Source organism: Cupressus sempervirens, chromosome 5 (genome assembly GCF_028749045.1).
Source record: "Cupressus sempervirens isolate cs-2001-9-10 chromosome 5, ASM2874904v1, whole genome shotgun sequence".
In the NCBI taxonomy this organism is placed as follows: Eukaryota; Viridiplantae; Streptophyta; class Pinopsida; order Cupressales; family Cupressaceae; genus Cupressus; species Cupressus sempervirens.
This window is the reverse complement of record NC_143122.1, coordinates 588514690-588658868: the sequence shown is the minus strand read 5'-3', so window position 1 is coordinate 588658868 and position 144179 is coordinate 588514690. Positions and strand designations below refer to the sequence as shown.

The 144179-nt window shown below is 35.5% G+C and overlaps 1 long non-coding RNA gene across 1 annotated transcript; it reads left to right on the top strand.

The window, feature by feature from the left end:
- Positions 1 to 127490: 127490 nt before the first annotated feature.
- LOC149557297 (uncharacterized) lies at positions 127491 to 128462 on the top strand. The gene is made up of 3 exons (XR_016352390.1): positions 127491 to 127620; positions 127771 to 127821; positions 128193 to 128462. It is a non-coding gene; the product is annotated as an uncharacterized LOC149557297 (long non-coding RNA).
- Positions 128463 to 144179: the final 15717 nt, after the last annotated feature.

Below are 144179 nucleotides of genomic sequence, written 5' to 3'. Positions count from 1 at the left end.
ATCAAGGACTTCAAGTGCCAAGTTAGAAGTTTGTGATTGCACAAACTTCTATGTAAACCATTTTTGGGATCACTTAAGGATTGTTTTATGAACTTAATTATTTTATGATCTTAGATGATAAGGAAGAATCTTATTTGTGAATCCCTCTACATTACATGAATCCAATCAAAAAAAGGGAAGGATTAAGTGACAATATGGGTGAATCACAAGCATAGATTCATACCTAACCCTAAGTTACCTAGTTCTTCTTAAGGAGGAAAAATCCTAAACTTTTTATGAATTCTTAAGGATAATTGAAGAGATTTTACATGTACAAATAGAGAATTCATGGTGACTAAGGTGTTATGATTTGAGTTACATTGCAAAATCAATCTAAGGATAATAGGGGAAAGGAATTAGAAGACAAAAGAGATACATCTCATCAGGAAGGATCAAGTACACATTAGGATAGAGTGTTGGAATTACAATAGGAAAGGTAAAATTCTAGGGGGGGTGAATCAGTAGTTAAAACTTAGACCCATAAAACTTTCACCACACATTGATCTCATGCATTCAATGAATAAATTGAAATAAAATGCAAAGCACACACATCTAAAATATGTAAGCAAGTAAAAATTCACACATATGATGCTAGATATGATTATCTAGAACCTCCAATGAGAAAGTAAAACTGGGATGGGGATGACACCCACAAATCTTCACTACTATAGTAATAAAGTGTATCTAATTAAGGTTACAATGTTTTGATCATGAGACATGATCTACTCTATCAAAGGTCTACCCTGTCAAAGGCTTAAAAAGACTATTAGGTCTCACCCTATTAGAGGATTTCAACACCCTATTAGAAGTGTACCTTACTAAAGGGCTTTAACTCACAACTAAGTACATTGTTAGAGGATTTCAATACAACCTATTAGGACTACTCTGTTAAGAGATTTTGACTAAAATAACCTATTAGAATATCTCAGCATTGATCCTTTGGTTAGTACTTGTTTGCCTGATGATAGATCACCTCTAAACTAATTTCTTCTTGATCCCTCTTGATCATATGCCTCTTTGCTATATGCTTTCTTCTTTCCTCCATTCTGCTCTAACTGATTCTACAATGTAGTCTCACTTCATAAATCCTTAGCCACCATGAATGCTTTATTTACACGTGCAAACTAATCTCTTCACTCCTTTCACATTCATATAAAGTTTAGGGTTTTTCCTCCTTAAGAAGACATAGGTGACTTAGGGTTAGGTATGAATCTATGGCTATGATTCATTCATTTTTCCACTTAATCCTTTCCATTTTCTGATTGGATGCATATAATTACATTTGGAATCCAACTTAAGATTCATCCTTATCTCCAAAATATCATAATTCATCCTTAAGTCAGCTCAAAAATAGTTTACATAGTTGTTTGTGCCATTACAAACAAATATGTCAAAATTGTCTTACTCAACACCTAAAGTCTTTGGTGCTCAGCATACACTAATCTTTCTATTGTGACTCAGCATCTATATCATGTGGCATCCACTGTTCACTTAGCTCTTGAATCACTCATCATACACTATCTACATAGAACTTGAGTGACTTGGCATATGAGTGGCTCGACACACACTATGGACTTGGCATGCTCTATAATATACATGTTGTTCTTGGCATGTACTGCTTATTTAGCATGAACTAAGTAAATAACTTAAGTGTGTTAACACTCACTTTTCTAAACCAATTTGAGATCAACAATCTCTCCTTTTGACATGAGTGTCAAAAACACTTGATTATACATTAATATCCTTAATCTCACAAGCATAACATATCTCTAACTTGGCTTATATACAAAACTTCAAAATTGCAAAAATTTTGTAACTTAGATACCTCAAAATATAATAACTCCCCCTGAGTTAATAAGTCTACTCTATATCCAAAATTCTATAATTTTGATGAGTAAATATGCCTCAACTAATACTCTTTGACTTCATGTTGTTTTATGCTTGTTCCCCCTTAGCTTAATTTGTCTTTCTCTCTGTTTATTACTCCCCCTTTCACTCTCTCCCATTATCTTATTCTCCCCCATTTTGACACTTATGTCAATGGGCTATACACTTAGTGTATATTTTTCCATAAAAGATTTATGGACATCTAAGATTATCTTAAGAGTTGCATCCTAGTTCTTACATGCTACATCCAACTAGTTGAATTGGATAGTAAGCTCGGTAGCAAGGTAGACTAGACCATCTAGTGTAGAAAGATTTGGGTCTTTCTTCATTAGGGTTTTAGCATAGCCTAGTTCCTTGCAAAAAATTTCCATATGATGGGTTAGAGTGGTCTAGATGCTAATTAGTTTAGCCCTTATTTTGGCCTCATCTACTAACAATGTAGTTAACTAACTCTAGGTTTGTAACAATTTCCTAAAGTGCTTTTTACTTTGAGCTAGATTGATCGGTAGTTTTGCACATAATGAATTGATTTGGCTCTCCAAGCTCAAAATGTGACTTCTGGTTTCTTGTTTGAAGAGTTTTGGATTACACAATTTAGTGTGCAATGAGAATATGTTCTCAAGTACCTTCTTCACATCCTCAACCTTAGTTACCAATGCAACTTCTATTAGTGCTATGTCACATGATATCTTTTAATTCACTTTTCTCTGAATTTTTTTTTTACCATTCTAGTAATTTTGCATTTATATCGAGCTCTGCATCACTGACCTTCTCCAATTTTTCTATCAATTATTCAATTATTGGCTTAGTCTCATCTAGAGTTGGTAGACTAAATGCATCTAAAAAGATGTCTTTAATATCCTACAACACTTGTTTCCACCTATGCTCCCTTCTAAGCATTTTCTAATGCTTCTTCCTTGCTAGGTCTTGTTGGAGTATGCCCATCTATTCTATAGTCATTTTATCATAGTCATACTTGGGTAGAACAATTTCTTCACCAACGCTCACATCTCCATATTGTATGACTTCTTCCTTTGATGAATTTTGGCTCAGCACTAAGATCTACAATGGTGTTGCATCTGTGGTCAACTTCTAAAGATTTCTAGTGGAAGGAGTGCCAGATGCTACTAAGGTTACCAAGGCTTGGATAGAAACTTGCTTCTTCACCTAAGGTGAAAACTTTGTCTGTTTAGGATTTCCATTTACTTCCACAATGACTTGTGATGCACCTTGATCTTGTGTTGTAGGCGCAGATAAATATGTTTGACCTATTTCTTGTTGTTCTTCATTAGTGAGTTATGTTTCCACTGTATCCTTTGTAATTGCATCAAACCTTTCAAATGTAGCTTTTGGTTTTTCATCCAAAGGATGTGAATGAATGACTTGAGGGATGATAGAAGGTTGTTTTTGTGGATTCACTTCTACCCTTTTTGTATCAGTCACTATCTTCTACAATTCTTCCATACTCACCAATACAGGATTATCACAAATTTTTGCCTGTAGTGTGGACTAATCTAGTATCTTCTTGAGATGTTCCTTTTTAAGGGGATTGATGTTCTGAGTTGTGACATCAAATATATCCTTAACTATGATTGTTTTAGTATTCTCACCTGTGACATGTTGAGGACTAACACTAGGAAACTTCATGTCTTGCACACTCTATTCTTTTTACTACTCTGGCTTAGTTGTTTCCTTGTCATTTGTATGCATGTCTATTCCTTCCTCAATGATACCTTCATTCTTACCATCTTCTACATCATCCTTGAGCTATATGGGTTCATCTTCTCCTTCCTTTACTATAGAAATTCCATATGTTACTTTCCACATTTGTGTGGACTTCTTAACTACATCTTCAATATTATTTTGTAAAATGCTAAAGGCTCTATATTTAGGTACAAGCCTAACTATATATTTCTTTATAGCCTTAGCAATATATGCCTTAGTAAGTTCAAGCATCACTTGTGCAAGTGAGGTTTCTCTAATTTCTCTCTCTAAGTCTAGATAATAGTGCCATTTTTGCTCAACTCTGTCATATAAACTCTTTGGCATTGAGTTTGCAATCTCTAGTGGAGTAGTCTTGAATTTTTCCATCATGGCATATATGGCCTCCTCCACTTTATTTTTCTCCACTTTATCCAAATTATCAAAATCAACATGTGTAAATCCTGATAAATCTACACTATTTTTAACATTTTAACAAAGGTTCTCAAGATCTAATAAAGGACTATGACTCACCACCTTAAATTGGCTATTGTCATCTGACTCTATTTTCTCCTCATCGAACTTGGCTTTTGAAACATATTTCCTTCTTGGTCTCTTTTTCTCTTGACCTCCATACCTTGTAGGTTTTGTCTTCTCTTTTTCCTTTTGTGTAGTTTCATGTGTACTAGCCCTTGTAGTAGGTGCAGTTGGCTTGGGTTGACTTAGCTTTTGTTATTGGTTGAGCCTTAGCCTTCCTCTTCTTTGGCTTAGTAGGAGTAGTTGCTTCCTTGGCTTCTTCTCCCTTAGCACCTTTAGTAACTTTAGTCTCCTCCTCTTCCTACTAGTCCTCTCATATACCCTAAGTTAGTGCAAAAGGTGCTTGTGCTTGAGAGTCTTCTTCCTCTTCATCCTCTTCTTCTTCTTCTTCCTACTTGGCACCCTCACCAAATTTAGCCTTTAATTTCTTCACTAACTTGTCCTTTTTCTTAATAATTGAGATAGTCTTTAGTTCCATTGTGATTTTGGACTTTTCCATTTCACAATTTCCAAATGTCTTAGCATTTTTATCCACCTCTTCTACAAGTAATGTAGTTATAGCTATAGAGGCTTCACCCACATTTATTTCATATCCAAGTTGCCTCAACATCTCACCCTTGGTGTAGCAGCTTTTACAAAAGTATAATCAACATCCACTAGAAAAAATACAACATCATAGTGTTTCTCTACTAGTGACACTGGTATTCTCTTTCTCTCCTTCATTGACTACTTGAAGTCTTCAAAATAGCTTGTCATCACAAATTTAAAATTCTCACCTAAGTTTTTAATAGATTCACCAATTTGTACTACTACTAACTTGTTTGTCTTCCAAACAATTGTTCCAAATGTAGAAAAATATTTTGAACATAAAAGAATACGCATATCAAAATAGAACCAAATTTATATGTGCACTCTTTGATTTTCTTATAGCTCCTAGGTTCTTGATCAATTATTGAAATTGTAGCTCTACTAAGATCATATGTGAGATCTTTCTTAACAATATTATATCCTTAATCTATAGCCATATAGGGCATACTATTTAATCTACTAGATTGTTAAAACTCTTGTTAGATAACCCTTATAACAAAGTCTATCAAAGGATAAATGATTGTGTCAATTGTTATGCTTCTCTTGTTCCATACAACTCCATTTTTTTTCTCAATCACCTCCTTCAAATCACTTCTTAGTGTCTTAGGCTGATCTAGGGTTGGATAACTAGTAACCGTATGGATTATCCTCTTAGTAATTTTTATATGTCTATTATCTAGCCATAATGAACCATCATAAATTTGGCTAAGCACTATCCTAATCCATTTTGTCTTGAACACACTTGGGAAATCTAGGGCATGATTTAACCCTTTCTTCTCAATAATTTTGAATTCTTTTTTTAACACACTGTTATCACAGAGTCTATTGTATGCTTCCCTGATCTCCATATCACCAATGCTACCTATTTTATAGTTATAGCATTTCCTAACATCTTGCACCATTAAAATATTTTTTGTTATCATGGATAACGCAACAAAAGGGTCTTTCTTGTAAGAAATATCAAGAATCACTTTGAAAAATGTTTTCTTAACTTCATTACTAACTAGTTGGACATTAAAAACCTCCTTTCCCTCTATATTCTTTAATCTATAAGCCATTCTATAAAACTAGGATTTACAAAAATATAAACTGCATAGCTCGACTCTTGATAAATACCTTATAAGATTTGATGAATCTTTTATAATTGCTTTGAATGGATTTCTAGGTTGCCTTCTACTCTCCTTACTCTTTTTTAAATTAGAAAGGAGCTAAAACCAATAAAATACACTTTGAAAAACCTGTAGTAAATGTTGAGTTCTTACATAGTTGTAAGCTTAGCATCAACCAATTTTAGGCTCACTCAGCATCCATTGACATTTCATTCACTTGGCAACTACTACAAGCTCAACATCAACTAGCCAGTCTGTTAGCTTGGCATCTTCTAGCATTTCACTCAGTACATATAGGAAAATTTTCATGCTCGATAGTAAAATGAAAAACTTAAAATAATTTACTTGGATTCCTAATAACATCTTGCATCTTTGTTTATGCTAATGTAGTCTTTTTAGTACTAAGTCCTTTTGGAATTGATGTATGATATAACCTTTAAAAATTAGTCCCACATATCTCTTGATTGCTTAGTTTGATGAGGTGTTATCCCCTGACCCATTAGGTGAAGTGATCCCTTCTCCATTTGATGTGTTGCTTCATATTTCTTCTTCCATGTCTTGTTAATTTCATTTCTAATATTTTCAACATCTACCTTTTTTTTTCCTTTATCAAATTCACAACTTGATGCCTTTGAATTTGTTGGACAATATCTATTGATGTGACCAATCTTCAAATAGTTAAAACATGTGGTTTGACTCAATCACTTTTTTAGTCACCTCTAAAGTGTGTCCTAATACAATTCTCAAGAACATGTCCATATTCTTGACAATAATGACAACTATATCTTGTATTATAATACAAATTATAAGAGTTTCCATTGTTCATTACCTTTTCTTGTCTATTTGATGACTAAATGGATTTGGATCTGCACTCAAAAGCTCTATGTCCATACTTCTGATAGTTGTAGCAATATCCTTCAAATCTTTGTGTGTGCATGGCCTTGGTTTTGCATTCATGTGCCTGATGACCTTATTTGTTGCACTTATGATAGTGAACCATGCTCTTATGATTGACATTCTGATTTTTAGTCTTGCTCCTCCACATATTAGTAGTATGTCCTTTCTTACCACAATTATGACAACTAGGTTTGGTGTTCATACCTTTGTTGCTCCTTTCTTCAACACTTTCATATGATTCTCCTTATTTAGTACATGTATCCCAATCCTAATGTGTCATTATTAGATCTAGGGGATCTCATTAATTTCTCAAAGTATTTGATGGCTTCACTTGGTTTGTTGAAACTTTTAGGAAATTCATTTTTCCTTTTTAGGTCACTCTGTAATTGCTCATTCTGCAACTTCAATGTTGTTATCCCAATGTCCTTGACACTCAATTCATAGTTGGCATTCATCATTTGACTTAAAGTATCCAATTACATGTTGGAAGTCTTAGTTAGTGTTGTGGATCCATAATGCATGCCCCATTTACTAATGAAAATGGGGACCCCCTACTTTTTTTTGAATTTGGGCCAATTTTGTGGCCATAAGTCCACATCCCAAGTTGTAAAATAAAATTAAAAAACTTTTGCACAAATGTGCAACTTCCTAACTGCACAATTCCACATCACCTCTGGTGATGTGCTAATGCACACTTGTTCACCTACATAGGTGTGCACCAGTGCACCACTAGAGGTGAGAGTGGGTTATATAAACCCCCACACCCTCTCTTCCTTCATCTTTATTTCATTCTCTCCATGAAAATTGGTGCTTTGTGCTTGCACACTTTCACATCCAAACCGTTGCACCAAGTTATAGTCTCTACTATTGCATACTAATAGTAAGTGCACTCTCCTCTAAATTAAATGCATCAGGTAGGGTCAAGAGACCTGTACACCCAATACACTAAGTGGGGTACGTAGTAGCACACCCAACCTAGTGTGTTATTTCACACCCTCCACCACTCCATACATGCAAACAAAAAAAAAATGAAGGATAATAGAGGAGGTGTGAAGTTTCACACCTAATTTGGTGAGCACCTACACACCCCCTCACACTCATAAGAAAATTAAAAACTTAAACAAAACCCCACTAAATGCAAAAAATAATTATGCAACTTCATTCTAGTTTCAAACTTACATGTCAAAATGATCATTACAATAATAATTACTTTTCATATGCCAATTATTGACCAAATTATTGAATACAATATATCATCACATGAAAATATTAGAACAAGTTGAACTACAAGTCCAACTTTATTCTATTATATGTAAGAGTCATGTCCTACTAAGCAATTGCTACATCATCAAATGCAAGAAATACAAAAATAATCAAGAAAATCGTAGTTTGAGTAGTCACAAGTATTTCATTAACCATAATCAAGGATTAACAAATTATTATCCATTTAAGAATGTCATCTACCTATTTATTTTTTGCAAAAAATAAATAGGTGTACAGTTAGCACATTGACCTAGTGTGCTACCACACGCCATTATGTGAAAAACCTCATGCCCATCAAAAGAGGGGTGCATAGTTGTGCACCCAATCTGGTGCATTACTACACACCCCCTAAAGACATTGCAAAACACAAAAAATGAGGTACACACCTATGTACCTACTCTAGTGCACAGGTGTGCACTTAACTAGGCCACCACATTAAGTGAAAACTTGTGTGAACAATTGGGGGTAGTCAAGGACAAGAAGAAGTTCTATATGACTTCATACATGGTATATCTGCTAGTGGCAAGGGCAAAAAATTATCCTTGATTGTATAAGAGGGGTAACATGTAGGATCCCAATGCCTGGCTATACATTGTCTACCCTTAACTAGTAAGAAAGAAGCTATCAGGATAGAGCAAAGAATACAAAATCATGAATGATGCATTCATATTTGTGATCATTCGACTCATAGAGGGAGACTATGCAAAAAGATTATCTGATGATGCAATAGCATAGTTAATAGCTCTCAGTGCCTACTACATCCAATTCAAAAAAATCACATATCTTTGGGCAGCTAGTGCCACTGTCAACCTAAAAAAGCTCCCTAGATATCCTTGTGATACACTAGTGTTATTGGAGATTGCATAGAAGATTGAGTCTATATATGATAGTGTAAGGAAACAATTAAGACCATGTTGGACATGGCTCCTGGTCATAGGACCATATCAAGTGAAGTGGAAACAAGATATTCCATCTTTCAAATGGGAGTGGGAGCTGTATAAGGAAAAATGTGACCTTGGATCGTTCACCTACACTTCAACATAGTCATTACATGCGGATTCATCCTTGAATAAACATTGAGTTGTTTATCCAAGAGGCATGACAATGTCACCTATTGCCTTCTAAGTAGAAGGATTTTTTGTATTGTGCTTTTAGAATGAGAAGCAGGCAACCAAACCTTTCTAGAATGAAGGATTTTTTATGCCAAGTATGATTATGCAATTAGTCTAAATGAAGTGCAAGCCTTAATCTAAGAAATAAAAGATACTAAGCTAAATGTATGCATCTTTAATCTAAATGAGAGTTCAAAATGATAGCAATGTGAAAGCTAAAAAGAAAATGAGTACTTAGTTTGACAAAAAATTAATACAATTCAAATTGTAACCTCTATAATGAGGGATCAGGGGCCCCTTAAATAGAATCCAAGAATTTATCAATGGTCAAGATCAATTTAATAGATGGTTAAGATCAAAGAGAAGATGTAGTTGAAATGGAAACTTCCTTATGCAAGTGAAGTTGATTGTTTCAAATCTGAGTGTGATGAGTATTTAACTGAGCTTTTCATGAGCGTGAGAACAAGTTAACTAAATTAATTCCAATTTGAGGGATAGTTCACTTAGAGTTTCCATTTTGGAACTAAAGAGAATATTTTGAAGATTTAATTTAATTTGATAAAGTGAGATATGACCTCATAAATGCTTTTTTCATTTAATTGAATAATCTCATTCAATTAATTAAAGTGAGCATAATTATCAAATTAAATATTTTAATTCCTTAGTACATTAGCCTTAGGATATGATTTAATTTAATTAAAGTATAAACACTTCAAATTAAATTAAATCTTAATCAATAGGTTTAATGTGACTAATTCAAGTCAATACTTTAGGAATTAAATAAGTAGCCTGATTAATGCAGATTAAGGTTTTCTGCATTTGACAATTAAGTCACATAGTGAAAATTAGAATAAGAATTGCCTAGTAAAATAGGACTTAGGAGTTGCTTGAAATAAACCAAAATTGGTTAACATGGCAATGAGCCAATTTTGGGGTATTACATTTTTCTCCTCTTTGAATGAATGTGCGAGCAGCATGTTCAATTCAAAGAAAAATAGAAAGCATAATGCAGAGGTAAAGAAAGAAGATTGATCTTGTAATTTGATGATGCAGAAACCAACTAATAAGCTTATAAAGATTATCTCTAGAATGGAGCTAACCTTAGGGAATCTAGATGGAACACCTAGATACCTAGAGTTGATAAAATTGGTTCCAAAATTGATGACACAAAAACCAATTGATAAGCTTTTAAAGATTATCTCTAGAACAGATCTTAATCTTAAGGGATCGAGATAGAACACCTAGATACCTAAGTTGAATAAGCTTTTAATGATCATCTTTAGAATGGAACTTAATCTTAAGGGATTCAAATAGAACACTTAGATACCTAAGTTGAATAAGCTTTTAAAGATCATCTCTAGAATCGAGCTTAATCTTAAGGGATCTAGATAGAACACCTAGATACCTAAGTTGAATAAGCTTTTAAAGATCATCTCTAGAACATAGTTTAATCTTAAGGGATCCAGATATAAGACATATATACCTAAGTTGAATAAGATAACAAGATCCAATTATGAGCCATAGAATCATCCTCAAAATGAGGCTTGATCCTCAGGAGTGGGGTTTAGCCTATCTCAATACCTGTCCATCAAACTCTCATAAAGATTTCTATAAGATGTGATCAGCTAATGACAAGATGATATAGATGAAAAATGATGCCAGATAGAGGGGAACAAGATGCCCCTAGTGATGAATTGCTCCAAGTGATAAGGATATAGGATTCAGATTGAGTTGAAATTCAGATTCAACGATGCAATCATCCTACCCCCTTGGGAGTGAAATTGAAAGATGACACACTACAAATATGATATAGAGAAGTATAGAGTGAGATACAAAAGAAATTGAAGAGTCAACAAAATATAGGAGAGATCAAAACAATCAGAAGAAAATTTGGATGAATTCAACATGATTTTAGAGTCCAGAAGACCAAGTTTGAACAAAAGTTGATCAAATTTGACCATAGTTGACTTTTTTGTTAGATTTTTTAAAAATTTGAGGGAAATGGAATTTGAAAAGGTTCTAAGATTCACAAAGTATCAGAAAAAAATTGACTGCACAAGTGTCCGATTGTGTTGGTCCCAAATTTTTAAATGTATTTTTTGAGCCACTTAAGTGTGTTAGATTTTGAATTCAATCCCAATAATGGATTCAGAATAGTCAAATTAACTAGGGGGTGATTTTTGCACAAATTTGAGTACTTTGAAAAATTAGGTCAAAACCTATATAAGGGCCCAAAGGGTCATTTTCAAATCATTTGTGCATTTTTTCTTTAGTGAAGAAGAGAGCTCTAAGAGGAAGATGGCATTTCTAGTGCGTACACATCATTTTGAGAGCTCTCGATGACACAACCAACTGGTGGACTAAGGACCTCCGGTGAGTAGTCAACAATCCTTCTTTGTATTTAATTTTTGCATGTATTTTGATGTGTTTTTAGCACATTTTTAGCATGTTTTTAAGGTAGTTCTATCAATTCTTGAATAGGGGATTCTTTCCTCATGTGAACCCAATCTTTCTTCATGTGAAGATCCACCAACATGGTGTTTCTTCGCACACACTGGTGGAGGATCTTCCTTGGGAGATACCCACCTCTCATGTGAGATGCATGAGATTTTGGGCACATCTCACCCATTGTCTTATTGTTCCTCATGCGAGGACTTTCTTTCTCATTCAAAGATGTAATATCTCATGCAAGAAAATACATGTTTGTGCAAAAATTTGGTGTGCTAGGAAAAATTTAAAGTTGTATCTGTGATGTTTTGTCAAAAAGTTACTTTTTTTAAATTGTCATTTTGACTTGTCAAGCAATTATTTACTATTTACGTGTTGTGTTTGTTCATGTGTGCAAGTTGTCTTTGATGACATCACATTCAGGTCTCATTATCTGCCTTACGCAACTTTTTTGTAGAGTCTTGATGATGCAAACATGGCCCATTTTGATAGATTAAGATTAGCATATCTATGCTGGATCCCAATAGTGCTAGTGAATCATGGCTTGTTGACTACCTTGGTGGAGCATTTCCATTTGGAGATGAACACCTTTCATCTTCCATATGGGGAGATGACTATTACAGTGGAGGACATCTACCAGATAGTATAGATACCCTTCCATGGGCCATGAGTAGTATATGACATAGTGCCCCAAGCAAGCACAGAGGCAATGAGGGCCATCTTTCAATGAGAGTTGGTGATAGGGAAACCCATCACATGGGATGAGCTCATTCACACATATGGGACTACTCATAGGTTGGCATTAGTTTTGGCCATATTCATCAGTTTTTTCCTAGTACCAGACAAAGGGTAGCATGGATTAGAGTGTGGGTGGGGTGTGATGTTGCAAAGGATGCTCAATACTCTTGAGAGGTTTCAGTGGGGCCAGTGCATGCTTGCCCACATGTTTTATGAGATGCATAAGATTTTCTATCATGAGTGGAAGAGTATGGCCATTGGCTTCTACATTCTTTAGATCTAGGCATGGGAGCACCTACCAGTGACATGACCTATTTTTGAGGATGCTCGAGAGATAATAAAGCCATTCATATGCAAGTACAGGAGCTAGCTTACCTAGGTAACTTTAGGTAAGATTGAACACTAGAGGAAATGTCTTGATGACCTGATCTCCATCATATGGAAACCCTAGAGAGAGACCAAGGACTAGGATGACATTCCTCAAGAGCTTAGCTAGATATTTTCCTCATGGCCACTATTAGGCCAAGCCACCCACATTATAGAGAGATTCCCCATCACATGAGTGTGGTGATAGTATGGGTAGCCCTAGGAGATTTCATAGGAATATTGTTCCTATGCCTAGGTAGCGAGAGATCTGGATTGAGGGTGGTCAGTGAGGTTAGATCCCAAGAGATTGATGATAGATGTGCACAACCTAGTTGCATAATAGTGGAACTATCTCCTAGAGGTATCAAATGTTAGGATGATGCTTGCTTATTAGGCATATTTTATTAGCCACCCCTTCCCACGGTTCATGGATCCATTGGGGATGGCAACATAGGGACCTTAGCAGGCACCCATACAGGGTCCAATCTAGTAGGCAACACAATAGCTAGTGCAACAGCCATGATAGGGACTAGCCGAGCATGTTAGAGACTAGGTCTTATAGTTATAGCTCCCCTTGATAGATGGGGTTAGATCCAAGTGTTGGTGGTAGTGGGGTAGAGTAGGGTCAAGTGTTGGTGGTAGTGGGGTAGAGTAGGGTCAGCGCCAGACTGTGTATAGAGGAGCAGGTGCTAGTAGAGAAGTAAGCAGAGATGTTAGATGAGGAAATGTAGGATCAGCCTACTGTTGGGCCCTAGGATGCATTGAGGAGGGCTAGAGAGAAAATTTGATAGGCTTCTTGATAGTTGGGGGAGCTACAAATATAGGTGACCATGTTGGACACATGGATAGCAGAGCAGGATCCTGAGATCCTAAGACTATGAGACTAGGTGGAGGCAATTAAGTGGAGGGAAAAGATGCTACAAGACAAGGTCTAACTATAGGTGGCTTGAGCGGCCTATTATTTTGCAGCTTACTCCATAGTGGTGCTCGATGAGGCTTAGAAGGTGCCATGATTTTTTATTATGCTTGAGAGTCAAGGGGTGTATGATCACTAGCTAGGCTAGATATGTCACTGCCTCCTCCTCCTCCTCTAGGAGGTGAGGGTACTAGATAGAGTTAGATCTGATATCTTGCCTCTAATTTTATATTCTAGCTATGTATTGATTGGTGTGCCAGCACCATTTTGTACCATTTTTTATTGATAGTGCTTGAGTAGCACCCATTTTTTGTACTGACACATTCATTGATACTGATATATATGAGATTTTGAGTCAAGTATCTTGTCATTGTCATGCCTTTTAATTGATGTCCATGAGATCTTTGATGCTATGATTATGAGATGCAAAAAATGATGTGATGTATGGATGCATTTTTTATTTTATTTGTACATGTGAATGAGATGAATTTATGGATTTATGGATGAAAAATAGAGGTAAATAGATTGACATCTCATGTAGTGTTTTGTGTTTTTGCTTGATAGTGATATGTATACTATTGAGGAGCACAAGAGGATGAACCAAAGAACCAAATGCTTGTGCATCCAAGAAGAATCATGATACTTTGAAGAGACCAACAATCCTCCATTATAGAAGCTAAAAGTAGAGTTGTAATCCAATTATATGTTGAACCAAGTAATCTATGCAACATAGCCCTATATTTGATGTGACCTAAACTAGATGCAACCCTAGGTTTGGTTACCAAGCTTCACCAATTATCATCACTGAGCATATACAAAAACCCTATATGTCATACAATTCTCACTAACATTGCAATCATGATGATATGAATAGGACATCTATTCTAGTTTTGTTGGGATGAAATGTAAGCAGTCAAGGCACAAGAAGCCAGAATGACTAGAACATTTTCCCCTTTTAATGTAGCAAGTTAACATAAGCATTAAAACATAAATGTTAGGATGACCATAATGTGTCTTGCATGTAGACACACCAAACCCACAAGAGATCCATCTTATGCTAAGTATTCCATAAGTATTCTATCCGCAGTGACCCATGTGTTTGTAACCTGAGATAGAAGTGTGCTAGATATACTCGCAGTGACCCATACGCTCACTTAGCAAGACAAGTATTAGTATTTACTATAGCATGAAGAGTTCACTCCAACAAGTAAGGAGAAGAACTAATGTTATTTGATGTAACCACATAAAAGGAGTTGAGGTACACTTGACCAACCAATACGAGATGTAGGCTCTTATAGTAGACACCCCTCTAATATGAATGTTTCAAATTATTGGAACTAAAATACAAACAAAAAACAAAGAAAATATTATATCCCTAGTCATTACTGCTCTAGTCAGAATGACATCATCAAGTTGTTCAAGGAGACATGATGAAAGAAAAAGAAAAACAAGCAAATAAAATGCTCAACATATCCAAAACAAGTGTATCATTTTGAGTTTTTGTGTTATAGTATTGATGTCAAGTGTCAATGTTTAGAACATGGATGAAAGAAATCTCTTTGGTAGGGTGATGATAGTAGATAGATGTAGTCAGGATGATAGGTGACTAAGGTCAAAGAGGAATCTTCAAGATGAAGAACCAAAAGAGGACTAAGAAACAATAGACAGACATAGCCAAAATAACTAGTGACCGATGCAATAGAGATTTTACATAAAGGAATCTTAGTAGGTGGATGTAGTTGAAACAACTAGTGACTGTCATGAAAGAGATCTTATGAGGAGAATCTCAAAAAGAGTGAAACTAACAACAGTAGGCAAACATAGTTGAGACAATTGATGACTGTCATGAAAGAGATTCTATGACACTAAAGGGTAGTGCCCTCGAGTTGTGATAAGACTCAATCCATGGATACATGAATAAAAAAGTAGGAAACTAAAGTAGGAAAGCAACTATTTAGGAAGCTAGAAGATGTGCTACAAGAGGAAGCATTGGGAACAAGAGGTGCCTATTTGCTAGGTTTTCACCTTCTTGGTAGAGCTTTTTATTTTTGTTACCATGATGCCTATTTCTAGGTTTTCATCAATGGCACTTTTCTTGTTTTTCAATTTTTTTGTATTTTTCAATTTTTCAATTTTTTTGGTATTACTAAGGTGCCTATTGCTAGGTTTTCACTAGGATAATGATTTTTTTAGGATTTTTTGTAGTTTTTAGATTTTTTCAAGACATTTAGATATGCATACAGGGCTTTTGAGATTAGATCAGTTGTAGAACCACTTTAGGTGGAGAGTATTAACAGGCTCCTTGAACACTTCTCCCTCAGCTATAGAAAGCTGGTAAGCACTAGATCTATACATTGCATTGATTATGTAAGCACCAAGCCAATTTGATTCAAACTTCCCTTTTTGGACCCACTATTGTTGATTCTTAAGATTCTCTCTCAAGACGAGATCACCTAGTTGGAAGTCACATGGATCAACTTTCTTATTGTAGCTTTTGGACATTCACTATTGATAAGTTTGCAGATGCTCACATGCCACTTGTCGATATTCATCTAATAGTACTAGCTTTTCAAACTAAGCTATTCTATAATCCTCATCAGCAGTGAGGCCTCCATAGAGATTCTCAAAGTAGGAATGTCAGCCTCTATTGGAAGCACAACATCTACTCCATAAACCAAAGTAAATGGCATTGTACCCATTCGGGTCCTAATGCTTGTCCTATGTGCTAGCTAGATTAATCTAGAGGTGCCAGTCCCTCCTAGATTTGCTGACTTTGTGATGGAGGATCTTGAGGATAGCCTTGTTGGATGCCTGTACCTAGCCATTACCTTGGGGGTAATAGATAGAAGACCAATGTTGTGTGATTTTATATTTCTTGCAGAGCTCCTTGAGGTCTTTGTTTTTAATTGTCCTCCATTATCAATAATGATGGAGGATGGTACTCCATACCTAAAGATGATGTAGTTTGTGATAAAAAGAGCTAAAAATTTTCCATTTTCTATGGTGAGAGGTACTACCTCTACCCACTTTGTGAAGTAGTTTGTAGCTATAATAATGAACTTATGTCCATTAAAAGAAGATGGGTGAATTTGACCCACAAGATCAAAGGCCAATTGCTGAAATGGCCACAGTGTGGTAGATGGAATCATCTCCATAGCTAGAGCATGAATCACATTCCCATGGAGTTGGCATCATTTGTAGGATTTGGTGTACTTGATTTCCTCTTGCTCCATTTTTCACCAATAGTAACTAGCTTTGATGAGTTTACAAGCTAGTGTCAAGTCATTTGAGTGAGATTTGCAAATATCCTTTTGAATGTCAATTAATGTGTGTTTGGACTCTTTAGGTTCTATACACCTAAGGAGTGTTCTATATCAACCTCTCCTAACCAAGTTGTCAATAATAATGACATACCGTGAAGCATTATGGATAAGGTAGCATTTTTCATGCTGGGTTAGACCATCTGAAATGGTTTGGTTGTGAAGATAGGAGTAAATGTGATGGTAGCATGATGATTCTTGTCCTACAATAGAACAAATCATCCTAGAATTAGGAGTATTATAGGCAGGGTAGAGTAACACTTCCACCAAGAACTCATGTTAGAGATCATTCTTGGGCATCTATAACAGGGAGGCTAGAGTAGCCATGGCATCAACCACTTTGTTATCTATTTGAGGAATTTGCTAGAAGGTGATGTGAGAAAAATATTTCTTCATGTCATCAACCATGCATTTGTAAGGGATTAATTTTTCACATTTTGTCTGATACACATCATTAACCTAGTTGATGATGAGCTAAGAACACTCAAAGATATCTAACTAGTCCACTCTCCATTTAGTTACAATCTTCATGCCATTAATTAGAGCCTCATATTCAACAATGTTGTTTGTACAAGGAAATAGAATCTTGTATGCTTTGGGCAATGAATATCTCTATGGTATTATGAATAGTAACCTAACACCAAATCCCTATTGTGTGAAGAACTCATTGAAGAACATCACCCATGTTTGATGTGTAAGTGTCAAAATTGACTCATCAGGGAAATCAATGTTCAGTGAGAGAAGACTCTACATAGGTGAATCTGCTAGTTTATCTACAATTGCTTGTCCCTTGATAGCCTTTCATTTGATATATTGAATGTCAAACTCACTTAGTATCATAACTCACTTAGCCAATCTTCCTGTCAGAGCCACTTTGTTGAGCAAGTACTTTAGTGAATCAATTTTAGCCACTAGCCACGTAGTGTGACCAAGCATGTAATGTCTCAACTTTTGGGAAGCAAAGACAACTACAAAGCAAGATTTCTCAATGATGTTATAATTCATCTCATAAGAGATCAATTTGTGACTCAAATAGTAAATAGCTCTTTCCTTTTTATTGTCATCCTCTTGAGGTAATAGGATTCCTCTAGAGATGTTTTAGTTACTGAGATGTACAAAATCAAAAGGCTTCCCATAGATAGGAGGCATCAAGATTGGTGGATTAGCAAGATATTATTTTATCTATGTCAAGCTTTGCTCACAATCCTAACTCTAGGTGAATTCAACACCCTTATGTAGAGTCTTTGTAAAAGTTTTTGATCTATCTACCAACTATGAGATTAACCTACAAATAGAGATGAGTCTTCCTTGTAGACCTCTCATTTGGGTGATGTTATGGGGTGGAGGCATATCCATAATTGCTTGAACTTTCTCTAGATCAACCTTGATTCCTTTTTCAAACATAATGTATTACAATAGTTTCCCTGATGTGATGCCAAATGTGCATTTCTTAGGATTGAGCCTGAGACTAAACTTTTCCATGTGATATAGGATAGGTCCCAAATCTTGCAGATGAGTATGGAGTTTTTCACTTTTGATCAAGGTATCATCCACATAGTCCTCCATGGTCTTATGCATCATGTCTTGAAAAATTATAGTAACTGCTCTCTGATAGGTAGCACTAGCATTTTTCAAGCTAAATAGCATTACATTCCAATAGAAGGTTCCTCATGCACATGTAAAAATAGTCTTTTCCTAATCTTCTAGTGCAATTTTGATCTAATTATAGCTGGAAAAACAATTCATGAGTACATCTCATATCCTATTGTCATGTCCACTATCATATCAATGTTGGGAAGTGGAAAATCATCCTTAGGACATGCAAAGTTGAGATCATGAAAGTCGGTACAAACCCTGATAGATTTATAATGCTTGGAGACTAGAATGATGTTGGATATCTATTCAACATAATAAATGGCATGGATGAAACTAGCTTTTAGAAGTTTCTCTAGTTTAGCTTTGATGAGCAATGCAACAAGAGGATGCATTTTCTAAAGTTTTTGTTTAACTAGTTTAATTCCTACTGTGATGGACAAATTATGCATAATGAGATTAGGATCTAGTCTTGGCATCTCAGAATATGTCCAAGCAAAATTTATCTTCTTCTCTCAGAAGAAGGCAATGAACTCCTCTTTTTCTTCAAGAAATAGTGACTGTGCCCAATGTATCATATGAGGATGTTCTTCTATGCCCAGGTTGATTGGCTATGTCATCTCTATCAATGCTGATAATCTCTCTTGAAAGTGACTTGTAAGTGTATCAAATATCTCATCCGTAGGTGCCTTAGAGAGGTTTTCACCCTTGGATGCATCTTTTTTTTTTTACTTTTTTTGGGTTTTGACACTTCCACAATGTGCTTTTCACCATCAAACCTTCTATGTTTTTTCTTTTTAATTGTATGATTGAGATATTTGATGTTAGCTTTAGTCATGTTGATTCTTTGTTCGCTAGTGGAAGAAATTACTAGTTTGACAAAAGTACCATTATACTTGGTTTGAGGCATCAACACAAATGGTTTCTTTGCCTCAAATGGTCTCCCATAATGCTAAGGAGACTCAAGAAGAGATGTTAATGATAGTACTAGTTCAATATGGTATTCACCCATGTTAGTTTCTTTTAGCTTGAATGACTACTCAATTTTTTTTAGCTTGTTATCATGATAATCAATAGATTCCTTGTTGGTGGGGACAAAGTTCTCAATAACTTTAAGCATATTGTAGGTGTAGCTAGTACTAGTAGGAATAGTGACATCAGAACCATGAAACAATAATTTGATGCATTGATGGTATGTGGAGGGCAGAACATGCATCTCATGTATCCATGGCCTCCCTAGTAGAATGTTATAAGACAAGGGAATGTCGAGGAATTGACAAGTGACATCCCTTTCAATAGGAATGATGTAGAGGGGCAATACCACAAGACCTAAAGACTTTCACTTGACTTCATCATACACTTTGATAGTGATCTTGTGGTGACAATCAATAGAGTCCTTAGAATAGTTTAATTGTCTAAGTGGAGTAGTAGAGACAATGCTTAGCCTAGTGTTGTTATCAATGAGTACTTGAAAAACACATGTCTGATGTATCATGACCTCAATGTGTAGAGGTTGATTGTGTGGGTGACTTAACAAATTATCATCCTCCTCAAAGAAGGACATAAAGTAAGGCAAGGTCAGGTGACCTACCATAGATTGAAATTGCTCAATATCAAGATCTCGAGGAACATTTTCCTTAGTGAGGGCTTTGTCTAGAATCTTCCTATGAGCAGGCGATATTTTGAGTAGCTCAATTACTGTGATTTGAGCATTAGTTCATTTTAATTCATCAAGAACACTATAGCTGGTTGCTACTAAATTTGTTGTGAGTTTTGCACCTCTGCTAGATGGATTAGCAAGGGTTTTATCTTTATTTTGTTCAAGATCAGGAGCAGAAGGCATAGGACCTTTGAGCACCAACTTGGTGTGAGAGCATGTGACAACATTGGCATAGTATTATGAAGATGTATTGTCTATTGCATTGGAAGTAGGGCCCCTCAAGACAAATGGCATCTTGGGTTTATTTTTATCTTGCTTTCCCTTGATGGTAATAATGTTTCAATACTCAAAATTGACAAGTTCAACCATGTTGATCACGTTGTTATCATTAGAGTATGCATAGTTGACCTTGTTGTTAGGTTTTGGTTTTGAGATCTCTCCTTTTTCATATGTTGGGAAGGGCTCTTTGAAAGCCTTATGATCTGAGTTCTTGTTATTTCCATCTACCAAAATGTTACCATCATCAATCATGTCCTAGACTTGGTGACACAGGTGTATGCAGTTGCTAGTTTTGTGCCCCTTGTTTTGGTGGTACTTGTAGAATGTGGTTTTGTTCCACCATGGTGGGTGTGGTTGCAGATCATAAGGGCAAGAGTTGTCCAATGGTGAGATGAGCTTATTTTGTAATAGAGTCTTGTAAACCACATATAGAGGTTCACTCAGAGGCATATAATCGCATTCAGGGTGGGTAGCCCATGAATTTCCTAGTCTATTCCTAGATGTATTATTGTTAGGAGGAGGTTTTTCAACATTCTTGACCGTGTTGAGACCATATGTGAGATTAAAGTCTACCTTAGTAGGTTTATGAGTGACATTTTCAACAACTCCATCATATACAATTTCTTAATATTTGTTGATGTACTTGGGTTTTTCCTTATTAGAGATGGATCCTTATTTTGTGTCCTTCTGAAGGGTAAGTTCACCCTTATTGAACATGAATTCCTCTATGTGGATAGCTTGCATGACAAAAATCTTGTGTGAGTATTTAGTGTAAAATTGTCTCCACCTTTGAAGGAATGAGAGGAAAGGTTCCCTAGTCTTCTGCTTAAGGTTACATAAATCTTGAATATTAACAGGGTGTTGAATGCTATGAGAATACTATTGAAAAAACAAATTGGCAATTTCATCAAATGTCTTGATACTAGGAGGCAAGTGTGAAAACCACTCCATAGCTTGACCACCTAGACTTCTTGTAAATAAATGCATGAGATATGTTTGATTATGTATAAATTTTATAAACAAGGCACCAAATTCTCACAAGTGATCTTGGGGATCAGTGGTTCCAAAGTATTTATCATACTTAGGTAGCTCTACTCCTCTTGGAAAAGGGGGCATGTCTATGCTCTTGTCCAATGGAAAGTGGACAAAGATAATCTACGATGTATTTCTTCATGGGTTTGTCTTTATCATGCATCATTTGAGCTAGTTGGTCTTGCGGGATTTTTAGTTGTTGGAGTTTGGAAGTCTCAATTTCCTCTTTACGTGTGATGATGGTTTTCACATTGAAATGATGGGTAACTTAGCTCCCTCTTGGGTGAGTTTGAGAAAGTATTTTTTTTCCCCTTGTTGAGTAGGATTTCCATGACCTTTTGAAATTTTTTATCTTTACAACACTTTTCTATGTGTTCAAGAAGTATTTCCACCTCTTCCTATTCCTCATCAGTGTCATGGTATTTTCTTTGTCATTCCTAGGTTGGTCATGGTGTCTTCTGTGACTACCATGTTCAGGTTCATAATTACCCATTGTAGGAATGTGTTCATTTTTAGTATGTTGTGAATAGAAAGGTCCTTTGAAAAGGAATTCAAAAGTTTTGTTCAGAGATGGGGGACCTTTGCTAGTCCCAGGATCCTCTTGATACAAGGGATTCCTATTTTTTTGTAAGTTTATGCAGAACATTCACTAGACTTGAGGTGATCTGATGGGTGAGGGAAATCATGAAGATTCCTCAATGGATGAACTGGATATAGACCATGCATAAAATGGAAGACAACCTCTACCGTGATTATGACCCCTACTGTGACCTCGCTTAAGTATAAGGGGATAATACACATTTCCATTTCTTGTTGTGATAGTCATAGACAAGGACAAGAAGCAAAAACCAAGATAGGCATCACACTAAAACATAGTCTCAAAAAGAAACAAAAGAGTGTTGTATACTAAGGTATGAGTAGTTTGAATAGTGGCTAGAATAGCTAAAGATTATGACTATCATGACATAGAGTATAACAAACACTAGGGATGAGAATAAGACAATTGAGAGATGAGACTACTTAAAGTATAGACCACAAGTCATCAACCAAGAAAAATGCCATTGTTTGGGACTGTTTACAAATAGAGAAGAAGTAACCCGATACAAGAAACAGACTAGAAATAGAGCACAAATAACTTGAATAGATTGATTGGGCAATTTTGATTCAATATCTCGCATAAAGATGGTCTGGGAGGTGCACAAGAAAGTACATAGGTGTAAGAAAAATCTTAGAACAATAGTTTAAACTCACACGAAGATGTGTTATAGGCCATGTGAAGAAGTGCTAGGATTTGGAAAATCAAACATAAAGTTGTCAAAAAGATTTTATGTGGGATGTTTAAGTACTCACACAAAGACCTGGATAGAACCACATGAAGAACTGACAAGACAAATAGTACTCTCAAGAAATGTTGCAAACTATGCATGAAAATTGAGGCTAGACTAGCAATTGAATTGGAGTTTTGAATAGATCTTGAAAATTACAGATTGTTCTAGACAAATTGTTGGTTCATTTGACAAATATCAAATAGACTACAAGATTGATTTTCAAGTTGTGAAAAAGTGTTGAGTTTCAAGTAAGACAAAGTGTTTTCAACAAGACATGGGAAGAAAGTACTAGTTGAATACAATTCGAGGACAAAGAAACTCAAAGTAATCCTATTTAGTTATCTAAAAAGGGCATTATTAATTAAATTTCTATTTAATTAATCCTTTTTCATCCCCTAGTTGATTAATTTAATTAATCATCTATAGTCCTAATTGATAAATCAAATAATCTATTATTTATCAATAAAATCTTATTCTTCTATCTAATTTCAAAAATCCCCATTTATTAAATAAATCTATTTGATAAATGAAATCCTCAAATTCAAAAACCCCTAACCTATCTCTAATCCTCCGTTTAGCCTAATCCACCCCCTAATATTGTCACATTCCTTAAACAAGTTTAAGACTTTCCTAATCCAAACCAAAGTCTCCCCTCAAAAAACCCAACCACTAAGTCATGAGTGCTCTTACAAAACATAAAATACTCTTACAAGCCTACTCATGACTCTTACACCCATCTTCCACACTCTTCCCTCTTCCACACTCATTCCTCTTACATCCCTCTTACATACTCAACCCCACTCATCATGCCTTTAACCAACCCTTTACCCTACCCTCTAACACTCATCCTCCTTGTGACAAGTGTCACCTTCCCATTAGTGCTAAACAAGCACAATCCATGTGCTCTCCTTTGAGTGCATCCTAGCCCTCCTTAAGCCTTCATACATCCTTGCATCTAAGCCCTCCATCCCTCTACCCCTTAGCCTATAAATTGAATCCCATCCCAAACCATTTCATCAACAATCTTTGAGCTAAAGTTACCATGCTATTTTGAGAACCAAAGCCATCAATCTTACCCTTATAATGCCAAATTGAGAGCTCACAAAGCTACCAATTTGCCATTACCCATCTCCATTGAAGCAGCTTTTGAGCATCTTGAGCATACATCCACAGCAAAAGGACACATCTACAGAATCAAGAAAGCATAGAGTGTTTTCTCTTGTGAAGTTTGCACTTCTTGTTTGCTTTCTTTGTCTAAGCATATATGTGAATTTAGTTTTTGGTTTGTGAATGTTTACTTTAGTTGTTAATGTTCTTTTCCTACCAAATCTTGTTCTACATTTTGGCACGCCCGGTGTGACCCCACTATGGGTCATTTAATCATCTATTTTCATCTATATGTCATTTTTTCTAACCATCTAATGTTTGTTGCTGTTTGAGTGTGTTGTGAGGGTGTTTTTCTTGTTTTTGCAGGTTAAAGAACGCACTTAGGAAGAAGAAATACCATCTAAATTTTTTTTTTTGCGTTTTTCAACTTTTTTCCCGCAGTTTTGGCGTCTACAACCTTTTCTGTCTGCGAAAATCTGTATCTGCGCAAATTGACGTCTGTGAAAATTTGCATCTGCGCAAATCGACGTCTCTGCTACCACCAATCCAAATCATCGTCTGCAAAAGTCCACATCTACGCAAATCGGCGTCTCTTCTTGTCACCTGTTTTCTGTGCCGCAAATCTATTATGTCGTCTTCGAATACTAGCGTCTCTGTATTTCAGCATCTTCGTATTTTGGCATCTCCGCTTGATAGACTGTCATCTCTACCTACTTATGTTGCATTTCTGTTTTAAGCATTTAGACCATTTTAAGCATTTTTACGTGTAGAAAAAATAGCAAAAAAAGTTAAAATTTTTTTTTTTCCATAGTTAAGCTCTCCTTTTTGAAGATTTTGGCTAACTAACTAAATTGCTTTTTTTTTTGTCTCATTGCAGGTTGGAGCACATATGGAACCACTAACCATGTTTCTTGCAGGTTTTCATGTTGCTAAAAAATGAACTTGAATGTTTAACCATTTGTCTTTGAATGCATGTTGCTAAAAAAATGAACTTTGAATGGTTAAACACATTTTCCATTGAATGAATGTTGTTCAAAACACACTCTTGAATGTCATGGATTAAAATCAACTTTCCTTGGAATGCATGCTTAAAACAACAAATCCAATCTTGAATGCCAAGGATCAATTAACCATTGCAATATCAAAACACTTCATTTGGAGCTTCTAAAATTGAACAAAACAAATCTCTTTTCCACATGCAATCTAGGTAAAGTTTGATTTTTGGACATTTAAGAAACTTTGTTAAGTTAAAATACAAATCTACAAAAATCAATTTGATTAGTTCCTTGGACTCATTTCTAATCACCCATCAAATATTAACCATTGGTTGCAATCTCAGCGCCATTTATGAGGATGGGTCTACTTGAAAAAGGTGTTAAATGTTCCATAATCTAACTCACTCACTTGGTCTTTGAACGTTTGCTTTAACTTTATCAAAATTATTAAATGGCCAAAACTCTAGATTAAATCGATCACACTTCAAGTTTGGGCACTAAAATTGAACAATAACTGATGTGGAGAGCCTCCGGGCACGCACTTGAAATTGAAACTCACACACTTTTGTTTTGGGCTTAAAACAAACTCACACTCAATCTTGAATGCCTTAAAGAAAATTAATCGATACTTGACGTGGAGGGCCTCCAGGTGCGCGAGTTTTCTTTTGTTGACCCTAACTCTTCTTATTGTTTGCATTCTTCGATCGATTTACTTTTGTTGGCACTTCAAGTTGGAATTGAACATTTTCTCTTAAACATGAGTGCTTGCAAAGTCTAGATTAGCACACATAAGAGTCAGTTGGTAAAAGAACAAGCATGTTTTTTAGCCCAAGGTCATCCAAGTCTTCTCTCCCCTTGTCGTCTTTCGAGGCCATCTTGGGTGCATAAGATTAGGATCCAAAACCTTGTTTTTTTTTAGGAGGCCTGCTTGGGGATTTCATCACCCCTTGGATGACCTCAACTCCAGTGTTCTGGCGGAATATAAGAATCGGGAGGTGAATCGAAAGACACCTCTCTTGGGATCGAGATTTTGTCATTTGGGCTAAGCCTCAAGGAACTTTATACCCTTGAGAAGTGAAAGAGGAGAAGTGGGTTACCGCTCCTCTCGGCTGTGTGACATCCTTTTGGTCTCATCTACGGATTTGGGCCTCATGTACCTTGCGTACATCGAGGAATCCCTAGCTAAACCAACTGTTAGCCTTGTAGAAAACCATTTAGGATGTTAATGTGTTTGGAGTGACTGATCAAAACATTTGTAGAATGTACACACTCCTCGGCGCAAGTATCACATTCTGAGAACCACAAACTTCTATCTAGGTGTTCCTATCTATTGCTTGTTTTTATTTTACTTGTTGAATGAATGTTTGCCAAACTTGGTCAATCCTAGCTTAGGGCACACTTAGCGTAGTCACTGCCTATTTTAGAAGTTGAAAAAGTTGAAGCAAAACAACCAGAATCTCCCAAAGCCAAGCAAATTCAGGAATTTATGTCGGAACAACCCAAACCAAAATAGAAGTTTCACAAGGTCAAACTCAAGCCATCTCTAGCATACCAAGAACTTTCAGCCAAGAGAAAAGAAATAACACCAAGCCCACGAATTGCCAAACTCCACAAAGCAAAGGACAAAGCTACCGACGAAGCACTTCAAGAGGCCTGGTTAGAGCGCACCATCAAATTTAGCCAACATCCAGGAGTTAATCCTTCTTATGCCTTACCAACTAGGCATGATTTCTATGATTAGACACCCTTGTTTCTCCCCATCTTCTTGGATAAGCTTCACTTTAGAGTCATCTTTGTAGAAAAGCCAGCCATATTAGGTTATCCCCTTAAGCATTATTAGCTCATCCATCTCATTTAGAATCAAACCATCTAGCCAGCAATCAAAAATTTGCACATCTAAGCTTTCAAAATTGTTGTCACCTTGTTAAAAGTTTGCCATTCCTAAAATCTTCCAAATCCACCAATCTCACCAAGGTTATCCCTTTGACAAAGCTTTGTCTAGGGTAATCTATCTTTGTTACTTGTTATCCCTCATCACCTTGAGCTAAAGGTTGGGATCCATAAGTGGTCAATCTCGTGTTCTTCCTAAAGGATCATCAGTCTATCCTTAAGTTGACACAATCACCACCAAGCTTGCACATAGGAAAGCAGACCTTTTGTGCTTTGACAACATATCTTTGAAGTTAGAATCCCCAACCCAATCCTCCTTAGGTTTTTTCATATAGCTTTGCCTCAACCTAGGAAATCATTTGCATAGAAAAGCCTTCCCCCATTTGCATCCATCAGCATTATTTCATCTCATCCCTAGGAGCATTTTTCATGCCACCCGTCACTCGCTTAGCCAAGAAGAAAGAAACAATGGAGCCCTATCATTTGGATCGAACAACCTCACCCCCCTTGAGCACTCAGCCATCCTTCAGCCCAGAGCCAGCTATGCCATCACCTACTGACATTGAAGCTTTCATGAACCAACTAGGAAATGCAGTATTGGTAAACGCCATTATAGACAAAAACAAAGAGACAATCATGGCTAATTTTCGAAGGGACAATGTAGGAACCTTTGACTTTGGAAGACCCCCTCCATTATCAGATCCATCTCACCCATTGTTTGGGCAGTTGCCACCACCCATAGGCTCTTATGATCCAAATTATCTTTAATATATTCCAAAAAAAGAGCCTCTAGCCAATCCATATGACCCAACAGACCCAAACATACCATCATCCACCCAAGTTGAAATCTCCATGTTGTAAGCCAAACTCGCCACCACCACTCCATCCTTGGTTCATACCTCTCCGCTCCAAACCCCCTTTACCCAAAACATCTCACCGTTCACCCCCTTCACTATTGCTGCTGCTCCCCAACCCAACCTTCCAAATCCACCCATCTCCCAAATCAGTGCTAGCATCTTTGGCCAACCTCAACAATATAAAATAGGGATGCCACCCATGGGGCCAAGTAATCAACCTTTCATCGCCCCCAGCTTGTTCACCACAGCCCAAAGTACAATCCCATCATTTCCATTAAGTCTTGGGAGCTCAATACCACCAACCACAAATCCACAAGCTACTACCTTCACTCCACAAAGCTATCAAATCCCACAAGCTACTGCCAATCTTCTACCAAGCTCCTAAGTGACCCCAGCTCCCGCCACCACTATACCAAGCTTCCAAATCCAGCCACCAAGCTATCAAACCCCATCAATTCCATTCCCAAGCTTTCAATTCCTACCACCTCTTTCACCAACTAATCCATTACCTCCTATTACCAACTACTTTTCAATGCCACTTCTAGGAGGTAATCCACCACCCCAACCAACCACCAATTATTTGTAGATACCATCCCAAATGGGGGCACAACCCACATATATTGGTCAAACCCCACAAGCCCCCCGATCTTTTCCCCAAGCCTCACAACCATATTATACCTTACCCCCACAAAGCAATCCATTTATCCCACAGCTAGTTTATGTTCCTCAATCCCAACCTCAAATCCCATATCAACAGCAAGCCTCGTAGCACATGCAACAATATGTGCCACCTCCCCCTCAACAACCCATCATCCACCATGCAGCTGCCCAAACAATGTACAATCCCTATCAAGAAATCCCTCACAGCCATCCATATTCAGTGGCCCCATCCAGCACATACCTACCTCAAGGCACTCCTACATTGGGGGCACCCCAACCATCACCTATCAATTCAGAGTGGGAGCAAATGAAGACAGCTCTGAAAGCCATCCAAGAAGGGAATGATCCAAAGACATTCAAGTTTGAGAATGTGTGTCCTTACCCATTTGACAGAGCCATTACCACAACACCATTTCCCAAACACTTTGAGGTACCTAAATTTGACAAATTCAGAGGAAAAGGAGACCCTGTCACACATATCAAAGAATTTTACATGCATTGCCAGGACGTGGCGTACAATGATGTCTTCCTCTTGCGCCTTTTTCCCAAAAGCTTGGCTGGACCAGCTCTTGAATGGTTTTATAGAATCCCCTATGGCACAATTAAAAACTTTGCTGAATTATCTAAGGCATTTGTAGCCCAATATGCCCATCTTGTTGAAACAGAGCTATCAATAGTTGATCTTGTCCACACCAAGCAAAAAGGTGGAGAAAGCCTTGCCGAATACCTGCAAAGATGGCAAACCCTTACCACCCGCATATCCTGCACCTTGCCAGAATGCCATGTGGTGAAAATGTTTATTGATAATGCACATCCCAGCTTGGCTCACCACATGACCATGAACTGTTTGCAGACCTATAAGGATATCAAAGAGAAAGGAATGATCCTTGAGCAAGGACTCATCAAAGATGGCATGGTAAAGATTTACAAAGAGGCCAACCAAAATCAATCACATTCCAATGACAAGTCTAGGTATTGGAACAAAAACAAGCATGTTGCAACAGATGGGGTTACTGACACCAGACATGTGAATATCGTTGGTCCTTCTCAAAACTAGTCTAACCCACCATATCAAACAAACAACCAACAAGCTATCAATTACCAACAATGAAATAACCAAAGCTATCAAAACCACAATACAAGACCCAACTTTCAAGGGTCTAACAATCAAGCTAATGCCATCAATCTAGCTGCAGGGCAAAAGCCCAAATTCCAACCTGCACCTAGAAACTATACACCCCTTGGTGAGCCATTGGATGTTATTTTTGAGAAATTGGCTAACGAAAACCTCATCAAATTTCCTCCTACCCAGCAAATTGATCCAAGCCAATCCAAAGCTTCATGGTACAAGGACAATGAGTATTGCAAGTTCCATAGGGTAAATGGCCACACCACCCTCAGATGCATGAAACTGAAAGACTATGTGCAGGACCTCATTGATCGGAAGGAAATCACTGTTGGTGCCCAAACCTCTCCCAATGCAGGCTTACAAATTTATCAAAATGCTTTTCCTCCACACAACAACCAAAATCTTGGAAAAGCACCTATCCAAAACAACACCAACAACCACCAGCCAAACCAACAACATGGGAAGAAAAATGACCACACTTCATCCTATATAGACTATGGTAGCCTTATAGGTTGTATATCTGAGAAAGAGCCTTCTGTCAATGTTATCAATATCCGAGGACCAGACAATGAGTGTGTGGTCACCACTCGAAGAGCACAATTTAACATCTCAGGCCGACCAGTTTCATCAGCTCCATCAAAAAGCTGGTACAATATCTTGGAACACCTTGGGAACATGCCAGCCCAAATATCCATTTTAGACCTTCTCCGCACTAGTCCTATGTACAAAGACATCCTTGATAGTGCTCTCATAGAATCCCATGTCCCTTCTGATATCAATGCTACTGATTTTTGTAATCTTGTTGGACACCTTTCATCCTCATGTGCCCTATCTTTCAAACCCACCGACATACTCGCGGTTGAGCTAGATCACACCCTTCCGCTTCGCATAGCCATCATGGTATCCAATTTTGCCGTGAAAAGAGTAATGATAGATAATGGATCAGCCTTGAACATTTGCACCCTAAAATTCATAAAACAAGCTGGGTATACTAAGGTAGATATGATCAGTGAGGTTATCACCATCAAAGCTTATGACAACTTGGAAAGGACCACAGAAGGGACTATTTTGCTACCAATCAAGGTTGGGCCAGTCATCCAAGAGATAGTTTTCCATGTTGTTGATCTAAACCTACCATTTAACATCCTCCTCGGTCGCCCATGGATTCATGCTATGAAGGCCGTTCCATCCACCTACCATCAGTGCATCAAATTTTCGCATCAGGGCACTGAGGTAACCATCCACGCCGATCCAGAACCCTTTGCTTACTGCAATGTGGTTGAAGCTTCATATACAAACCATTTCCCTGGAATAGACATCGGCACAGCCATCGCCAGCTCATCCCACACTTGTAATGACACAGAAACCATCCTTGCCTCCACCCTATCTACTATAAAGATCAACAACAAAGGTTGTGGAGAATATAGTCTATCAAATGCATTTGCTGTCGGAGCAATCCCACTTGATCCACATACCCATGGACGGCCAACATATCACAAAGCTAAGGAGATTCCACCTCCTCGATACAAATGGTTTGGCCCAACCACCTTTGTGTCCTCCAAAATGCCTCTTCATGAGGAGCTCACTCCAGATATCAACAATTGGTTACATAAGGATGCACCTTTAAGAAATCAAGCACGCCTTGATCACTTCAGCCAGAAGTATCCCCAACAACATAAGCTCATCACTAAAAAATGAAACTATCAAGGAGGTGGACTAGGACTAGAAGAAAGGGGCATGCAATGTCCCATCGAAGCACATAATTGGGAAACGAAGTCAGGTCTTGGCTTTGGCATACCCACAACTGGGGGCACCAACGAGAACGGTCACACTTTTTTGAACATTCACCGCGACCTTGTCAAAATTGAAAACATTCCCAAGGAAGTTGAAAAGAGAGCCTACAACAATATCCTAGACCAAATCTTCCTAGGAGACTCTATTCTCCAAGAACTATCCATCCATCTCATTGACCTACCACTCGCTCATCCACAACTCATAGATTGGGACCAACCAAGTGTCATGCATATTGATGAGTTCGCATCAGAGGAAGTGCTTCTAAGATTCATGGGAGCCGAAACTCCCCATAAGAAGACAAAGCCAGATTCTGCCTACATCTACAAGCTAGATCCGAAAGGGTATTTTGGAGAAAATCCCCAACCTAGTTTCGATACACCCAAAACTGAAACTAAGGTAAATCTGGGACTAGCTAAGGCAGTGAAGAGAACCCCTCAGCAAGAAAATCCAGAGCCACAAGTAGAACATGAGGACTTAGTATTGCCTCCTCAAGATAATCGACCAGAGGTGTCTTCTATTCTAATAGAGGATACTAGAGAAGTCAACATTGGTTCTTCAGAGATCCCTAGAATTGTTCACATTGCTGCATCCCTATGACAAGACCAAGCTAACCTCCTCTTTGAGGTTTTATGAGAGAACATTGGCCGATTTGCATGGTCATATCAGGACATGCCAGGACTTGATCCAAAGCTTGTAGTTCATCATCTTGCAGTCGATCCAAAGATCAAGCCCGTCAGACAAAAGTTTAGAAAAATGCACCCCAAGGTGGCATTACTAGTCAAAGCTGAAGTAGAAAGAATGTTAGCTGCTAAGGTTATCCGACCTATCGACTACTCAAAATGGATCTCCAACATGGTCCCTGTCACTAAGCCTTCCGGTGACATCAGAATCTGCACTGATTTTAGAGATCTTAACAAAGCTTGTCCAAAGGATGATTTTCCCTTGCCCAACATAGATATGATTGTAGATCTTACAGCTGGACATGAAATCCTGTCCCTTATGGATGGATTTTTTGGGTATAATCAGATCAAGATTGCAGAAGAGGACCAGCATAAGACAGCGTTCACTACCCCTTGGGGAACCTTTTGCTACACCATGATGCCTTTTGGCCTAAAGAATGCTGGGGCTACCTATCAAAGACCTATGACAACCATTTTCCATGATCTTATCCATAGCATTTTGGAAGATTATGTGGATGATATCCTAGTCAAATCTCACACCTTCATGGATCATCTTGCTGACCTGGAAAAAGTCTTTGATAGGTTGGCCCAATATCATCTCATGCTAAATCCCAAGAAGTGTGTCTTTGGGGTCACATCTGGCAAGCTTCTAGGCTTCATAGTTTCTAAACGGGGTATAGAGATCGACCCCAAAAAGGTCAAGGCTATCTTAGACATGCCTCCTCCCCAGACACTGCGACAACTTCGCTCTCTTCAAGGAAAACTTCAATCTGTCCGGCACTTCATCTCCCAACTTGCAGATAAGTGTACACCATTTTCAAACTTGCTAAAGAAAAATGAGAACTTCAAGTGGGATCTTTTATGTCAGCGCAGCTTCGATCAGCTCAAGTAGTATCTCACCAATCCCCCTATCTTGGTTCCACCAGTTCCTGGTCGTCCCTTGATCTTGTATATATCAGCAACACCTACTACCCTAGGGGCACTTCTAGCACAACATGATGATTATAGCAGAGAGAGCCATCTACTATATCAGTAGAACCCTAGTTGGTTATGAACTCAATTACACTCCTATGGAAAAAGCTTGTTTGGCAGTTGTTTTCTCAACTCAAAAGCTTCGCCACTACATGCTAAGTCATACCATCCAACTAGTCTCCAAGATTGACCCTCTCAAGTATATGCTCTCCAGAACAGCACTTACAAGCCATTTGGCTAAATGGGTTATGCTACTAAGTGAGTTTGACATCCAGTACGTGGACAGAAAGGCAATCAAAGGGCAAGCTATAGCAGATCACCTAGCTGATGCACCTCTAGCAGATGCATATCCTTTGCTCACAGAATTCCCAGATGAGCATATTTGCCTAATTGAAGAACAACCCTCATGGAAGCTTTATTTTGATGGCTCATACACATCTCATGGATTTGGGGCAGGAATATTATTAGTTACACCTCAAGGAGATTATATTCCAAAAGCCTTCAAGCTACAATTCCCCAGCACCAACAATATAGTAGAATATGAAGCTCTTGTAGCAGGGTTAAAGATAGCTACTGAATGGAATATCACTGAGTTAGAAATCTTTGGTGATTCCCAGCTCATCATCAAACAAGTCTTAAATGAATATCAAACCAAAGATGAAAAGCTATTACCCTACAAAGAGCTAGTTGATCAGCTGACCCAGCATTTTACAAAGCTTCAGTTTACACAAGTGCCTCGAATGCAGAACAAGGTAGAAGATGCCATGGCCACTATCAGCTCGCTCTTGGAAATTCCCCAAGATGCTACGCAGTATGAATTTTTAGTTGAGCAGCTCCTCACACCTGCTTATGTGAATGAGGATTCAAACCGTGTTTGTATCTTGGTTGGTCCCCAATCCCCTTGGTACCATGAAATTCATCCTTACCTTAATGATGGTATCATATCCCCTCACCTCACATGCACCCAATGCTAGAACCTTATTCAAAAATCATCCCGCTATGTTATCATAGCCAATACCCTATATCGTCGAGGTTATCACGATACTCTCTCTTGATGTTTAGATGAAAATGAGGCCGTGATGGCATTAAAAGAAGTACATTTTGGACTTTGCGGTGCCCAAACGAGTGGTATTGTCCTAGCACGACAAATCCTTAGAGCAGGCTACTATTGGCCTACCATTAAAGAAGACTCTTGTGACTTTGTCAGAAAGTGTCTCCCATGTCAGCAGCATGCAAATCTTGTGCACGCTCCAGCACAAGATCTACAACCTATTGCACCACCTTGGCCTTTCGCTTGTTGGGGCCTTGATCTAGTTGGAACTATCACCCCTCTCTCATCTGATGGACATAAATGGATAATAACAGCTACAGACTATTTCACTAAGTGGGTGGAAGCAGTCCCCCTAGTCTCAGCTACAGGAGTTCAAGTCTCCAAGTTCATATTGCACCACATTGTTTGCTGCTTCGGCATCCCATCCACCATCTTTACTGACCACGGAGGTAACTTTGAAAATCTCAACATGGAAGAATTATGCACTTCCCTCTGCATCCATCACCGCTTTTCTAGCCCATATTTCCCACAAGGTAACGGCCAGGTAGAGGCAACTAACAAAACCCTCCTCAAAATCCTAAAGAAAGTTGTCAATGATTCCGGCCGTGATTGGCACCTTCAAATAAATTTGGCTCTATGGGCCTATCAAACTTCCTTTCGTACATCCACAGGAACAACTCCATACTCCCTAGTCTATGGTGCCGAAGCGGTATTACCTATAGAAGTTGAACTTCCCTCACTATGCATATCTTTGCAAGGGCAAATCTCAAATGAAGAATACAGAGTAGCTCGACTCACCCAGCTAGATCTCTTAGACGAGAAGAGACAACAAACCTATGACCATCTCACAGTCTACCAAACTTGTCTCAAAAGGAATTTCAACAAGAAGGTGCTCCCACGACACTTTCAGCCAGGTGATATGGTCTTCAAAGAAAATATGAAAGTCCAAGCAGATCGAGAAAAGAAAGGCAAGTTTAAACCTACATGGCTTGGTCCCTATGTGGTTACTGCCTCCTTTGGCTCCAGAGCCTATCAATTATCTACACCAGAAGGAGAACTCTTGAATGATCCCACTGACATCATTTATCTCAAGAAGTTCTATGCTTGAAGATCTTTGGTATACCCAGCTTTTGAAAAATACAAAAAAATAGTAAAGAGAAATAAGCATCCAATGGTGAAAACTTGGCAATTCAAGCGCCTTGGATAGGTACCTTGGTGAAAACCTAGTAATTCAGGCACCTTGTGTGCTAAAGACTAATCCATTATCTATCACTATCCTATCCCTCATCCATCCACCCACCATCCCATAAAACACCTGCTTGTTCCCTTGGTGTTCCAATCAAATATCCAAAATCTGATGGAGCTTGTCAATACCTCCTGTACAGCTTGTAAATCTTGTAACAAAGCTTGTATTATACCTTGTAAATCTTGTACCATACCTTTTATATATCTGAATCTTGTCCAAAGCTTGTACCATATTCCAGCTTGTAAATAATCTTGTATCCTAGCCTATATCCTATCACATGCACACACAGAATCCCATTTTCCTTAAGCTTTTCACAAACCATCTACCTATCCACCTATCAACTATTATAGACATCCCATCCTTCACAAACATTTCCATCTCACAAAAAACCAAAAATGAACAAACTTTTACATTTGTAACATATCTTGGTCTATCAGCTTGTACATCCTCTTTAGCTTAGTATCATTGTATCTATCCGGCTTTCGTGTTAGTTCATCCTTGGTCAACATCTTGCACACATCACACACCTTGGTTAGATATTCCAATGCATCCTTTAGCTAGATCTCCTGTCACCAAAGTGTTATCCTTCTTAGTTCAGCTTGTCAAATGCATCACTCATCCAGATCCATCAGCTTAGGTGCTCTCTAATAGATCCTTGCAGGATATAGCTTTCCTCATGTCTGATCTTGGTTCGTTAGTACCTCATCCTACCCATCTCGTTGGCAAACAGTTCTCTTTTGGATTTTTGCTTTCTTTTGATTTGGGATCTTCCCTTTTGGGTCTTGAAATATCTTTTCCAAGCAATCTCCTTGTTCCCTCCTCAAGGTTTCCATGATCTTCCATATAATGGTATGCTGTGAATGGGGCAATTAGAGCGTAAGGTCTTGATCAAGTCTTTTTCTTGTTTTCTTTTTCTGCTTGTGGGTTACCTAGTGTCATTTCCACGCTACTTCCTCTGGGATTCATGTGTGATACTGGGGAAATCCTTGTGTGTTTGTTTTGAGTTAGTTTGTCAGTCCTCTGGATAGTTGGTAAAAAGGCCTTGATGTTCTTGGTAACCCTGGCAATTAACCAATAGTCCTATAGCAAATCTAGTGCTCAACTACATGGTGGTACTTCTCTTTGAAGTATCCCCTCGCTCCAAAAAGCTTTAATGGATTCCCTTCATCTCCATTATCCCCCATCCATATCCTACATCTGTCACTCCTACCCTAGCTTATGCATTAGTATCTCTTTGAATCACTCCTCACGCTTAGCTTTAGGGATCCACAATCCTAGTCTTAGGGATCCACCAATCAAATCAATCCACCAAGCCTCATCTTTCGAGATCCACAATCCTAGTCCTAGGGATCTTCGAAACCCATCTTCCGCCAATCTGACTCTTTGAAATCCCATTGCATCAGCTTTATCATTCTATCATCCATCTCCCTACCACAGATTCTTTTTATAGTGCTCTGCTCCTCCATCTCCCCCCCCAATCCTGGAAAGTCTTAAGCTTGCTTTACTTTTGTGCCTCTGATTTCTCTTTATCATTCTCCCGTAGTGAGAGTTTGAGCTAATTCAGCCCCTTCTCTTTGCCAAATGGTGTCTTAGCTCATCTCAATTTCTTGTACTTTTCAAGAAGTCGTCGAGCCTCATTTCTCTCCCCGTCGCCTTCTTGAGGGGGCATCATCTAAGTCTAGTCTCTCCTCTTCTTATCCGAGACTGGGGCAACCTTGTTTCTAAAACATCTTCCTCGTGTCATCTTCATTCAAACTTCTTTGAAATAGTGTTGTCTCAACACTATGTCAAAGAGGGGCAAAATGTAGACACCTAAATTTGATTACACTATTTTAGTAATCCTATTTAGTTATCTAAAAAGGGCATTATTAATTAAATTTCTATTTAATTAATCCTTTGTCATCCCCTAGTTGATTAATTTAATTAATCATCTATAGTCCTAATTGATAAATCAAATAATCTATTATTTATCAATAAAATCCTATTCTTCTATCTAATTCCAAAGATCCCCATTTATTAAATAAATCTATTTGATAAATGAAATCCTCAAATTCAAAAACCCCTAACCTATCTCTAATCCTCCATTTAGCCTAATCCACCCCATCCACCCATACTAACCAAGCTTAGCCACTAACTCACCCACCCTCATTAATGCCATCCACTTGCACATCTCTAACATCCCTAATCTAATCCTAAACCCAAGCCTAATCCACCCCCTAATGTTGTCACATTCCTTAAACAAGTTTAAGACTTTCCTAATCCAAACCAAAGTCTCCCCTCAAAAAACCCAACCACTAAGTCATGAGTGCTCTTACAAAACATAAAATACTCTTACAAGCCCACTCATGACTCTTACACCCATCTTCCACACTCTTCCCTCTTCCACACTCATTCCTCTTACATCCCTCTTACATACTCAACCCCACTCATCATGCCTTTAACCAACCCTTTACCCTACCCTCTCACACTCATCCTCCTTGTGACAAGTGTCACCTTCCCATTAGTGCTAAACAAGCACAATCCATGTGCTCTCCTTTGAGTGCATCCTAGCCCTCCTTAAGCCTTCATCCATCCTTACATCTAAGCCCTCCATCCCTCTACCCCTTAGCCTATAAATTGAATCCCATCCCAAGCCATTTCATCAACAATCTTTGAGCTAAAGTTACCATTCTATTTTGAGAACCAAAGCCATCAATCTTACCCTTATAATGCCAAATTGAGAGCTCACAAAGCTACCAATTTGCCATTACCCATCTCCATTGAAGTAGCTTTTGAGCATCTTGAGCATACATCCACAACAAAAGGACACATCTACAGAATCAAGAAAGCATGGAGTTTTTTCTCTTATGAAGTTTGCACTTCTTGTTTGCTTTCTTTGTCTAAGCATATATGTGAATTTAGTTTTTGGTTTGTGAATGTTTACTTTATTTGTTAATGTTCTTTGCATACCAAATCTTGTTCTACAAGTGCAAGCCTTAATCTAATAAATAAAAGATACTAAGCTAAATTAATGCATCTTTAATCTAAATGAAAGTTCAAAATGATAGCAATGTGAAAGCTAAAAATAAAATAAGTACTTAGTTTGATAGAGATTCAATACAATTCTAATTCTAACCTCTGTAATGAGGGATTGGGGGTCCCTTAAATAGAATCCAAGAATTGATCAATGGTCAAGATCAATTTAATGGATGGTTAAGATCAAAGAGAAGATGTAGCTAAAATGGAAACTTCCTTGTGCAAGTCAAGTTGATTGTTTCAAATATGAGTGTGATGAGTATTTAACTAAGCTTTTCATGAGCATGAGAGCAAGTTAACTAAATTAATTCCAATTTGAGGGATAGTTCACTCAGAGTTTCCATTTTGAAACTGAAGAGAAGATTTTGAAGATTTTATTTAATTTAATAAAGTGAGATATGACCTCATAAATGCCTTTTTCATTTAATTGAATAATCCCATTCAATTAATTAAAGTGAGCATAATTGGTCCACCTCATAATAGGTATATAAAAATCATGCTATAGTCCATGGTTGGGAGAGGAAATGGAAAAGTAGGTTGTGCCATTGCTAGAGGTATTAGATTTTGAGGTTGTTGTTGAAAAGGAACTTTGGGTACTGGATGATTAACAACTAGTGGATTTAAGGTAGTATTATAAAGGAAACTAGCCAAAACTTCAGTAAAAGTTTGAAGACCACTTGTATCTATTGGTTTTTCTCTTGAAGATGTTGTTGTCGGAAAAATAGGGCTTATGTCTTCAAAAAGAAACTCAACTTCTTCTTCTTCAATTTCTTCATTCAAATTAACAGACTCCCATGGAAGAAATCTACCATATTCATCTCGTTATCTTCCTCTTTGATGCATGCAATTGAACTCTTCAAACTAGTGAAGGAAGCTTTAAAATAGAAATTTCTAAAAAACTTTATCGAAGAACTATGACTCAAGAATGCTCCTAGCTTGACACCATCCCTGGAAACGGTGCCAAAAATGGTCCACCTCACAATAGGTATATAATAATCATGCTCTAGGCCATATTTAAGAATAATGTATTCAATCTAAGGATATTTTTTCCCACTATGAGGTGCATTTAATCTTGTCAATCTAGGGACATATACTTGAAATGGTCGGCACAATATGTGCACTACGTCTCTTAATAAGTCACTATGCTTATGTTGTAGGAAAGTAAAATGCAAGAAAAAAAACTTACACTATTACTACAAGAAACTAACACACTTAACTCTTTATGAATACTAGAAATACAATGAAAGACTAAAAGATATTCTAACTTAGTTCATCTACTATAACTATTCTCACAAATGTTGCAGGAATATTCACAATGTATGATGCTATAGAAAGGAATTTAAAACTTCTACTTGCAATATTAAAAATGCTTGGAAATAAATCTATACTATCCTAGTCTAATCCACCTCCCAAGTGGGCCCCCTTGGTTGGCTTCAACTAAACTACTAACACAAGATATAAGCCAAAAAAACTATTTCATTATATTTCACAAATTCATTACATTAAAACAATACATAGAACTATAAAAACAACTCACTATAAAATTTAACAGTTGGTTTTCATAAACTTTCTCCTCTAACTAAAATAATACACTTGGTCTAATCCCTATATATAGAAGATCTATGCTTATTCTAAAATAGAAAAGTAAACAACCTAGCTATAAATCTGTAGGAGAGAAAGAAGGAAAATAATAGGTCAAGGCAGGAAGAAAAGATAACAACTCAAGGCTGAAATAATAAATTCTAAACAACCACTTTCCATAATAATGAATGCAGAGAATGTAGTAAGTCTTCATAGCTCCTCCATACTCACAACTGTGTCCTTTAGTACCATTATGATTTCTCTCCACTGTGGCTAAATTTCAACATTCTTTTCTCCTTGAATGCTATTGGCTATCTTCAACATTCATCTTTGAATTCTTCCAATCATTTTCAACTTCATTGCTAATAGGTTAGTTATAATGTGGAGATAATTGCAAATAAGCATTTTCAAATTAAATTCACATATAAGAACATAGATTATGATAATTATATGAAATACTGCATCATATATATGATATTGGCCAAAGATGACATACTATCTACCCATAGGTTAATCATTGGTTTAGGTAAACATAAGTTCACAAACATCTTGATGAAAATGAAATATAGTATTAACAAAGAATTTAAAAACTAGCATAAAATAGAGCTAATAATTAGCCTCATCATCTGCCCATTGTAAACTGATGCTTGTCCTCAAGCATGGCATTTCCTAGTCAATGACCTAAATTCCCCCACTTTTACCCTTCCTTTCCTGCTACTCTTGAAGGTATAATAGAATCCTCATGTTCTTTCCCAAACCTCCCTTCTATTGTCCTCTTGTAGCTTGTGAAGTCTATTAGCGTTAATGTCATATAAAGGACACATGAGCGTTGGAGGTTGCATAGTGAGTGGGCACCATAATTCTAGTCTAGCCTATTTTCCTAACTCTAGATACTATAGAACTCAACAAAGGGCAACCTCCAGGTTGATAAGACTATGTGGCTCTAACCTTTTAAGTGACTCAGGTAATCTAGCCCATCTACTTCTAGCACTAGCCATGGCTCTCTAGAAAGCAAAGTAGGGAAATTTCTCATAATTAGCATAGGCCTTGGCTCTGGTAGTGAAGATTCTATCCCTTACTCCCTTGTTCTTATCCCCATAAGTCAATCTAAACTAGTCCTTAAGAACTTCTTCTAGTTTACTACTCTCATCTCTTAATGGTAGGGGCTCTATCCTTTCCTTGTCTCTATAAATATTTAGTTGTCTATCATAGTTTGCTTCATTAGACATCTAGGACATCAAAGTTCTTAAATTTATATCCCCTATATTGACTAAATGGTTCCATTGGGTTTCTGAAGGGATAACAAAATCATGCACATTTAATTCACAAAGCAAATTTTGCTGCTAGGATGGTAGAGTCTAATATAAACCATAAAATTCCTAGGCTGATTTAAATTCTACATTTATATTCTTAAGGGTTAGGATAAATTGGAATAAGAGAAATTGTTCTTTTAAATAGATAGCATAAATTCATGGTGGGAGTCTACAAGCAAGTGCTTGATCAACCAATTTGAGGACATGATCCATCCTCTGTTTCTGATTTTCCAATTGCTCTTTCAAATCTATAATTTTTGCACTTAGAGACACTATGCTTTTCTTCATTCTTTTCCTCTTGTCTTCCCATAAGGCCTTAGCAAACATATGTTGTCCAAACAACTAGAAAAGGAGTTTCTGTAGGGTAATAGAACCACTTTCTTCTTCATGGTTTCTTTTCATCTTTCTCTATTCCCTCCATAATTGTTCTACAAAATAAATAAGCCATGTTGATTTATAGGGAACTAAGGTAGTGTTTGGATAAAATTTCTTAAGACTTGTTTCATCTCTACAGCTTGAAGTACCTAATTGGTTTGCTGGAGTATCATTTGGATTTTCATTGATTTTGACCCTACATTCCTCGTTAGGGTTTTCAAGAATATTTATAGTTTCAGGGTGAGGAGGAGAGTGATTAGGAACAATTTGTATAGGTGATTCTTTAGTAGATACCTTAGATGAAGTGGATTCCTTAGAAATTTGTCCTCTCATTCTAGGACTTCTTCTTATAGGGGTTTCTTCTAATATCACAGCCTTCTACCTACCTCTTCCTTTTGGTGTATCTACTGTAGGAGTAACTATTGCAAGACCCTTCTTAGTTCTCTTTTTCCTCATGACTATAGGGTTTGGCTCTTCTTTTATTGGAACAAAGATTTCTTCTTACAATTTTCACTTTCTCTTTGCTTAGATAGAGGTAGTTTTTTGGGTTTCTTGAATAGGTAAAGGAATAGTCTCTTGCACATTTTTGGCTTTAGCCTCTGGAGTACTTTGCTTAGTAGGTTCATTAGTGGGAACTACATTCTCCTCACTAGGCTATTCATAAAGGGAAGCCTAGGGTTGTAAGGTTTTAGGTTGAACAAATTTTTCCCATGATAGGGGAGAAACATCCCTAAGCGACCTTTCTATGAGTAATTTAATTAGGGCATGATATGTGATGGAATTATCTTTTCCTTTTTGAGTTTCTTCCACACTAATACACAACATATTGTACAAGAAATTGGGAACACTAACTGGATGATTATGCCTTATACAACTAAGCAATTTAAAATTATGTCCATGTAAATATGAAAATCTTCCTTTGCATGTGAGGTACTTGATAATGTGCATGGCTAGCTCATTGCATGGCAGCAAAAGAGACATTCTTTTACAACCTTTCTTGGTAATATCTATCTGAGGGCTAGTTGGTATGACAAACTGAGCCCTAGCTGATCTTGTATCATAAGTCTTGGGATATGTTCTCCTATCACCAGTAACCTAGTTACTTTTGCTATACATTCTTTTGTAGCAACCATCGTTAAGCCCCATATAGAAGCTACCCCTTCATCAAATGTCCTTGTGAATTCTGTGGTTGCTTCTTCATCAAATTTAGTCAAACTTAAAAAGTACCCTAACCAACCACATGCATTAAATCTCCTCATAGCCTCTACATCTGAGAGAAAAATGGTATGCTCCACTAGTTCTTGCCTCTACAATTTTCCACCCATTTTTCTTTAACACTTTCACTGTCTGTGCCGCTTGCACTATTTCCCCCTTACAAATTTAGGCTTCTTTTGTTATTTTATAGACCCATATTCACATTTCATTTGATAGGTAATTAATGTCATAACGATTCATTATGAGAAATAATATGGCTTTAATGAGAATAAATCATGGAAATGTGTGAAAATCATTCAAAAATGAGATTCAAATCACTTAAAATTCAAACATAAGTCACATCATAACTTGACAATAAAATCATTCAAAAATAAGGAGTACGACACCTAGACACTTGTGTACTTAAGGAAATATGAAGATTTGTAAAAATCTTTACAAATAAATAGGAATATCATTGGGTTTTAGTAACCTTCCATGCCCCCTACGAAATAGGGACAAGTGTCTACACTTGTCAGACTTAGTACAAGGTATGGAACTGGTATAACACCGCCATAATATAAAGAATGTGGTATTAAATATAATAAACAAAATGTATGGACTATAAATGAATTATAATTTGAAAATGTTATACCTAGTAATTGATCATCACACATACCAAGAGGTAGTGGAAGTTACATCAGCGGTAATAGCATCTGTCAACAAACTTTTGGTGTTTATTAAAAGCATCAGAAAATGATGACATGGAAAGTGGGTGGGTGGAAGGTAAAGAAATGAGATGAAATGAGAAAGTGAATAGAGAAATTTTGAACTTTATGTGTGCATAAAGTTTTTATTATGAGCATGTACAAACGAATTAGTCTTGAAGAGCGGCAAGCGAAAGGTTAACACCTCCGACTATAGGAAGAGTTACCTAGTTTGTATTTGAATTTGGTCACTAGAACTACTGCAGGAAGTGCTCTTTTGTTTGGGGCCATTTATATAACTTGAGTTTGTGACCATTGACTAATAATTTAAAAGAAATTGGATCAATGGTAGTTAATTGAATAGCTCCATTATCAAAGACATGACTAATTTCATATGGACCCATCCATCTTATTTGTAGCTTTCCTAGCATATCTTTAAATTTGGAATCATATAGTAGTGCCCAGTCACCAACTTGAAATTGTTTACTGATAATATGGGAGTGATGCCACTATTTTCTTTTTTTCTGTATAATTTTAGTATGTTCCAAAGTAGCTTTATGCATTTCATTCAAATAGTTAAGATATAGAAGATGTTCTCTTTGTGCTACTGGAAGTTCAATGTCTAACTCTAGTGGAGTTCTTAAAGTTTTATGTTCAAATTCAATAGGGAGCATTGCTACTTTTCCATATAGGAGCTCAAATCATGTGGTTCATGTAGTAGTCTTCTAGGTTGTTCTATAGGCCCAAACAACTTCTTGTAATCTACTAGTCCAATCCTTATGGTGTAGATGAACTATTTTTTTAAGGATGTTCTCCAACTCATGATTTGTGACCTCTACTTGTCCATTAGCTTGAGGGTGATAAGGACTTGATTCCTAGTTCCTAATTTTATACTGTTTCATCAATTATGAGATCATATTAGAGGAAAATTGCACACCCTAGTCAGTGACTGGCTCTTTGGGTACACTATAGCGAGTAAAAATTTCTTCATACAGAAATTTTGCAACTTTTTCATTATGAGCATGCTTCATGGCTTTGACTTCAATCCATTTTGTCAGGTAATCAATGCACACAAGGATATAGGATTTCTCATTAGATGGAGGATCAATTGGACCAATGAAGTCCATGCCCCATTTGTCAAATGGTGTTAATGCCATCTATGGGTTAAGAGGAATTTCATCTATTCTTGTTGGTCGGCCCACTCTTTGACACTTATCACATTTCCATGTATAGTTGGTTGCATCTTTGTGAAGTGTAGGCCAACAATAACTAGTTGTCAAGATTTTCATGGCTATTCTTTTTGTTTCAAAGTGTCCTCCACATGGTTCATTATGGAATGCACATAGAATGTCATATGTATCATCCTCTCTAACACATCTTCTCATAACTTGATCAAGTCCAATGTAAAACAAGATATTATCTATCCAATAGAAATGAAAACTTTTCTCTATGAGCAACTTCTTTTCCTTGTAAGAAAAATGTTTTGGTATTTTATTAGCTATAATGTAATTAGAAATGTCTACATACCATGGAGTTTGAACAACAATATGAAATAAATGCTCATTTGGAAATGTATCATCTACCAAAGTAGTGTTAGTATCATCATGTTGGATTCTTGATAAATAATCAGCTACAACATATTGATGCTCTTCAAGGCTTATCAACAATAGCTATATCAAATTCTTGCTACAATAGTAATCATCTTGGTAACTTGCCTCTTATACAAAGTTTTTTCATGAGATATTTAATTGCTGCATGATCAATATGAACAAATATGGGATAGCCAGTTATGTAATGCCAAAATTTGTTTAGGGCACAAACTACTACTAGCAATTCTTTTCAGTCACTGTGTAGTTTAATTCTAGTCCATGAAGGCTATTGCTAATATAATATATTGCATTTTCAAGATTTTGAGATTATTGTACTAGCATTGCACCTATGGCATAGTCAAAAGAATATATATATATATATATGAAAAGGTAAATTCCAATCAGGGCCTTGTAAAACTAGGGCTGTAGTGAGGAGTTTCTTAAGCTACAAGAAGGCTTCATCACATTCAAATATCCAACTAAATTCAGCTTCTTTTGTGAGTAATTTATACAAGGGACTAGCTATTTTTCTAAAATCTCTTATAAAACATCTTTAATATCCAGCATGACCTAGAAAATATTTTACATATTTTGATTTTGTAGGAATGGGCAATGTTTGAATTACCTCTATCTTAGTTGGATCCACTTGTATTCTTGCAGCTAATATGAAATGACCAAGTACCACACCTTCTTGCATGAGCATGAAACATTTTTCACCATTAGGTGCCAAATTATGTTCTTGAAACCTTACCAAAACCTTTTCAACATTCATCATTGCTTCCTCAAAAGTGACTCCAAATGTTGTGAAATCATCCATATATATTTTGATACAATCATGTGATATATCAGCAAAGATGCTAATAACAACTTGTTGGAATGTTGCAAGAGCATTGTATAGAACAAATGGCAAAATAGAGTATGCAAAAGTAACCCATGGTTATGTACATGTGGTTTTTTCTTGATCTTCAAGAGCAATACTAATTTGGTTGTAACCACTATACCCATCTAGAAAAGAGAAATACTTATTTCTAGCTAGAGTGTCTAGAACTTGATCTATAAATGGTAAAGTGGTCCTTTTTGGTGGCCTTGTTCAATTCTCTGTAATCTACATGAATTCTCCATTTTACTCCCTTTTTGGGAACTATGACTAGAGGTGACACCTATCTACTATCAGATATAGGATAAATAAAACTAGCATCAAGCAATTTTTTGCAATTTAGTTTTAACTATTTCTCTAAGGCTTGGGTTTATCCTTCTCTGGGGTTGACGGAGTGGTAGACACCCTTCATTTATGTATATCCTATGGGTGCACAATTTAGGACTCAACCATTTCATATCACCATAGTCCCATGCAAAGGCCTTTTCATGCCTTTGAAGCAACTCTATTAACTGTTCCATCTATGTGGGTGTTAATTTGGGATTAACATAGAGATTATGACCTTTAGATAGTTCAACATTAGTCGTAGACTCTACCGTAGCAGCTTTAGAGATTGGACTTGCTTCTAATTCACATGAGAAGAGTGGATGAAGAATGTCAGGTTCTTTGAGTAGATACAACTCTCATCACATTCCTCATATGTGATAATTCTAACACAAAACTTTCAGATACATCTTTTTCTACCACACAACTGTTAGTAAGGATGCTCTAAAGTATTGAATCTTCCTCCTAAAACTTTAGAAAGGATTTTCTATGTAACATCATGAGCTATACTATAGAATTTAAATCTTCTTCCTCATCCCCTAAATTTGGCCAAATAGATGTGCTCAAATCTGGTAATGGTTGCGCTAAAGGATATAAATCAAATTTCTTCATTGCTTGGCCATTGGATATGGTCATATTACTTGATCTAAAACTTATATTTGCATCAATTATGGCTAACCATGGTAGACCTAGAATGATAGGGTAACCAGATAGACTAACTTTGGGGGATAGAATCATAAAGTCTATAGGATACTCTAAAGAGTCTAAGGTTACGACTATGTTTTCTATCATCCCATCAGGGGTGATAGTAGAACTATCTACAACTTGCATAATTGTTGGAGTAGCCCTTAATCCTTCTATTTGCAACTTCTTCATAGTATCCTTGGTCATGACATTTATAGCAGCACCAAGATTTATTAAAGCATTTTTAATAGACTAGCCATTTATACTGGCATTCACTACTGGACTAACATTCAATTTTCCTAACATAATGTCAACCAATTGTCTCACAACATGAACTGTGTTGGGGTCCTTTTTCTTCCTTCTAGGCTTCTTCAAGAAGACATCTCTAATAGTTTTTCCATAGATTGGAACATCTTTAATGGCTTGCAATAGGGGTATTTGGGCATGTTTGTTCTCCAACTAATCAACAATATCAAAAGGTTGTTTCTCTACCTTTATAGGTTTACTTTGTATAAATTTTGCTGGAAAAGGGGGTTCCACTACTAGTTGGACTTGGGTTGATATGGTGACATTGGTTGGGTCGACTATTTTAGTGGCTAAGGGTTCTGATGCTATAGGAGGATCTAGTATTTCAGTTATAAGGGGCAATTTAGGTGCTGGTAGAGTTGTACCAAATCTCAAATGTATATCTACAACACTTAGAGCATAAGTATCATATTTCTGAGCATCAGCACTATACATGGGTTGCTATGGATGTTGGCTATTTGGATTTGGATGAGTTTTTGTAGGTAACTACATCTACTTTTGAGGTCCAAGATTTTTAGGTGGTGGCATTAGAGCAAGTTGTTGAACTAGAGGTGGTAATTGTGGAGCACTAGTATTTTGGTTAGGCCACCATTGAGATCCCCTCCATTGGTTCATAGACTACCAATTCCCTTAAAGTGGTTGCCATTGGTTTTACTGGTTTTGCTAGTAGTTCTATTGGTTTTTCCATTGGTTATTTTGTTGGTTAGGCCAGGGTGGTTGGGAATTCTAAGGCCATTAGGGTTGTTGTAGATTGTTTTACCTAGTATTATTCTAATTAGGTTGATATTGTGGAGGACCTTGGGGATTATAGTTTTCCCATTAATTACCATATGAATTTGAATTTTTCAAAGAGTCCTGAGGCATACCTTGATGTTGGGCCCATGGCTAGCATTGAGAAACAAAAAATACTTGCTCATTATCTCCATTTATCTTGAGGTAGTTAGTTGGAAAATGTTGGTTCTTTGTGCTTGCAACCAATTTACATTGGCAATCCTTCTTTTTCTTCTGACAATGAGGGCAACATTCAGCTAGTTGTAACTCAGCTTCTACATACTTCTTCTTTGCAATCATTGTGTCAAGATGTGTAGTGACATCATTGATGATGTTCTATTTGAAATCTGACAATAGATTAGATATCTGAAACTTTGAAATACCTTGGCTGATTCCTTTACTGACTATGGAACAAGGTCTTCGACCTTTCTTCATGGTTGACCTTGAATAGTTTTGATAGATCTTCTTTAGATCATCCCAAGAAGCTTGATATACATCACCACCAACCATCAGGTCTAGTGCTTCTAGATAGTTATCATTTACACCTCTTAGAAAGACTAGGTTTTGTGAATCCTCAGACAACACATGCTAAGGGTTCTTCTACAGTGTATGTAAGAAACATGAAACATAGTCTTCTAATGTTTCTTCCTCATTTTGTGATATCCTAAAGATGTCATCTCCTCTTGATCTAGATGCTTTGTAATACTCTTTATATTTATCTAGAAACATATTTACATTTCATCCCAAGTTCCTACTACATTGGCTCTAAGCCCATGAACCATCATAAAGCTAATTCTTTCAATGTTGCTAGAAATAATTTAAGCTTATGGACATCAATGTTGAAGTCAAAACTATGACAAAATATGTCAAATTCAAACAAGAAAGTATCAAGGTCTTCGGTTGCAAGGCCATAGAACTTTGGAAGAGAAGTTGTGGGTATATTCTTGAGATTATCATTATATATGAGGCTTGGGAGAGGAAATGGAAAAGTAGGTTGTGCCATTGTTGGAGGTATTAGATTATGAGGTTGCTTTTGAAAAGGAACATTGGGTACTGGATGATTAACAACTAGTGGATTTAAAGTAGTATTATCAAGGAAGCTGGCCAAAACTTTAGTAAAAGGTTGAAGACCACTTGTATCTATTAGCTCTACTCTTGAAGATGATGTTGTAGGTAAAATAGGGCTTGTGTATTCAAAAGTAAACTCAACTTCTTCTTCTTTAATTTCTTTGTTCAAATTAACAGACTCTCGTGGAAGAAATCTACCATATTCATCTCATTGTCTTCCTCTTTGATGCATGCAATTGAACTCTTCACATTGGTGAAGGAAGCTTTAAAACTAGAAATTTCTAGAAAAACTTTATCTAAGAACTATGACTCAAGAATGCTCCTAGCTTGACACCATCCCTGCCAATGGCACCAAAAAGGGTCTACCTCACAATAGATATATAATAATCATGCTCTAGGCCATACTTAGGAATAATGTATTCATTCTAAGGATTATGTTTCCCACTATGAAGTGCATTTAATCTTGTCAACCTAGGGATGTATACTTGAAATGGTCGACATAGTATGTGCACTAGGTCTCTTAATGAGTCACTATGCTTATGCTATAGGAAAGTAAAATGCAAGGAAAAGAACTTACACTATTGCTGAAAGAAACTAACACACTTAACTCTTTATGAATATTGGAAATACAATGAAAGACTAATAGATATTCCAACTCAGTTCAACTACTATAACTATTCTCATAGATGTTGCAGGAACATTCACGAAGTATGATGTTTTAGGAAGGAACTTACAACTTCTACTAGTAATACTAAAAATGCTTAGAAATAAATCTATACTATCCTAGTCTAATCCACCTCCTAAGTAGGCCCCCCTTGGTTGGCTTTAGCTAAACTACTAACACATAATAGAAGCCAAAAAAACTATTTCATTATATTTCAAAAATTCATTACATGGGAACAATATGTAGAACTATAAAAATAACTCACTACAAAAGCTTACAATTGGTTTTCATAAACTTTCTCCTCTAATTAAACTAACACACTTGGTCTAATCCCTATATATAGAAGATCGACGCTTATTCTGAAATAGGAAAGTAAACAACCTAGCTATAAATCTATAGGAAAGAAAGAAGGAAAGTAATAGCTCAAAGCAAGAAGAAGAGATAACGGCTCAAGGTGGGAATAATAAAGTCTAAACAAATACTTTCCATAATAATGAATGCAAAGAATGCAGTAAGTCTTCATAGCTCCTCCATACTTGCAACCGTTTTCTTTGGTACCATTATGATTTTTTTCCACTATGGCTAAACTTTAACATTCTTTTCTCCTTGAATGCTATGAGTTGTCTTCAGTGTTCATCTTTGAATTCTTCTAATCATCTTTAGCTTCATTGCTAACAGGTTAGTTAAAATGTAGAGATAATTGCAAATAAGCATTTCCAAATTAAATTCAAATATAAAAACACACATTTTGATAATTAAATGAAATACTACATCATATATATGATAATGGCAAAGATGGCATACTATCTACCCATAGGTTAATCATTGGTTTAGGTAAACATGAGTTCACAAATGTCTTGCTGAAAATGAAACTAAGTATAACCAAAGTGTTTTAAAACTATCATAAAATAGAGGCAATAATTAGCCTCATCAATAATTATTAAATTAAATATTTTAATTCCTTAGTACATTAGCCTTAGGATATGATTTAATTTAATTAATGTATAAACACTTCAAATTAAATTAAATCTTAATCAATATGTTTAATGTGACTAATTTGAGTCAATACTTTTAGAATTAAATAAGTAGCCTGATTAATGCATATTAGGGTTTTTTGCACTGATAATTAAGTCAAGTCACAAAAATTAGGAGTTGCTTGAAATAGACCAGAATTTGTTAACATAGAAATGAGCTAATTTTGAGGTATTATAGGAGCAATATCCTCTTGAGGAGTGCAATTCTCCTAGGCCATATTTTGACAATATTAGAAAAGTTGAGAGTCTACTAGGCAGGGAATTTCACCATGAAGAGGCCATTGAGGACCATTTGATGAATGCAACAAATGACTAGGATGTCCATATTAGGGACTATTATAGGATGACTTTGTATTTGGTGGAGAAGGCTCTTAAAATAAGAATTCCTGAGGAGATATTGTAGCAAGATTCGAGGAAGCTATTGGACCCTCTATTCAACTCAAAAAAAATTGGAGAGAGACCCATAATGAACACCAAGGTTGACAGGGAAGAGAGAAATGATATTAATCATCAGGCAAGGCATGTCATTAGGATGACAAAGGATTGGATCAAGAAATGATTTTAACATGATCCAATACCTGATATCATGATTTTTCAAGTGAAAGCCTACGTAGAGAAAGGTAGAGGAAAGAAAGTTATCATTCCTACCTTTGTGGCCCAATCTCCTATCAAGCTAGAAATAGTATACTAGCTTGACTACCTAGTTGGATACTATCACCCTCTAGAGAGGAAAGGAAAGGGAAAAAGAACGAGGAGTTCTCCTCAAATGGCCAAAATAGAAGAGGGTGAAGTGCAAGCACCTCCTTAGTAGTAGAAAATAGATGTATAAGGATTAGAGGATATTGTGGTTACTCAAGTCCAAACATATCCACAATTGCCTCTAGTTGTGCCTAGTCAAACTAAAGGAGAAATTCAATAGGTCTCTATTCCTCATCCACACGTAGAACTAGTATCCCCTTCTGCCTCCAAGAAATAGAAAAAGATTAAGATCCACATGAAGAAGATTCAAAGGGTGATAAAATGAATGGTTCCCTTTCCATATATCCCTAAAACTATACCCAAGGGAGAAGAGGAGCAAGAAGAGGAAGATGAAGATAAGGATGTGCCTCTATAGAGAAGAACCTATCTTTCTAAACCCATAGAACTAGAGAAGAGAATAAGTTCCATAGTAACACCACCATTCACCCTAGAAAAACCTTTGGAAGTTTCTTCTTTGAAAGACAAATTATAGTAGTGGGTGGATGAGCAGGATGCCAAGGGCGATAATGTGTTTAAAATGTCAAATTTTGAGTTCATGCCTATGGGAATAGAATTGGTTGGAGAAAACATCAAGGATACCCCTACATGTGAACCCCAATAAGAAGAATGGATATAGGTACTACCACAAGTCATGGTGGTAGATCAAGGCTCAGTTTCTCTTCTACTTCCAAGTTTATAAGAAGAATAGGTTCAAAAGGAACCTTCACAAGAAGAGGAGCCATAGAAAATGGTGACCAATGAAGTGTCAAAGGAGGGAAAATGGTAGAATATTCTCAACTAGCCTCCCAAGACATTGAGGTGCAAACTATAGAGTCTACGAAGATAGAGGCTAAATAATGAGAGCCCTCACAAAGGGAAAGAACTCTGGGGAGGAGTGATAAGGGAAAGGAGGTAGCTGAACATACCCCTTCATCATCCTAAGGTAGGTCTTTAGTTGAACGAGTCCCAAGGTGGCTTAAAAATGAAATAATGAGGAGCACAAAACCACAATTCCATGGTAATGAAGAGGATATTATTGAGTTGGCGAGGATCTTGAGTAAACTTGAATCCCCATCACATGAAGCAAGATCATTGTAATTTGTCAATAGTACATGGGATAAGGATTTTTTTGCATAAGTGGTTGTCCCTCCTACTGATATAGATATAAAAAGCCTCGGTCCACAAGATTGTGAAATCAAAGAGGTCACGCTTGGGAGGCCCACACTGGATACAACTAGATTAATGATGACTATGGGGATTAAGAAAGTTCTTAGGAATATAGAATAGGAAGAGGTTGAACTCTAAACACTTCAAAGGAAAAATTAAATCCTAAGAGGATATTCAGCCAAATTTTTTCATCCTCTAGACCTCGATTACCTCAAGGAGACCTTAAACACTATACTTAGAGAAGGGGGAGGTGTACATTTGGACCCATTTTTGAAAGCCTGTCAACAGTGGTAAGAAAGTTTTAAAGAGAAGGTTGTTCTGATTTTCCAAGGGAACCTCAAGTTACTACACACCACACAAGAAAATGTGAATAGGATGGTAGCAATTAGGAAGAAATATTTTAGTATATTGGATGATGTAAGGGCCTGGAGTAGGGACTTACAAGTTTTGCAAGCCATAAAGGGGCAAAGGTATAGGATTTTGGTAGATGTTTATACAGCAGAAGAGTTAGATTTGATCGATAATTAGATAACAAAGATTGTGAATAGTAATAAAGTAATGGAAACATTACATGCAGAGATCCATCGAATCAAGGACCAAGCCTAAGAGTGAATTTTGGAAGCTGAGAGCCATTATAGCAATGCATGTTTAGAGATTTTTGAAGATGAGGAATGGGAGAAGTTGTTGCTTGTAGAGGTGGTAGTGAAGAGCTTCAAGAAGATCTTTGAGAAAACTACTAATGATGAAGACATTTGGCAAGCTTTTAGAACAGAGGAAGCCTTATTAGAATTGGATACCATACTCGAGGATTTTGCTAAGACTCAAATTGTGGTAGACAACTATAGATAGAAGGTCAAAGATAAATATGAGGCTCTAGATTTACTGGATGCAGCTAAAATTATGGAGATTATAGAGAAATTTAAGGGAAAACATCTAGGCATAACTTTGGGATCAAGGGGAACAAAACCCAAAAGCCAAAATTTCAATTTTGACACTTAGTAAAATGTTGAGATTTTGGACCCTATTGAGGTGTGCAAGTTTGTAGCTTCATAGGTATGTAGGTATGCAACTCTGCAAGTGCACTTTTCTAGAGGTGTGTTGACATTTAACTACCAGTTACAAAAATAGAGCTTTCCATACATCAAAAATACATTTTGACAATAGTTTAACTCCGAAAAATGCCCAATGAAGGATCAACTTCCATTTTTGGCACTTCTAGACACTTCTACTTCAACTAAATACTTTCTCATTCTTTCTTCTCTCATCAATTCTTTGTTTCTGACATGTAAAGGCTCATGCATCCAATTAATGAATAAAAAATGGATGGAGTCCTACTTAGCACCAATTAGATTGTTAGTCTGTATATAATTAGTTTGTTTTATTAAATTAATAGAATTTTATTACGTGAATATGTCTCTCACTCTCAAAAAAAATTGAGATAATTTGTTTTAAATAATCCATCATAATATGTAATTGGGTCTGCCATTATTTTGCAATAAATTTATGTTTTTGGTGCTCACATTTGGAGTGTAGTAATTCTTGCCAAAATGTGTCATATTTTTGTGGATATATGTTCATGGAATTGTGATTGAGCCAAGAGTTTATTGCTTTGTTTTTGGTTGTGTATTTCATTAGTTCTAGTTTTTGCTATGGTTTTCACAAATTCTATTAATGTAACTAGCTTGAGAAGAAATCATCAAATTGTGTCTGCATAACTTTTTGTCTCACATGAGCACACTTTCTATGGCCTTGCAATTTGATGAAGGGTGAATGTCATACAATCACCAAGTTTCTCACTGATGATTACATCAATGGAATCAAGGAAGTGTTGCTGCTTCTTTTATTGGTTACCTATTGATTTCTTTGAAAGCTTATCTCCCAGCCATTTTATTTTCCATAGCTTATGTCTATTAGGATTTCAATTTCATGTTATTTTATTTAAAGTTATTGTTATTTACTTTATTAAACCCCTTGTTAGAATAGGAATTCATACTAGTTGCATTGTCAGATTGTATTCATTAAAAATATAAAAATACAAAAATATAGTTCTTTTTGTGTGTTATTTTGAAGCAGTGTACAAATTCTTCATCTGATTTGAAATCAAAACAAACTAGCAAAGGCCTCCTCTTGAACAATCACATTTATCTTCAACTGAGTAGATTTCAGTAGGTTGTAAGACAACCCAGAACCTTGGAGTTGTTTCAAAATATTAACTTTTCAAGAGAGGAGTTCACAAGAATTCCTACCATTTAGCATCGTGTATAATGGAAGCTCAATAGAAGTGGTGCTAGAAGGAGGGCCACACTTTTTATTCTCAAAAAAAAAAGGAAAATTTTGTCAAAGTTTCAAAATTCTGCACTTTTACTAAAATCTACATTTTCACTAAGTTCAAGAAATTGATGGGGACACAACCCAAGCATAGAATGGACACAACAGGAAAAGGAAAATTTTATTAACTATAAAAATATGCTACTAAACTTAGTGTAGAGAAACAAACTCTAAAACATGCCCTATGGGCTTACAATAGCATGAAACTAGAGATAATTTCTTCTCCTAGTACCTTCTCTCAAAATCCACTCTGAACTACCTTTTACAATTCTAGAAATGTCCTTAAATAGACCCCAAAGGGTTAAGGATTAGGAATACATTCTAGAAGGTTCTAGTTGGCATCTACTACCAAAATGGAAGGCTACAAAAGTCACTTTAGAAGTCGGTACAAAATTAGAAGAATCCAGAAACGGTAATCAAACTTTCGGGAGGCATAACTTTTGAACCGTAGCTCTGATTGATGAACCGTTTATATTTTTGAAAAGCTCTCGAAGTGCTCTATAGCCCTATGGACTAGCTTCACTCATCCACCATTTTTTGGCCCTATACAAGGTCATTTAATGCCTCGAACCTGACTTTGAAGCATTCTTAGGAGGTCTCCAAAAATTGAAAAACTGCGATAATTTTCAAACCATGTAGCCTTTTGACCTAATTCTTTTTCTGGAATGTTATAAATTACAATTTTCATCCTCCATCCAATTTACACCTTCTAATTCACCATAATTATGGATCAATTACATAGTTCTATTTTCTTGACATTTACACGTATCCCAAGGTGCTTAAATACTCTAACCTAAAACATTAATAATGTAACTGTGAGAGTTGGAACCCTTATTTGACCCAAATTATCTAGAAATGAAAACACATGAAATAGAAACTATGTTTAGGTACATTTTTTTGGGTGACACAGGATTGCCCTTATACCTCTAGATGCTCCTACATCAAAAATTTTCTGAGTTTTTGAGAAATTTAGGTGAGTAGGTGCGTAGCTCTGCAAGTCCTTAGGTCTGCAAGTCCATAGCTATGTAGGTGTACAAACCTCTATGGTGTGTTTGATTTGTGAGAAACTGTACTTCTATAGAGGTGCACTTTTTCCAAAGTTGGTGCAAGCTGGAGGGTTTTGATCTAGAATCCCCATTTTAGTGAGCATTAAGATCTTCACCAAGTGTGCATGAGTTTCTTTTGCTTACCTACTTCTACAAACCACATAGTGATAAAGGAATACCCTAAGTTTGACCACTTTCATTCAAACTTTCATCATCTTCTTCAACTCCTCCTCCACTCCAACCACCTAGTGGACCACCACATACTCCAATAGTTCCATCTCAACAACCACCCTTAGGTCCACCAAATCCTTCAATGGCCTTTTTCACAAAATTTGTAGACTCACCAATAAACTTGAGAGGTGCACTTCATGACCTCCCTAAGAATCCTAAAAAAAATTACCCAAGGTTCATCTACAGAGAAACATGAACTACTAAAGACCATATTAAATTATTCAAAAAAATTTGCAATCAAAAATAGATTGCCAATGAGGATGTGGTCCTTCATTTATTCCCCTAATCTTTGGGGGAAGTTTCCTACAATTGGTACATCAATTTTCACCTGGATGTATTGGATATTGGGACACCTTTGAATATTGTTCCTAGAAAAATTTAAAACTTTTGTCAACCCAGTAGTGATACATCAACAATTCATATCAATTAAAAGGGATCCAATTGAGACAATTTCACACTTCAATCATTGCTTCCATATGGTGTATCGCAGGTTGAAAACATCATAAACTATACCAGTTAAAGTAGCTATTTATATTTATCTAAATGCTATTAACCCTCTTACTATTATCTTTTTGAGAAGGCTTCCTGCAGTAGATATCAATACATTGGAAAAGGTCTTTGTAGAAGCAATAACTTTCACTAAGCAAGCCAATCCTAACATAGGAGGATTGATGCTTCCAACCTAAGCTATTGCAGAAATGCCAACATACCCTATCAGAGTACCCACTATGCCTAGTCAATTTGTACCTATGAATCTAGTTCCATTCTAATAGGCTACCTTCTTTGAACAAAAAGAAACAGTCTCCACTGAAGTAGAAAATAACTTTATTTCTGAATTTGGTCAGATTAAAAAGACTATGTCACAAATGAACAATGAATTGACTCATCTTAGGTTGTCACAAGGATATAACAACAACTTCTAAAGAAACAATGCTAGTCCTTACAACAACAATTATGTCCAAAATTACAATAGAAACTTCAATGGAAACAATAACAATGTAGGAAACAATAACAGAGTAAAAAACTTCAATCCTCCTAATTGAATTAATGGCTTCCAGAGACAAAACCAATATTGGAACACTAATTCAAATAATGGAAGTATTCTTGTAGATAATAACAATAACAACATTTAGTATGTTGATATCAATTAGTATGATGATAGTCAGAATGTACCTAACAACGATGGCTCATACTATAATGAGAATCAAGAGATGGCTCAAGGCTCTCAAGTAAATGATGATACACCCCTTATGCAATTTAATGCTATACTATTAGAATCCAATGACCCCATGCAAAATCCATAGGTAGAATAGTCAGTTGATGAAGAGTTCTCATTTCCATTCAGCCAAGAACATAACCTTCAACATGAAGAGATGTTTTCTTTTCGCGATGATGATTGGAGTATGTACAACTTGAGAAGTAGAAAGGAACCTCTAATAGATGGAATCCCTCCAACACTACAACCAAATCCTCTTGATCCAAGGGTGAGCAACAATTTGACACTGGTTAAACCACCATCAAGAGGATAACAAAATCAAAACCAAGTGAATGTACCAACAATATTGAAAAATCCTACTTGGTCTACCAAAATATATAGTGTAGTGGAGGACTTGAAACAAGCAAAGGTAAATATGTCTATGTTTGACATGTTGCAAAACTATCCACAACAATGAGAGGCACTCATGAAGACCTTGGACCATACAAAGACTTCCTACAATGCAAAAACTACCCCTCAAAAGATGGTGTCACAACAAGTTAATGTTGCGGAGGCATTGCCCACTATGTTTAAAGACAAGGTAGAGGTGTCCCCATTTTTGCTCAGTATCAAAATATACAAGAAGAATCTTTATAATTGTCTTATTGATTTAGGAGCTTCATGCAATGTCATGCCATTATCCATAGCACAAAAGTTAGAGGTTACCACTCAACCTACCAACTTGATAGAGATATAGTAGGACAAAATAGAGGATAAATTCATAAGTTTATTGAAGGATGTGCAGATATAGTTAAAAGTCAACCTATGAATTCAAGACATCATTGACATACATGTGGTTGATATCCCAAAAACATATGGGTTACTCCTTAGTAGAGAATGGATGAAGTGTCTAAGGGGATGGTTTTCCATAGATTTCACTCAACTTTGGTTTCCATGGAAAGGTTTGAACAATCAAATCAAAATAGATGCAGAGCCAAAGTTAAAAAGGATGATCATAGATTACAATGCTCCTAATTAGGTAGCCTTCTAACAAACAGATTTAGGCTCCTACAAGGTGATGGTTTTTGATAAAATTTTGACTAGAAAACTAGATAATCAAGATATGGACTCCATGATTTCAGCCCCAAAAAAAGAAGTCGTAACACAATTCATAAATCATATGATGGCTAATTTACAATGTCTAGGGGAAGAAGCTGATCCCAATATTCTCCTTCTTCCAGGATTTTGTCGATTACATAAAGTTAGAGATTCAGAGTTCAAATGTTCATCATGTCAAGAAGTAGTATTAACACAAATGGTGGGAGTAAAGAAAGTCAATCACCCACAAAATCAACCTACAAAAAACCAAAGTCCTACAAACACATTTAATGCTATTGAAGAGATTGAAGGGGAAACTGAAGATTTGAATGCATCATATAGTGAGACCTCTTCAGATAGCAGAGGTTTGTCTTCTCCTCCAAAAAAAGTGATCAAAGTACAAAGAAGAAGATGATACATAAAATTCTAGGGATGGACTTCAGTGGTTGTTTGTTCTCTGCCTAAAGTCAAAGAAATTAAAGAATTAATAGGGGAAATTCAAGACAAACAAGACAAACATGCGTGTCCTCTATCAAGAATTCACAACAAGGAATCATCAATTCTACCTCATACAAAATTATAATGGGTTCCTAAGAAACAATCCTTTAAAGCTCGTGTAAAAGAGAAATTGAGGACAAATAAGCATGAGGTTAGAAAACCCAAGGGAATAAAAATCAGGAGTTGGTCCAGGTATTGAGCTAATTGGTCCAAAAGGTAAGTCTTTCTATGCAGCATATTGATTGCAATTTAGATGTACCAACAATGTTGTAGAATATGAAGCATTGATTTGAGGACTTCTCTTTGCACTTGAAAAAGGAGTTATAGCTCTCATCATCGAAGGAGATTCCCAATTGGTTATCCGACAAGTAAAATCACTATATTTTTGTAATGACAAGAGATTGCTTGCCTATAGGTAAAGGGTATGGGATCTATTATATTATTTTGAAGCTTTGAACATAAAGTCTATTCCAAGGAGGAAAAACATGGTAGTCGATGCCCTTTCTATTTCAAAAAGAGCATTACAACTAGTTGAAGGAACAAAGTTGAAACAATTTTTAGTTGAATTGGTTGCTACTTCGTCTATTCTTGACAATATCATGAACTTCCAAGTTTTTTAGGATGATCAACATATAATAGAGTTTATTATGTGTAGTGGCCACTTTAAGGGACAAGAAATAGATGACACATTGGATGATGAGCCTGAGGATATCACAACTCAAGATGAAGATAGATTCTTGAACTTAAAAACTAATACTATTCCCAAAGGGATGATCGAGTTGGAGTGCATCTTTGATCGTGATGAGTCTACATTTAATAAAAGAACCACTAAAGAAAAAGGGACCGATGAATGCAATTCATACAATTTAGGAATAGAGAATGATCCCAAGATGGTAAGGAGTAAGAAAGCATGCAGTTTACAAGAAATGGAAGACATGCTCAAACTGTGTACATAATATGAACGTGTATTCATGAAACTTTAGTGTAGAATGCAAATGGATTAATGAAAAACTATACTAGACGCAAGATATCATTATCAAAATGTAATCTCTACAAGTGTCTCACGTTTCCCTAACTACAACTGCTAAAATAGCTCTCAAACCAACATCTTAGTGATAGTTCTAGAATGGGATTGTGCTAAAAATGCAGATCTACAATGAAAACATGCAAGATCTATGACTAAAATAAAAATTATATGTGAAATAAAACTCCTAGAAATGCTTTTGAAATGATCATACCATGAACTAATATGCAATGAATGATGCTAAATGATACAAAAAATTGCTAAAAATTCTATGAACTTGCTACAATGAAAATGCTAAAATAATGAGTCCAAATATGCCTATAGTGTAGATGCATAAAAAATTGGGTCCATTGCCTCTTATATTTCCCTCCTATTTATAGGATTTCGGAAGGGGTTGAGGTAAGAATTAGGATTTTCACTTTTGACTAGGGGTGAAAGTAAAATTGAAAATATCTCATAAGAGGCTAGGAGGAAGAGTCCAATAGACTTGATTTTGAGGATAATATGAGGATTTTTCAAATTCTTTTAAATGGTAAGAGGGAGATTTTCAATCTTGTGAGGATAAATGATTTTATTGATTTAATAAATAATTTATTTTCAACACTTTTTCTTTTTCTTCCTCCCTTTTTGAATTTCATTTTATGAATTTGAATTGTTTTCTTCCTCTTTTAAAGTTGATTTAGGTCTTGTCGATTTGATAGATGATTAATAACTTGATGTGATTTTTGATTTGAAAGTCTATTGTGTTTCTTCTAATTTCTTTTTAATTTGCATTGATTGATTAGAATTGCATGATTTAGGTCTTTGCCAATTTTGGGTGTCTACAAATGCCCCTCTTTGAGATAATATGTGAAGCAAATTAGTTCAAAGACTATCTTGATTTTCTGGTTTTTGGTCAAATTCTAATGATTGGATGATTGTTTGATGATATTTTAACATTTCATCATTATTGGGGTCTCTGTTTGTTGATGGTTTGATGTTCAATCATTGATGATTTGATGTTTTGATTGTCATTGGTTTGATGATTTGATTGTGATGTTGATTTGGTGTTGCAATATTTTAGCTTGGATATCCTAGTTTTGGTAGACTTGATGTTTGGAATTTTTTGGCTAGGGTAGGACATTTTTTATGTTTCAAAAATTTTTAATGCCCTAGCTTGGATGCCCTAGTTTAATTTGATGTTTAAAATTTGATTTTGGTAGGAATTTTTGATATTTTGAAAATTTTGATGCCTAATATACTACCCCCTTAGAAATGAAATTGGAAAAATGGATGTGTGAAATAGGAATGTTCCAATTTTATTTCTAAAAAATATTTTATGAGAATAGTTGATAGGGAATGTGTAGTCACAAAGTAATGTGTAGGATCAATTAGGTAATGTTGATAGATAGAAAAAATGCCCCCCTCAGGATACAAAGTAGGAAAAATAGACATGTCCATCTTAGGATACAAAGTAGGACAAAAAATGGGTTTAAGATAGAACCATTAGTTGAATAGCTAGATGTTGAGATTTGATTGATGTAGGATGATCACTTGTGATGAAAAACTAATTTCGTTGTGTAGTGTTCAATTGTTCAAGATGGGATGAGTGCCCCTAGTGAGTAGGGATCTTCAGATCAAATACAAAAAAATGATTTAGATGGTGCAACACAAGGTTGATTTGTGTAGCTTTTGTGTTTAGTTTATGGACTTATCATGTATGCCATCAAATTGAGGACCCTTTGATGTTGATGACATTTTGATGTTGATGATTCCATCTTTTTTATATATGAGATATTTGAGATTTTTGATGTTCAAACTTGTGCACTTGTTATACCATGGACTTATGTATGCATGTGATGATCCAATTTGATGATTATGGTGGCAGTGGATGCAGATGTGTATATATATGTGAGGGATTAATGTAGATGGGTCATGATTTAGAATAAATGGTATGTTATTGATGATGTAATGAAAATGTGATGTGGTAATGTGAATGTAATGAAATGAAATGAAATGAGATGTGATAACATGATATGTAATGTGACGCAATGAAATGGATAATGAAATAAAATGAAATGTAATGAAATGAAATGAGATGTGATAACATGATATGTAATATGATGAAATGAACTGAGATGTAATGACATGATACATAATGTAATGAAATGAAATGAGTAATGAAATGAAATGAAATGAGATGTGATAACATGTAAGGAAATGAAATGAAATGTGTATTGAAATGAAATAAAATTTAATGAAGAAAAATGATATGTAATGATGTGATAGTTAATGAAATGGAATAAAAATGGGCAATAAAATAGAACAAAATGTAATGATAAGAAATGAAAATGTAATGAAGTGAAATGATATGATATGAAATGTAATAAAGTGAAACGAAATGTGCAATGAAATGATAAGAAATGAAAAGGTAATGAAGTGAAATGATATGATATGAAATGTAATAAAATGAAATGATAAGTGAGAGGTGATGGATTGAAATAGATAACAGAATGAAAATGAAATGACAAGATATGTGATGTAATGCAATGAAATGGACAATGAAAGGGAATGGAATATCTAAGGAAAACAATGATATATGATGAAATGAACTGAAGTAATGAAATGTTGAAGGAAAAAAATAATATATGATATGATGATAAGGAATAATGAAATGAAATAAGCAATGAAGTAGGATGAAATGTTTAATGAACAAAGTGTTATGTGGTAGGATGAAAGGAGATGAAAGGATAAATTAAAATGTGATAAAATGCGATGTGACAAATAAGGGGTGAGTGAAGGTGAAAAATGAAAGGAAATGAAATTGATTGAGATTCAAAGGCTATGAGGTAGAGTGTCAACATTTTGAGATTCAAAAGCCATGAAATGAATGGATGAAATGGTGAATTGAAGGAGATGGAAGATGAGAAAAGATGATGCAATGAATTAGATGAAATGGAAGGTGGTTAGATGAGATTTTTTTTATTCAAAAGTGACACAAGATAGAAAATGATGTGGTGCAATCTGAGAGTGACAAAAAGTGACAGAGAGTCAAAGATCATATAACGCAATGAGTGGAATGAAATGATGAATTCATGAAGTGTAATGCTGGTGTGGATGGGATGAAGAGACAAAGTCAATGATAGTTCAGTGCTCTGAAGCTCACTTTGAGGTTGATGTTGATGTTGTTGTCTATTTTGTTGATAACCAGTCATGAAGTTGTTGACTAATGTTAAAGAATTGTATCTTAATTTATGTGCCAACTCTTTGTTTTACAAGGAACCCAAGACAAAAAATGAAAACTAGATGAATGCAACTAACTGTCACTTTTTAAAGAGATGCAAACTAATTGTCAGCATAGAGCATGTGATAAAAGTGACTAATTACAACCACCTCTAGCTTAGCTATAGTGATATGAATACTATGTCATGCCAAGAAGTACCAACAAAGAGGAATAATGTACAACAAAACATGACAACTAGTAGGAAACAAAAGCTATAGCCATAGGATAATAAGAATAGGCATGCCAACCAGTCACATGTCAAATAAAAGGCCTCACCTAAGGTAGCACACACAATTGGTTGAAGTACACATGGCATTCCATCTAAGAGAAGGCTCTTATAAGTGGACACTAGTAATGTGCAAAACCAAAGGATCACAAGAGTTAAATAGTGAAAAACCAATAAAAATAGCATGACTTTATCTGAGTACCTCTAGTAAAACACATCATTGAGGTACTAAAAGTGCATGGTTGTATAGAAAACCATTATGTTCGAACTAGGTGTGCTTCCAGTTGTGTGCAATAGTATCAAGTTGTTATTTTTTTTAGATCTGCTAGGGAGTAACTTGTTGTACCAAGAAAATGGGAAGGCATGGGATGTGTCAATGATGATTTAGTAGTAGAATCCAGTGGTTAGTGTGCATCGACAAAAATTTGGGTGGTTGAATGTCGAAGCTGAGGGTCAAGTGTATTGAGTACAAATGTGACAAGATGTGGAGAGTGGATACATAGAAGACTAGTACAAAATAGGCTAGGATGAATGCTAGTTATAAGGAGGTGAATAGTATGGTAATGAATCAAGGTTAAGTGAGGAGTAGAATGCAATTATTGGAGATAGTGGGAAGTTGTGGGAATCATGCAAGTGAAAGTATGCCAAGCTAACTAGATCAGTCATAGTAGGAGGGTGATGCTAGCCAGGGAAGGTGGATGAGGCAAGGGCAGAAAGAAAAACACATTAGGCAAAATTCCAAGGAGTGGGTGGATTAATTAGAACTCCAAGTGTTAGCTTCAAGTTCAAGTGAGACAAGCTAGCCAAGACAATAGCCAGTGCAACCTGAAGAGGTGGGGATGGAGGCAAAAGAAATACCCTTGTCAGCTTTAATGATGTTATCCAGGATTGCAGTGCAATAGGCATTGCAGGTGGTAATAGATGACAGGCCAATGGTGCAAGTGGAGGATAGTCCGTCTGAGAAGATGAAGAGTATGTTGGGAGTAGAGGAGGAAGTGGGGTAAATAAAATCTCCTAAAATGTTTGTGGGAGAAACTATAAAGGATGTGGGGGATGTTAGTGGTGGTGAAGTAATGAGTGGGACATGTTAGTGGATTAGCCTCAAGATGTTGGGATGAGGTTCAACAAAAGAGGGAACGAGCAGTGTAAATGTGGGGGAGCCACAGCTAGAGGTGGGAGACAGAGATAAATCATCATGCAATGTGGAAGGATTACAAAAATTATTAGTTGAAGAGAGAGTGTGAGAAGATAACATAGAATAGGAGATCACATTATTGCTAGGATTGATGGAAAAGGCTCGGGAGGATGGGGCACAAATGGAGGCAAAACAACTACAGACGGTGGTAGATACAGAGTGAGCACTGGTGCATTCGCTAGAGGTGGAGTTACAAGTGAAACATACATGAGTAGAGGGAAGCAATGCAATAATCTAGGCCAAATGATCAAGGAATCGGCATTTGCAAGAATTGATGAAGATGGTGTAGGTGGGTTTGTAGAGCATGCAAAATGAGCTTGTGTTATTGCAGTTGTAGTTTAAGTCATGTAGGGAAGCAATTGCAAACGAAAAATCCTTGGTGTTGAAGTTGTAGGAGTAGTTATTGTTAAGTGAGGGGAAGGTGAGGCAACTGTAGTAGCATTTGGGTGAAGCAAAAGTGGATGTGGAGCATTGGTGAATGATGACTAATCAAATGCAACAGGAGTGGGATGTGGCCCAATGAATGATCACTACACAAGGGGTAAGTAAGTTGGTGGAGAATGTGTTCATGGAAATGCACTGGATGACAAAGGTACACTAGGAAGCAACTTATTAGATGGGACATTATTATTAGGCATTCTCGAATGAGGACCAATGAGAGATGCAATTTATAGATAGGGAATTTACACATCAGTTAAACATGCAATTACGTGGTGAAAGTTTTCCAATTCCTATGGATGTAGTGTGGACATGTAGGGTGTTGACACTAGGGGCTTCTTCATTTGGAGCTAGGCCAGAAGAGACACCATTGATTGGACACCCTATTATGCCACCTCCCCTAGAGGCTAGAATAAATAATCAGCTAGACACTATTGAAATGTAATGTTGTTATTGCTGTCATATGAGAATAAAAAGTTTGTGCTTGTTGTTGTGGCAACTAATGTTGAATGTGATGCATTGTCATGTGTATTTTTGGTATTTTCAAAATATATTTGGATTTTTTTTGGTTTTGTCAAATATTTAAATGTTTTTGGGATGTTTGGTAAATATTTGAATGTTTTTGTATTTTTGTGATAAATCTTGGAAAGGTTTGACTCTTGTAAAAATGGGAGTAATACCATCCATAGAGTGAGGATACCCATGACTGGTAAGTGAGAATGTCTGTGTGTATATTAAGAACCATTGCAGACAATAATAAGGCCAATGTGGAGATGTTTCTCTAGGTGTGTGACAATATAGACATTCTCAAGGCTTATGAAAAGGAATTTGGGGCCCAAAAGAGAACACTTGGGTCTCAAGTAGGTGAAATAAGGACTTGAAAAGGTGCTTTAACTCAAGAAAGGTGTGTTCAAGGTCCAAAAAACATCGAGGGTCTTGACAAATGGCAAAACGGGACCTATTAAAAGGTGTTTGGGCTGAAAAAGTCATTTGAGGGGCCCAAAAAGGCATTTGAAGGGCCTAAAAAAGGCACTTTGTGCCTAAAAAGCTATTGGAGGGGTCCAAAAAGGACACTTGGGCCTTGAAAAAGGTGCTAGAGGGGCTTAAAAAGGTGCTTTGGGCCTAAAAAGGCATTGGAGGGGTCCAAAAAGGATGTGTGGGCCTTGAAAAAGGTGCTAGAGGGGCCTAAAATGGTGCTTTGGACCTAAAATGGTGCTTGAAGGGCTTGAAAAAGGCACTTTGGGCCTAAAAAGGCATTGGAGGGGTCTGAAAAGGATGTGTGGGCCTTGAAAAAGGTGTTAGAGGGGCCTAAAAAGGCATTTTGGGCCTAAAAAGGCATTGGAGGGGTCCAAAAAGGATGCATGCACCTTGAAAAAGGTGCTAGAGGGGCCTAAAAAAGCACTAGAGGGGTCAAAAAGGATGTGTGGGCCTTGAAAAAGGTGTTGGAGGGGCTTAAAAAGGCACTTTGGGCCTAAAAAGACACTAAAGGGGGAAGCCAAGTTCGCATGCTTATGCTTACTTATTCTGTGCCTTTGGTTGAGTGAGGATGAAAGAGTCTGACCGATATCTGAACTTTCAAGATAGCATTGATATATTTGTTGAAGGGGCCTAGACAAATTGTGGCCACTACAACTTTAAAAAGACTAATGAGTCATGGGGAATTGTTGCTCTTGACAAGAGGAGGGAAACGGGGGCACCTCTTGCACTATCTGCATTGTGCTAGATTTTCCAAAGTCCTGCAAAATGTTTTAGGACATTACTACACTACTTCTTAATATCATCAGAGCATCTTCAATTCAAATATCTGATGTCCTATTGTATAACATAATTGAGTTAAAGTGAGGCAGGAATTGACAAAAAATTTAGGGTGTTGTTAATGTTTCAAGCTTTCATGACCATGTTTAGCAATTATTGACCCCTTTTTGAATCCTTTGGGCTAGTTATGAATTTTTTTAAATAATTATTGGCAATTTTTGATAATTTTTGATAATTTTTAGCAATTTTTGAATTTTTTTTGATAATTTTTGGCAATTTTTGAAATTTTTGATAATTTTTGTCAATTTTTGAATTTTTTTGATAATTTTAGGCAATTTTGAATTTTTTGGCATTTTTGGATAATCTTTGAATTTTTTTTCGATAATTTTGGATGATTTTTGGGTTTGTGGGGGTGAAACAAAAGATGTGAGTGAGATTTGGTGGAATACAGGGGTAACAAGGACCATGTGAGGTACCTAAAGAGGCAATGAAGGGATTTTATGACATCAAATGGGTTGACTGAGGGCTAAAATAAATATTGGAGATCATTGGCCAAGGTAGATAGTGTAGACATGCATTGATTTTCCTACAATTTATGTCTATGGTATCTCAATACATAATCAGACTCCCTGTTTTGTTGAACTTGTTGTGCTCCCCATTGTTGTTGTCATAATAGTTGTCTCCACTATGGTGAACTACATTTGATGCCAAAGAACCATGGTATTGTGACCCACAAGTGTCACTTGAATCCTACTACTCCCACTTCTATTTCCAGTTCGATCTTTTCTTCATGGTACCGACAAGGGTTGTTGCATGAACATAAAAAGTTGTGGGTGTACATTCAATCAAGGAAAAGGGCTTTGATTTACTCTTGTTATTATTATGGTTATTGCTATTATGAGCTCTATTTCCCATGCTCTAATGCTACTATCATACTGGCTATTTCTATTGCTATGAACTACATTTGATGACAAAAGACCTCAAAATTGTAACCCACAAGTGTTTCTCAATTGGGTATGTGTGAAATTAACTCAAAAGTACTTGAAACATGCAAAATTTGTCTAGAGATAGTCACTTGAGGTTTGTCTTGACTATTTTTCAGCATTGAAGGACTTGTGTTGTTTAGGGAAGTCCGAAAGTGCTATCTCTTGCCCCTTTTCAAACCAAAGGTGGCGTTCTCACTTCTTTTGTACCTTTTTTTTTGGTATTTTTGAATATATTTTTTTTTGGCATTTTTAATGTTTTGCTCAAAGCTCTTAGACATAAAACCATTTGAGATGGATGCTAGTGATAGGTTCTACTAATTTTGTACCATCACAATCTGAAAATCGATAAGTACCAGTCCTAAAGGATTCTGTGATAAGGTAAGGACCAATCCAGTTGGCCTCCCATTTGCCTTTCTTTTCACTTGCTACTTGGTTCTTAGGGTTTTCTTTGAGCACTAGGTCACCAATTTGAAAGACACAGGGTTTGACCTTTTTGTTGTAATGTCTTGATAATCTATTCTAATACACCTTGAGATGTTCATGTGTTGTATGCTAATGTTCTTCTAACAACTCTAGCTATTCTAGATGGGCCACTCTATAATCCTCATCTGATAGGACATCTTGAAGAGTAACTCTCAAGGATGGGATCTCAACCTCCAAAGGGAGAGTAGCTTCACAATCGTAAACCAAGGAGAAGGGTGTCATGCCTATAGGAATCTTAACACTCATCCTATAGGCCCAAAGGGTGGAGTTCAACTATAAATGTCAATCCCTACCAATATCATTGACGATTCTTTTTAGGATGTTGATAATGGTTTTGTTGGTAGCCTCTACTTGGTCATTGCTTTGGGATAATAAATTGATGAAGAATGGTGTATAATGTAAAATTTTTCACATAATTCATCAATTATTTGGTTTTTAAACTACAAGGCATTATCTGTGAGAATGGCATAAGGCATGCCAAATTGACAAATGATATGGTTGAGAATAAAAGAGGAGATCTATTTTCCCATAGAGTCACAAGTGGTGCCACTTTGACCCACTTGGTGAAGTATTCAGTGTCAGTGATAATCCATTTATGCCCACTAGAGGAGGGTGGATGGATGACTCCAATCAAATCAAAACCCCATTGATAAAAAGGCCATGGTGTGGCCAAAGAGTTTAGCTAATGGGATGGTGTTTGAACAAGGTTACAATGGATTTGACATTTTTTGTAGGTTTTGACATAGTCAATAGAATCCTTTTCCATGGTTGGCCAAAAATAGCCCAATCTAAGAATCTTCTTTGCTAATGTGAACCCATTGGAGTGTGACCCACAAATCCCTGCATGGACTTCCTAAAGAGTGACTCTAGACTCATTCTTTTTGAGACATCTAAATAAAGTATCGTCAAGACCTTTCCTATACAATGTATTAGCCACCAAGGTGTAATGGGAGGTTTATCAAATGAAATTTCATTTTTAGTTACATGAGAGGTTAGACAGAATGGTGTTATCATGGAGGTAAGTGATAATGGGATTGTACCAAAGAGAATCAGGAGTGACTAGGTGGAAAATAATAAGGGAATTAGGTTGAGTAACTACGGGTTAAACCACTTCTTCCACTATGAACTCATACCACTCATGTTACTTTGGGAGCTAAAGTAAGGAGACCAAGGTGGCCATAGCATCAGCTGATCTATTCATTTCTCTAGAAATTTGTTTGAAATTAATGTGAACAAACATGCCTTGAGTGTATCGACTATATGTTTATAAGGTAATAATTTTTCATCTTTTGTCTGATAAGTATCAGTAAATTGATTGATGATTAACTAGGAGTCTCCATAAACTTCTAGAGCTGTCATTTTCCATTCCAAAGCTAGCTTGATATCCAACACCAAAGCTTCATATTCAGCCATGTTGTTGGTGCAAGGGAAGAGTAGTTTGTAAAATTTAGGGATGGTAACACCAAGTGGTGTGATGAACAAAATACTGATACCTGACCCATGGTGTGTGTAGGAACTATCAAAATAAAGTTTCCATGCTACTAGCTCTATCTAAAGAATATGCATATCATGGAAGTCAACCAAGATAGGATTGGAACTCTCTATAGGTGCATCTACCAATTGATCAACAATGGCCTATCCTTTTATCACCTTCCTATAAACATACTCAATGTCAAATTCACTTATAATCATCACCCATTTAGCTAGTCTACCCATTAATGTTGTCTTGCTGATAAGGTATTTGAGAGGATCAATTTTGGAGATGAGCTTGACTTTGTGTGTTTGGAGATAATGATGTAGTTTTTGGGAAGCAAAAACTATGGTAGGCAAGCCTTTTCAATGAAATAGTAATTAAGCTCATAGTTGACCAAGGTATAACTGATGTAGTAAATGGCTCATTCTTTTCCTTGGTCATTTTCTTGCACCAAGAGAGCTCCAATTGATTTATCCATTATAGAAAATATACAATAGTAATGGTTTGTGTGATATTAGATGTAACAACATAGGCAGATTCATCAAATAGGTTTTAAGTGTTTCAAAAGCCTTCTGACACTAATCATCCCACTTAAAACTTATGTCTTTATGTAGCAAGTGTGTGAAAGGTATACACTTTTCTACCGACTCATAAATGAACTGGAGAACTAATTGAAGCCTACCTTGAAGAGAGCATAATTGATTCAGATTCTTTGGAAGTTGCATACTAATTATGGTTTGTACCTTCTTAGGGTAAACTTCTATCCCTTTGGCTAAGACAATGTATCCTAGGAGCTTGCCTAATTTGATGCCAAAAGTGCATTTCTTGGGATTGAGCCTGACCTTGAATGCTTCTAGGTAGGTGAATATTTTGGCCAATATGGGAAGATGTTCTTCTTGACTATGAGATTTGGAAAGAATGTCATCCACATAATCTTCCACAAAGATATGCATCATATAATGAAATATAGTGGTCATGGCTTGTTGATAGGTAGCCCCGACATTCTTTAACCCAAAGGGCATTACATTCCAAAAAAATGTGCCCCATACACAAGTAAAAGTTGTTTTCTCTTGATCTTCTGGTGCTATTCTAATTTGATTATACCCTAAAAACTTGTCCATGAGTGAAAACATGGAATGACCTATTGTGAGATCAATAATGGTGTCAATATTAGGGAGGGGAAAGTCATTTTTAGGACATGCTTTGTTTAAATCTCAGAAGTCAATATAGATGCATATGCTACCATTCTTCTTTGATATGGGAACAATGTTGGATATCCATGATGCATACACTAGGGGCTAGATGAAATTGGTGCTAATTAATTTTTCTAATTCTGCTTTGACTAATAGGGCTATATGGGGATGCATCTTTCTGAGTTTTTGTTTTACTGGCTTGAACTCTAGACAAATGTTAAGATGGTGGAGGATTAAGGTCAAGTCTAAGCTAGGCATGTCTACATAAGACCATGTGAAGTTTATCTATCTTTCTTTGAAGAATTCAATGGATGCCTTCCTTTCTCCTAGGCTCAAGGACTTTTCCAAATAAATTACTTTTGGTTCTTGTTCTATGTCGATGTTGACTAGTTCTATTGGATCAATCAAAATAGAAGATCACTCCTCAGAATGTTTAGGTAAGGTATCAATTACCCCATCTGTGGGTGCCACAATTGAGTTTTCACCTTGGGATGTGTCACTTCTATTTGTTTCCATTTTTTATCAAGACTAGCCACAACTTGGTAGTGGTCAATAAGGTTGCGGGATGCCTACCCTACTCTAGTGTGACTAACATGATTGATACCTAGCTTGACCATTTGCTTTTCTTCTGTTCTTCATTGACGAGATGGTTCAACCATGTTAAGGTAGATGAAAACTTCACAATTAGTGTCAAAATGAGGGAGGTGATGAGGCTCAGTTGTATCCGTGGTAAAGAGTTTGGGATGGACTAGGGAAAGTGTTTTGTAGCATGGGAAGGGTTCAATAGGTTTTAAAGACATAATTTCATTGGATGGCTTATATGTTGTATCTATCAAATCTATGACATGGAATTATTCTAGAGTGTAGGGGAAAGTGGAGCTTGTGAGAGGCTTGTTGTAATCATCTTCAACTTCTACTGGAAAGAAGTTAGGGAATAAGGTTTGAAATTGAAACCCTTCAATGTGTTCATCATCTTCTAAGCCACCTTGATGTACCCTATTTCTTGGTGAAGTGGATCTTGAACTATGAGTTTTTCTTTATGTAGCCAAACTATCAGGGGTGGGTATGTGGACAACATCACATTCTTTACCATGGAGATATTCCTTAGATAGTGACTCATATTCCCATTTAGAAAAATCATCATTATCTTCATTATTGGAGGTATTTATGGGTGGTTCTTCTACAGAATGTGAACTTGAGAGGGACAAATTCACATTTATGCTATCAATTATTGCCCAGGTAAAACTATCCTTTTTTTTGGGTACCCACACCAAGGTAGAAGAGGAAGGATCATTATGCTTTAGGTGAGTTTCAGAAGAGGTTTGTGCCTTGTCTTGTCCACCATACCCTACCACTATTTTATACTTGTTGGACCTTAACTATGCCATTAGAGGTTTGATGATACCTATCCCTTTCCTCAGGGGACCATCTCCCATGTATCCCATCTTTTTCATTAGGTCAAAGCCTTTCCCATGTAGGTGGTAGGAGATATCAATGTTCTATTGACTAATGTCTTCCATTGAGTTTTGAGGTGTGCCACTTGCTTTGATAAAATGTGCATGATACGGCTTGGTGGATGACAGTTTTCCATGAGACCTTGGAGAGAGTGAGGGATCAAATAGTGAGACTAAGTACTTGCCTACCCCTTTATGGTGCAACTTACACTTTCTATCAAATTCTTTCATCAGTTTACCATTTCTTTGTAGTGTATCTATTTAGGATCTTTTGATGATAATGGTGGTAAAGGAGTGGAAGGACCCAAACAAACCACTTTCTCTTTACCCTTAGTTGATGTTTATGAGTGGTTTCTTATTTGGTTAGTAAAGTGTAAAGTGTCTATAGTTGTGGACTGGCTAATGTCATCTGTTGGTATGTTAGCTTTTTCCCTATTATGAGGGACAAGTGAGTTACAATACTGGGCAAAGTGTTGATCTCTGGGTATGGTCACCTCTTGACCCATGTAAGAAAATTTAAGGCACTAGTGGTAGGTGGAGGGAATGGCTTGCATGTCATGAATCCATGGTCTTCCCAATAGGATGTTAGATGTTAATTGTGGGTCTAAAACCTAATAGATAGTCTCTTTCACAACCAATTATACTATGATTGGTAATATAACCATGCCTTTGGAAGATCTTTCTTCATCATCATAAGCATTGATGGTAAATTTTTTTCTTGGGTCAACAACATCCTCTATGTACCTGAGGGCTTTCACTAAATTGAGAGTGCAAATATTGAGACCAGCCCCATCATTGACAAATTCTCTCTTACCTCAATTCCTATGGATGAATACTTCAATGTGCAAAGGATAATTTTGTGGCTGGATGATAGACATGTCATTTTGAGCTAAAAAAGACACGCAGTGAGTGGCAACTAGATTTTTGACCATGTTTTGAAATCTACTCACATCTAGATCATTTGGCACTAAGGCTTTGGTGATTATTTCTTTATGCTCTGAGGAGGTTTGCAATAGTTCAAAAATGGAGATGTGGGCTAGAGTCTTGAGTAATTGGTTAACTAGCTTGTACTTGGTCATGGACGAACTTGGAGCTTCTCAATCAAGATTTGTCATAGGTCCTAGTACGATAATTTTAGAGACTTGACCTCAGGTAACAGTGTTTGAGGATTTTTTTTTGTTTTTATCTTTAATTATGATGACATGTAAAGTTTCATAAAATCTTGAAATCATGCCAGTGGTATTATCATAGTGATGCGCATAATTAACCTTGGTTTGAGGAGGTGTTTTTGATTGGCCTTGGAAGACTCCCCTTTTTCATGACTCATGAAGAGGTTCTTGAAGGCTGTATGGTCTTCATTATTGCTGAGATTGTTTAATTCAATGGTTCCATCATTTATTAAGGGTGAAACAATTGTTTGTTAAGTGCCCCCAATTTCGATGATAGGCACAAATGTGTTTCTCATTCCACCATTTTGGCTTGACTTGGGGTTCATATGGTTTGGCCTTAGGTAACATGATGAGGTCATTAGCCAAGAGTGTTTGTAAAGCACTCTTATAAGACACCCCTATGGGTGTGTACTCCTTAGGTATATTAGAAGACTGATATCTTCATGGAGGAGGAGCTTTATTGTAAGAAACTTGTTGATTAGACATAGAGGGAGTCTTCGTGTTACATCAATAAAATGGGCAAGCATTATTTTGTTGAGGTGTGACAATGGGACCTAGTTGATTTAAAGGGGTTTGAGTTTGATTTTTGACATGATTAGATTCAACTACCCCATTGTTTGTGGTGTTTTTGTTATTTTTTACCCACCACAATTTATGTTTGTTAGTAGACTGATCAAAGGAATTGTGCGTCTATGTGGAATTGTTGGAGAAACCTTTACCATCTTTAGATAATTTACCAAGGTTTCTTCCACCTTAGTTGTGTTTTCTTAAGTGGTTTAAAAATCTTTAGGCCCTTGGAGTTAGAGCTAATAACTCATTGGCTTTGAGAGACTATTGGTGAAGGTATCTTTCTTCTCTTTATTCGGTATGTCTCTATGATATTTGGAAAACATGTACCTCCACCATTGTAGGAAGGCCTTGAATGGTTCACCTAGGAGTTATTTTGTGTTACAGAGATCAATCATTGTAACTTCTTTTTCAATGTTATAAGAATATTGGGTGATAAAAATGGAGTCAAATTGATCAAAGGTTTTAATATTGGACGGTAATTTGGAGAACCACTCCATGACTTGCCCCCCGAGGCTCCTAGGAAATAGATGCATTAGGTATGTTGTGTCATGGTCAAACTCCATATTTAGCATATAGAATTCCCTAAGGTGATCTTGTGGATCCAATGTACCAAAATATTTATCATATTTTGGAATCTACACATTTGGAGGGAAAGGTGTGAAGGTAATTCTTTTATCGAATGGTAGGGGTCACACCTTTTCAAGGCTAAACTCTACGGGTTGTATTTTCCCTCTTTTCATCTTTTCTATTTCTAGTTGTAAGTCTTGCAATTTTGCTCCTTGTTGTACTAATGTGAGTATGTAGCATTCTTTATATTTTTCTAGTATCTTGTCCATGATATTGAAAAGTTCAAGATTTTTCTAAAAATATTCAATTCTAGATTCAAGACTTCTATCATCCCATGCATGAGATGAACCAATTGTGACTAGGGATTCTGAATTTTGATCAAATAAGGGTGACTTGAGAGTAACTATGTTCTACATGTAATCCATTGTTGTAGTAGATTTGAGGAGATTTAGTGGTTCTATGTGTTTGATGGTTCTACTTGCTATACTAGCACTCACTCATATGGGTGACCATTTCGGTTTTGTTGGTGCACCTATTTTGCATGGTGGAATGAAAGGTGAGTTGGATTTCTTTAAGCTTTTAGGTATTTTTCAAAAAGTGAAGGTTTTCATTGACCATGATTTGTTTGTAGCAACAAGCTAGCTTGGACAAAGTGTTTGCCAATATTGATAGGATAAGGTTCACTTTTATGAAGTCAAGTAAAGTGACAGATGTGTGTCTTTGAACATCTTTGGCTTGATGTGCAAAGTGAGGTAATGGTAACTATTGGGTTGATGATAATGTAGCTTGTTTCAAAAGATGTCTTCAATCAAACACAAAAATTCTTAGACTTTGTAAAATACCAACAAGGAAAAGGGTATCCAAATTTATTATTTTTTCACAAGTATCACATTTGTAGATAGCCTCTATTTTATGTTTTTGCTCAAATGCATCACAAGAATGGCTAGATGCACTATTTTATTGATCAAATGTGTTGTTTTATTGATTAGATGTGTTGTTTTGTTGATCAAGTGTGTCATTTTATTGATTGAATGTGTTGTTTAATTGATCAAATGCACTATTTTATTGATCAAATGCATTGTTTCATTGTTCATATGTGTTATTTAAATACTCAGATGTGTTATTTTAACTATCATGTACATTGTTTTATGAATTAGATGCATTGTTTTATAGATGTAGACGTCATAACAGAGATCAGAAGCATTACAAGAATATTTAGAAGCACTTTTTTATGCAGTATACATGCTACTTTAAGGATTATCCAAAAATGTCTTCATCTTAGACTTGGTTTCTTAATACCGGTTTGAGGTTTGTCTTTTTGGAAGGTTTGTGATCTACACTGGTGTTCATTATTAAGTTTTAAATCACTTCTAAGAACAATAGTAGCGAGATCAAAAAAAAAAAAAAAAATCACATGCAACTAGAAAATGAAAGAAAAATGGCTTCCTATCAAAGTTATCCAAGGTCGGTGACTAGTGGGTCTTAGTGTTCCAACTGTGTTCAAATTTACCTCTCTTGTGACAAAGAGCTTCCCACCAATGCCAAGGAGGTTTGGTGCAATCCCTTACAGGACTACTAGAGGAAGGCTATGTTCTAAACACAAGTGGCTTGCATTTGATTAGGAATACAAGATTGGGGGGTGATTTCTCTCACTAGCCCTGCTAAGGCAACTTGGGAGGTAGCCCTTCTATGGCTAGATAATCCTACCTAGTGAAAAGTGAGAAATGGAAGTCACAAAAAAGTCTAGGAATCTAATCACTTGAGAAGAGTGAGAGCATATCCCTACTATTTTGGCTCCCCAAACATGACAGATACAAAGGTTTAATTACCAACCCTTATACTACTAAAGACAGGGGGCTCCTAATTAGACTAAGTGTGGGTTCTTTCCTCATTTAATTATCACTGATATTTACAAAAGGTTGGGAATCCTAATCAACTTTAAGGAGTTGAGAGCATAGGTCTACTTCTTTATCAGATCAACAAGATTGAACATTTTTATTAAGCTATGTTTAAAAACTTAAAAATGCCACACTTCTGAATTATTGAGAGCCAAGTTTCACCTATCTGATTCAAAGCTAGCAAATGCTAGGTGCATTTATGAGATTTTTCATTCCTATTGTGTGATATCTACAATCTAAAGGCTTTTTCATTAACATGGAAGAAACTTGTAAGCAAAAGTTATTCAGATCTAGAAGTTAGATTCAAAAAACTACAATTTTTACCAAATGCACTCCAAAAATGCTCATATGCTTTACAGTAAAAGTTATATTCAATATTCTATCATGAAAATGTGCTATAAGAAAATCTAATGCACTATAAAATGCTTCATATGCTTCACAGAAATGATTAAATGCATTACATAATTCTTCAAAAGTGTTATAAAAAGATGTAGATGCATTACATAACTATGAAAATGCATTAGAAAACAATGTATATGCACTATAGTAAGAATAAATACGTTAAAATAGAGTTCATAAGTGTTAGAATATCTCTCAAATGTATTGGAACAAAGTGTTGAAGTATCAAAAGATTCAGATCCAACCCTTCTATGCTCGAGGAAGACTTTGGGATGTTATTCTTATTGATATGAGGTCTCCTGAACACTGTAGAACCTATATTTGATTAGATTTGCACAAGAGAATAGCGAAAAAACATAGATCTCTATTAGAAATGAAAGATTAGATTGAAAAACTTGAAAACGGAGAGGCTTTTAGTTCAATCCCATGGTGGGCACCATTTTGTACATAGCATGAACATGTATTCATGAAACTTTAATGTAGAATGCAAATGGACTGATGACGAACTATACTAGACCCAAGATATCATCATTAGAATGTAATCTCTAGAAGCATCTCATGTTTCACTAACTACAATGGCTAAAATAGCTCTCAGACCAGCATCTTAGTGATAATTTTAGAATGGTATTGTGCTAGAAATGTAGATCTACAATGAAAACATGCAAGATCTATGACTAAAATGCAGATTATATGTGAAATACAACTCCTAGAAATGCTCTTGAAATGATCATGCCATGAACTAATATGAAATGAATGATGCTAAATGATACAAAATGATGCTAAAAATGCTCTAGACTTGCTCCAATGAAAATGCTAAAATAACGAGCTTAAATATGCCTATAGTGTAGATGCATAAAAAATTGGGTCCCTTGCCTCTTAGATTTCCCTCCTATTTATAAGATTTCAGAAGGGGTAGGGGTAAGAATTAGGATTTTCACTTTTTACTAGGGGTGAAAGTGAAAGTGAAAATATCTCATAAGAGGCCAAGAGGAAGAGTCTAATACACTTTGTTTTGAGGATAATATGAGGATTTTTCAAATTTGTTAAAATGGTAAAAGGGAGATTTTCAATCTTGTGAGGATAAATTATTTTATTGATTAAATAAATTATTTATTTTCAACACTTTGTCTTTTTCTTCCTCCCTTTTTGAATTTAATTTTATGAATTTGAATTGTTTTCTTCCTATTTTAAAGTTCATTTAGGTCTTGTTGATTTGATAGATTATTAATGACCTAATGTGATTTTTATTTGAAATTCTATTGTGTTTCTTCTAATTTCTTTTTAATTTATACTGATTGATTAGAATTACATGATTTAGGTCTTTTCCAATTTTTGGGTGTCTACAAATTGCTTACAGAATATAAGGACATAATTGCCTAGAGGTATGAAGATATGAAGATGTGTGATCATCAGATCATTACTTATGATATCCCAATCAAACCTAATGCCAAACCTTTCTGACAAAGGAAAAGACTTGTCAATCCCATCCTCAAGCCTTTGATAATGAAGGAAGTCAAGAAATTGCTAGATGCAAAAATTATTTTCCCTATGTGTCACTCCACATGGGTGGCTAATTTAGTTCCTGTACAAAAGAAGGCCAGAGAGATTCAACTTTGCATAGATTTTGCAATTTGAACTTGGCATCTTAGAAGGACAATTACTGATTTCCCTCATTGGATGAAGTCTTAAAAATTGTGAATGGTTTGAAAATGATGTCATTCTTGGATGGATACTTAGGCTACAATAAAGTAATGGAAAAAGAGGAAGATAAACTAAAGACCACTTTTATGACCAAATGGGGAACCTTTGCCTACAGGAGAATGTCATTTGGTTTGATTAATGCAGGGGCTACATTTTAGTGAGCCATGGATGGAGTGTTTAAGGGATTGATTAATAGATGTATAATTATCTATATGGATGACTTGACTATATTTTCAAAGGATTGAACTACTCACATTGCTGACTTAAGACAGGTGTTCAATAGGTGTTGTAAATATGGCAATCTCTCAATCCCAAGAAGTGTTCATTTGGAGTAACTAAAGGAAAACTCCTTGGTTGTGTCATTTCCAAAGTTGGCATCTCTATTGATCCTAATAGATTTGAAGCCATTTTGAGGTTATCATCCCCTAATAGTTAGAAAGAACTCAAGTTGTTCTTTGGAAAGATAAATTTTGTTTGAAAATTTCTAAGCAAATTCACAGAGATTGTGTGTCCTCTTAATAATTTGATCAAGAAAGGGGCTAAAATGGAATGGGTTCCTAAGGTAAAGAAATCATTTGAGGATATTAAGGTATCCATTTCCATGGCCCTGGTATTGGTAAGCCCCAATTACAACCTTCCCTTTAAGATATATTCCTTCACTTCAGACCATTCGTGCATAGGGGTCTTGACCCAAAAGAAGGAGAAGGAACATGAAAGACCCATTACTATTATGAGTTTCCCACTGAGAAATGTTAAGTTGAATTATTCTAACCTTAAAAAATAGTCTTTTGCCTTGGTTAAAGTGGTGAAGAAGTTCTTCCATTACATATTAAGGAGTAAGGTGTATGCTATCATACCTAACCTAGCAGTAAATACATTGTTGATGCAAAATGAACTTGGAAAAAGGCAAGGTAAATGGATGGTGATACTTCAAGAGTTTGACCTAGAGATCCAACCTTTAAAATTAGTCAAAGGTCAAGGATTGTCAAGGATGATAGCTAATAACCAAATTGCCAATGAGAAGAAATTTGATAGATACTAAAGATCAGAAGAAAATGATAGTATCCCAAGATGACATTGGCCAATGTGTGGTGATAGATGTCTGATACCGGGATATTGTTTACTATCTCCTATAGAATTGATGCCCTAGTTGGATGAATAGTTTGCAATGTAGAGGACTTAAAATAAAGTGTGAATCCTATATGCTACAAGGCAACAAGTTATACCAAAGGAACTATGAAGGGATCTACTTAAAATGCCTAGGACATGAAGAAGTGAAGGAAGTCCTAGAACAATTTAATGACAAGTATGGTATAGGGCATGGTTAGGTAGAAGCAATGGCTCATATAATTTTGAGATTGGGTTATTTTTGGCCCACATTATTCAAGGAAACTTTTGAGCATGTGCACTCTTGTCATGTTTGCCAAACTAGTTCTAACAGAGAAAGTCACTCGACAATGCTACTACAACATGTATATGAGGTATGCACTTTCGCAAAGTGGGGGCTGAATTTCATTGGTCTAGTTAACCCACCATCATAAACTAGAAACACCTACATTCTTATGGCCACTGATTATTGTATGATATGGACTGAAGCAGAAATTTACAAAAATTGCACTACCAAGGTGGTGATGGATTTCTTGGAGGAACACATTGTTACTAAATTTGGGATGCATTTTGCCCTTGTGTGTGATAATAGATCTACTTTTGCATTGGTATTCTTAAATCAATGGGCATTTGAGAATAAGGTTATTATCAAGTTCTCTTCAAATTATTACCCACAAGGAAATGGGGTAGTAGAATCTATGAACAAGAACTTGATTATAGTCATAAGACTATTGTTGAAGGAGAACCCTAGAGATTGACATACACAACTCAAATATGCCCTATGAATCGATTGAGTGAGGGTCAAAAATACTTTGGGGACTTCTCCATATTTTCTTATCTATTGACAAGAACCAGTATTTCCACTCAACTTTAGAATTCTTGTTTTGAAGTTCATGAGTGGATATGTTGAAGATGCTAACAAAGTACAAATTAGTTTGATGAATCTTCTGGAGATAGATGAGAAATGAATAGCTGCATTGGAACCTATGGCTAAACATCAAGCTATCATCAAGAGATGGTTTGACAAGAGAGCCATGATAAAATCCTTTAGGATTTCTAACCTTGTTCTACTTTGGGATAAGGTGAAAGAAAAATTGGGCAGCCATACTAAGTTTTAATGCTTATGGACTGGTCATTATCAGATCGTGGAAATCCTCAGGGAAAACACTTTTAGGCTCAGTCGCTTATAGGGGGAATTTCTTCCCTTACCAATAAATGGAAAATTTCTAAAACATTATTTTGCACTTAATTAGATTTTATTTCTGCAATTAGTTAGGTTTTATTTTCGCAAATTTATTTATTTATTGCAAGTGTGTTCATTTTCTACAAGTGTGTTTGCTTTTAGTTCTCTATCTGTTTTCAATCACATGTTTACATTTAAATTCATGTTAGTCCCAGGGGGTAAGGTGTACTTCATATTTTATCTTGAGATATTTTACTAACTACTCTTGGTTTTTACTTCAAGAAGAGGTATTTCTTTGTCAAAATAGTTTGACAATTGTGTGTCTTATATCAACTAAGGAATAGACATTGCTTGTATAAATAGGGAGACTTTCAGTCTTTAACTCAAGAGTCTAAACCAACAAGCTCTCAAAACTTTGCAAAATTAAAAAAATATTGTCTCAAGGTGTTTTTGAATTAAATTTGAAGATGGAAAGGGATGATCCAAACCCCAATTGGTTCAAACAAGAGGGGTCTTCTCGAAGAGTTGCTAAGATCATTATTTGGTGTGAGAGTTTCTAAAAGTTCTAAAGAGGCATACAAGGGATGTTCACTAAAGATTGAATCCAAGAAGTGACACCAATCTCCTAGCTACATATTCTATGCATAGTCAAGATACAAAAAAAAAATTAAAAAGAAAGAGAAAAATAAAAAATAAAAGAAACAAACAGTGTTAAGATTGAAGGATTCCAAAAGATCTAAAATGGCAAAAGATACATTTTCAAAATGAAGTATCTTGTACTAAAATATTACTTCATTAAGTAGTGACATTACAAACTACATGGAGTGATTATTCAAAATTTTCCCAAAAAAATAAAAGAAGGTGACATCCCACTACGAGCCCTCGAACTAATTCTCTCATCTGTTCAAGCAAGTGATCAGTAAAAAACCTTCGTGAATATTCTTAATGGATGAACCAAGATGGGTGAAAGATCATTTTTTAGTTGTCAGAAAACTTTGATGGACTGCATCCTGAGATGTTGAAGAGAATGAATACCTAAATCACACACTGAGCTTGAAAGTTTTGGATCCAAAAGTTTTGGCTGTGAAGTCACTCAAAATTTTCCTAGAATGTTTTGGTCTTAGTTGGTGTTTGACACACGTTGGAAGAATGTTTGCTAATAAAGAAATGCCTTTATCATTTCTTCCTTTTTTGGGGCTAGTTATTGTGGTTCCATAATGCATGCCCCATTTCCTAATCAAAATGGGGACTCCCTACATTTTTTTCCAAATTTGGGCCAATTTTGCGGCCCTAAGACTATGTCCCAAGTCGTAAAATCCAAAAAAAGGAAAAAATAATAATTTTGTGCAGATGCATAGCTTCCTAATTTTGCAAGTTTGCATCACCTTCATTGATGGACCAATGTACACCTGTGCACCTACGCAGGCACATACCAGTACAAAACTAGAGGTGAGTGGGGATTATATAAACCCCCACCCCCTCTCTTCCTTCATATTTATTTCATTCTCTCCATGAAACTTGGTGCTCCATGATCACATACTTTTGCATCCAAACCACTGCACCAAGTTTTAGTCTCTACTATTGTGCACTAATAGTAGGTGCACTCTCCTCTAAATTACACACATCGCCTAGGGTCAAGAGACTCATGCACCCAATGCACTAAGTGGGGTGCACAATAGCACACCTAGCCTAGTGCACTGCTTCACACCCTCCACTACTCCATACATGCAAGCAAAAAAAATGTGAAGGAAAATAGAGGAGGTGCACAGTTGCACACCTAATTTGGTGTGCACCTATGCACCACCTCACACCCACAAAAAACATAAAAACTTAAACAAAACCCTACTAAATGCAAAAAATAAATGGTGGCACTGTTAGAACACCCAACCTAGTGTGCTACCATGCACCCCATTATTCGAGAACCCTCATACGCATCAAAAGAGGGATACGCAATCATGCACCCAATCTAGTGCACTACTATGCACCCCCTAAAGACATTGCAAAACACCAAAAATGAGGTGCACACCTGTGCATCTAATCTAGTGTGTAGGTGCACGCCTTTTTTTTTAAAAAAAATCTTGAAGAAATAAAAGACTAATAGGGTGTTTTCATGAATTTAGTTTTAGGATTGTATATTATTGTTTCCTTGTTATTATTGACATTGAACTAATAGGCCTCTTTCTTTGATCATGCAGATATAATGGCATTCTTATCTGGTGAGAAAATGGTACTGAAGCCTATTGTTTTCAAGTTCCAAGGGGTCCTATCCAAATCAAGGTTTTGGGATGATTATGTAGAAATAAAAGATACTAATTTTGGACAATCTAACTTGGGGGAATTTCTAAGAATATGCAACAAACCCATAGAGAGATTGGCTTTGGTATCTACATTAATCTGATTAGGATTAGTGAACGTAGCTTCGCACCTAACATCAATGTAATCATCAGAGTTAATCATGACACTGGCATAATACTTTGTTGCTGAGAAAATGGTAGGGAAGAGTGTGATAGGAGAAGTTGTGTTGGACCTCTAACCTAACAATATTGAAAGGCTCTTTCATCTCCCTAGGGTGGATCAATTCATTAGACTCACTTATGAGGTAGCTGAAAGGTAGTACAAGAAACACCAAAAGGAGGTGATAGATATAATTCAATCTTTCTATCTCATTAAGAAGACACCTATAGGGAGAATAATAGGAAAAGTGGATATGACAAGGAGGTATATGAAGGAAGATATTGGATACTCTATCATTCTTTTAAGTATGGTCATGGGTCTACCGGTAGCTAGGTACCTGAATGTCTTCATGGTGAATTTCATTGAGACAATCAAGATGGCAAGGATGCCACTTGACTAGGCCACCACATTAAGTGAAAACTTGTGTGAACAATTTGGGGTGGTCAAGGATAAGAATAAGCTCTATATGACTTCATACATAGTGTATTTTCTAGTGGAAAGGACAAAAAATTACCCTAGATTGTACAAGAGATTGTACAAGAAGGGAAACGTCCAGGATCCCAATGCCTAGCTATACATTGTCTACCCTCAACTAGTGAGGAAGAAGCTCTTAGGATAGAGCACAGAATACAAAATTGTGAATGATGCATTCATATTTGTGATCATCTTATTCATAGAGGGAGACTATGTGAAAAGATTATCTAATGATGCAATAACACAAGTAATAGCTTTTGGGGCCTACTACATCTAGTTCAAAACATTTACGTATCTATGGGTAGCTGGTGCCACTGTCAACCCAAAAAAAGCTCCCTAGATATCCTTGTGATGGACTAGTGTTATTGGAGATTGCACAACAAATTGAGTCAACATATTACAAGGTAAAGAAACAAGGAAGGCCATGTTGGATATGGCCCCTGGTCATAGGACCATATCAAATGAAGTAGAAATAGGATATTTTGTCTTTCAAATGGGAGTGGGAGTAATATCCTCTTAAGTAGTACAATTATCCTAGGCCATATTTTGACAATATTGGAAAGTTGAGAGTCTAGAAAGTAGGGAATTTCACCAGGAAGAGGCCATTGAGGACCATTAGATGAATGTAAAAAATGACTATGATGTTTATATTAGGGACTATTGCAGGATGACTTTGTATTTGGAAAAGAAGGCTCTTAAAATAAGCATTCCTATGGAGAAACTATAGCAAGATTCTAGGGATCTATTGGACCCTTTGTTCAACTCAAACAAAATTGGAGAGAGACCCATAATGAACACCAAGGTTGACAGGGAAGAGAGCAATGATATTAATCATCGGGTGAGGCATGCCATCAAGATGACAAAGGATTGGATCAAGAAACCATTTCAACTTGATCCAATACTTGATATCATGATTTTTCACATGCAAGCCCACCCAGAGAAAGGTAGAGGAAAGAAAGTTACCATTCCTACCTTTTCAGTCTAGTCTCCTAATAGGCCAAAAATAGTATACCAACTTGACCACCGAGTTGAATACTATCACCCTCTAGAGAGGAAAGGAAAGGGCAAATGAAAGAGTTATCCTCAAAGGGCTGAAATAGAAGAGAGTGAAGTGAAAACACCTCCTCAATATTAGGAAATAGATGTGAAAGGATTAGAGGATAATACAAGTGCTCAAGTCAAAATAGATCCATAATTGCCTCCAGTTGCACCCAGTCAAACTAAGTGAGGAATTCAATAGGTCTCTGTTCCTTCTCCACAAGTAAAACCAACATCCCCTTCTACCTCCAAGAAATAAAAAAGATTAAGATCCACATGAAGAAGAGGCAAAGCATGATAAAAAGAATGGTTACCTTCCCATCTATCCCTAAAAGCATTCTTGAGGGAGAAGAGGAGGAAGAAGAGGAAGATGAAGAGGAGGAAGAAGAGGAAGATGAAGAGGAGGACGTGCCTATATAGAGAAGAACTCAACTTTCTAGAGCCACAGAACTAGAGAAGAGAAGAAGTTCTATAGTAATACTACCATCTGCCATAGAGGAACCTTTGGAAGTTTCTTCTTTAGAAGACAAAGTAAAATAGTAGGTGGATGAGTAGGATGTTGAGGGCGATGCCATGTTTAAAATGTCAAATTTTGACTTCATTCCCATGGGAATAGAATTGGCTAGGGACAAGATTAGGGATACCCCTATAGGTGAACCCCAACAAGAAGACTAGACATAGATGTTGCAATGATCATAGGGTCTCAATTTTACTCCCCCATCCCTAGCACAAGTCACGATGGTAGATGAAGGCTCAATTTCTCCTCTGCCTCCAAGTTTAGAAGAAGAACATGTTAAAAAGGAACCTTCACAAGAAGAGAAGCCATAGAAAATGGCAAAAAATGGTACAGTATTCTCAACCAACCTCCCTAGACACTGAGGTTCAAACTGCAGGGTTTACAGAGATAAAGGCTACAAAAGAAGAGCCCCCACAAAGGGGAAGAACTCTAGGGAGGAGTGATAAGGGAAAGGAGGTAGCTAAGCATACCCCTTCATCATACCAAGGTAGGTATTTAGTTGAATGGGTCCCAAGGTGGCTTAGGAGAGAAATAATGATGATCAAAAAACTACAATTCCATGCTGATGAGGAGGATATTATTGAGTTGGTTAAGATCTTGAATAAACCTAAATCCCCATCATATGAAGTGAGACCATTGTCATTTGTTAGTAGTACAAGGGATTAGGATTTGTTCACATAGGTGGTTGTCCCTCCTACTAATACAAACATAGAAAGTTTCAGTCCACAAGATTATCAAATCAAATAGGTCATGCTTGGGAAGCCCACACCGGATATAGCCAAATTAATTGTGACTATGGGGATTAAGGAAGGTTATAGGAATATGGAATAGGAAGAGGTCAAAATCTAAACACTTCAAAGGGAAAATGAAATCCTAAGAGCATATTTAGCCAAAGTTGTTGGTCCCCTAGACCCCGGGCACCCCAAGGAGATCTTAAGCACTATACTTAGTGAAGGGGGAGGTGTGCATTTGGGCCCATTTTTTAAAGCCTGTCAAGAGTGGTAGGAAATTTTTGATCATCTAAGGGAACCTAAAGTTACTACACACCACATAGGAAAATGTGAATAAGATGGTAGCAATTTTGAAGCAAGATTTCAATATACTAGATGAAGTAAGGGCCTAGAGTAAGTACTTATAGATTTTGCAAACCATAAAGGGGCAAAGATACAAGATTTTGGTAGATGTGTATATATTAGAAGAGTTAGATTTGATTGATGATTGGATAGAGAACATTGCCAATAGCAATAACATAATGGAAACATTTCACGCAAAGATCCATCGACTCAAGTACCAAGCTCGAGAGAAAATTTTGCAAGCAAAGAGGCATTATAGCAATGCATGTTTAGAGATTTTTGAAGATGAGGAATGGGAGAATTTTTTGCTTGTAGATGTAGTAGTGGAGAGTTTCAAGAAGATTTTTGAGGAAGCTACTAATGATGAAGACATCTGGCAGGCTTTTAGAATAGAGGAAGGCTTAATAGAATTGGATACCAAACTTGAGGATTTTGCTGAGACTCGAATTGAGGTAGACAACTATAGACAAAAGCTCAAAGATAGATATGAGGCTCTAGATTTACTAGATACAGCTAAAATTACTAATATTATAGAGAAATTCAAGGGCAAACATCTAGGCATAACTTTGGGATGAAGGGGAACAAAACCCAGAAGCCAAAATTTTAATTTTGACACTAAGTAAAATATTGAAATTTTGAACCCTGTTGAGGTGTGCAAGTCCATAGGTTCAAAACTCTATTGTTACATAGGTTTTCAAGTGCAATTTTCCATAGGTGCATTGATAGTCAGCTATCAATTGCAAAAATAGAGCTTTCCATGCATCAAAAACACATTCTAATAGTAGTTTAACTCTAACAAACACCAAGTGAAGGATCAACTTCCATTTTTGGCACTTCCAAACACTTCTACTTCAATTTAAGGCTTCCTCATTATTTCTTCTCTCATGAATTCTTTGTTTCTAACATGTAAAGGCTCATGCATCGAATTAATGAATAAAAAATGGATGGATTCCTGCCTAGCACCAGTTAGATTATTAGTTTGTTTTATTTAATTAAAAGAATTTTATTACATGAAGATACCTCTCACTCTTAACACAAATTAAGGAAATGATTTCTTTTAAATACTCCATTGTAATATGTAATTGGGGCTACCATTATTTTGCAATTAAATTATGCTTTTGGTGCTCACATTTGGAGTGCAGTAATTCTTGCCTAAATGTGTCATATTTTTGTGGATGTATGTTCATGGAATTGTGATTAAACCAAGAGTTTTTTTTTTTTTTTCTAGTTGTGCAATTCATTAGTTCCAGTGTTTGCTATGGTTTTGACAAATTCCATTGACCTAACTAGCTTGAGAAGAAATCATTGAATTGTGCCTGCATAACTTTTTGTCTTGTATGAGTGCACTTTTCAGGGTCTTGTGATTTGATGAAGGGTGAAACATCATACAATCACCAAGTTTCTCACTGACAATTACATCAGTGGAATCAAGGAAGCACTACTCCTTCTTTCATTGGTTACCTACTGATTTCTTTGAAAGCTTAACTCATAGACATGTCATTTTCCATAGCTTATGTCTATTAGGATTTCAATTTTGTGTTATTTGCTTCAAAGTTCTTGTTATTTTCTTTATTAACCCCCTTGTTAGAATAGAAATTCATACTAGTTGCATTGTCCAATGGCATTCATTAAAAATATAAAAATACCAAAATATAGTTATTTTTGTGTGTTATTTTGAAGTAGTGTGCAATTTCTTTATCTCATTCAAAATTTTAAAAAAATTAGCAAAGGCCTCCTCATGAACAATCACATTTATCTTCAACTGAGCAGATTTCAGTAGGTCATTAGACAACCTGAAACCTTGGAGTTGATTAAAAAGATTAACTTTTCGAGAGAGGAGTTCACAAGAATTCTTGCCATTTAGTATCATGTATAATGATAGCTTAACAATTAGTTTTGATGATTTCTCTTCTAATTTTTTGGCCAAAACTCTTTTGTCTTCTTCAATCATAGCTTTGTCTTACATGGCTTTCTTCTTCTATTTAGTCACTTCACATAGTAATATGGCTTGTGATTCTTGCTCTAAGTTGAGATTTTTGATTTCCTCAGCTTGGGCTCTATTCTTTTCCATTTGATTTCCTTCCTTCTCTTCAAAGATTTCTTTAAATCTTCTCTTGCTTGATTCAATTAATGTAGAATGAGATGTATTTCAATCTCCTGATTCTCAATAGTCTTTCCAAATTTGTAGACTTCCATTTCAAGATCCTTCTTCAAATTTACAGAGCTTCTCTTTTAAAGAACCAAGCTTTGATACCAATTGTTGGAATTACAATGGTAAAGGTAAACTTCTGGGGGGGGTTGAATTAGTAGTTAAAACTTACACATCCATCTCATGCATTCAATGAGTAAACTAAAATAATATGTAAGATATGTACATCTAAAACATGTAAGCAAGTAAACATTCACACACATATGACATTAGATATGATTACCTATAAATCCTCCAATGAGAAGCTAAAACTAGGGTGGGGATGACACCCACAAATTTTCACTACTGCTGTAATAAAATATATCCAATTAAGGTTACAATATTTTGATCATGAGACATGACCTATCCTATGAAAGGTCTACCCTATTAAAGGCTTACAAAGACTATTAGGTCCCACTCTGTTAGAGGATTTCAACACCCTCTTAGAAGTGTGCCTTGCTAAAGGATTTTAGCCTTTTAGGACTATTTTGTTAAGATATTTTGATTGAAATCACTAGTTAGAATGTCTCAGCATTGATCTTGTGGTTAGCACTTGTTTGCCTAATGACAGATCACATCTAAAGTAATTTCTTCTTGGTCTTTCTTGATCAAATGTATCTTTGTTGTATGCTTTTTTCTTTCCTCTATTCTTCTCTAACTAATTCTACAATGTACTCTCACTTCATAACTCCTTAGCCACCATGAATGCTCTATATCCACATGCAAACTACTCTCTTTAGTCCTTTCACATTCATAGAAAGTTTAAGATTTGACCTCCTTAAGAAGACATAGGTGACTTAAGGTTAGGTATGAATCCATGCCTATGATTCATTCATTTTGCCACTTAATCCTTCCCAATAATCACATTTTTCTACTTAATCCTTCCCAATTTTTTATTGGTTGCATGCAATTGCATTGGGAATCCAACTTAAGATTCATCCTTATCTCCAAAATTCATAATGTGTCTTTAAATTGGCTCAAAAATGGTTTGCATATTTGTTTGTGCAATTACAAAAAAATATGTCAAAACTATTTTTCTTTGCATCTGAAGTCTCTAATTTTTGGCATACACTAATCTTTCTTTTGTGACTCAACATCTATATCACTTGGCATCCACTATTCACTCATCTCCTACATCACTCAGCATACATCGTCTTCTTGGCACTTAAGTGACTCGACATATGTGTGGCTTGGCACTCACTATGGACTCAGCATGCTCTATAATATACATGTTGTGCTTAGCATTTACTACTTTTTCGGTGTAAACTAAGTAAATAACTTAAGTGTGTTGACACTCACTTGTCAAAACCAATTTTGCATCAACATAGAGTTGAGCTAAGATCAAGCAACTGAGTGCTAACTGAAGGATCATTATTGAGATATTCTAACATGTGAACCAATTAAATCTCTTAATAAAGTAGTCTTGACAGGCTATTGTAAATCCTTTAACATGGTGGTTACTTCATTGTAAGTTAAATTCCTTTTACTAGGCACACTTCTAACAGGGTGTTGAAATCCTTTAATAGGGTAAGATCTAACAATCTTGTAATCCTCTAACATGGTAGACCTTTCACAGGGTAGATCATGTCTCATGAACAAAACATTGTAACCTTCATTAGATCCAATTTATTACTATAGTAGTGAAGATTTTTGGGTGCCATCCCCACTCTAGTTTTACCTTCTCTTTGGAGGTTTTCTAGGTAACCAAATATCTTATGTCATTCATGTGTTGAATGTTTTACTTTCATGCTATGGATGTATATGCTTAATTTGGTATTTTAGTTTATATCATAGATTGTGAGATGGATGTGTGGTGAATGATTTTGAGGTTGAAAGTTTTAAGTTTTGATTCACTCGCCCCCCCCCCCCCCCCCCCCCCCTTCCCTCAGCTCTTAGAGTTTACTTCCCTATTGTATTTCCAACAATTGGGGTTAGAGTTGTGTTTTCTGGAAAGTAAAGCTTTGTAGATTTGAGGAAAGATCTTAGAGATGGAAGTCTACAAGTTGGAAAAGACTATTGAGAACTAGACGATTGAAATACAAATTTCCTTACATTATTTGAATGAACTAAGAAATGAGTTAAAGAAATCATTGAAAAGAAGGAAGGAAGTAGCTATTAAAGATAATGACACACACTACCAAGAGATTGACACTACTAAATTGTTTGTAGATAGAAACACCAATGAATTTGATGTAGTAGTTGTAGATCTTATGGAAAGGAATGGAACCCTAACTGAAGAGGTCAAAAATCTAAAAAGAGAACAAGAAGTCCAATCAGTATTGCTATCTGAAGTGATTATGGACATAGTCCAAAAAGGTCAAAGGCATCAAGCAGAAAGTTCAACAAAGACAAAGGAAAGGTAGATGTTGAAAATGTCTAAGATGAGATGAACAAGACATGGAAGAGAAAGGAAGATTATATCACATCAAGATCAAATGGGACCACTTCACCCAATGGATTAGGTGATCACACCACCTCCAATCAAGCAATCAAGAGATATGTTGGGAATAATATTTAAATGATGTATAATACATCATTTCAAAGTAATTAGTTCTGAAAAGATTATATTTGTATGAAGAAAGATGCAAAGTGTTGCTAAGAATCTAGAAGAAATCTTTAAGTTTTGTCTTTTTTTGTGGTACTACCAAGCATGAAAATTTTCACTATGGTTGTTGAGTGAAATTGTATTTGATGTAAAACTATCATAACATGATAGTGTTGACCGAGCTCGTAGTGGTTTCCAAGAGAAAATTAATCTTCATGGAAGCTGAGTGAGTTGAAATCTCTATTGTAGCTAAGCTTACAGTTGTGTAAGCATGTAGCATTAAATGTGAGGTTTTAAGGTCTATATGATTGATTTCTACTCATTTGAAGGAGAGCAGCACAAAGAGTGAAAAAATAATTTAAAAGATCATTCCAAGAATTTGCTAGCAGGATTCAAAAGTCACTCGACACCATCACAACAAATTTTCAAAGGTATTTATGATGTGTCAAGCTACATAGTTTGAATTTTTGCAAACCCTAGTTTACATAATGGCATCTAGTTATTTAGCTCCTAAGGTTAAATAGGATAATAAATTTTTGAATGTACAATTGACAAGAAATGAGATCAAACAACCAAATTTTAGAGCCATTCCTAATATTTCTTACAAGCAAGATCCATCTAGTATGTTGTTGATGATACCACCTCAAGTTTTGATGATTGAGGATGTGAGATGTTGCTAGACATGCAAGGTGGGTAGTATAGGTGACATGGTGATTAGGAAAATATTTGGTAAAATGTACAAAAATAGAGTGTTGAGAGATGAAATCAAAATTGTAGAATCAAAAGGGTTAACTGATGCCCTAGATTTTCCCAATGTTTTCAAGACTGAATGGATAAAGATGGTTCTGAGTAGAATTCATGATAATTCTATATGGTTGGATAATGTTCCAATGAAAATCACAAAGAAGATTGTATATAGAGTGACTGGGTATCCAACACTTGACCAACCTAAAACCATGAGGAGTGAATCTAAAGAGGTTATTGAGAAGAATACAAGGGTTGTATGGAACAAATGATGCATGATAATTAATGCTATCTCAAATCCCCTAATTTCTTTTGTAGTGAGTATTATACCACATAAATTATATCAATCTAGCAAGCTCAATAGTGTACCATGTATTGTTGTTGACATGCGCTATAAGATAGTTAATAAGGATCATACTTATGACCTTGCTAAGTTGTAGATGCAATAGTTGTCAAAAAATTTGGGAGCAATAAGGAAGACCAAAAGTGCAAAATGTAAATTTGGTTCAGTTCTTGTATGTATATTTTTTTATGTATAGAATACATTCCCTAAATTTGGTAAAGTTGCATGGAAAACAAATAGATCTATTGGAGAGAAAATAGGTGAATTTATTGAGCAATTTGGAAATAATTTTGAGTTATTTACAACTAGATACTTTTAAGATTTCAAGTAATCAATGAAGAAAAGACTGAGGATACCAGTTTCACTCATTGAGAAACATTTCAATGATGTTTTATTTATAGTTGAAATTGATCTTACACATGTTCAAGTTGTTGTTCCAAGTGTAAGGTGGTTAAGACCACTAGGCTATGAGATCAATGTTGATGAAGCATCTATAGCAATAACACCATTACTTGCAAAAGATGTAGATGCTAAGTCTACTACCTTTGGGAACTATGACATCACTAAATCCAAGATAACAATGGATTTGAAGACTACCTCAGTCATAAGAAAGAAAAACAAGATTTTCAAGAACCTTAAAGAGAAATTTGGTGAAGGACCAAATGATGATGATGAAGAAGAAGATATACCTATTAAAGCGTCATTGGCCTTAACTCAAGGTCAAGGAGAAGTTCAAGAAGAAGAAGTAGAAATTAAAGAAGGTGTTGAGGAAGAAGAAGTCAATGAAGCACCTGAGGAAAAGAAGAGGAAAGCTAAGATCCCAACAATTATCAAACCAAGGAATGTTGCAAAACCTAAGCCTATAGTTCCCTCTACTAGAGTAGGCACAAGGGCTACTACGAAAAAGGACCAAGAAGTAGGTAAGCCAAAAGAGAAGAGGGTTAGATCAGCTAGCAAAGAAGAGGAGCCTAAGAAGAGACCAAATAGAAAGTGCATAGCTCCAATAGGACCTAATGAAGAGAGGATAGAATCTAATGATAATAGCCAATTCCAAGTGGCAAGTGACCCTCCTTTAGATTTAGACAATATATGTGAGAATATAAGAAATGATGTTGATTTATCTAGTCTCACACATATTGAATTTGATAAACTTGGAAAATTTGAGATGAACCAAGTTGAGGAGTCAGTATATGCCATGATGGAAACATTTAAATAAACTCCAATTGAGATTACCAATTCTCTACCAAAGGGATTATCTAATAGAGTTGATCAGAAGTGGCAATATAGTCTCACAACAAAAAGAAAAATTAGAGAAACTACACTTGTGCAAGTGATGTTAGAATTGGATAAGGTGACACTATCTAAGGGAATAAAGAAACATGTAGGTAAATTTTCACTGCAATATAGTGCATTCAACATATTTCGGAACAATATTGAGGATGTTTTACAAAAGACCACTCTGATTTGGAAATCATTATATGGTTTGACAACACCCAAGGTAATAATGCAAGCAATTATTGAGGTAGGTGAGGACAAAGATGAACAACAGTAGGTAACTAAGGTTATCATAATTGACACTAAGATAGTTACACATGTCAAAGGTACTAAAACACATGAAGATACACAAGCACTAGCTAAAGATGAGTAGAAAATAGAATAGAGTGTACAAGATACACTAGCATTGAGTTCCAATCCACAACATGAGGTGAATATAGAAAGTGATATAGTAAAGATTAACAATGTTTCTGATACTGTCACTCAAAATATCAATCCCCTTATAAAGGAAGAATTGAAGAAGATACTAGTAGAATCCACTACCCAGGCTAAACTTTGTGAAAATCCTATACTGGTGAGTGTTGATGAAATTGAGAAGGTAGAAGAAGTGCAAAAACAAGTAATATCTTTAGCCCCTCCTCCATTCAAATTAGTACAACCTACATTACTCATTGTGGTATGCTAAAGGAAGGAGACAGCTACTTCCATGGTTAGTACATTGGCACAAAGTACTCCAGTCATAGTCAAAGTAAAGGAAAATAAAAATAACAAGGATGAGATAGTTAGAGAGCATAAATATGAAATAGAAAAGAATGAAAGAACACAAGCACCTACAATACAAGATCAAGGTGCAACTAAGAATATATAGAAAGCCAAGGATAATACTAGAGAGATAGATTTGACTACCAAACCTAAGGAGCAACTAGCAATACAAACACTGGTGACTTTGCCAGCACCCGCTGCTCCTCCAAGTCAAGTTCTTCATAGGCCAAGTATAGAGGTTATACCCCTACAATCATCAATGCCAAATCTAAACACATATAAGGTAGAGGAAGCTACATTATTTGTTGATGTGAACTTGGATGAAGTGATTGAGTTTCCCATGTTTGATTTTGCAACCATCACTATTGAATAGATGAACATACTCTAGGATGCTCTTGTAAAGAAGAAGAACCAAGAACTACTTAGATAGGAGCATAGGCAATAGCAAGCTTTGATAGATGTCAAGGACATTTTTCTTGATGCATTTAGCCTACCAACACTAGAAGCAAGAAAGCTAATCATAGAGAATTTAACCATCTTTGTGAAGAAGATAAATGACACTAACATAAATTCAAATGTGAAATTACTTGAATGGTCTTAAAGAAAGTTTCAAAATAAGGTTGATAAAAAGATATCAAGTTTTATTGCACTATCATAGGTTGAGTTAGCAACCAAAATTGATAGTGTGAAGAAGTTACTAGAGAACATTTTTCTCTTTGTACACCAAATTGTGCAATCCAACACTCTTCACACAAGAAATCAAGAGCCATATTTGGAGTCATATATAGTCATCTAGTAGAACTTTTCCAAAATCTCCAACCTAGAGTGAGAAACATGTCAAGAATATCCAAATTTAGCTAGCAGTGTTACATTCAAATAAAGAAAACATTAAGGCTAGATTGATCAACATCCAGTCCATTTTGACTCCACATATGGAGATATTGTATAAGGAACTAGCTTTTTTTGAAACACTCATGAAGAAAGATTTGCATCTTTTTGTTCATGAAGGCTTAGTCCATCTTGCTATTGAGCTAGCCATCCAAACCAAATCATTGGAGGTAGCTTGTGATAATTGGGCTGTTGCTTTGAAAATTATGCTTGAGGTCCACAAAACATTTTTGGACTAATACACTCTAAGTGTACAACCCTTTGACATAAGTACCAAAATGGGGGAGAAATAAGAGATAATGGGATAAAGCAAAAGTATGGGGGAAAATAAATAGAAGTATGGGGGAGATAATATTTTTGAGGGAGTCAATAATAGAAATAGAGTACATAGATCAGCCAATATCAATCCACTCAATAGGAGGAATGGTTTTTATTTAGATATAGAATAGCATAATCAGCTCAGGAGGAGTTAATGAATTTTGAGGTATAAAAAATGAGCCATAAGTTTTTGCAAAATTTTGAAGTTTTGAAGTTTTGTATGTAAGTGGATATTTTCTGAGTTATGCTTGAAAGGCTAAAGGTTATTCATGCATGACCAAGTATTTTGCCACCCATGTCAAAGGGGGAAATTGCTAATCTTAGATTGGTTTTCATATATGAGTGATAGTATAATTAATTCATTTACTTAGTTCATGCCATACAAGTAATACATGTCAAGCATAAGTTATCAGATAGTATATGTCGAGCAAAAGATATTGAATATAATCTAAGTAACTAGTAAGTGTCGAGTCACTCAAGTACCAAGAAGATGGTATTTCCTAAGCTATTCAAATGTCAAGTGATCATTGGATGCTAATTTATTCAAAGGTTGAGTTATAGCATTGAAGTTTCGATTGATGTCAAGCATCAGAGACTTCAAGTGTTGAGTTATACAGTTTTGACATAGATGTTTGTAATGGCACAAAATTCTATGTAAACCATTTTTGACCAACTTAAGGATTTTTTATGATCTTAGATGATAAGGATGAACCTGAATTTTGAATCCCTATGCATTACATGCATCCAATTAGAAAAAGGGAAGGATTAAGCAACAATATGGGTGAATCACATGTTGGAATTACAATAGGAAAGATAAACTCTAAGAGAGGGGTGAATCAATGCTTTAAACTTCAAACTATAAAAAATATTCACCATGCATCCATCTCACATATTCAATTAATAAACTAAAATACCATGTAAAGCATATACATCTAAAGTATGTAAACAAGTAAGTAATAAAGTGTATCCAATGAAGGTTACAATGTTTAATCATGAAACATGATCTACCTTGTGAAAGCTCTACCCTATTAAAGGCTTATAAAGATTGTAAGGTCTCATCCTATTAAAGGATTTCAACACCCTATTAGAAGTGTGTCTAGTTAAAGGACTTCAACTCATAATAAAGTTTCATAACAGCCTATTAGGACTACTCTATTAAGAGATTTAACTAATTCACCTATTAGAATGTCTAAGAAATGATCTTTTGATTAGCACTCTAATGGTTGATGATAGATCAACTCTATTCTATTGTGTACTTGATCCTTCTTGATTAGATGTCTCTTTTTTGTTCATTGTTTCCTTCCTATGTTCTCCTTTAACTGATTCTATAATTCAATTGAGATCATAATGCCTTGGTCACCATGAACATTCTAGTTTGTGCATGCAAAACTCTCCTCGATCATTCATTCATTCCCTCTCTACTCATAAGAAGTTTAGGGTTTTTCCTCCTTAAGAAGACCTAGGTGACTTAGGGTTAGGCATCAGTCAATGGTTGTAATTCATCCATATTTTCACTTAAACCTTCCCTTTACCTAGTTGGGTGCATGTAATATGTAGAGATTCCCAATTATTATTTGTCCTTATCACCAAAATATCATAATTCAATCCTTAAGTCAAACCAAAATAGTTTATATAGTAGTTTGTGCCAATACAAAAAATTATGAAAGAATTGTGTTACTCAGCATCTAAAGTCCCTAGTGCTTGGCAAAAACTATAACTTCAATGCTATCACTTGACATCTAAATGACTCAGCATGTACTAATTTCTTGGCTCCTAAATCACTCAGCACATACTATCTTCTCAACACTTGAGTGACTTAGCATATGACTAAATTGACATTCACTATTTTACTCGGCGTGCTCTAACTTATATGTTGTGCTTGGCATATGTTACTTGTTAGACATCAACTAAGTAAATGACTTAAGTGTATAGACTCTTAGTTATCAAAACCAATCTAAGATTAACAATCTCCCCCTTTGACATGAGTGTCAAAAACACTTGGTCATACATTAATACTCATATTCTTATGAGCATAACATAGAACATTGCTCAGCTTCTATATAAAATTTCAAAATATCAAAATTTTGCAACATAACTTATACCTCAAAATCTCATAACTCCTCCTGAGTTGTTTGATCTATTCTATACTATACTTTGTATCAAAATATTTCTCTTGCTAAGTAGATTTTCCTCAACTGATACTCTTACTGTATTTTCTCTCTTTCATTATTTTCTACTTGCTTGCTTTCCACTTGCTCTTACTCCACATTCTTGCTCCCCCTTAGCACTTACTCCCCCTTTTTGACACTTATGTCAATGGTTTATACACTAATAGTGTACTTTTCCAAAAAAAGATTTATGGACCTCAAGTATAATTTTAATAGTTGCATCCCAATTACGGCCACAAGCTACCTCAAAAGACTTGATTTGGATGGCCAGCTTGATAGCAAGGTGTACTAGGCCATCTAATGTAGAAATGCTAGGGTCTTTCTTCATAAGTGTTTCTACATAGCTTAGCTCCTTGTGTAAAATCTCCATTAGAGGAGTCAATATAGACTAGATGCTAATTAGTTTAGCCCTTATGTTGGATTCATCTACTTGTAATGTTGCTAACTAACTTTGGGATTTTAGAAAGGGTCCTAAAGTGTTTCTCACTTTAAGCTAGAGTCATGGGAAATTTTTCACTTGATGATTGTATTTGAGTCTCCAAGCTTAGGATGTGATTCCTTATCTCCAGTGTAAAGAGTGTAGGATTACACAATTTGGTTTATAGAGAGAAAATGTTCTCTAGTAGCTTCTTCACACTATCTATCTTAATTGCCAATGTAACCTATCTTGGTGCAATATCACTAGATATCTTCTCATTCACTTTATTTAGAAACTTCTTCTTAGACCATTCTAATAATTTGACATTAGTATCTAGGTCTTTATCACTTACTCTTTCCACTATGTTGGTCAATTATTTAATGATAGACCTTGTTTCTTTTGGAGTAGGTAGACTGAATGCATCTAAGAAAATGTCTTTGATCTAAATCAAAGCTTGCTTTTTCCTATGCTCCCTTCTAATTAGTTCTTGATGTTTCTTCCTTGCTAGGACCTTTTGTAGTATACCCATTTTCTCAATTTTTATTCCTACATAATCAAACTTGGGAAATACAATTTCTTCATCTAGGCTAACATCTCCATAATGAATTACCTCTTCTACCTTAAATGAGCTAGGACTTGGTACTAAGAATTGCAATGGTGTTGCATCTATTTTTAGCCTCTAAAGAGTTTGACTAGAAGGAATTCCTAATACTAGTAATGTTACCAGTGCTTGAATTGCTACTAGCTCCTTTGCCTTGGGTGTCAAGTTTATCTCTTTTTACTTGTCCTTTTTTGCCACTTTGACTTCAATTGCATCTTCATCTTGTGCTAGAGGTGTAGATACATCTACCTAACCTATTTTCTTTGTGTCTCATCATTCATTGGTGTGTCCACCTTGTCTTCTCCAACTATCTCACTCTTGTCTTTTTTAGGATCTTGTACATTTTTTGAGACTGGAGTTCCTTCCATGAGTGTATTGAGAGTGCAACCTACTATTTCCTTCCTTTAATATACAACTAAGGGTTGTGAAGGTTGTACACTTGTGACTTGAGGAGTGATTGTAGGTATTTCTTGTATTTTCACTTCCTCCCCTATAGTCATAGTCTTTGCCTTATGAATTTCATCTACACTTACCAATATAGGGTTGTCACATAATTTGGCATGTAGTGTAGATTTGTAAGAATCTTCCTTAGGGTAGAATTCATCCAAGAACAAGGAACTCAAAACACAAGCACAAATTAGGCCAAAGAATGATTAGAATAATTGTATAGTATTCAATTCTATGTACAAGTACACTAGGAGTGCCTCAATATAAAGGCCTCTGAGATGCATCTAGAATGCCTCAAAACTAGCATCATGATAAGTCCAACAACCAGGCACATGTCCACTAGATATGGGTTATCCTCCATTATGCATGAAAGTAAGTGTGATGATGAGAGGATAAGCCTACAAAGGTGAAACATGCACATCAAATTTTGTAGACAACATGTGCTAAATTAGGAGTGTGAAAAACTATGTTTTCTACATGAAAACTTAGTGAATGATGCAAAATCTTGTGGTTTAGACACCATGTGCACAATTAGAGTTGCGTACTTCTATGTTGTCTACATGACAACTCTAGAAGATGCGCAAACTCCTAAGTGCTTCATAAGGAGAAATAATAAAATAATGCACTAACCTAAGTAAACATAAGTAAAGTGTAAATAGTAAATACCTATTTACACCAACACCCCCCCTTAAGTACAACTTAAGGGAGTGCATTTAAGCACACTAATGCATAATGGGTCCCGGCTGCTAGGCCATGTTAGGTACCCATGTACAAAAGCAATGCTAAAATGATGCAATGAAATCTCTCATAAAGAAGAGAAAGAGGGAAAACCTCATGGGAAAAACCCTCCTCCAAAAAGAGAGATAATTGCAATAGAGAAAAAGAGAGAGAGAAGAAGACCTCATAAGAGGAAAAAATCCCTCTAAAAAGAAGAAGAGAGAAGTCAAGGGACTCCCCTATCTGCAACATCTCACATCCCCAAGAGATCTTGAAAATGAATGTACTTAACCTCGATGAAGGGTTTGGTGAAAATATCAGCAACCTACTCTACTCTAGGATAGTACTATAGTGCAATGATCTACTCATGTATAAGCTCTCTGATATAGTGCATGTGAACCTCAATGTGCTTTATCTGCTGATGCTAAACTGGATGCTTAGAGATTTCAATGGCACTCTGGTTATCACAATGAATAATAGTAGGCTTAGGTAGATCAAATCCAAACTCCTCCAAGATGTGCTATAACCAAAGAGCCTCTGCAGTTGCATTGATAGCCCCTAAATACTCAGCCTATATGGAAGAAAGAGCAACATTGTTTTGCTTCTTACTTTGCCAACAAATAGGGCTGGAGCCAAGGTGAAATATGTACCCTGAAGTAGACTTCCAAGAATCTAAGTCTCCTACATAGTTTAAATCTATGTACCCAATCAATTGAAGCCCTGTATCTACTGCATAATGAATACCATGTGTGTGTGTTCCCTAGATATAGTGCAAAATGCACTTGGCAGCCTTCCAATGAAGCTCATGAGGTTCTTACATAAAGCGTGAAACCATACCAACTTCAAAGGCAATATCAGGGCATGTGTGTGTCAAGTAGATAAGGCTCCCCACTAACTGTCTATATAATGTTGCATCAACAAGTGGAGTTGTGCACTTAGGCTCTATCTTGACACCTAGTAGGAAGGGAGAAGGAGCAGGCTTGCAGTCACTCATGTGAAACTAAGCAAGAAAGTCAAGAGCATACCTAGGCTATGAAAGTGAAATCCCTACTAGAGATTGTATGATCTCAATGCCAAGGAAGTAATGTAGCAAACCCAAGTCTATCATGGAAAATCTATCCTGAAGAGAGGTCTTGACACTAGCTATGATGGATGCAATGCTCCCTATAATGATCAAGTCATCAACATAAAGCAATAAGAGAAAGTGAGTATCATCCTTCTGAAGAAAGTAAAAATTCAAATTAGAATGGCATCTTGTGAAACCTGCTGAGAGGAGAAATGAATCCATTTTGGCATACCAAGCCTAAGGAGCATGCTTTAAACCATAACCAGACTTCTTTAATCTGCAAACCATAGTAAAATCCTAGATGGACCCCTGTGGTTGCTCCATATAAATTTCCTCATGAAGGTCACCATTAAAAAATGTGCTCTTAACATCCATCTGGTGTACAACCCATCCTTGAGCTAGACAAATTTCTAGTGTTAGGTGAATGGAGTTTATTTTGGCAACTGGTGCAAAAGTCTCTGTATAGTCAATACCTAGAACTTGAGACAGACCTTTGGCAATTATCCTAGCCTTATATTTATCCACACTTCCATCTACTACAAATTTTTTTTGATAGATCCACTTGCGTTGAAGAACTTTTCTTCCATTAGGAAGGGGAACTAAGTCCCATGTGTTATTTTTCATCAATGAATTGTATTCTTCCTCCATAGCTTTATCCCATTCTAGAATCCTTGATGCTTCCTTAAAAGACTATGGATTTGAAGCAATGGATATATATGCATGTGGAAATAACTTGTGTTGTGACCTAGTCCTCTGAGTGTCTGACCTACTGCATCAAGATTTTGTTGTGCCCAATGAGGTTTAGTGGAAGAAGATGAAGGAATGTCCTCAATTGTTTGTTGACCTTATGAAGGTGGTGTCCTGTGAGTCAAGGTTGGAGGAATTTCATCTTCTGAGTCACTTTCATCACTATGATCACTATCCACATAGGAGGAAGAAGGAGGAGTTGAAGAAGCCAAACTTGGACATGTCTCTTCAAAATGGACACTCCTCTCATAGAATATTTTGTGAGTCTCTAGATCCATTAATTTATATGCCTTGAGATGATTAGGATATCCAACAAATATGCATGGTTTTCTTTTTGGTTCTAATGCCTTTTTCTTTTGTGGAGGTATCCTAGCCCATGCTAGACAACCAAAAACTTTGAAGTTCTTAACACTTGGTTTCCTTCCACACCATGCCTCAAAAGGTGTTATTCCATCTAAGTCCTTATGCAGACTTCAATTTTGAATGTAGTTGGCACAACACATGGCTTCAACCCAAAACACTTGATCAAGAGACTTGTGTTGAAGCATGCAAGTAGTCATTTCCTTAAGGGTTCTATTCTTTCTTTTGGCTATACCATTCTGCTATGGCATGTATGCAACTGAATGTTGAAGATCTATCCCCTCATGTGTGCAATAGTCTATAAGTTTGGAGTTGACATATTCTCTACCATTATCTATCCTTAGTATTTTGATGGCTTTCCCAGATTTCTTCTCAACTTGAGCTTTAAAATTGATAAAGTTGTCAAAGACTTCGCTCTTATGACCAAGGAAAAAGACCCAAGTGTACTTTGAAAATTCATCAATAAATGTGAGAACATAGTGGGCCTTACCAAAAGATGGTACTGGAAAAGGGTCAACTACATCACTATGAACCAATTCTAGAACAACAATTGCCTTCCAAGACTTCCCCTTGTCATATTTCTCTTCGAGATGTTTACCTACTTCACAACCTAGACATACTCCCTCTGAAAACTTGACTTGGGGTAGACCAATGACCATTTCCTCGCTACTTAATTTTTGAAGGTAGTGATAATTAAGGTATCCAAATCTTTCATGCCATAGTTTGCTTTAAGTGTTTGAATGAGTCAACAAGGCAAGAGACATGGACTTAGGCACAAAATGTGAGAAAGAATAAAGTCTTGTCTCATGGTTTGCCTTTCTAATTTCTACCATTGAATGATCTTTTATATTTTTCACCACTATTGTGTTAGGGAGGAACTCTACTTTGTTGCCACATCCATAGTGAGTGATTTGATAGATGGAGAGAAGGTTGGTGCTATGGTTAGGAACATGAAGTACATCCTTGATGATGCCATTCTCTAACTCAACATTCCCTTTACCTTCTACTTCAATTTGAGTATCATTGCCCACATAGATGTAAGGTAGATTTGCATGTTTTAAAGAGGAACATTGCTCCCTTGAAGCACCCATGTGATGAGTTGCTCTTAAATTTAGAACCCATTCCTCCACATTATTAGTACTTGCAACTAAAGCTTGGCCCTTGCCCTTTGAAGTGGATGAAGAACCCTTGTCTTTATATGCATTTGGAATATCAATTTTGTGTCTCCTCATAATGTTAACCAATTCATCAATCTGCTTATCTTTGCACTCATGTTCATCATGTCCCTTCCTCTTACAATAGGAACATGTTTTCTGCTCCTTCTTGTTGGAATTGTTCCCCTTTTGATTATTCTTAGAAGAAGACTTTCCTTGTTGTGAAGAAGAATGTTGAGTGGAAGAAGATTGACTTGTGGAAGATTGTTGTTTTGAGGAGGACTATTGTGTGTCATCTTGTGGCTTAACCTTCCATTGCATTTTCTTCTTGTTTGAGTTTTTGCTACTTGAATTACCTTCATTTGCTACCAAGGCTTTGGTTTTGGAAGACTTCAGAATTCCCATTCCCACTAGACTGTCATGTTCAAAGATCAACATTTCTGAGAATTTCTTGAATGCAGGCTTAACATAGGCACTACCCATTGTCACTTTGTGTGTATTAAAGCTAGAAAAAAAAGGAGCATATTCAGGTGGAAGATGAATCATTATGTGTTTGATCATCTTTTCATCTTTAATGGGTTCACCAAAATCCTTCAGCTATGCCCTATACATTTCTACTTGGGTAAGATAGTCTTTAATTGTGTCAAAATTTCTAGGATCCAACTTGAGAAGTTTATCCTCTATGGTGTAAGTCATCTCTTCATCTACTATCTCATACAAAGCTTCTAGTTTAGCCCAAACCTCTATTGGATCTGTAAGCTTCCTAATGTGAAATTTGATAAGATTAGAGATATTTTTCAACAAGGTTCCTAACGCCATCTCTTGTTTGGATTCCCAATCTTCTTTACGAGCTTCATCAGCATCAGCAGGAGGTTTCTTGGCTGTACTAGTGACATAATGCCATAAACCTTTTTCTACCAATGGCTCTTTAATGTTTTCTTGCCAAGTATCATTATTATGTGGAATTAACTTTGAAAAAGAACCCATAATGTAAGAACACAAGATCAAGGAGACATAATACATAGTACACACCCCCCCACTTTTCACTCAATCAAAACATCCCTTCCCAAAGAAATGATTTTGGCACTTTATATATAGTGCATTTACAATGGGCCACTTGCCAAAATGGACAAAGTGGGCTTTCTAATTTTTCTAATTACAACCTCTGTATAGAGTAAAAATCTGGACTATTACAATGTATCTCAAAATTACATCAATTGTGAAGCATTACAATGCAAAACAAGACGTATCTGTAAAAGTGATACTTTTGTCCAAATAAGACTACAATTTGATTACAGATCTAAAAACTAGACAAAAAAAATACACTTTCAAAAAAAATAGAACCTAAAAAGGAGTCCATATGAGCCTGTATGATGCCTTTTAAGTTGAAAAAAGTAGGATTAGATAGGTACAATCACCAAAAAATGCTTATACTAACCAATCTAAGCACCAAAACTAGAAACTAGCTACACCACTAAAAAATTCAAGAAATTTTACCCAAAATAAAAAAAAATGTACCTCATTTGGAGTCCGTATGATTGAGTTATGGCTGTTTGAAGTCGGGCTACCAAATCAAAATTACATATGAAGAGGGGTCTATAGAGGAAAACACTGTGTTAACTTTGATGGTCAAATGGCCATCACAGTAGTTCAAAAACACCCTAGAATGATGGTCATACAACCATCAATTTTAGGGTCATAGTTTGATGATGTCAGCATCTATGTAGGGCTAGGATGACATCACATTGCATGGATGCTAACGTGGCTTGTATGGATTGTACAAAAAATGTAGACATGTGTTACTGACTATGTAGTTACAGTAGTGATTGGATGTCACATCAGTAGTGCTGATATGCTATGTTGGTGATGACGTGGTCCAGTGCTGAGTTGTCTAGAGCATCGCATGTCAAATGTTAGAGATGTGAATGCATAGGTAGAGCTTGCCATGTGGTGGCTTTGTTGGCTGCGGCATGTGTGGGTAGTTAATCACTAACAGGGACTCTTTAGATGTCATGTGTTAGGTCTATGCTAGCTCTAATAGACTGTGTTGAGTCTTCACCAGATTCTATCTCTGTTTGCCAACAGATAAAAAAAAAAAGTGGGGACTTGTTTAACTAGTCTCACATGTAATGTGGTATGGCGCTTTGCACTTTTTAAAAACTTGAACCTGCAGAAAGAAAATCAAAGAGCCTATCGAGGTCTTTGGCTTGGTCATGGTGTGTTGACTACTTTGGGCAGAATTCATTGGCCACTGGTGGAATTGAGGAAGATGACATCATGTCAATGATGGCCGGTATTTGGTACAACAGTGTGGTAAAATTTGCTAGCAAATATTAAGTCACCTATAAATAAATATATATATTCCCTATGGAATATTGAGCATGTAGGGTTAGGACCTAACGGCCTAATGCTTGTGTGCAAAATAATTTTCTTTGTGTCTCTCTATATGCCCTTTTGGGCTGAAATTAATTTCAAAAATAGAGGGAAAATACTGAATAAATAGATCCAAAAATAATTAATTAGATCAAAAAAAGACCATACCCACATTTGCAAATCAGGCCTTTGGGTTTCAATTTGCAAAAAAAAATTTCCTCTCGATTGACTATGGCCTAAAATAGGCAAATTTATAGTCAATCTTCACTAAATTTTTTCTCTAGACGCAATGGCGAGGTCACTTTGGCTCTAGATGCTCCCAATTGTAGCTAATGCTCTAGATCTAAATCGAGTCCCTTAGAGGGATGAAGCAACAAGATCTCCAATAGCTATGTGACAAGTATCTCCCTCAGTTCTAATACCATGTAAGAATCTACTTTAGGGAAGAATTTACCCAAGACCAAGGAACTCAAAACAGAAGCACAAATTAGACTAGAGTATGATCAGAATAACTTTATAGTATTCAATTATATGTACATGTACACTAGGAGTGCCTCAATATAAAGGCCTCTGAGATGCATCTAGAATGCCTCAGAATTAACATCATGATAAGTCCAACAACCAGGCATATGTCTATCGGATATGGGTTATCCTCCATTATGGACGAAAGTAAGTGTGATGATGAGAGGATAAGCCTACAAAGGTGAAACACGCACATCAGTGTTGTAGACAACATGTGCTAAATTAGGAGTGCAAAAAATTACGTTGTCTACATGACAACTCTAGAAGATGCGCAAACTCTTAAGTGTCTCATAAGAAGAAATAATTAAATAATTAAATAATGCACTAACCTAAGTAAACTTAAGTAAAGTGTAAATAGTAAATACCTATTTACACCAACAAGATTGGATAAGTATTCTTTTCATATCTTCCTCTATTAGGGGATTGATATTCTAATCAACAAGGTCAAAAACTATAATAAGCACCTTAGAAATGTCCAAAAAACTAAACCAACTACTGATAGTGATTTTAATGTCTTTGCATAGATTTGAAACCACATAACATGAACAAGAAGGAATTTATGCAAAACTGAAGATTCAACTACTATTGAAATGATATTATTTTTGAAGCTAATAAAATTAAATACATAGCAAACTTTCCAACTCGCTAATTACTCCAGCATTATAGCATGGTATTCTAGTCATGATTTCCCAACTTGCTGCTATAGGAATATGAATAGTGTCATGCTATAGTGCTGGTATAGTAAAAATTGACTTTAATCAGTCCAAGACCCTCATAAAAATATTCCTCCATAATGGCATAAGTATTGGAAAAGAAATGAGAATGGTATGAGCAAACACCCAATCCACCTATTAATGAAGCTAATAGCAATGAATTCCAAAGGCCAAACCCCAAGGAAATAACATCTAAAATGTCACAAGAGAGGATAGACATCCTCTAATGCCAAGAATAGATTTGTAACTCATGCATCCAATTTCTTTCCGTAATCAACCTACCTAACAATAGCCACAAGCTCTCCTTTTATTCCTACCTCATAGGGTTGACCACTTTTCACAAGTAATGTGGGATAAATACAATAAAATAAAAGGATAACAATCACACAAGTAGACAACTACTATAGTGGTGACATTATAGTCTACCCCCTTGAAATTTCTTGTCCTCAAGCTATGTCAGTCCTATTTGCTGTAACACCTACTCACTCTCCCAAGTAGCATCTTCCTCTAGCAAGTCTCTCCATCTAACTAAATATTCTTTAATCACCTTGTTCCATAGAGTCCTATCCATAGTATCCAAAATAGCCTTAGGAATCAATACAAGCTTCCTCTCCTCATCTAATTGTGGAAAATCTACAAATGACACAACTCTCTAACTGATGGCTTTCTTAAGCCTTGACACATGAAACACATTATGCACTCGACTGCCCTCTAGAGGCTCAATCTCATAGGCAACCTCACTCACCCTACCAATCACTCTATATGGACCATAAAACCTAGGCTTCAACTTCTTCTTTCTTCTCTTCTTGAGTGATGACTATCTATATGGTTGTAGCCTCAAGTAAATGATATCCCCAACCTCAAAATGGTGCTCTATCTAATGTTGATCAGCATACAATTTCTACTAATTCTAGGCCTTCTATATATTCCCTTTGAGAACCCTCAAAATATCTTGACTATCCTACAAGAAGTCTTTGGCTTTGGGCACTCTACTATCCCCCAAAGCTAGATCCGTGAAGCTAGGTGCTTCATAACCATATAGTGCCATGAATGGAGTCATCTTGATTGACATATAATAAGTGTTGTTATAATAGTACTCTCCCATATGTAGCCATTTGACCCAAGCTCTCTATTGTGTAGTCACATAGTTCCCCAAATATACTTCCACCCATTTATTCACAATCTCCATCTACCCATCTGTCTATGGATGATAGCTAGTGCTAGGTGTAAGATCTGTGTTGCACAATCCAAAAAATTCCTGCCAAAAAACACTCATAAATTTACTATCCCAATCACTGATAATGAAACTAGGTAGCCCATGTAATCTTATTTCTCCAATCTCCTGTAATCTCAGCTAGAGCACAAATATGAGGTCTCCTAGATAAAGCATCTACTGCTATATTCTTCTTACCTTTGACAAACTCAACATCAACTTCATAAGCCTACAACTTTGTAATCCACTTCTGTTGTCTATCATTCAAATCTCACTAACCCATGAAGTATTTGATGATGTTGTGATCAATATTAAGAATAAACTTCCCCCCAACTAGGTAGGATAGAAACTTGGCCAATGCATGCATAATAGTGAACATCTCGTGATCATAGATGGAATGGCTCCTCTCCACTCCAAAGAACTTCCTACTCTCAAAATTAATGGGATGCTTCTCTTGCATCAAGACTACCCCAATCCCATCACCTAACGCATTACAATGAAGCTCAAATGGCTTTGTGAAGTCCAGTAGAGCTAATACTCACCATGATGACATCACTTTCTTGAAATGATTGAAGCATCTCTAAGCTTGGCCTATCCATATGAAGGCTCCTTTCTTAGTAAGGTCTTTCAAGGGTATAGTGGTCTATAAAAATCCCTTAACAAATCTCCTATAAAACCTGCAGAGACCAAAGAACCCCTTTAAGCTATGTGAGGTTCATAGAAGTAAGCCAATCAACAATAGCTCTAATCTTTTTAGGATCTACCCAAACTCCATCTGTGTTGATGATATGCCTAAGTTATAGTAGCTCAATCGACCCAAACTCGCACTTAGATTTCTTGGCATATAGTGACTCTTTCTCCAAAATGGACAACACCATCTCAAGATGTTGTAAATGCTCCTCCCAAGTCTTACTGAAGACCAAAATGTCATCAAAGAAAATTAGGAAAAATCTCCTTAGTTTCCCTCTAAATACCTTATTCATGAAAATCTAGAATGTAGTAGGGGCATTGGTTAGCCCAAATGGCATAACAAAAAACTTAAAGTGGTCATAGTGATACTAAAAGGCTATCTTCTCAATGTCCACCCTCATCCTGATTTGATGATACCCTAATCATAAATAAATCTTTGTAAAAAAGCATGCACCATCCAACTCATCAATCATCTCATCTATCTATGGGATGGGATATCTATTCTTAATGGTCTTCTTAATTAGTGCCTTGTAATTGATGCACACGTGCATTGTCCCATCCTTCTTCTTTACCAATACTACTGTTAAAGCAAAGGGGCTCTTACTAGGCTTGATATGCCTCATCTCCAACAAATCCTTAATCACCTTCCCTATCTCATCCTTATGTTTCCTAGGATGATGATAAGGAGTAATCATAACTAGTTCGGCTCACTCCATGAGCTCAATAACATGCTCTATCACTCTATTAAGAGGAACCCCATGCAGAATCTCACCAAAAACTTTTGCATGCCTATCAGGTATCTTCTAGATACCTAGTGGATGACTCTTCACTTATGGCTCCTATGACTCTACCATAGTGAAACATTATGTTGCCTGCTCTACATCATCATGCCAAAATAGTCTTTGAATTCTCCTGAAGGAGATTACTCTACAAGTCTCATTTGAAAGTCCCTTAAGTACAATAGTTCTACCCCCATGTTAAAAACCTTATCTCTAGTTTTGCTAGGGTTGAGCTTGAACATGATGCCATCCTTTTCATGTTGAGGATGACATCATAGTCTCCCATGTCTACTACATAGAACTCATCCTCCAACTCATAGCCATCTCCAGACCTGATGTGAAGATTAGATATATTTTAAGTGCATAATAATTTGTCACCATTAGCTACCATGACTCTAAACCCAGCGTGCTTCTCAGTCTGCAAACATCTCTTGGCTACCAATTGTACATCTATGAAATTATGTGTAGCCTAAGTATCAATGAGTGATATCACATTTTTCCCCTAGATAGTACCCATAACCTTAAATGTGATTTCCTTGTGAGCCCCCGTTAGTCATGTCATTAACTTCTCATCCTCAAGAATGTTGCTCTCCTCTATAGTGCTATCCTCATCTGAATCAGAGTGCTGATCCTCACTCTTTGACTGTGACTCCTCTACTAAGAAATAATCCATTTTATTTTCCTTAGCCTTGAGAGGACACTTATGAGATAAGTTCCAAGGCTCTCTTTAATGAAAAAATAACTTCTTTCTCCTCAACTCATTTAGGGTGTCATTATCCAATTTATTATCCCTTTTTGGCTGAGCATCCTTATGAAAATATTTTTTGTCCTTCTCCTTTTTCTTCTTCATATATGAATCCCTATGCTAAAATCTATTCCTAAAAGAAGGTGCTAGGTCACAAGCCTTTTTAGTGGCCTCCTATAACATAGCTAGGTCATGCCTCTTGACCCAACCCCTCAAGGAATGTGAGAGTCCATCCATAAACAATAGTACTAACCTCCTCTCTAAAATATCTATGACCAACATAGATAACCTCTAAAATTCACTAATATAGGTCTCATCTACTTCCCACTACTTGAGTTATGCCAACTCCTTAAACTATAACTTAGGATCTTTGGTATCAAATCTCTCTATGAGTCTCTCAGTGAACTCCTCATAAGATGTGATCTTATTATGTCCCAGGGTTACCATGCCATGGTGCCACCACTCATGTGCTAGACCATCCAAATGAATAGCTACATGCTTGATAGCCTCTTGCTCAGGCATAGGATTTAGCTAGAAGCGTGTATCTACCTTCTGCACCCAAGCTCGTGTAGTCATCTTCCTTAAAGCATCATAATAAGGTAAATAAAGTTTCCCAACTTTCTTTCTCAGCTCAAATTTTTGACTTCTCCCTCTTGATCTAGGCATTTCTCTCATCCTTAGGTCCATATTATCTCTGAGGGAAATATCCAACTGAAAATTCGATCCACGAGCCTCCCAATCCCTCCTGAACTGATCCTATAACTTGGTAATCTACAATTCATTCACTGGTTGAAACAGGATCTCTAGGTGGGAAGGTGGGTAGAATAGGTCTTGAGCTCATTTTTCAAGCTATGTGTGCAACATATCTAAAGTTATTAGCCGTATTCCCATTGTTTCCATATCCTTTATTACCATTGATGTTATTCTCAGTGTAACGCCCCACTCGGGAACCCAAGAGAAATAAACCTAACATGTTACAATGTTTACTGAACAATTTTTTATTTTTTAAAGTTTAAACAACATCAAAGTAACAATAATGTGGAAGCAATAAATACATACACATCAAGAACATGTAATCAATTATAGATACATATTCAATTCCTCAAAAGTTCCTTTGCATTGAGCCACATTTAAGAAGTTGTATTGATTAACTTAAGCTCAAGTACAATGTCTCATGATCATAAAAAAGTATACATAGTCACATAAGAAAATGCATAAGTATAACTAATACAATGAAAGTACATCCAATAAATAACATCCATTGCACATGTCGTAGGGTATGTGAGAATAGATACAGTACATCAAAATACATGAAACATATATACATCAATTGAAAAGAAGTCTCTAAGATAAGAAATAATAATGATAAATTTACATCTCCTGCAATGAACATCCAATAGCAGGAAATGTGAGGGGGACCCAAATGGTAATAAGACACTACCTCCCAACTGCATGGTCACCTAGTCAAGCTTCCACTCCCACCATGTAGGGAAGATAACGAATGATCTACATACGCCTAATCAATCATAAAACATTCCTAGGCAAGGAATTCCTAATAGCCAAAACTATTTCAAAGGTAACACATACTAATCAAGAAGATAAGATAATCCAAAAAGAAAGAAAACTCAATCCAATACCAACATCACATAACCAAACATCATACATGAACCAAGTATAAATCAAATACCAAGATCATAAGCTAAAGTCAACGAAAAATATTCACCTCAAGTCAAGAACCACATGTCAAAAGTACATCATCCATGAATCACCAATCATCATCAATGAAAGTAAATAACCACAATAAACACATCCAACAACAAGTACACCACCAGAGGTACAAACAAAATCTACAAAGGAGACTCAAGCTACATACTAGGGAGTGTCATCATATGGTAAAGTTTCTTGAGTTACCCTGGACTGGTCACTCAATAGACCCTAGACACTCAAGCATTGAGTTACCCTGGACTGGTTACTCTGAACCTCGCACCCTCAATGTGACACATGCAAAACCAGAAAACCCTCTCAAGAAGATGAGGCAAACTAGTCATACTGTCATCCCATTTCTTCCTTAGTCTATACAAGCACTCAAGGCATGGGCGGGGCAAATATCTCTAACTTATCTTTTTAGAGTGTTTCCCCAAAATATTAATTACTAGATTATCACTTATTACAAAACTAACAATAGTTTACCCTAGCACTGACCACTTTGGGTCTCGGACCCCTACTGCAAGACACTCCCTAGGACATGTACCTAGAAAACCTCTCCTAAGAATACACTCATTGTTGTGTCCCTTACCACAACACCCATAAGATCAAATTTGGTTCCTTAATGGGGAACCCAAAAAAAGTTCTTTCTCCCAACCCAAGTAAATAGAAAAGGCACCACATAACAACTCTCATAAATGTAACTTTCAAATTGAAACACAAGTTCATCATGATATTCAGGATAGAGAAACATCATAAAAGAAAACACAATGACAACCTCTGATGTACGTCCTAGTTGGTCAACTTAAAAAATACACAAACCCAAACAGAAATGAAAACAACAAAACCTGAAAACAAAACCCATAAGTTCTCAAGAAAACACATAAAATATAAAGTTTCCGATCTTATGGTTTCAATTTAACTCATTCTCTAATGTTTGTTTTGACCATAAGAAAATGTTTCATAATTTTTTTAAAAAATTATTTATTTTAATAGATAATATTTCATATCCATAACCACATAAGTTACATGGATTATGTAAATATATATCAATTTAGTTACATAATAATTAATCACTATCAATTTCTAATTAATATTTAATAAATGATAATTACTCTTAGATAAATCTCTTTATATTTATATTAATCACTTTACCTAAATTTCACTACTTTTAAATAAATCAAATAAATAAGACAAAAATCAATTTATTAAAAATGATTATTATTAAATAGATCAATTTATTAAAAATGATACTTATTAAATAAATCAATTTATTAAAAGTGATACTTATTAAATAAATAAATTTATTAAAAGTGATACTTATTAAATATCAAATTTAAAAATGAGTAAAACAAAGTAACTTTACTACAAAATAATTTAATAAACTAGACTTTTCTTATTCTAAACCTACCTTCATTTATTTAGACTAGCCATCAAATAATAATAGGAGGGGGGTTACGTGGTCCCCTCCCCATACTTTTATATGTGCATGGGTGGAATTTTTTTAAAAAGAAGGCTTTCCTTTTCTTTTTTTTAAACAATGATGTACAATATTGCAAAGGTGTGTACAATTTAAGGTATATTTTTTTCTTTTTAATTTATGATTATTGTTTGATTTTCTTCTTTTTCTATCCATAAGTATTTTTGTATTATATTTATGTTGTTTTATTTCTGTTCTTGTTAATTAGATAATATATATAATTTATTTTTGGTTCTTTCTATAGGTACAAGTCTAGTAATTTTCCAGCAAGCATAGATTTCATTATTATTCTTTTTCTACATAAAGTTGTATAATAAATATGTACATAAGTATTCATAGATACATATATAAATGATGCATCTAAGATGTAAATTAAATCTATATAAATTTTTCAATCAAACCCTAAATGATCTATACTATGTTTTCTTCTACAACTTTCTTCTAAGAACAATTAAGAATCAAATTCCATTCATACACACTAATACATTAGGGGTCAATTTGTGACGGTTGGAAAAGGTAATGTGTTTTTGGCTTTTTTTTTTCTCTTATATCCTGATCCCATCGCAATTGCGACGTGGGGCATCACAATTGCGACGACAGCGGGATATAAGAGAAAAAAAAAAGTGAAAACCCTCATTTGAAAGAAATCGTGCGACACAGGGTTCTTCCAAAAAGGAAAGGCAGGAGATCACTTCAGCAGCATTGAGAGGGGCATTGAGGAAAACTCGAGCCATTGAGAGGGCCGGGCAGAGACCCGCATCGGCAAGGTGCAAAACAAACAAACTGATTACTCCTTTGTTCTCCAATGATTATTATTATTATATGTATGAAGTAGAAAAATGGATACATTACGATTAAAGTCGATGCAGATGCAGTGTAGATTGACTAATTAAAGTTCATTTTACTTTTGTTTGTTCTTCCTTTGGAGGGAAAATGGGAAATGCTAGTTTAAATGTCAAAATTCCATTAAGGAAATTTGTCATCACACATATTCCTTTGTTTTTCTTTACCTACACTCTAAGTCTCGGTTCCTCCTTGTTTGCGGGCTCCCGCAATCTCCCACTCTTCTATCGATCCTTTCTACTACCTTCTACTATCTTACCACTATCGGGTTTCATAATCGCTCTCCATTCTTCCATTCTCGAGCTCCCTCTATCGGGTTTCTCCCCTCATTACACATCAGCTTTTGCATATTAAATCTTCCAAAAATACTCTTACCAGCCTCCAAAACTAGTAGAGTATCAACCAATTTTAAGAATAACCTCTCACTCCATCGTTATTAGGCTCAGCCTCACATGCACCACTATGTCTCCCTTCCAAGTTAGGCTTTCACTTTTTTGCTATCCTGACATTTCTAAACCATCACCCATCATATCACGTACAAGCTCATCTTTTCAAAAGAGACTCCATCCTAATCAACTGAATCCAAACTAACCTAGCTACATCAACTAACTCAAAATGAATGCCTTGCATGGCATAGGAGTTGACATCAAGAAGACACAAAATGACTTACTAAGACACATTGCAATGTAAAATAACCATCTAAAACTATGTAAACTACCTATGGCTCGGCCACATAACTCCCTAATGAAATAATGACTATCCACCATGATACCCAAATTCAAAATATCACCAGTTTTGTGATGCACCAGATCAATTATCCTAAGTAAAATTAAGTAGTGTAATTAGTAAAATTTAATTACACTAACACCTCCTTTAAGTGTAGCTTATGAGAATGCAATTAAGCTTACAAAATCTAGAAGAAAATGCATGTTGAGTCCCAACTGCTAGACCATGTTAGGTACCAATGTGAAATATACAAAATAAAATATCTATCATAAAGAAAAGAAAGAGAGAAAACCTCATGGGAAAAACCCTCCCCCAAAAAGAGATGAGAAAAAAAAAGTGAATGGATGGATAGAGTAGACCTCCATTATGGCATACAACATGCATATACAATAAAAAATCTCCATACTAGAGAGAAGAAGTGGAAAATAGACTAAGTAGCCCCCCTCAATATAGAATGTACACCTGTCGCAGATGTTCCATTCTTGATGTATAAACTACTCTATGAGTGTAGAACAACATTCCCCCCTTAGGAAGAAACAAAACCAAAGGTGCATCAATGAAGCCTCCCCAATTTGTAGGAAGGAACAATGCATGTAATCTCTAAAACCTATTCAAGTTTCCTCATGTCAACATTGGAAGGAACCTCCCCATATTATGTGTACTATGCTACTCTATTGAAAAAGATAAGTTAGGATCAATTGAGGATGAATGTAGAACATCTGTCAAAGACTCAAGTATCTCCTTTGAAGATAAAGTAACATCCTCCAACTATTGTATCAAAATATCCACCATCATATCAACCTCAAAATAATGATCAACTAGAGAGTAAAGATGAGAATCAACATGTTCCCTTGAAAATATCATCTTCATCAAAGAGACAATGAATGCCATTAATAGTGTCTCCCAAAATCTACAATGTAAGATTCCACAAACAAACCTACAATGTCTATCAACTAGTCATTCCATGGATTTGACTCTAGAAGAAAATGAATATCCTATTGTATTAAATCACTTGAATCCATGGTTGTATGAATGCAAGCATCATCATGAACAATAGTAGAAATAATCTCAATAAGAGTTAATACATTTTCATATTAGTTGTCATTAAGACACATAGGATTTTGTATTTCATTTTAAGACATGGTATCAAATCCAAAGGAATGTTTATTTCATAGCCATTGGAGAAACTTACTTTCTTCAACCTTTGGAGGGCCATAACTCAAATCCAACATCAACACTTTGTGCGAGCATTTTGAGAAAGATCGGACCTCACCATTGCATCCGAGTGGCCATTCCAATGAAATTTGATTATAAATCTATCTACCATTTGCAAAAGTCAAATTTGGAGCTTTTTTTTTTCGCAAATTAAACCCTTATACTTTGATTTTTTATTTAGTAATGGTTTATGATGAATTTTCATTTCAAATCTAATAATTATCTCATTTCCACTAATTTGATTTTCATCTTCATTTTTTATAATTTTCTATAGTATCTACCATAGTAGTAAAAATCTTATTAGTAAAAAAAAGGCAAACCAAAAGATTCTTATAACCAGTTCCATATATTTAATTACATTTAGACACTATCTTTTAATGCTTTATTTCAGTGTGCTACATATTCTATTTCATATTTGTGATATATGATGAAAGTATTATAACATATGGAGGAGTAGTCCATGAGTGGCGTGGCCAATTGAAATGGTTTTAGTTTCAATTTTACACCATTTGATACAAATAATCAGTTTACCAATCAACCCCTAGGTTCATTCCATTTGTAGTAAAATCTTCATTACATAGAAAATGTTCACAAAATCTATGTCAATGCTCACACATCTTCTTGGACTTACGTAAATCTATGTCAATCCTCACACATTTTCTTGGACTTACGTAGGAACTATGCTACCTTGCAACTCTTGTTAAATATGTTATCAACTTGACTTTTCTATTAAAGGCTCTCATGCTGAATTGAAAGCCAGGTAAAGAAAAAGATATTATACACTATTTTGTTGGTACCCTGTGCAGCACAACAAACTTGTTCTTACTATAAGAAAATTTTCTTTTCTTTTATTTCATTGCAGATCTTCTACTTGCATGGAGGTCTCTCCCCATCATTGGACACACTTGATAACATTCGAGCTTTGGATCGCATACAAGAAGTGCGTCTATACACATAAGTATAAACTTCTTCTTTTCCCGCAACACATATAACAACAATTTTAAGTGCTTTCAAGGTATATACTTATGAATAAATATTACATCCTAATTTAAATGTATGAAAACAATTTTCATTCCTTTTAAGCTTCATTCATCTCAAGGTGCAATTCACAAACTCAAGAATAGTGGCTTTTGTTCTTTAGGATACCTTTAGGGGAAGAGTATGTGAATGCCCCCTCATGTCTAGAGTGCAGTTTAGAGGAGATGGCTATTTACACTGCTAAGGTTTGTTGAATCTAATTCTGAATAACATTGCTTGCTATTGTTGAATCTAATCTAATGTATATTTTAACTAGACTTGTACCTTATATGTTTTGAAATTTTTGTTAGGCCTTGTAGTTTGTACAATTTGATTGTTGGAGAGCTTCGACAGCTAAGCAAGAAGGTCGTTGCATGAGTTATAGCTGTGCACTCGGGTATGAAAATTGTTTTTTTTTATTCTAATGTATATTTTAACTAGACTTTTAGCTTATATGTTTTGAAATTTCTTTTAGTGGCTTAATGTTGTAAGGTCTCTTGAAATAAGACCTTTAGGTGGTTCGTCAAAGTTTTACAAATAATCTTAGGAATAAAGTCAAAGAAAGTATTTTTAAAATATTAAAGTATTTAGCTAGGTCTAAGAAGATTTGTGTACTTTCAAAAGTTTTTCTTAGTTTGTGAAAGTTGTAGACCGAAGTTTTCATAGCCCAATTTTTGCTTCCTAGAAAGAACGATCATGTTAGATAATATAAGTGAAAAACAAAACAAGGAGACAATCGCTAGATTGTGGTCTAACTTGAAAAGAAAAGGTGATGGAAAATGTTATTGTCCTTGCAATATTTTTAAGGGCTTAAATCGTAGAATACTGCTAATCAAAACAGTTAAGAGACATTGTAGGGAGAATGGTCACATTGAAGGGGGCATGACTATCATCCACTGGTAAGTCGTTCATTATATCATTTTAACAATTTATATACATATGAAATCACTTGATGATGAGTTGATGATCATGGTTTATTTATGTTAATCAATTTTATATAGGTTGATCTTCCTAGGGAAGTACATGATATGAACCACAAAAATCCGAAGAATGTGGTTTTTGAAGTGGAGGAACATGGAGGTGCAAATATCCAAGGTGAAGATAATGATCCCATGGAAGGTGACGATCATGCGCCAGAAAACACAATTGAAGATGATGGTATAAATACATTGATCCATGACACATCTAGTCTAAGTGTATTTGATCATGATGATGATGATAGCCTTGATGTACCTCTACTTCAGAAGGCATATGAGCCCCTATACAAAGACTCCCAAACAACTCTTCTCTCTATTGTATTGTTGTTGTTGAACTTGAAGGTTATGAATGGTTTATCCAACATAACAATGTCACGTATGTTAAGGTATGTCATATATGTCTTTACAGTTAACTTAGGGTGAATAATGTACCACTAATATTGTTTATATTAACAACTTATATTTTTTTCTAGTAGATTGATAGGCAAGTTTTTGTTACCATCATCAAATATTCTACCTCACTCATATCGAGAATTAACTGCTGTTATGAAAGATATTGGAATGGAGTATGAAGTAATACATACTTGTCCCAATTATCATATTATATATTATAAAGAACATGAATTTGCAACACAATGCCCTGTATGTCAGACGAGTAGATATCGAATAGATCGACTAACAAAAAAGGTTCCTCAAAAGGTTTTTTGTTACATTCCCATTATTCCACGGATGCGACAATTATTCAGGTGTAGTAGCTTGGCTCAATTTATGGATTATCATGCACACAATAGAAGTCGAGATGACATTATTCAAATCCCTATGGATGGTTTGACATTTATGCACATAGAGGAAAAGTGGCAACACTTCGAAGAAGAACCTCGTAATCTTAGGCTTTCATTGGCAACGGACGGTGTTAATCCATTTGGAGAGATGAGATCTGTTTACTCGGTGTGGCCTATTTATGTTATCAACAATAAATTTCCTCTGTGGATGTCAATAAAGAGGGAGCACATTATGTTGGCAATGATTGTTCCAGGTATGTTATCATTTGATAGTTATTAATTTACATGTACTTAAAAATCTTGCAAAAAATGGTCACAATAATTATGTAATGTTACTGTTCATTCAAGTAGGTAAATATCAAGTAAAAGATATGAATGTATATATTGAGCCTCTTATCGACGAGTTGGTGGAGTTATAGAATGATGTCACTATGTATGATGTGTCTAGACCAATAGGACAAAGACAATTTCAATTCCATGCAATACTTGCATGGACAATACATGATGCCCCAGGGCTAACACATTTTTGTGGTATGTTATAGTGAATTCAAGTTGCACACAATAATTCTAATTATAAAAATCAACATATTTAATAATCTAATTACATCATTATCTTGTAGGTCTTCAAACAAAGGGAAAATTTTCATGTCCATTTTGTGGTCCAAAGATGAAATCTCGTCATTCAAAAAGTTTAGGAAAGAAGGTGTTTGATGAGTGTAGACACTTCCTCCACAGGAATCATAAGTATCGAAGTACGGAAAAACATCTTTTCAATGGGAAAGAAGAGACTACATCAAAGCCATGAAGAATGACACCTCGCCTATGGAAGTTGGAATATAATAGAATTAATCGTCGAGGTAATGTCATTCCACCTAATGGTTTATGTTTGTAATTTGTATATTTCTATTGTGATTCTAATTGTGTAATTGATGATCGTGAAGGTCGTCAAGGCAATATTGACAACCTTCCAAAGGGACTAAAAAGCTATCCCAGACAATTTAGTAGGTTGCCCTACTACCAAAACCATCTCCAGCAGCTAAAAACCAATGAAAAAATCCCTAAAGAAAGTTGAATCCAAAATATTGTCCAAGGCTTTTCACTTGCTTCCTGCAACATACAGTTCATTCTGACTTATTATCTGAACCCAACATCCTTACAAGCTTGCGCAGATAACATGTTAATTTTAATTCCTCTCATTTATCCTCACAAATTAGCTGGAATTCAAGCAGACATACAAAATATTACTATTTATATTAATAAACCAGAATAGAAAGAACCTATTTACTTTCCAACATGCACACTGAAGAATTAGAACATTAAATAGATCATTGTTATTTTCATCAGCTCCAATTTAATATCAATACCATTCTGAAATCACAGAGAAGTTAAAAAGTGATTAGTCAAGCTAGATGTTAAGTGCAAGGGGACTATGTGGATAAATTTCATGATTATATTGTACACAAGATCACTAGATGAACTCAAGATGTACCCATCTGGTAACTTTCCATGATAGCCGCAGGATACATATTCTCTAGTAACTCCCTAGCATAACTACAGGCTACAGCTTCTGGACATTTATTAGGATTCTTAAGCCACCTAATTCTTCGACCTTAAGCTAGAGTGTTTCTTTATCAGCATCTACTAAAAAGCCTTAGTCAGCCCATGCCATCCACTTCCATGAACAAGCATGATGGATTCCTTTAATTGGTAACACATTATTTTAAAGTTTTTGGCCATGTATTTGAGCCCTTTAAAGATAGTGAAAAACCCCAGATCTTTTTCTACCATGGTGAGATCAAAAATCTACTTTCAATACGGGGAACGTTGTCCCTCCTACTGCTATGTATTCCCCTAAAGACTTAATCCACCAATGAATTTTGATAGATTATGAAGCACTCATATTATGTCAATTGCTAAGTTGTAATTCATAACCTGACATTCTAATTTAAAAAATTCCAAAATAATATAGTTATTTGTTTTCACTCTAGGATTTTCTAAAACAACTAATTATTTTATCTAACTGCCTTTTAGCTTGCATAAACAACTGCAATATTATTATTTTATCGTAACTCTAATTTCTTACGATACCATCCTTATCTATTTGGAAACATTGTAGGTAACAATCGCTTCCTTGGCTTCATTTTTTAATGAATATGCTCTAAAGAGCCAATTTGAGACAAGCATCTACCTTCAGGTGATTAATTTGTAGTGATCTACTGATATCCTAGAGATCATTACTGGTCCAATACAGGTTTGTCACTCGGGCATGCTTAGTAGAAATGAGGATTTTCTATTGCTCATAAAACCTAGTAAGCATATGATAGTATTTTCTATGATATTTATATTGAGTAGAAATCGTGTCCTTACTATTTGTGAAGTGATAAAATGTTTTTCAACAAACATGATTGGTTTCACCCTGAAAGCTTTAGTTTCCCCCAATAGGTTGGCTATCTGACACTTGAGGCATTTGTTCGATTCTTGGATGAGTTTCAGGAGGAGAAACCTGGGGATTCAGTCCTTGAAAAAAATGAACATGAGATTGGATGGCTTGAAGTTGGGAAGCCTTTCTATCCAACAATGTTTGATCCTGTACTTCAAATTTTTAGTCATGACCAACCACTTAGTTGTCTGGGAAGACCTAGGTATGTAATTGCATTGTATTAGATATGGTTTACATTTTTGTCGAGATTCTATTACTACAAGAATGGTGTACAGTCTGTAACTTCTAATTGTATGGTGTTTTAACATAATTTTTGTTTTAATTTGATTTAGTTAGATTGAAAAATGTCTACACAGTTACTGCTAGAAGATCTTTCAATTTTCACTTGATGGAATGTAGAAATCTCATGTCTTCAAACATTTAATAGAATATGTATATGAATTTTTCTCACTTTCTTTTATTGCAGGTCAATTATTCAACTAATTTTTTGGGATCGACATTTGAACTTCCATTTTCAGAGGTTAGAAAGTTAGGCTTAGAAACTCAAGTTATGTTGAACCATGCCTGGACATCAATGTCTGGTTCAAATAATAGTAAATCTACACAGGAATCTCAATCTAAGACAAGCTCTAAGGTATTCTTTTGGTCAATAAATAAGTTTTGTTCTTGAATTGTGTTCATAGTTGAGGTTGTACTGAGATTTGAAAAGATCTATTGTTTTAAGTTCTTTCTATCAAGCTTTTGAGTTTTCTCTCCAATTCATGCCTTTTTGGATTTTGGATTTTTTGGACTTTGGTTATGGTAGCTTTTATAACCTTGTGTGTAAAGGAAAAAAAATTGGTTCTAGTTTTTAGGATTGTAACAAGTCCAAGCAGGTCTAAATTCCTCATTAATAGACTAATGGTTTATGTTAAATCTATTTATTCTAAAAACAAAAGGCTTCTAGGCACATCAATGTTACCTACACTACATAGTATACTGATTGTTCCTACTTCAAAATATTTTATTATGATCTTTGAAGAAATTTAACAAGCTTAGATTATTTTTGTCAGTGAAGAAACACAACCCACTGAAATTCTTTCCACCAAAGCTTAAGACATTGATAGCTTGATCCAATTTATCTTTACTGCAAGATGGTAGTCCATCAGCACGATCATCAATTTTTTTTTGGCCTGGTAGGAATAATATAGTTTATCAATATTTCTATATGTTTATATTCCTGATTTATTGTCAATTGTTGCTGATATCATTCATAGGGCATATAGGGCATACTATAGGGTTCTTTGGAGCCATACCTAAAACAATATTATGATAGCTTTATTTCTTTTTAGTCTTCTTGCTTCATTCATGTCAGTGATTCCTGCAAATAGGTTATTCATGAGTTGCTCACGGTACAGGGTTCTGAAATTTAAAATCTTTAATCATTTCATTGATTATATGGTTATATGTGGAATTTCTGTATCTTTTTTCTGTATGATAGGCAACTGGCTTCATGGAAGAGCAAAATTGAGAAAAAATAATTAATACTTACATATGTGCATATACTTGGTTTTGTGTCATTTGTTGCTGATTGCTGATACTAGTTTAAGAGCATAGGATGGTTTAATGTAACCTTGATCTTATATTTGATATAACTCATTAGATCTATTTCCTATTTCCTTTTTATTTTCTCTATCCCTTGATTTTAACATTGTGTCAACAGAAATTAATGGATTAATCTGAGTTGTGGTTCTGATGTCATTTTCAATTTATCAATTCTCTTTTAGGTCATATGTATAAATTATTAATGTTATATTTGTGTAGGTATTTTTGTATGGTGGACAAGTGACCTCATGGAAGAGTGAAAATGGAGAAGAGTTACTTTTCATGAGTAGTAAGGTGACTGTGACATCACTAATGAATTCATTATTTATTCCTTAGTTACTAATTAATAAACTTGTAACTTTATAAAACTTGACAAACCCAAATTTGACTTGGACTCAACTCAACAAAATTTCCAAACATAAAAAAAGAACATTCAACAACATTTAAAAAACTAATATCAGAGAGCAAATAAGTGGGTTTTCATTCATTCACAAACAATAAAGAAGCTTAATACAATCACGGTGTTATATGATAAAAAATTGCAATTACTGTAAGAAATGATAATGTTGAGCAAGGAACGAGAAACAATCCAAGTAATTTAAGTGTGAAACAATGTTACCATAAGATAAGAAAACTCCAAGAGCATACACCAAGATGGTTCAACAATGGAGACAAGGATTTATAAGGGGAAAGCAAAGAAAACCCCTTGTGAGTATTATGAATGAAGGAAAATGCCTAGAGAAGAGAGAGAGAGAGAGTGTTGGAGCAAAAGTAGCTCAATACAATAACATCAAGTGCTAAGAGTGAAGAAGAAAGAAGGAGGAGCATCTCTTATATAGAGATGAGAGAGGAGTTGCATTTTTAACTCCCATTTCTATGAATGCCACATTCATAATAGGTGTGTGCAAAGTGTCACAATCCTCTTAAGGAGGATAAACTAAATAAAGAAATAAACAAGAGTTGTCCTTACATGTGGAATAAAGGACAAACAATGACATGTCCTCCACATGTGTACAAGAGGACAAACTACATTTAGGGACCCTTGGAATATCCCAATTAATATATCCAAGGAAAGATTAACCTTTCTAACAATTACAATTAATATTTTACAAATTTCTTCTATGAGTAGAACTTCTTAGTGGCTGTGTGGGTGCTCTTGAAGTTGATGATATTGATTCAACTTGAGAAAAATTATCTCTTTAATTGGCATATTTTAGGAAGCTACATCCATTCACATACCTTCTGCCTTCTTATGTGGTTATACCTTTTGCCCATTCTGCTACTTCTTTATTAATTTTAGTTTTACCTTCCTTAAAAAAGAGTGTCTCTTAGGCTTGTCCATATCATTGACAGTTGAATTTAAATATGAAAGTATGTCATGAAGGTCAATGAGAGGTAGATGTTAAATGTATTGCATAAGAACAGGGTTATTTAAGTACTATTGAGTCAGTATTTTGCACTTCTTGGTGTGGAGGGCTTCAAATGTGCTCAAATTCCACTCACAACTAGAACTGCTACAGGGCTGGCAAACTTTGAAGATTGTGCACCACAATCTTCTCACTTCAAATCTACAAAGAAAAAATTTAGAGATTGAAAAGCTGGAAAATAAATTGAAATTTTTAGTAAATGATTGATTTATTTATTTATTTGTACTAAGTTGTTACTTTTCTAATGTATAAAGGTGAAGATAATAGCCTTATGTCTGTGTCCTTGTAAACTTCTTCAAAATTTTGTCCTTAAGGTCATTGTGAGGGACCATCCTCTATATTCATCTGTTGGGGCCATCCACGATGTTAACTTTCAAATTGTGTTTATTTCTATTTTTCAATTTACTCATGCCAAATATTGGTAAGTGGTGTAAAAAGTACAAATCTAACTAGAACTCCAATGCATAGTGCTATGTACAAAAGACTGATTCATGCATATGTAGAAGCAAAGGGTTTCCATGAGCTAGAGGTGGAGAATTTAAATCCTAAAGCTACTTCTCTCCATACAACAACCACAACATTTAAACCGAGAAAGAGGAAAAACTGAAGCCTCACTTGAAAAAGGAAGAACGAGAAAAAACCAAGTTAGGAAGTGAATGGGAGGAAGATTTTCAGAATCTAACCTTAATAGACCATCAAAAATAGTGGTAACAAGATACAAGGAGAGAAAATAGTTTTTGACACTTGGAAGGAATAGAAACAATTAATTTTTTGAGTCCTCCTTCTGTCACAAATGAAATGACTACATGGATTGATGATGATTATGAGATTGTTCTTACTACATCTCAATGTCATACATTGAGTATGACATAGTAGGGATTAAATCTAGGGGTCATCATTCAAATTATGTGAAGCTGCTTAGAGATAAGGATGTTGATCAAAATTATCCTTCACCTTTTAAAAATTACATGACATTGACTAGCATGTCAATGTTTGTGCATGAGAAGAGTAATATTTCTAATGTCAGTCAATCAAAAAATACATTGTGTGTCAAATCTAATCACCTTGAGGAAGATAGACAAAGATATGTGATAGTGAAGGATAGGAACAAGTAGGTGAGAAAATGTTTTGATGAAACTATGGCAAGTGAAGAACTAGGGAAATTAAGGGATCATGCTGAAGATGTTGAAAGAGCTCTATGATATCTAGGCATGCCAAGATGATAGCTTCACAAGAAAGAGAGAAGTTGTAGAAAATTAAATAGGAGAGATTGTTTAGACTAAGTATTGTAATTCAAATATTGCTTCAAGAACTTCACTCACATTTACCTTGTCAAAAATATCAATATATAGCATTGAAGTCCTTTAAGGATGAGGTAACAAGATAGTAAGCAAGAATAGATCAACAACTATATATCGTAGGACCTTGGATTGATATAAGCGAAAAAATGATAAGTTGATAGATGTTCATGAAAACATAAAAAATAGAAAATCAAGGTGTAGGAACAAAACACTTCGAGGAACCAAAAGACAAAGGAAGAAATGATAAAGTGGACAATCTAGCTGAGACCTATGACTTGAAATGTTGTCCAGAGAAATCAGACAAGGAAAGTTTGGAAGAAGAGAGATTTGACTTCAGAAACAAGGATAACTTTCAGCTTGTTAATAATCCCTTATTTGAGGTTAGAGCTAATGTTTGATGTTCCCTTATATGAATCCTAAGGGTCTGCGACTAAATCCTTATATTTTAAATCACAATAAACTTCTTTCTATTATTACTTATACTCAATTCTTTATTTTGCCACAAATAAATGTTAGGTATTAATAACAATATTTTTTCGGGGTAGATATATCAATGCAATTGTGCATGTATCTTGATGTTATGTACAAGTAATATCACCCATGCTTCTGATATATTCTTTAGTTCTCTACTAGAGAGATGCAACTGATCTTTGGTAAAGAATATAGATGAGCAATATGCAAATGTCTTTTTAAGTAGTTCTGATATCTTCAATCAAACTTTGATAACCAAAAACACTTCCAATAATGATGGAAATGACTTTGTGAAAATTCACAATCCAATCAATATCAAAGACTAAAGAAGGATTATATATATTGAAGTTCGAAGTATAGTGATAGTCAACTAAATGACCTAATGTCATAGATCCTAACGATCTAATGTTGATTACTGATCTGCAAAAAGTATCATTAGAATTTTTGTAGAGAAATTTGCAAGACCAAGTAGTCACTGTTATAGATTTATCATAATGTAAAAGTGATATGTACCATACTGGTCTAAATTTATTCACTATATCTAATATCTGCCTTATTGAAATGTGATATGATTGATTCTATTTGGTTTGTAAAGACGTTGGATATTTATTTGATCTCTGTCTGATATAATATCTTTGTAATGGTGATGACCCAATGATGGGTGATCTGTACTATTGCAATTTCTGATGTAACTCTTGTTACTTATGTGATATATATGTCACTATTCCTGATCTTAATCATTGTACTCATGGGATTTGGCTTTATGATGTCTAGTGGATTACTACCACTTATGTCTGTATAGAATATAAAGTAATCTTCTATCTGAATAATGTACTTGGGCTGGTTATTGATGCCTTTTTAATATCATTTGAAGAATTGCAACTCTTCATTGCATATTTTAGTATTTGGCTCCTCTGTCATTATTGCACCCTTTTGGATAACTAATCTATGATTAGTATTTGTGATCAGCATGATATAATTTAAAGAGAAAACACTTACATTTTAGTATCAAGCTTGTTTATGAATGAATGGAGAAAAACTAGCGACATATCCATTTCAGCTTTGTGTTTTTTACTGTTAGTATTTGATTATTAGAACATAACTATACATCCTTGTGAATTGGAGTTTCAGAAAAGATTTAATATTATTTGGATTTCTTTCTTATTGTAGCAAAGGTTATGGAGGCCCTGAACATTCCAAGAGGTGTCCGGCGTGTGCTTTTTTGAACACCTAATACTGACAGGTATTTTAAATTTTAATAATATGGATTTGTATAATTCTAGTTTTAATACAATCTTATTGTAGGTTGATAGATTTTCTTAACAAGTTTTCAAAGTATTTTCTGTAAAGTCATTGTTCACTCTAGTTTGATCATCCTGACTTTTAGCTACAGGTGCCTTGCCTTTGGTCAAGCATAAAGCTTTCCTTAGGCCCATGTAATATGGTGGTCAATTTGTTGGCTTTCTCCTTACCAATGAAAACTTTGATGTGACCCTTACTGTATCCTTTTGCCATGCATAACATGAATAAAAAACAAGCAATACTACATTGATGTGCAATGGGTACACAATGGGTAAAAAGATGTTAGAAAATGATTGATTATGGTGTTCTTGTTCATGATGGTGGGAGCACACATTCTGGTCATTATTTCTACTTTTTTGAGTCACTTAAGCCTTTCAAAATTATTTTTATGCTGGGAACTCTAGGTTATAGTCTTAGAAGTGTATTTTATTCATTAACAATTCCTTTAATTTGGCTTATAGGTGAAGTGCACACAATTTTCTTATTGCTCAAATAAATTTGATCCTTTCTTAGATTTGAGCCTAGAGATCATTCGAGCAGATTCCTTGTTGAAAGCATTACCCCATTACACGGCAGTGGAGCAGTTAGATGGGGGTGTGAAAAGAGATCAATGTGAATGATACAAAGTAAAAGTGAAGGCTCTAGAACAACTCAAAATTGATAAAGCACCACATGTTCTTACAATTCATCTCAAGCGCTTCAGTGTAGTTGGATCTAGAGGAAAAATTGACAAAAAAGTAGACTTTGGTTGTACGTTGGATCTCAAACCATTTGTTAGCAGTTCACATGTAAGTAGCCCTTACAATATTATTTGCCAGTGGATCACATTATCAGTGGAATCTAATAATATAGTTTTTGTAATATCTACTGGTTTTTTAATAAATATTGCACATTTGAATGATATTCTAGTTTCTCTGTCTATTGATCAATCACAGGAGGGCAATTTTAAGAACACTCTTTATGGTGTTCTTGTTCATGATGGCTGGAGCACACATTCTGGTCATTATTTCTGCTTTATTCATTCATCCATAGGCATCTGGCATGCTTTAGATGATAATCGGGTATACATTTGCTACAGTTGTGAAGACATGTTTGATTTTGTGGAGCAAGCTCATTATAATTTGTGTATACTAGGATACACAAAAGAACTACAATTTTATGTAGAACCTTTTCTTTATATGGTAACACTAATTATACTAAAGTTGCTTAGATTGATTGAAGTTATTCTTATGACATTTTGTTCTCTAGGTCTATTCAGTCAGTGAGAAAAGTGTGCTTTCCGAGAAAGCTTACATGCTATTCTATATATGAGATAAGAAAACTAGCATTCAAATAGCAGGTGGATCTGAATCTTAGTATAATGGATCTAAACTAAAGAAGAGGGTGTCATTGAACATTGGACATCCAAAGGAAAACCACTTACAAGATTCATATGCCCCCTAGGTGATAGAAAACATGCATTCTTTCCAAACGACAACAATCTCTTTTAGTGTTGCAAGTGTAAACAAGATATCCCAACAGGTAGAAAATTTGTCAAATGTCAATTTCATTTCAGGAAGTCTAGAAAAGAACACAAGTTCTGGCCAGTCATGCAGTAAATCCAGATCATCAGCAGATCATGATACATCATGCTTGCGGCAGGGCCGCTGTGGCGGCAACGTGAGCGGCCTCGCCACAAGCATGATGCACCATGATCTATATTTACTGCATGACTGGCTAGAACTTGTGTTCTTTTCTAGATTTTCTGAAATGAAATTGACATTTGACAAATTTTCTACCTGTTGGGATATCTCGTTTACACTTGCAACACTAAAAGAGATTGTTGTCATTTGGAAAGAATGCATGTTTTTTGTCACCTAGGGGGCATATGAATTCATATGCCCCATGATGCATCATGCTTGTGGTGGGGCCGCTGTGGCAGCAACAAAATTTGGCGTTGCCACCACAACAGCCCTACCATATTGCTAACTGTGGCCGTCACAATTATGACGTTCGCCCACGTATTGCGACGAAATGTGCGTTGCATGCATAGTGATGACGTCAAAATTCCTGACTCTATGTCGCAATTGTGACACATATGGAAACATTGCGATGGTCGGCGACGTGACACCAGCGCTACCGCACCGCTAGCACCGTCGCGTCCCCATCGCAATTTTTGATGGTCGTCGCAAGTACGACGCCCACGCAAGAATTGGAAAGGATCTTACCTCAGTGAATCCATAGGTAGATGCTGATGCCACCTCTTCGCAATGTGTGGGGAAGACGTCGAAATTGCGACGGGAGCTGCTTGCATTGCGATGGGAGCCGTGCCAAGTTTGAATGGTGAAATTGCGACGGATAGGCGTCGAAATTGCGACGTCGAAGGATAGACGTCGTAATTTGTGACTAAAAAATAATGACGTCTACTACTATCATAGTGGCGACACATTGTCGTCGCAATTGCAACACTTAGCCATCGCAAATCGATGCCAAATGTATTAGTGACAGATCTAGAAAATAATAACTAGAAAGATAAACATGATTCAAGCACCCAATCAAACATGGAGCAAATAGATCTTTTCCAACTGAAAATACATTCTTGGAATTTTAAAACCCTACCTCATACTAATGCTAAATTGTAATAGCTAGATGAAAATTCCTACTACAAGCAAAATCTTTCAAGCTATGAAAATTCCCTTCTTTTCCAACCCCCCGAGTTGCTCTCCAAAACCTGTGTGTGCAATAATGACCCAAAAACCCTCTAATATAGAGCTCTAATTACCTTTTTAGGGTTTTTGTCTCCACAGCTCTAAAATTATAATTACTTTATTTAACTATTTTTTGTATGCATAATTAATTTTTTTAATTAAAATATTAATTTATTATTCCTTTCGTGCACACTTAAATCATTTTTCTTTTACTAGAATATTCTTTTATTATAATTTATTTATTACTCAACTTTATTATTTAAAGTAATTTCATAAAATGATATTTATTTATTATTTAATTAATAAAGATAACTTAAGTGCATTATTTAAATGTCACTAATTTTAAACCTTTATTAATTAAATAATAATGCTATACCAAAATCAAAGCTTAATATATATAATATTTAATTTTCAAATCTTTTTAACATAGTTCTCTAAAATTAGGACTTTTAAATTAAATATTTTAATTTAACTAAAAATCCATTTAATTCCAAAAATGCAAGATTATCCTATTTTAACATTCTTTTTTTTTTACTTTTAAATTAAATAACATTTGATAAATCAATATCAACTGTCAATCCCAGAATAATAAATAACTAGTTCATCAAAAAAATCACCAAGTCAAACCTCAAGAAATGCATAAGGAAAATCAACCAAAACAAGAATCAAACCACATACACACAAAAGACTCATAGGTTTTAAAAAGGGTAGACAGTCTATTACGAGTCTTTGCACAACAAGTAATTTAGGCTATGGTTGGGATTGGACCTGATCATTGTCCCCCCATTCTCATCATTTGAGTATTTGTAATTGGGCACACTCATCTTGGCAATTTAGTGAAGTTGATGCCCTGTACCTGCATCTTGCATAAAAGATGAGCATGTACATGTATATAAATACATCTAAACTAAATAGGCAATGGTAGGGAGTGGTACATCATGTAGATCCCAACTAGCAGGTGACTATGACTCCCTCCTTTAACCACATCAAACACATCAGATAGAAGATAAATAGACAGGCGCACCATACACATGCAAGTATGGGGTAAGTACCATAATAAATCATGAGTCAAACATCAAATGTTCAGTTATAACAATGCATCATTACAAATATGAAATAGTCATCATTAAAAATATCATCTCACATTGCTATGAAATAAATCTCATTTGTTAACTATGAATCATTAAAGCATCATAAATACACTAGTAACCACAGTCATTAAAAATATGTGAAATATACTCAAAAAAGTAATCATCACTGATACACAACTAATCCAAGTTGTGAAATAATATCATAATACTATAAATCCAATATCTCTAAAACTAATCAATACACAAAATTGGCCTAAAAGAATTTGGCAATCAAAACATAAAAGAAAACTACGGGTGGGCATTACACTCAGGACCATTTTTGTTGCCTCGACCTCCATTATTATCATTACCCCTATTATTATTGTTTCCCCCATTTTTATTGTTTCCATTGTTGGCATCACCTAGATTAATATTGATGTCAATCTATCTAGCCATAAGTTGCATCATCAACTAGATTGTTTTCTCTGCAAATATGAACTCCTACTTTGTCTTGCTCTAGTTTTATAGAAATTATAAAGCCTCTATCACATGCTCAAACATAAATGCTTAGCCTTTTTAATTTCTAATTTTAGTTTTTTAACATTTTGTCAAACACTTTTCCCTTTATCTGGCTATTCCAAATTCCCTATAAGACCTCCATACGATGGTAGGACTTATAACTATGATACCACTATAATGAGCACCCTAGAAATGCCCAAAAAATTGAACCAACTGTTGATAGTGATTTTAATGTCTTTGCATAGATTTGAAACCACATAACATGAACAAGAAGAAATTTACGCAAAACTGAAGATTCAACTACTATTGAAATAATATTAGTTTTCAAGCTAATAAAATCAAATGCATAGCAAACTTTCTAGCTCACTAATTACTCCAACATTATAACATGTTATTCCAGTCATGATTTTCCAACTTGCTACTACACTAATATGAATAGTGTCACACTATAGTGTTGGTATAGTAAAAATTTCCTTCAACTAGTCCAAGACCCTCATAAAAACATTCCTCCACAATGGCATAAGTATCAGACAAGGAATGAGAATGGTATAAGAAAACACCCAATCCACCTATAGCTAGAAATGTCCCTGAGCTGCCTATTAATGAAGCTAATAGAAATGAATTCTACATGCCAAACCCCAATGGAATGATGTCTAGAATGTTAGAATAGATGATAGACATCCTCTAATGCCAAGAATTGATCCATAACTCACACATCTAATTTTTTCTCATATTCAACCAGCCTAACAATAGCCATAAGCTCTCCTTTTATTCCTACTTCATAGGGTCAACCACTTTTCACAAGCAATGTGGAATAAATAAAATAAAAGGCTAACAATCACATAGCTAGACAATTGCTAAAGTGGGGACATTATAGAAACATCCTTTACTATGACAATTTTAGTACTTGCACTTATTACCTATGGAGGGTTGGCACTTGACATTTGTGTATCTTGTGCAATCTATTCTAGTTGTTTCCTTATTAAAAATGTTCATATTAGTGCCTCCCTCAACTATGCCTTGATCTTTATCATCTTCTTCATCATCTCCTACCTTAATAGGTTCTTAGTTAGTATCTTTGGCTATGGCTAGTCCATATGTAATCTTCCATATTTTTTTGGACTTATGGACAACATCCTCTATGTTATTTTGTAATATGCTAAATGCCCTACACTTAGGTACAAATCTCACAACATATTTCTTAATGGATTTTGATATTTTTTTCTTACTAAGTTTTGGCATAACTTGAGTGTGGGTTGTCTCCCTAATTTTCTTCTCTGTGTCTAAACAATAGCACCATTTCTACTCAAATTTATCGTATAAACTGTTAGGTATGGAGTTGGCAATTTCTAGAGGAGCTTTCTTGAAAGTAGCCATCATGGCATATGTTGCCTCCTCTACTTGATTCTTCTCAATCTTTCCAAGGTTAGAAATGATGTAGGAGAATCTTGGGTTTCCTTTCAATATTACATGTTTGGAAATATTTTGGTTAAGTGTTGTGGAGTTTGGTAGATACTAGTGTTCGGCATTCACTGGGAGCTCAACATAGTTTGGGGACTCAGCATGGCCATTGGTTGCTTGACATGGTTTGGGAACTCGGCATGGTCTTTGGTTCCTCAGCATGGTCTAATAAATTATCATGATCTTTAGTTTCTTGGCATGTTCTATGGTTGCTTGACATGGTCTTGGGACTCAACATGATCATTGGTTACTCAACATGGTCTTTGGCTGCTAGGCATGGTTTGGGAGGAGCTCGGCCTTGCTTAGGAATTTGGTGCCTATTGTAGGCTTTATAACTAATTTTCCACAATGAGATAGAGGATGAAAATTTTAGGGATTGAAGAGAGCCTATATTAATAACTATGGTCCAAAGCATGAGTTCTAATTCCATTAGAGCTAGGAAATATTGTAATTTTACTTAGACATTTATTTTGGGCATTTAATTTTTGTTGCAGGCCGACATGTGGCATTTAATTTATGTGTTATGGTCTGACTTTTGGGTTAGATTGTTACAATTAGGGTTTTTGGGGAAGTCTTTAGGAATTATTCATCCATCATAGAGAAGTGGAGGAGCTAGAAGAGTGAATTTGGAGAAGAGCTAGTAGCTACAGCTTGGTGGGCTTGCAAGCACAAGTTGAGATCTTCCTTGGGGGTTTCTATTAGAGTGTGTATCTAGACTATCTAGTGTTTGAATTGGATCTTGAGGGATTTTGTAGAAATATTATTTGCTTTACATTTGGTTGTAACTGGGAAGGCCTTAAATCTTGACACATTGCATGTAATCAGTTATATTTTATGAATATATTATTGTAATTTGGTATTAGATCTTGCATTATTATTTCTTGTTGTTGTGTTTCCACTATGTGGTTATTTCTGGGGGCTAGGACATCTCCTTTTGGGATAACCCTACCTTTCATTGCATCAAGAAAATTCAATGCGAGAGAAACCTGACAAATCAACATTGTTTCTAGTGTTGTCACACAAATTATCTAGGTCTGAGGAGGGACTATGACTCACCAATTGGAATTGGTTGTTATCATCAAATTCAATTTTATCTTTATTAGATTTATCTTGAGCAACATACTTTCTTCTTGGTCTTTTATATGCTCCACCTTCCTCCTCTTTAGGCTTGGCTACCTCTTTAGCCTTCTTTGATTGACTCATGTACTAGCCCTTGTGCTAGGTATTGTTGGTTTGGTCTAACTAGGTTTTGCAACCTTCTTTAGTTTTGTCACTACTTTTGTTTTTGCCTCTCTTTTTCTTCTTTTCAATAGGAATAAGTACTTCCTTGGCACCTTCTATAGTTTCTATTTCCTCTTCTTTTTGACCTCTCCCTAACCTTGTGTAAGAGCCAATTGTGCTTGAATCTATGTGTCCTCTTCTTCTTCATCATCTTCCTCTTCTACCTCTTCCTCAACTCCTTCACCAATTTTTTTTTTTAGTTTCTTTACCAATTTTTTCTTCATCTATGGTGATCTTTAATTTAGCCAATTCATAATTTCCAAATGCTTTGGCTTCTTTGTCCACTACTTCTGCAAGTAATGTTGTGATTGATGTAGAGGCATCATCAAATTTATCTCATAACCTAATGGCCTTAGCCATGTCACTTTAGGAATTTTTTCTTGAATATATGTATGATCAATATCAACTATGAAGAAAATATCATCATAATGTTTCTCCACAAGTGAGACTAGTATCCTCAATCTCTTTTGCATATATTGTTTGAAAACTTCAAAATAACTAGTCATTACTGACTCAATTATCACCTAATTGTTCAATGAATTCTCCTATCTATACTACAATTGATCTATTTGTCTTCCATGAAACCTTACCAAATGTAGGAAATTTTTTCTACAAATAGAAGAAAATACATATCCAAATTTACACTGAGTACTCTTTGTTTTCCTTATTGCTCCCAAGTTTTCAATCAATTATTCAACTACAACTTGGCAAGATCATAAGTATGATATTTCTTCACAATTTTTTAGCCCATCCACTACAAGTAAAGGCACATTATTTAATCTACTTGACTGATAAAACTTATGTGCTACAAAAGCTATCAAGGGATTTGTGATTGTGTCAATTGGCATTCTCCTCTTGTTCCATATAGCCCCTATATTCTTTTCAAGGACTTCTTTTGACTCACTTCTCATATTCTTTAGCTGATCTAGGGTTGGATACACTATTAACCTATGAACAATTTTCTTTGTAATTTTAACTAACCCATTCTCCAACCATATTGAGCTATCATGAATTCTACTTAAGACAATCTTAATCCACTCATTTTTTAAGACATTTGGAAAGTCTAGGGCACAAGTTAACCCTGTCTTCTCGAAAATATTGTATTTTAAATACTACATTTTCACATAGTCTTCCATATGCTTCTCTAATTTCCATGTTACCTATGTTTCCAATCTTACAATTGTAACAATTTCTGACATCTTGAATCATCAAGACTCGTAGTGGTATCATAGACAATCCACTAGAGGCATTATGCTTATATGTTATATCTAGAATAGCCTTGAAAATAGGTTGTTTGATCTTATTGAAAATTAATTGAACATTTAAAACATCTTTTCCCTCTACACCTTTCACTTTAGAAAAACTATATGCCATTACATATATCTAGGGCTTTTAAAATTTCAAACTACATAGCTTGGCACACAATAAATACCTTACAAATTCTGATAAATGGTGTCCAACAATCATTCAAATCTCCTAAAAATGCTCAAATAAATTTTTCTAGATCACCTTTCTCTCTTCATCTTCTTTCTCAAATTAAAATGATTTTAAATGAGCATAAATCAAAAAAATATCCCTTAAAACACCATAATCAATGCTAAGTGCTTACACAGCTGTAACCTCAACATCAATTGATTTCCGGTTCACTCGACATCCACATGTCTTTCCATTCACTTGAAAAACATTACAAGCTTGGCCTCAACTAAAAAAATTTAATTAGCTTGGAATCCACTAACATTTCACTCAACAACCAGAAGAGACTTTTCATGCTCAGTAGTAACATGAAAAAGATTTAAAAACTTTAAAGATTTTTCCACGTTTTATAATAACACTTTGTATATTTATTCATGCATATGTAATCTTTTTAGAACTAAATCCTTGGAACTGATATATGGTATAAATTTTAAATATAAGTCCCACATACCTCTTGATTTCTTAGTTTGATGAGGTGTGATCACTTGACCTATTAGGTGAAGTGATCCCATCTACACTTGATGTATTGCAATCCTCCTTTCTCCTCAATGTCTTGTTCATCTCATCTCTAACATTTTCAATATCTTCCTTGCCTTTTCCTTTGTTGAAATCATAATTATCTTCCTTTGACCTTGTTGGAAAATATCAGTTGATGTGACCAATCTTTAAACAACTAAAACATGTGGTTTGACTCAACCACCTTTTATAGTCACTTCTAAAGTGTGTTCTTATATAGTTCTTGGGAACATTTCCATACTCTTGACAATAGTGACAACTATATCTTGTATTATAAGCCCAATTATAAAAGTTGTCATTGTCCTTTACTTTGTTTTCTTATTTGATGACTACCTGGGTTTGGATCTGTACTCAAAATCTCTATGTCCATACTTATAATAGTTATAACAATATCCTTTAAATCTTTGAGTGTGCATGGTCTTGGTTCTACATTCATATTCTTAATGACCTTATTTTTTGCACTTATGGTAGTGACCCATGCTCTTCTGCTTACCATTCTGATTTGTAGTCTTGCGCCTACATACATTAGCAGTATGTCCTTTCTTACCACAATTATGATAAGTAGGTTTTGAGTTCTTACCTTTGTCATTTCTTTCTTCAAAACTTTTTGATGATTCTCGTTCTTTAGTACTTATGTATCCTAGTCCAAATGTATCATTGTTAGATCTAGGAGATCTCATCAATTGTTCAAAGTACTTCATAACTTCATTTGGTTTATTGAAACTTTCAACAAACTATTTTTCTCTTTTCATAACATTGCTCAACTATTAATTCTACAACTTCAACATTTTTATCTAAATATCTTTACTATTTATTTCATGATTAGAAATCATGACTTGATTCATTGTTTCTAATTGCATGTGAAAAATCTTGTTTACTTCTAATGATTTCTCCTCTAGTCTGTTGGTCAAAACTCTTTTGTCATCTTCAATTGTGACTTTTTCTTCCATAGTTTTCTTTTTTTATTTAGACACCTCATATAGTAATATGGCTTGTGATTCTTTCTCAATCTTAAGATTTTTTATTTCTTTAGCTAGGATTCTATTCTTTTCCATTAGATATGCAACTATTTCATCAAATTCATTTGAGTTTATATTTGCAAATAGCTTAGTAGTGTCCATCTCTTGGTATTGTGTGTCATTTTCCTTAATATAAATTTCTTTCCTTCTTCTCAATGATTTCTTTAGATCTTCTCTTGCTTTATTCAACTAATGTAGAATGAGTTGTATTTCAATTTCATGGTTCTTAATAACTTTTCCCAACTTTTAGACTTCCATTTCCAAGATCTTTCCTCAAAGATTTTAGGCTTCACTTTCAAAGAACAAGGCTCTAATACCAATTGTTTGAGTTACAATAGAAAAGGTAAACTTTGGCTGGGGGCTGGGGGGGGTGTTGAATCAGTGCATTAAAAATCAACCCATAAAAATTATTCACCACACATCCATCTCACATATTCAATAAGTAAACTAAAATACTATGTAAATCATATACATCTAAATTGTGTAAACAAGTAAGCACTCACACATATATGACACAAGATATGATTACCCATAAACCCTCCAACAAGAAGGTAAAACTAGGGTGGGGATGAAACCCACAAATCTTCACTACTATAGTAATAAATTGTATCTAATGAAGGCTACAATGTTTGATCATGAAACATGATCTACCCTATGAAAGGTCTACCTTGTTAATGGCTTACAAAGACTATTAGGTCTTGTTGACACTACAGTCAAGTTTGTTATTAGTGACACACACTTATTTAGATAGTAAGTATATATCAAGGTTATTGTATAGTTAATAGTAGTAACTAAGAAAATTAGGCTTTACTAAATTCTTCAATTTCTACTAAGGTCAAGGAATAGTATTTAGTTTTCAATGAGAAGTTTCTACCAAGTTGATGAACAATAATATAAACTACGCTTCTTAGTGTTTACTAAGTTTCTCAGTGCAAACCAAGTTGTTTAGTGCATATAGAGTTTGTACTTGCATTGATGTGAATCTAGTGTTGACCAAGCCACTTAGTGATAATCAAGTGATTCAATTTATACCAAGCTTGCAGTTATAGTATTGATCAAGCTATGTAGTGTGAATCAAGTGATTTAGTTTATATGTTGAGATTCATAATATTCACCAAGTCACCAATGTAGACTGAGTTCTAGACTACTTGGAAGTGATCAATATGGTCCAAACTTCTACATTTATCGAGTGCATGACAATTTTAAGCATTAATAGTGGATACTGAGTATCAGAACCTCACCAAGCTAGTCTTGAAAACTTGAGTTCCTGCAGTTGGGCTGACTTTGTGTATTTTGCGAAAACTTGTATTATAACTAACTTTGTTGAATTTTAATTTGGATTGGTACATATGTAATGTATTGTATCACTTCCAAAAGAAGTATGAAAATAATGTAACAAGTAAAGAAGAGGAAAAGTGTGAAGTACAAAGGCTACAAGTAGTATATGGAGCAGTAAAGATTTATCTATCATACAAGCTGATCATTACACTCAAAGGAATCTCATTTGGCAGACCAAGTTGCAGATCAGAGATCATCCATTGTTTCATCCTAATAGGTGGATCACTTAAATCCTTTCACAAGGTAGACTTGATAGTCTTTTGTAAATCTCTTTACTGAGTGCATACTTCATTGTATGTTTATAAATTCTTTTGCAAGGTGGACCTAGCAGTCCTTATTGCACCTAACAGGGAAAATCATCAAAAGTGATCATTTTAAGCCTTAAGAAGCTAACTTTATACTATAGTACTAAAGCTTGTGGGTATCATCCCCGCCGCCATTTTAATTTCTATTTAGAAGGTTTCTAGGTCACCATATTGTGTGTCAAAAGTGTTATGAATGTTTTAATGCTTTTAGTTTTTCATGCATGCAATTAGATTTGAATACACATAAAAGATTAAATTTCATTGGTTACTAATTCACCCCTCCCCTCTTAGTAACTTAAACTATCATATATATTTCCAATAATTGGTATTAGATCTTTATGGTTCTCAGTGAAAATTTTAATAGCTTGAGAAAAGATCAAAGGCAATGGAGGTATTTAGACTTGACAAGGCTATTGACAATAAAAAACTAGAATTGGAATTGGCTATTGGGCAACTCAAGAAAGAAAAAGAGAAAGCCTCTCAATCCTTGAAAAGAAGAAAAAATCTTAAAATTCATATGAATGAAAAACACTACATTGAAGAAAGAATTGAAGACATCCATTCAACAAACAATCCAAATGAACCCATTGAAGCAATTGGAGAACTGTTAGAGAAAAATGGTAACCTTCAAGAAGAAGTAAGAAAGCTAAGAAGAGAGAAATAAATTTAGTTAGTAAGATTGTGTGAAGTCATGGAAGATAAAAAAAAGATAAAAGAAGAGATAGAAGGAAAGAACAATAAAATTTAACACCTATCCCTTCAGCAGGAAAACTTCATTGATCAGCTCACCAATGCTAATGAAGAAATCATGAATCTAAGATCAAAGAATGAAAGATTGTAGAAGAATCTAAATATTAAAAAGAAAACCAATGAGAGAATAATGAAATCTCAAGTAGACATGAATCAATTGAATGAGTAGAGCCATTATAGACAAAAGGGAAAAGAAGGGATTAGATATACAAAAGAAGGTGAATCATCCAAGCAAGGAGCTCAAAAGAATCAAAAACCTACTTGCAATAACTATGGTAAGTTACGTCATACATCAAACAAATTTTGGGGCAATGGGAAACCAAAATTCAATGGAAAATGATACAATAGTAATCAGCATGGTCATAGAGCTAATGAATACAAAGAGAAACCTAAATTTGAAGGAAAATATCACAAATGCAAGAAGCATGGGTGCAAATCTTCTAAATGCAAAACTAAGATATTGAACCTAGAAAAACATATTGCAAAAGCTATATTTGGTTGGGACTACAACGCTTGGTGCAAATTTCATTACTATGGGAATTTGGACATGTTGGACTGAATTGTGTAAAGCATCACATGAGGACAGGAGATAGCACTAGAAGATGTTTCATTTGTACAGAACTTGGTCATCTTGCCAAGAATTGTACAAATACTGAAAGAATTGAAGATGAAAAGAAGGTAAAATATGATAACATCAAAAAGCAGATGAGATAGCAATGGATTCCAAAATCTTCTGAGAATACCAGTCCAACCAACAAAGCAATTGTCACCCAAGAATTAGGTGATTCAAGTATTTCTACTTGATCTCTCACAAGGAGAACTAGAACTAGGATTCTAAAGTAGACATCTTACATTAGTTCTAGTTAGAAGAATGGAAAGATCAATATAAACATTAGAGATGCAAAGGGATCACCAAGTATTAAAGAAAATGGTAGTCATTACCGAGCGAGGTTGGGTTGCAAGACCCTACCGAGCAAGTTTGGGAGTTACTAAGATTATTATGTGGGCAATAATTTGTGGATTAATCTATCAAGAATTTAATGCAAGCCTAGTGGAAGATAGTCTATCATTTGAGCAAGTGATTGTACTAGGCATTTGTGACAATCAAAGGAAAAATTGAATTCATTTGACACAATGAATTTTAAAGAGCTATTTTTGCAGAACAATTTCTGAGCATTCGAGTGATCCATGTAAATTAATGTTGAATATTTTTGTGTCTTTTCAAACCCTACCAACAAAATGGCATCCACCAATAGTAAGATTAAGAAGGGTCAAAGATGGTAGTTCAAAGCATAGAATGGAAGGCACCAAACTTTAAGCTGAGTCTGGCTATCACAAAAACCCTAGATCCAAGAGGAGCATAATCTCAAATTCCATCCAAGGCACTATTGATTAATGACATTCGTTGGCATTTTTTATGTGCTCTTCAAGATATTGGAACCTTGGAAATGGATGAAACCTTGGAGAAGCTATGTATGAATGGCATATTAAAACTAGAGTATCAACACCTTGAAGCTAAGTGTCTGACTCACATTCCTCACATGTCATGAGACTTTTAGATTAAGTGGATAAGATTCAAACTCAGCCATGTACATAATGGGTAGTTTTGGTTGGAGAAACCTATCATGATAACAAAGAAAATGATTCATAGGATCATAGGTCTCCCAATGCTAATCAAAGCTAAAATGAGTAAAACCCTAAGTTGGGTCGAGCTAGAAAAGAAAACTCTTACCAAGTGGGATGGAAGGGGAATGAAGATCATGTTATGGATATAGAATTGAAATTTGGTATACATGTCATTGCACATAGGATATATAGCTCAAGAAAATTCAATAGTGTATCCTGTGAAGTAGTGGATCTCACATTCAAAGTGGTCAAGAATAATGTCATTTGACCTAGCTAAGTTGATGTTGAATCAGTTCAACAAGAACATGGAGAGCATAAGAACTTCAAAGAACAATCCTTGTAAGTTTGATTCACTCTTAACTTGTCTATTTTTCTTTGTCCAAAAGTTCTTCCCATAAAAAGGTGCAGTTGTCTGGAGAAAAGATGTACCTATCCTCTATCAAATAAATAAATATATAGTAGAAATGGGAGAAAAATATGTTAGTACATGGATAACTATTTTGATGCATTTAAGGACAAGATGAATAAAAAATTCAAAAATTATAAGAAACTTATAGATGAATACAAAGATGACATTTTTTTATATGTGTTTCATGGTTGATAGTGATAAAGTGTACCTACAAGCAGTAAGACCAAGAATTGTATGGGTCAAACCTCTGGGTTATGAGGTTAATATTGATAAAATTAAAGATATCGTTGAAGTACTATTAAATGGGATTTTTGATCAAAAAGCTACATATTTTGGCACATTTGAGGAAGCAAAAGAAAGAATAGAACTTGAAATAAAACTCCCTCAGGTAGTCAACAAAGGGAAGAAAAGGATAGCTAAGTTGAAACAAACTAGCACCACTCTCTTATTGACTATAGGTAAAGGAGATGATATTGAGGAAGATGATGTAGAAGATGAAGAGAAATTAGAAAAAGAAGAGCCTATAAAGGAGAAAGGTAAGGTTATTATAAATAAACCTACAAAATCATCTATTGTAGTGTTTACAAGGAGGACAACTAGAAAGAAATTGAAGATGGGTGAAGAAGCAAAGGATATAATTTTCAAAAAGCCTCCACCCGCCTTTTAAGAAAGATTGAAAGAAATAGATTCGAAAGCTAGCATGACAAACTTAAAAGCATTAAGGTATGAAACTAGAACTCCAGAGGAGAAGAAGCAAGTTGAAGACATGGTCATGTCTAAACTGGGAAATGGAAATATTCTCTACATCAACTTACTCAATAGATTCCCAATGAGTTACTAGAAAAGATAAAGCCACAATGGGATCATGCAAGGAAAACTGCTAATGACATATATGAGGAGACCCTGAGGTAACTTATGCTAAGTCTAAGTGATAAAGAGATGAAAGAATCCTTAAAGAAGAATTAAGAAAATCTTACATTGAGGTTCAAGACTTGTTTGATATTGATTAATGGCATTGAACATGTGGTAAGAAATAACACCAACACATGGAAAAACATTTATAATCTTCATAAGCAAAGTGATTTTGTTGTTAATGTCAGTGACAAGGAAGATGATGGTCAACATGACAAAGATGAGGAAATTGATGATAAGAGGTAACACATTATGACAATATTGATGATGAGGAATGGGAATAGGAAGCTACTAAGGAAGATCTCCCTAAGGTTCAAAACATTGAGGAGATCGATGTTGAGAAGATTGTAGCAGTAGTCATAGCCTCACTTGCTCATTCCCCAAGAAAAGTATTAAAGATATCAAGCTCATAGAAAGCTACTACAGAATTGGTTGTGTCAAACATTGCAAGTACAAGCACTCAACCAATATTTGTACCTATTCAACTCAGTATTTCATTGACAGAAGTGACAAGCACTTCATCTACCAAGCAATCAAAACTTCCTCCACCATCATTTTTTGTTACATAAGGTATTTATTTAATAAGTGCAGTATCTACTTTTTCTACCAATCCTACTATTTCTACTATTATTTCCATTCCAAGTATACAATTAATAAGTACAAATATAGTTGAGATCAAGCCTCAACTGAGTACAAAATTTTTGAGTAAACGCAAAGAAAAGGAAGAATAATTTGATCTTGATGAGGAGATAGTCATTCTGAATTGGTATATCTCCAATCTTAATCCTAATCAGATGCTTATATTTGGAGAGCTACTTTAGAAGAAAGCTAAGTATTAGATGCTTAGAGAAGAAAGAAATAAAGAATTTCAAGTGCTTGAAGATGCAAAGAACATTCTTGCACAGGAACTCAGCATAGAGGTTGACTCTCCACAACTAATTTTTGTTCAATTAGTAGAGATAGTCTAGAAATTCAATGAAGATGTGAATCAACAAGAGAAATTGTTGCAGAGAGCTAAGAAGAAATTTGAGAATAAAGTTTTGGAGATAGTAGCACAAAAGATTGTGATTCATCAAGTAGACTTGTCTACTATTCTAGGCTCATTGGAGACCTCTTGCAACAATGTAACTTCCT